At 41.9% G+C, this 121,896-nt stretch overlaps 5 protein-coding genes across 6 annotated transcripts; all 5 read right to left on the reverse strand.

The window, feature by feature from the left end:
* Positions 1–6,965: 6,965 nt before the first annotated feature.
* KRT12 (keratin 12) lies at positions 6,966–12,153 on the reverse strand. Its single transcript, XM_030295493.1, has 8 exons — positions 11,542–12,153; positions 11,075–11,157; positions 9,940–10,096; positions 8,900–9,061; positions 8,676–8,801; positions 8,314–8,534; positions 7,580–7,650; positions 6,966–7,057 (listed from the first exon to the last, which is right to left on the reverse strand). The coding sequence occupies exons 1-8, from the start codon at positions 12,151–12,153 to the stop codon at positions 6,966–6,968; spliced, it is 1,524 nt and encodes a 507-aa protein (XP_030151353.1).
* Positions 12,154–18,376: 6,223 nt separating this feature from the next.
* On the reverse strand, positions 18,377–25,816 carry KRT20 (keratin 20). The gene is made up of 8 exons (XM_030295496.1): positions 25,373–25,816; positions 23,682–23,764; positions 22,235–22,391; positions 21,796–21,957; positions 21,538–21,663; positions 20,396–20,616; positions 19,576–19,625; positions 18,377–19,049 (listed from the first exon to the last, which is right to left on the reverse strand). Exons 1-8 carry the CDS (start codon positions 25,775–25,777, stop codon positions 18,952–18,954), a joined length of 1,302 nt encoding a protein of 433 aa, XP_030151356.1. The 5' UTR covers positions 25,778–25,816; the 3' UTR covers positions 18,377–18,951.
* A 35,888-nt stretch (positions 25,817–61,704) lies between these two features.
* Positions 61,705–78,614, reverse strand: KRT23 (keratin 23). 2 transcript variants are annotated; one of them, XM_030295497.1, is made up of 8 exons: positions 78,151–78,614; positions 71,341–71,423; positions 69,812–69,968; positions 68,347–68,508; positions 68,137–68,259; positions 64,963–65,183; positions 63,500–63,531; positions 61,705–62,094 (listed from the first exon to the last, which is right to left on the reverse strand). In XM_030295497.1, exons 1-8 carry the CDS (start codon positions 78,544–78,546, stop codon positions 62,000–62,002), a joined length of 1,269 nt encoding a protein of 422 aa, XP_030151357.1. In that variant the 5' UTR covers positions 78,547–78,614; the 3' UTR covers positions 61,705–61,999. The 2 variants fall into 2 exon arrangements, with proteins under 2 accessions (XP_030151357.1, XP_030151358.1); XM_030295498.1 differs by lacking the exon at positions 78,151–78,614 and adding an exon at positions 74,985–75,180.
* An 18,743-nt stretch (positions 78,615–97,357) lies between these two features.
* On the reverse strand, positions 97,358–104,409 carry KRT39 (keratin 39). The gene is made up of 7 exons (XM_030295495.1): positions 103,987–104,409; positions 102,635–102,717; positions 101,792–101,948; positions 100,966–101,127; positions 100,729–100,854; positions 98,976–99,196; positions 97,358–97,610 (listed from the first exon to the last, which is right to left on the reverse strand). The coding sequence occupies exons 1-7, from the start codon at positions 104,407–104,409 to the stop codon at positions 97,358–97,360; spliced, it is 1,425 nt and encodes a 474-aa protein (XP_030151355.1).
* Positions 104,410–115,313: 10,904 nt separating this feature from the next.
* On the reverse strand, positions 115,314–120,377 carry KRT40 (keratin 40). The gene is made up of 7 exons (XM_030295499.1): positions 119,931–120,377; positions 119,134–119,216; positions 118,715–118,871; positions 117,702–117,863; positions 117,497–117,622; positions 115,932–116,152; positions 115,314–115,413 (listed from the first exon to the last, which is right to left on the reverse strand). Exons 1-7 carry the CDS (start codon positions 120,375–120,377, stop codon positions 115,314–115,316), a joined length of 1,296 nt encoding a protein of 431 aa, XP_030151359.1.
* Between the last annotated feature and the right edge of the window lie 1,519 nt (positions 120,378–121,896).

Here is a 121,896-nt window from a genome sequence, read left to right on the forward strand (position 1 = left end):
ATGTGATTGGTGGGGGGAGGGGGAGGGGAGAGACTAATCAAGATTTTTCAGAGGTGACCTCTGAATTCAAACCTGACAGGTGAGTAGGAGTTAGCCAGGTTGAAATGGAGAGGAAGCACATTCTAGGCAAAGAGGGAGAGCCTGTGGGAAGGAGTAGGGTGTAGAAAAGCTAAACTAGGCCAGTAAGGGAGGTGAAGTATAAAGGAAAGGCAGGGGGAGGCACACAATTTGAGAGAAGAGAAAGGGGGCCAGGCCAGACCTTGCTGGATTTTGGTCTTTATTCCAAGGACTATAGGAAGCCTAAGGGGTGTTAAGCAACAGGGTGATAGGGTGAGGTTTGTGTTTTCAAAACAGTCCCTCCCTAGCTGTGGTGGGGTGAACAGTGGAAGGAGGTGGAAGCAAGTGGAAGCTGTATGGTTTTTAGGCGAGGGGGCGATGGGCAGTGGCCTGGACGGGGTGGTGGTGGTGGTGGGGATGCAGGAAAGAAACTAGATCATAGATATTTAGGAGTAAAATGTCTGATACAGCTAGGATGTGCTCAGAATATTTGTTTAATGAATAAATAAACCGGTGGACTCAGGAGACACGGAGCTCAACCTAGTTAAGAAGTTACAACAGAAGGGGTTTTACACCAACACTGACGGAATAACTTCTCTTGGCTTGTTTTGGCAAAGTACATTTTGATGCAAATGTATAAATTCATTAAAATGACCCTTATTTAGTGATTCTTTTGTCTCAACCAAACATAAATGACCCACACGCATTCTGAACAGAGAAGTGACGATATAAAACGTTTGGACATATGTTTATATACCAAGTGTTTTATGGTGCATATCATGTGTTTTTGGAACTTAGTTTTATGTGACTAGGTTTCCCGGATGCCAGACCTTTGGAAAATGCAGCCAAACAACCTCCATCTGGACAAATCGGGAAAGAATTGTGTAATCTGTCCCTTTAGCTTTGTGTCTGGGGAATTACAGTATTATATTGTCCTTTATCTCATCAGCGATGATTTCCTCTGTCATGCAGCTTTTCACTGTGTACCCCGGAGGTGACAGATGATGATGATAATGATGACTAAAATGTTCATTGGGCTCCCCTCCCTGCTGAGACCTTCCTTCCCCTAGAGCAGTTCTCATCTTCCCACTGGTTAGCACTCAGTTCTTGCTCCTTCCAGCCCTACAAGCTGTCCAAACACCTTCCTGAGTCCCATAGGGGAAGGAGGTCTACCACTGAAGACTCCTCTGGGGAACTGAACCAGCTTCTCCCACCTTCCTCCCCGCCCCCCTCGGATGACTTTTCCTCACCCTCAGCCTCTGACCAGTGAGACCCGGGAAACTAGACTTCATTGTTCTGCTTTATCTGTAGCACTACTGATAATGAATCCTCTGTTAGTCTGGATCCAATTCTGTAGTCTTGGTTCCAGGCTTATCTCTTGATTGGATGCTGATTGTATATGTTTGTTTGTTTTTTAAAAAACCATGATGAAAATTTACCTTATTATTTATCAGCCTACTCAGTTAACTTATTAGATAAGATAGGGAAGTTTAACAGTAAACTTACCCTGTCCTTCCAGAATCAGCACATGAAGTTGTATAAAATGGGTGCCCAGTGAAAACATCTTAAAGTACCTTGGAGGTACTTTTATATAATGAAAAATGTCATGTAAAATGTAATTAAATATTTAAAAGTATCCTAATTTAAAAAAATATGCTGTGGTGCCTGGCTGTCTCAGTCAGTGGACTGTGCAACTCTTGATCTCGAGGTTGTGACTTAGAGCTTCATGTTGGGTGTAAAGATTACTTAAAAATACGGTCTTAAAAAAATGCCCTGAAAATACCTTTTGAACAGTATGAGTTGCCCCTCTTAAAAACTTCAAAAACTCCTAAAAATGAATGAAGACGTAACATATCTTCCAAAAGGAATTGATGAAGCCTCCTCACACTTTTGTTAAATAATCAGATTTACTGTGTCTGGAGAAAGGACACTTGCCAATGAAAAATGACAACAACTTGTCTATTTGCACCAATGCAACAAAGGAGAATAATGTATGAAACTATCATGTATTTATCTTCATGTATTTACATCCATAAAAGCTGTTTCTTTTTTTTAATTAATTAATTAATTAATTATGTGCATACACATAAGTGGGGGAGAGGCAGAGAGTGAGGGAGGGAGAGAATCCCAAGCAGTCTCTGCCCTTTTAGGTGGAGACTGACATGGTGCTTGATCTCGTGAACTGTGAGATCATGGCTTGAGCTGAAATCAAGAATCGATGCTTAGCTGACTAGGCCACCCAGGTGCCCCCATAACTGGTTATTTTCAGTAGAATATGTATAGACTTACATATAGTTGGTGCTGAATAAATACTGGATGAATGAATGAATACACAAATAAATGAATATGTGGTGTCTCACATACATAAATGTACCAGTTGATCATTGTTTAAAAAATGAAAAATTATACTTCGACCGGTTAAAAAAAAAGTTGTATTTGCAGCTCTGTTCATTTGAAATATGAAACTGCAGCTCTAATGACTTTTTTTAAAAAAAATCCCATGGTATTGACAAATAAATGAAATACTCCAAAATGGATATATTTTTCTCAGCAGAAACTTCTTGTATATATATAACTTTAGGATGCACGTTCCAAGCTGACAACTGAAATGTATATAATCTGACCAGCCAGGTTCAGCCAGGGAAGCAGCATAGGATGAAGAGTCAGTTAGGACATTAATATTTTTCACTTTGATTTTGAGTTTATGATACTAATGTTAAATGTTATTTAAATCTTAGATCCAGTCCCAAAACTTAAACATTCACTAGCCTATAAAAAGTCACTTTCTCAGCTATGTGAATAAATTTTCAGTTGATGTTTGAGTATGTTTTTAAAAGCTTGAGTAGTTCAGATTGTCTCTCTAGTTGTCTAAACTCTGAATAATTACTAGCTTTCTTCTTTATGCCTTAAGACAACTTGCCTCCTTACTGGTGGACTTTCTGGAAATTAATGCCATTTGTTATTTAAATAAGAATGTTTTCATTTATTAAGTTGATAGTTTGCCTTTTTTTCTTTTCTTTATCTCTTTTTTTGTGTTTTACTTATTTATTAAAAAAATGTTTTTAAGTTTATTTATTTTGAGAGGGAGAGAGAGAGAGCACAAGTGGGGGAGGGTCAGAGAGAAGTAGAGACAGAACCCCAAGCAGGCTCTGCAACCTAACTGCAGAGCCTGATGCAGGACTTGAACTCATGAACTGTGAGACCATGACCTGAGCTGAGATCAAGAGTTGGGTGTTTAACCAACTGTACCACCCGTGTGCCCCTCTCTCTTTTTTGAAAAGTAAACTTTCTAGTATCAAACATACCTCAAGTGGCTTGAAAAGCGGTGTTAGTTTTTTAAAAGTTCAGTTCCTGAGATTCCAGTAGGTGGCACTCTTACAAAGCCTAAAAGAATTGACTACTTTGGCAACCCAGGGTTGTTTTCTAGATGGTTCCCTTCTACTGTGACCTACTTGCAAACCTATTTGTTCTGGATAACTAAAAGTTATTGTTTTCCCTAATTATCAGAGTTATACATGCTCTTTGTTAAGCATTTTAAGAAATGTACATAAGAAAAAATATAATTGTCTTCTGAGTCCTTGGTAATTTCTAGAAGATAACCACTGTAACAATATGCATATATACATACAATATACTAATATACATTAGTATATACAATACTTTCCAGATCTTTCTGTAGCCTGTACATACAACAAAAGGATATAAAAAGTAAACATTTTAATTGGCGAAGTTTTAGATTTTAAAATGATCATGAACAATATGCTTGTCTTTTGTTGTCTGATCTTGTACTTGGGTTTTGTCTTGTAAGCTATTTTCCCTTTATTTTCCTTAAAGACAGACCTCTCACTTCTGCAATTCATTAATTGCTGAGTCCAAAAGAACCTTTTACATCTGTGTTGAATTAGGGCTTGTGGTCTTGTGAATGAGGGCTGGAATCTTGTGATAAGGATGCTGTGCTAATTGCACTTCTTAGCAGTGAGAATGGGGCAGAGTGAACTTAAATAATAAACCTAATGCACCCTTTGCCAACTGAAGACTGTAGAATATTCTGAAATATTACCAGAATAGGACTGCTATTTTGGACTTGATGACTATTCCATGAGATCCTAGCCATTGGCGCTTATGTGGGCAATTTTGTGATATCACTGATTTATTTTTCAGTAGCTCCCCCCCCCCAATATAACTTTAAGTCCAGCTGACTTCCCCCAGAGTGAATAATCCAAGAGACCCAGCCAGAATTGAAATGCTTTTTGTGGCCTAGCCTTGGAAATCACACACGATCACTTCTTCAGTAGGTCTACTCTATTCATTGTTGGAGGGGACTGTATACAGGGACAGGAGTACCAGGAGGTGGAAATCATTGGGGCCATCTTGGAGGCTACTGCAAGAAGCAATCAATGCATAGAAGATTACTTTATTCTTTTAATGAGGTGTAATTGACACACAATATTTACTCATTTCAAATACACAACATAATGATTCAATATTTGTGTATATTGTGAAATGACCACCACAGTAAGTCTATAGATGCTATTTTAAAGCCACAGGATTAGTTAAGATCACCCAGGGTATGAGTGTAGAGAGAGAGGACAGAAAGACGTGGCCAGCATTCAGAGGTCACAAAGAAGGATCTGAGAAAAAAATGGCAAGTGAGGTATTGTCCATGGGAGCCCAGAGGAGAAAATGCTTTGAAAGGAAAGGAGTGCTGAAAAACTAAGATGGTAGCTAGGAACAGCCCACTGGGTTTATCCTTGTGCAAAACTCCTTTCTCCTTTGAGTCGCACACAGTGCAGATGTAGTTATAAGGAAAACAGATGTTATTTGAAAGAGTAGTACTATTTGCAGCCACTGTTGTGTACCAGAAAAGGGATATCATCTATTACTTGGAGGCTGTGGACCTTGTTCAGGAAAAGACTTTGATCATTTCTTTGGATCTAAAAGGTAAAGTTCTCCCAGGATGTGTTGTGGTGGGTGAGGGCTAGGCCGAGAGTGGAATTGCTATGCATAATATGGAGATAAATGGAGCACTGGAAACCACTAGCAAATATTAGAAGGAGTGTGACTTCAGAAAGCTGCATGCTGAAGCAGGTCAGCTATAATGGCATAATAACCTTCCATGGGTTTTTGCACTCAGGGCTAGAATTCCTCCAGGCTTGCGTGACTCCTGCCTCTCCCTTCTGCTCCCCATGACACTCCTTGTTCATCAGTTCCCCTGGTTGCTGTGCCCCATATGGGTTCCATACACTAAATAATAATAGAGTGCATGTATTGAGTACTTGTTAGGTGCCAGGGACAGCTTCTAGTGTTTTATGTATGTTACCTCATTTCATCTCCACAAAACCCACCCACTTCAATGATGGATGGGGAAACTAAAGCACACAGGGATTAGGTTACTTACTATGAAGTGGCAGAGCCGGGATTTGAACCCAGTCTGGCTTCAGAGCCCAGGCTCTTAATCGTTAAGTCCTGCTCTTATTTCCCTTTTAGGGTTTCGAATTTGGCAACCCAGATTGAACCCCCATCTACTCAGGCTTAAACTTTGGCCACCTGCTGCCACAACCCAGAACATGACACCTGTTATTGACTCATGGGTCTGATCCACCCCAATGAAAACCCCACCCTCGGCCTCAATGGTGCCAGATAGGAGAAGGGACGTCAAAGCAATGTTTGTTTACACCCTCGTGTTCTTTCACATGTGTTTCCTCTGTTTCCTTTTCCCCTTCTCTGCCTGGTTGATTTCTGTATGAAGCAATTAGTTGCCCCCTGACAAACTGTTCACTTCTTCGTCCATGTGTCCTTTGAACTTCTATCTGCCTTATCTCTCTGTATCACCATTTCTGGTAGAGGTGTATCTCTGCCCTCGATTGTGAGCTCATCCAGGCAAAGATCTTATCATATTCACCTTTGAGTCTCCAGTCTTGTATACTGTAAGGGTTCCGTAAGTGTTTCATGACTGAATGAAAGAAGGTCCTAGAAAAAGAATAGGACAACTGTTCTCCCCCATCATGGGTAATGTAATTTTGCTGTAACCTTGATTGGCTGATGTAAAAAGGACAGAACTTCTACACTTGATCTTAGCCAAAAGGCCGAGAAGCGATGAAAGGACAGAACTTCTAAAAGAATCTTTTTTTTAAAGTGCATTTATTTTGAGAGAAAGAGAACACGCATGTGGGTGCATGTGAATGGGGCAGGGGCAGAAATCGAGAATCCCAGGCTGGTGCTGCACCAAGAATCTGTATGTATGTATGTATGTATGTATGTATGTATGTATTTAGAGTGAGAGCACAAGTAGGGGAGGGGCCGAGAGAGGCAGAGGGAGAATCCCAAGCAGGCTCTGCACTGTCAGCACAGAGCCCGATATGGGGCTCGAACCCACCAACTGTGAGCTCATGATCTGAGCTGAAGTCGGATGCTTAACTGACTGAGCCATCCAGGCACCTCTCTAAAAGCATCTTCTTAACTTAATCTCCAACCTTGCCATCTTCATCTCAGTGTTTATCTACTTTACTATTAGTATTTTACAAACCTCTCTCTATGCTCTTGACATTATTGTTGGAATAGAGAAGGTACACATTTCACATTATTACCATTCATCTTTTATTTATTAAAACCATACTACTTGATCAGAATCCTGTGATTAAAACATGTGCCTGGTCACCAGAAGAAAGTTTATTAAAAGACTACTGCAGGTCCAGAAAGATGTAAGGCAATTTTGGTTTGTTATAAAGACCAACATGGCCATAGTGATTTGTAATTGAAGAGCAAAAAGGACTCATAGTGAATAGGGAATCCAAGGAAAATGAAACAGACAGAAGTAGAATTGAACTAATATCTTACTCTGAAACTAATTTCTGCTTGTAAATTTACTGTTCCTAAGGAATCAATCTTGGGGAAGATCTAATGAAATTTTATATTAGTTCTTCCTGAACTTGAGATGAGACCACTTCACCATTCACCACTTCCTGCACAATTGTCTTGATTTTCCGGGATTTGGTTGGATCTAAAGATAAAAATAGAATGAAGGGGGCGAAAGTTAGTGTTTCACATATTCATCCAAAATTGATTGTTGTTTGACTTAAGCTTTAAGTGAGATAGTGGCAGATACAATCCATTAAATTTAAACTTGTGGAAGTGACTTTTGCATTCTAAAACAATGCATGTTATTCAGTGAAAATGAAATGTATTCTGTATTGTCTTATGCACAAATGAAAATACTTTTCTTTTTAAACATTTAAAAAGTGGTTATGATGCTCATAATACCTCTTTGTAGAGTAGATTTTTCCCTTCCTGGGCTCACCAAAAGTTTTATATAGTACAGACTGTGTATTTTTCTGCAGGAATGCATAAATATTTTTCCTTGGCTCAGAAATGCAAATATACTTTAAATCATTAATATTAATAATAATAATTAATAATAATTATTAATATTATTAACTGCAATATTTAATGAGATCTTATAGTTTTAGTCATTAATAAGTGTGATTCTGACTTACTCTAAGTGATTCTTAGGGAATCTGCATACCTTTAGAGGAATCGATCGACTGTGTTTGAGATTTGGAGTCTGTCACATATAAACTTTCATCAAAACCGTCGCTGTAAAGAAAACAAGGGAGATGGTATCACATGATGCTTTCTGGGAGGAGGAGAAATAGAGTTTGCTGTTTAAGCTAAAAATGTGCATAAAACTAGTTTTCTAAATTTCTTGATGAACAATGATTGAATGTTGCACCCTGAGAGGAATCACTTAGTGCGTGGACCTTTATTTTCAAACCGTGCCTAAAATGGGCTCTCAAAGTGAAGCAAACTGGCAGTTAATGGAAGATCTGCTCTCAGAAGTCCGATTTCCTGATTTACAGCCCCGGGCTCTTCCCACTATTCCAGGCTGCTGTTCCCTTTTGGAAAGTTCGCTGCAGTTGGTTGTGAGGTGACTCAGGTGGCTGTTATTTGATGTGTCATTCTTAGCATTGGGGCATTGATACCAGGTCTCTAATGGGTGACTTTTCTAGTGCTCCTTTGCAGTATGCCTCTTGTCTGTGGTGCCATTATTCATCCCAGCATTTTATAAAATTCAAGATAGCGGGTGACAGCACTTTGCAAAGTGTAGGACATTTACCAAATCCAAGGCATGTCATTAGGAGATGTGGTTAATTTCCATCAACCAGAGAACCCTGCCTTCTGTTGCCCAGAGCGCAGCAGGTGGCCGCTGTTGGTCAGCCACTAAACTCATTTCCAACCCATTTCAACCTGTCTATTCACCCTTGGGCCTCGCCGTCCAGCAGGCGGCGGTAGGTCTCGATCTCCAGCTCCAGGCGGGCCTTGGCGTTCAGCAGCCGCTGGTGGTCGGCGTTCTGGCGCTCGGCGTCGGCGCGCACCTGGAGCAGCTGCTCCTCCAGGCTGCCGATGAGCTGCTGCACCTGCGACAGCTGGCCGCAGTAGTCGCCCTCCACTTCCGCCAGCGAGTCCTCCAGGGATTTCTTCTGCACGGTGGGAGGGAAATGGCACAGACAGAACGGTGGAGGGGACTGAAGTGAGGAAGGCGGCCCGCCGGTGGCCTTCCTAATGTGGATGGCACGTTTTCTTTGGAAGTCATGAAAAGATACTGCGCGGGCGCGCCCTACCGTGGCCAGCTGGGACTGGAGCTCGATCTCCAGGTTTTGAACTGCGCGCCTCAGGTCGGTGACCTCGCTCTTGCTGGACTGAAGCTGCTCCGTGTTGATGCTGATCTCCTTCCTTAGCTCCCCGCTCTGCCGAGGCAAACAGGGGTGAAGGGACGTGAGCGGGCGCTGTTCCCGCGCCTCTTTCCTGCAAATGGGTCAAAGCCTTTTGTTTCTGTTCGTGGTACCTTTTCAACGAACCAGGCCTCCGCGTCCTTACGATTCTGCTCAGCGATGGCTTCGTACTGCGCCCTCATGTCGTTGAGGAGCCTGGTGAGGTCCAGCCCCGGAGCAGCGTCCATTTCCACGCTGACCTGCCCCGGGCCGCCTGCCAGGAAGGTTTGGAGCTCCTGGGCACAGAGAGTGAGAAAAAGAGGGTCACAGAGGCCCGTTGTGACTTTCGTGGGTCTCTTCCAACACAAAAGACACTAAATGTTTTATTTCATAACCGTGTTGCTGTACTGACATAATACAAAAATTAAACTTTTTTTAACCTAAAAATTCGTATTTTTCTTCTATTTTAAAAGAACTTAAGACATTTTCTTGGGTCCCTAAACTTACCATAGGCCCTAGGGCCTGTGCCTACCATAGAAAATGGATGAGTTGGCCCTGCCTCTTGGGGTTCCAGGGCCTTTACCAAGAAGAAGGGAGGGCCTGGTGGGAAAGGTATAGTGGGGTTTCAACCACAGCTGCCAGACGGGGGCTGCAGAGAGTACAAGGGTTGCGCACTGTACCACAGTCATTGATTTCCAGTAGAAAGTTATTTAGAAACCTATTGCCAGGGTCATGATTAATGTCTGTTTTATACACCAGCTTTTGATATAGTGGCACACCAGAGTACCATGGGAGTTTTACACTGGGCATAACCTGTTTCTCTAACATATAAAACATTATGTATTGTTTGTAGACTTTTGTTTTTGAACTTGAAAAGTACTATATATTTTTTTTAAATCACTAAATCAGGACAATTAACATTCTGATTGTTCTTACCTAGTGATGCAAATGACAGCATCAGAAAGTACCTCTAATCCGTTAAACCTTCACTGAAACCACCACCAATCCCACCACCATACATACACACATCCAGAAATTCAAAGCAAAGGGCCAATTTAACAAGGACATGATATATCATCCATATTGGGTCTAACTGTAGGTTTGTAAATTTGAAATTGTAATTTGTGAATTCGGGAGAAAAAAAACAGCTTAGAAAGCTGCCTTTTCAGCTGACCTCTTCATGATTCTTCTTCAGGTAGGCCAGCTCCTCCTTGAGGTTCTCGATCTGCATCTCCAGGTCGGCCCTGGCCAGGGTCAGCTCGTCCAGCACCCTGCGCAGGCCGTTGGTGTCGGCCTCCACACTCACCCGCAGGGCCAGCTCGTTCTCATACCTGAAAACCAAGTGCAAAACAGTTCCTGGAGTCCACACACCCATTTGAATGAGGCCACTGCCATCATTTCAGGGCTGTCTTGTGCCCCTTGTGATTATTTAAAAGTGGCAGCATCGTGACGTATGACGTATGATGCTCTTTTTCCTTTTTAAGATTTTCCCTTCCTTCTTTTCATGGTAATTTACTGCTCAGTTGGAGAGAAGTGAAAAAATTGTGAGGTGAGACTTTTCTGCCAGCAATGACCCTCAGTAGCACTGTGTCCCAGGGAACAGTTTCCCCTTTGGCTGGCCACCCTGGCTATAGACAGTAGTAGCCCCTCTCCAGGTGGGGTTTCTGATGGCATCCTAAAAGCAGTTGAAAATAAAATAATAGTCTTTTTGCTTAACTTTTATTCATGATTTAATTTAAAACACTGCTACTTCCTTAATAGCTTTTACCAAGACTTCAGAGGTTCAGGATCATCAGCACTGCCACATCCTGTGTGGGGATTTTGTGGAGCAGGATGAGCATTAGTGTTTCTTCCTCAGGTCTGGGAGGGTGGAGTACGGGAAAGGAGGAGGGAATATCAAAATAGGTGTGTGGTTAATATTTTAGTGGTATGTGTCATCCAGAAAAAGACAATTTCACTTAACTTCTGGGCAAAAACATTATGAATTCATTTTGATGCATGGGAGATCGAGGTTTGGGACATCGGTGGTAATATCATATCCGTGTTATGAGCCAACAGCAAATTACCAGCATGGTGATCATAGCCCTAGGCTAAAGCACCTTATAATTAAGGATGTGTGAGGTGAATTGTGTCCAAATCTGATTACTTCCTAGAATGCCCAATGTGCATTTACCAAAACAACAAATGCGCAGAGCACGTGAACTGCAGAGGGGTAGAATGTTTGCCATCAACGAAGGCAGGAAAATAGGGACTAAGAAGAAATAATGAGACCTGTCAATTCTCATCAGTCTTTCTTTTGTTCTACTCACTTCATTCTGAAGTCTTCGGCAGCCAGTCTCGCGTTGTCAATCTGCAGGATGAGCTGGGCATTTCCAATGGTGGCAGAAATGATCTGGCCAAAGAGGGGGAGACACACAAAATGAGGACGGAAAATACTAGTATTATGCAGGTATATTTTTGACAGAAAATTTTTAGGTGATGTTAACATGCGATTTCATTATGAGTTTAAGACAATTTAACTTTTTAAAAGAAAACATTTATAAAATTTTATTTAAAAATCAAGAAACATGTTTTTGCAGAAAAGATAGCAGAAGTACAATCACTTTATAATAAATGATAAAATGAAACTAAATATCCTGAGTTGAGAAATTGCTCCTAATACAGTCAAATTGAAAAACCTTAAGTTTTACATGTCTTATCACTGTAAAATATTGGAATAGTAAAAAAGAAACATCAAAAGGAATTCCCAAAGCCCCTTCAAAAACCATATTGTTACCTTATTCCTGAGGTCTTCGATCAATGGGTAATATTTACTGTAATCACTCTGCGACCCGGGGTCTCCAGTCCCAGATCCTCGTGTTTCATACCATTCTCGAATTTTGTTTTCTAGCTCAGTATTAGCCTCTTCTAGAGCTCGAACCTTATCCAGGTAGGAGGCCAATCTGTCATTAAGATTTTGCATGGTTTCCTTTTCTGATCCAGAAAGAAGGCCTCCATCATTGCCAGAGAGAATGCCTCCAGGGCCACTTCCGGGGCTTCCTCCAAATCCAATTCCCAGGCCTCCAAAGCCACCTCCCAGGCCTCCAAAGCCACTTCCTAGGCTTCCAAAGCCACCTCCCAGGGCTCCAGAACCACCTCCCAGGGCTCCCCCATAAGCACTGCCCAGTCCTCCTGCAAAGGAAATTCCAGAGCCACCACCAAAGCCAGAACTAGAACCAAACATGGAAGCAGAAGAAAAGCCTCCCCCATAGCTGTCTCCAAAGCCAAAGGTGCTCCCCCCATAGCTACTTCCAACGATGGAAGCGGACGTGCCCCTGGCTCTGCCCGATGTCCCACTCTGGGAAGATGGCCGCCGGGAGAGCCCAGAGGTGCGCACTGAGAGGGACATGGTGCTGCTGGAGAGATCCGCAGCCCGGGGAAGGGGGCTACAACCTGAGAGAAAGCAGTGTCAGCAAGGCAGAAAGGTTGGCCTTTTATAGGTCATGAAATGGGTGTTACAGTTGAAAAGTTCACTCTCTTCATTCAAAATATTGTGCTTCCCCCTTTTTTGACCAGCTCAACAAATGCATGATTTATGCATACTGAAAACTTACCGGTATAGAACTAATTGAATAATTGTGCCCATTATATATTTGTTATACAAAAAAGAAATCTGGGTGGAGTAGAGATAGGTTGTCAGAAGGAATTTTTCTCTTCCAACATATTCTATTGCTTGTATTCTCAGCACTGCCCGGTGTCTTAGGCACAGTGGGAAGGCAATGAGTGATTGTCAAATGGATAAACTCATCGTACATCGTCCTCAGCCTTGAGCTTCTTAAAGTTCTTCACTCATATTTCTGACTTGTTTCCTTTGGAAAACTAAATGTAAACCATGCGGTCATGATCTAGTCTATCTCCTAGTGGAATATAGATTCAGAAGCAGTTGTGAAACGCCCTGGTGAGAGGTGGGGGAATAAATGCATTTTCCAGATTCATACAGGAATTTGAATTCTCAAGGATTTTTTTCTTAATTTTTTTAATGTTTAATTTCTGAGAGAGAGAGAGAGAGAGAGAGAGAGAGCAAGGAGCAGAGAGAGGGAGAGAGAGAGGGAGATGCAGAATCTGAAGCAGGCTCCAGGCTCTCAGCTGTCAGCACAGAGCCCCCTGTGGGACTTGAACTCATGAACAGTGAGATCATGACCCGAGCCGAAGCTGGACACTTAACCAAGTGAGCCACCCAGGTGCCCTTGAATTCTCAAGGATTTTAAATCATCAGATTAGAATTAGGATGTCGCATGGTTTCTTTTTTTCTGATTCAGAAAGGGGACCTTTTGAACATTGAAAAATATTATGTTTTGAGTAGAATATTATAATATTCTCAACAGCTTTCCCTTTACATAAGAATTACCTTGTTAGTAAACTCTATGAAATCAGGAGCCATGGGGCGCCTGGGTGGCGCAGTCAGTTAAGCGTCCGACTTCAGCCAGGTCATGATCTCGCGGTCCGTGAGTTCGAGCCCCACGTCGGGCTCTGGGCTGATGGCTCAGAGCCTGGAGCCTGTTCCCGATTCTGTGTCTCCCTCTCTCTGCCCCTCCCCCGTTCATGCTCTGTCTCTCTCTGTCCCAAAAATAAAATAAACGTTAAAAAAGAAAAAAAAATTAAAAAAAAAAGAAAAAAAAGAAATCAGGAGCCTGATTTCACTGTCTGATTGTTCACTGCTGTACCCCCAGCATTGCTAATGTATCAAAATACAACTGATTTTTTGTGTATTAAAATTATAGCAGTGCTCACACCCTCAATCCCTGCCCCCTGCCCCTCCAAATATCCAGAAAATATTGACTCTAGCTTCCTGGGAAGTGAGGCTCTTTTTTTTTTTTTTTTTTTTTTTTTTTTTTTACATTTATTTATTTTTGAGAGACAGAGTGAGACAAAGTGAGAGCGGGGGAGGGGCAGAGAGAGAGGGAGGGAGACACAGAATCCGAAGCAGGCTCCAGGCTCTGAGCTGTCAGCACAGAGCCCGACGCTGGGCTCGAACCCACAGACTGTGAGATCGAAGCCGGACCTGAGCCGAAGTCGGACGCTCAACAGACTGAGCCACCCAGGCACCCCGAAGTGAGGCTCTTTAAGTCTATGAATAGTCTTTTTTTTTTTTTTAAATTTTTAATGTTTATTTTTGAGAGAGAGAGAGACAGAGCATGAGCAGGGGAGGGGCAGGCAGAGAGAGAGGGAGACACAGAATCCGAAGCAGGCTCCAGACTCTGAGCTGCCAGCACAGAGCCCAGTGTGGGGCTCGAACCCACAAATGCGAGATCATGACCTGAGCAGAGGTCGGCCGCTTAACTCACTGAGCTCTTGAGCCAGAGCCAGCAGTGCCCATTGGTGATATGGGGGCAAATGCAGAGGGTTTACGCCTGAAGCCCATTTCAGACCTCTATTGGGAATACTCATTATCAATTCTGGCAAATGGAAGGACTGTGTGACCCTTCTTTTCGCTTTCCCAGGGACAGGAATGATGAACCCAGGGTGAAATCCAGTTACAACTTCCTTTTACCTTATGATGGAAGGGACACATGTGAAGAGATGTATTTTCCCCCCTCCTATACACATCACAAAGAGCAAGCTGGTGGGATTTCCAAATAAAGGGGTTTTAAGCAAGACATTTGCAGAAACTACATATTCTTACAATAAATATAGAAAAGATGCAGTGATCAAATGCAGACTCTGCTTGATGAGAGAGGCCATAATCCATTGGTTTCATTTCTTGAGAAAATGGAAACGTGTTAAATGGAAATAACCAGGGGCCTCAGCCTCTTATGGAGATTGTTACCAAAGGTTCCTTTAATCTGTATTACAAGCACTTTGAATGAGATTGTCTTTGTTTGAATCGTTGATAGTGATAGTGGGCTTACTACGTTCTAGACAGTGGGCCAGGTAAACTGCAGACGTTATTTTTAACCTTTGTGGCAACCTCTTCAGTTGGATACTTTTGTCCCATTTTACAAGGGAGCAATCTGAGGGTCACGACGTCAAGTGACTTATTCAAGGCCACAGAGACAGGAGGTGGCAAAGACAGGATTCAGGTTGCAGTGCGTTTTATAGACAACATAACCCTGCTTCTTATGGTGAAAACAGAAAAGACAGAGGGTCACTCAGAGCCGCCAGCCATGAGACTGGGTTTCTGCCCTGCACATCGACCTGGAGCTTTCACTCTTTTCTTTTCAAAAAAGCTTTCTCCTTGAATTTCATTTCTCATTGTGTAGGCTGAGACCGAAAGAATGACACCACACATGAAATCCTGCGAACGCGTGGGCAAATGTAGTTTTAGTTATACTTTTGACATGTAACTGCATTGTCAGAGATCATATAAAGTACTAGTTCAACTTGCACTTCCTGCACAGGAGCTTGATGTTATGGTCATTAATTTTTGCTTACAAGCAGCTCCCCCCCAACCTGCCCCACCAAGGGTGAGTCCATTGTGATTGCCATAGAAATGAAAACAGGCTATTACTTGCTTACAGACTGGAGGGAATGTGCCAGGTGCAGACTTGTAACTTAGTGATATCATCACGTGATATGGGAATATGATTAACTTGAATTCTTGAACTTGGAGCCGGTTTTGTGCTGACATGTATACTTTCCACCTCTAATGCCTATATGTAAATTTAAAATAATTGTGCTCAAGTATCTATACTTGCCTTTTCTGGGAAGCGAATCTTAGAAGTGAGTCTAGGGGAGAGAAAACAAATGTTTGAAGGGAAATTAAAAAATAAAAAGCACTAGCTAATACTTTAAGTTGGAATTGTTATTTGAGACTGTCCCCAAGTCAGTAAGGGTGAGAGCACAGGGTGTCCACTGGTCATGTTTTGATTTTATGTCATTCCATGTCATTCTTTCTAGATGTTATAAGGCTCTTAGTAGGTGTAATCCCCCAAGTCCATCCTAGCTTCCCCTCTGGGGTTTCTCTCGCAGTGTGGTGGGACCACTTCGGCACTGATGGTTTCGTATGAAGTCATGAAATTCCAATGCGTGATAAAGAGACCCATATTTAGGGACTACAGATCTTCTCTGGATCTGTATGCCTGTCAGAAATAGGGTCATGCTGTTCCGTGTCCTAGCTGGCATAAGAAGTATAGATACGGAGATTAACACTTCACCTTCACACAGTAACTACTGGAAGAAACAGAGGTAGAGCCATCTGGTTCCACATGTATGTAGGGTTTCACTGCTTTCTTCGAAAGATTGTTTGGAAGAAACTAGAGATTGACCCAAAGGCAAGGATTAGTTTTCATTTTTATGATAGGAAATTCAGATAGTAGTAATCCTAACTTTTGAACAAAGTATCATTATTGCCTAGGGCCGTAGGCAATAATTGTCATACTGATGATGGCCATGCCTAGTGAATTTCAATCCCCACCTCCTGTAGGGTTTTTACTAATCAGACTCAGTTTCAGTATTTGCATGTCAAAGTTACAGACTATTTTGGAATATGTTTTGGTAGGAGAAAAAGAATTCACTGTTGTGTAATTAATTGCTTAGAAGGGTATCATGACTTCAGACAAACAGTCCTGAGGTTCAGTCTTGCTCCATGACTTGGTAACTGTAACTTTGGGAGACTTATTTCATATCTTCATATATAATCCTCATTCATAAAATGGGGATAATAGAATAAGGCCAACCCATATGAAATTGCTATTTTTTAAAGGTAAAAAATGATCACGTATTGGCAAGATCATATGATTCAACTTAATAACTTCTACTTCATGGGGTCAGTGTGAGGATTAAATGAGAAATGCATACAAAATGCCATGCATACTGCTTAGCTCATAGTAAGTGCTCAATAAATGGTAGATACTATTATCTGTAAGCAAATCACATTATTATTTTCAATATAATCACACTCAAAATCCTGTTTACTTATAAACTTATGTATCAAAATTTAAATCCAAGCTATTCATTTACTAGAATATGACGAGAGAGGGCAAAATGATTTTTCCTGTAAACATTTGCAAGGCAGTTACTGCTTACTGAAATGCAAAATGGGTGAGAATACAGTATGTATCTTTTTGGGTCTGACTTCCCTCAGCATATTGTTTTCAAGGTTCATCTCTTCGCACTGTGTGTAAGTTGCCAAATAATATTCTGTTGTGGGACCTACTGCATTTTGTTTATCCATCGATCAGTTGATGGACATTTGAGTTGTTTCTACTTTGGGCTTATGGATAATGCTGCTACAAACATTTCTGTACAAAAGAACAAATTATATGATTCCATTTATTTGAAATGTCCAGAGTAAGCAAATCCATAGAAGAAGTGGATTTGGTTGCCAGAACTGGGGGGAAGAGAAGTGGGGGGTGACTCCTACTGGGGTTTCTTTTCTTTTGTTTAATGTTTATTTTGAGAGACACAGAGAGAGAGAGAGAGGTAGAGAGAGAGGGGAGAGAGAGAATCCAAAGCAGACTCTGTGCTGAGGGGCTTGATCCCATGACCCTGAGATCATGACCTAAGCCAAAATGCAGAGTCTGACGCTTAATAAACTGTGCCACCAGGCACTTCTGGGGTTTCTTTTCTGAACGATGAAAATGTCCTAAAACTAGACAGTAATGATGGTTGCACAATCCTGTGAACATCCTGAAGACCACTGAATTGTGTACTTTATGAGGATGAATTTTATGGTGTATGAATTTTATCTCATTAAGTCTATTATTTAAAAAAAAATAGTGAGAAATATTTCATAACATACATTCACCCCATAAAGAAAGAGAACACCTGATGATTTATGCAGTTTTGTCATAAGGAGAAGCATTCTGCCTTGAGAAGGTTTTCACTAATTTTGTGTTTAATCTATTCCCATTTCTTTTTTTTATTTATTTATTTTTTTGTTTTTTTATTTTAGAAACAGAAAGCATGAGTGGAGGAGATGGGCAGAGGGAGAGAGACAGATAGAGAAGGGAGAATTTTTTTTTAAGTTTTTATTAATTTTTGAGACAGAGCATGAGCAGGGGAGGAGCAGAGAGAGAGACAGACACAGAATCCGAAGCAGGCTCCAGGCTCCGAGCTGTCAGCACAGAGCCTGATGCGGGGCTTGAACTCACGGAGTGTGAGATCATGACCTGAGCCGAAGTCGGACGCCCAACTGACTGAGCCACCCAGGCGCCCCTAGAACAAGAGAATCTTAAACAGGCTCTAGGTTCAGCACAGAGCCCAACCCAGGGCTCGAGGGCTTGATCCTAGGACCCTGGGATCGTGACATTAGCTGAAATCAGGAGTCTGATATTCACCTGTGCCCCTAATCTATTCCCATTTCAAGCCTGATGTGCTTCATTCTTATTCTGCTCAGCATTTGAAATCGGAGTCTGACTCTCAAATTATTCGAAGAGCTGAGTTGAGTTGTTTTTTTTTTTTTTTAAGTTTATGTATTTATTTTGTGTGTGTGTGTGTGAGAGAGAGAGTGAGAGAGAGAGAGAGAGAGAGAGAGAGAGAGAGAGAGAGAAGCAGTGGGGAGGGGCAGAGAGAGAGGGAGACAGAGGATCTGAAACGGGCTCTGTGCTGACAGCAGAGAGCCCGATTTGGGGCTCAAACTCATGAACCGTGAGATGATGACCTGAGCTGAATTCGGACATTTAACTGACTTGTGCCACCCAGGCGCCCTGAGCTGAGGGGAATTTTAAAAGGCAATGGAGACAATGGAAAAGAAAGCAGATGTAACTCAAAGCTAGCAGGATTATACCAATATCAAAAATCCAATGCAATTAACCAAGAAATTGGCTCAATTAAGAATCCAGAGGCCCCCGAAAGGAGATTTTGTAATTCGGAAACAGGAAAGATTAGAGAGTGGTTTATTTGCAATTTGCAGGGACTCCTCTGCTCTGCAAAGTTTAGTATAATTCAAATGTGCTATAATTTTCAGGAACGTTAACAAATTGATATTAGGTGGTCTATAGCTTATACCCAATGTGTTTCATGGTAAAGATGGTGGCAATGAGGTTTTAAATGTCCTAGTGCTCACTGGGTTTTATTTTTGTAGGCAGTTTGCAACTCCTCTGAATAAAACATCTATATTCAGTTATAGAGACTGATAAATGGGCTTTCCCCCGCTTCTGATCACTACAAATTTTTAATAGCGCTTTCTGATGGCCACTTTCTTGTAGGGAGCAAAAATTATGTTTACATGTCTTTCAAACCCTCAGCAGCATCTCCCGGCAACTGTTTACACATCTTCTTCCATCTCTTTGGTTTCACACGACACAACCTTGCCGTCCACCACTTCTTCCACAATCGTCTTAATCTTCCTTTTTCTCTTCACATCTGAATTTAGATTTAAGTATAAAATGTTAATTCAGGAACATGCCTCTGCTGACATAATATTCAGTTCTAAATCATCATGATTTTACATGTATTTTTTCCTAAAGAGAAAAGAAACCCATTCTTTTTCTTAAATAATCTTGTCAAATTTATAAATAAATGCCGAAAATATGTCACTGTCTCCAAATTCACAAATTTTCTTCTCTCCCCACCCCCAAAGAGAAAGATACAATATCAAATTAAGCCAAATGTACTTTTTCATCTTATTTTTTTTCCCTTTCATGATCCCAGGATGTCTCAGAACGGTAATAGCGTGGGCCGAGAAAACTACCCTGTTGTGGGAGTATGACAAACTTCCCATGTTGGGGGTTTCTTTATATGACGTGCCTGATTTTTAGAATCCCTAGGGTAATATCTGCTGACTTGAAAACCGATCTCTCTTTACTTTTCACCAGTGGCATTTAATAAGTGGTAAGCTGCTGAGTGAGAATTCAGTCTTACAGGAAATGTGTGAAATTAGAACACTTACCTTTCTCCTCCAGGGTGCTCGGCAGATGCTCTATAGTTGTGTTTGTCTGTCTGTATTTTTTAAGAAAAGAAAAAGAGACACGAAAAGGTGTTATCACCATTTTGAAAATGAAGCACTGTCCTGCCTTTTTTGATGTGTGTTTTAATGCTGTGTTTGCATTCCCCCCTTTACCATCTCTCTCTCTCTCTCTCTCTCTCTCTCTCTCTCTCTCTCTCTCTCTCTCCAGATACCTCTATATCTCTATCTATCTATCTATATATATATACAGATATCTATCTATCTCTATCTATCTCTCTCTATATATACAGATAGATAGATAGCTCCAAAACTGACCTGTTTACCCTGTGCTAGAAGTTTTTGTAATAAAAATAACAAAATTACAGTGGAAGTTTAAATCTTGTGTTCTCTTACTGAGTTTCTTGGGTGTGGTAGTTGAAGACAGTTGCTATGGCAATACTGATGATTCTCAAACTGGTCTCAAACTCTGTTGTTCATTTCATGACCTCTCAATGAGGATTTTTAAAAGTTATTGTTGTGTTAAAAGTTATTCAATTATGTATTAATCATAAAAATTAGCAAAGCATAATCTGTATCATCCACTGTAGAACCATCTTCTAAGTCGGTCCTACACATACTTGGTATTTGGAGGATGGGTGTACTTTTGGTATATTTTTGTTTTGTTGTTGGTGGTGCATGTGTAATTGCTTTTGTGCTAGGGATTGCATTGGTGCTGGGGAATGAGTGACAGTGTAATATGTAGACATTAAAATAGCACAGCATGTAGACACTGGCACATATCCCTTGATTCTAAGAGCCTTACGTGACATCTTCTCCTTCCAGAAGGCGGCGGTAAGTAGCAATTTCCTGCTCAAGCCGGGTCTTTATGTCAAGGAGGATATTGTACTCCTTGTTCTGGCGTTCTGTATCACTCCAAATCTGTGTCATTTGGGCTTCTATGGAGTTCAGCAGTGCCTGGATGGTGGCCAATTGGCTACCATAACGAGCTCTGGTCTCCTCTAATGTACGCTCCAAAGATTCTTTCTATGAGCACAAGAAAAAGTGGATGTTTCTTAGTTGAAAACTTAAAAGGTGGCTCAATTTTAATTTCATTTGAGGAGAACTTCCACTGCTAGTCATTGTGGGCATGACTCTTATTTCTAGCTGCGTTTCCCCCTCTTTCCATCTAGGCGACCTCAGCCAGCTGCTAGGATCCCCAGTTCCTGGAGTCTTTTGTTCGTTTTTAGCCTTGCGCTCACTGTTGTCTTACTGTGGTATGTTGTATTATTGTTCTCAACGTTTGCCTCCTCTCCCTGTGATTGTGGTGCCCCTCCAAGTGGAGGATTAGGTTTCCTCATCCCTGTTGACAGGAGGCTTGGTCATGCGACTTTCTTTGGCTAATGCAATGCAGGTGAAGCTGACAAATGCCTTTTCTGAGAAGCTTTAGGAGCTATCGCATGGTCTGGCCATTGCTTTTTTCTTTCTGCAACAACACTGGCATGCCCTGGCTAGGGTCACCTCCTTTAGCCTTACCCCCACAGTGGAAATGCCATGGAGCAGAGCTGCAGCCAACCCATGATGGGATAGTGTTGTTACTGTAAGACACCATGACAGGAGCTGACTGATTTGCTTAGCCTGAAATGTCTTTACCCCTATTGTTCAACTACACATTCATCTCACATTTTAAGATCTAGTTTAAAGGCCACTTTCTCTGTGATGTCTACTCAGGTAGACCTCCAGGTCTTCTTCCAGGTCTACTTGCCCCTCTGCATCCTTGCAGTACATTGCCCTTGTCCTTGATTTCTTTCTGTGTTTTAATTATAATCGGTGGTTTGGCCTGTTTCCCTGCCAGCCCTGCAAGGGTGAGGGGTTATTTCCCAGAGTTTTCTGCATCCCCAGAGTTCCTCACACAGGCACTTAGTAAGCATAGACTACATTGAGAGTGTGAAGTTAGATGTGCTTTACCATACTGAGGTGGGACTGGAGTTCGATCTCTAGGTTCCGGTAGGTGTGTCTCAGCTCCTTTACTTGAGCCTCATTGTCTTTGATCTCTTGAGTGCTCCCTGTGACTTGTTGCTGCAGAAGTTGAGTCTAAAGTTCCAAAAATGAAAAAAAAAAAAAAAAAGTGAGTAAGGAGAGAGAGAAAAGAAAGAACATGAGTTATCTTTTTTTTTGAAGGACAGCTTCTACATAGTTGCTTACCCTTTGGAATTATGCTATTACCTGTGTCTCAAACTGTTCCTTGGCCTTCTGAAGGTTCTCCTGGACCATTGTTTCGTACTTCTGCCTCAATTCATTCATGATGGTGCCAAGCTCCAGGCCTGGAGCAGCATCCACTTCTACGCATACAGTATCGCCCAAATGTCTGCGTAGGCTGTCTACTTCCTACAAGAGTGAAAATCCTAATTATAGTCTGAGGCACGTTCTCAGATGAGGCTGGGCAGAAAGAGTAAGTCTTATGGCTTCTTTCATGGGGAATGAGTAAAAAAGAAAGAAAATGATTTAGGTAGGGCTTATTGTAGTGCGGGTACTGCTCTAAGTCATTGAACCCTGACAGCTCATCCCCTTATTGTTGTCATCTTCTTACCAACTCCCCCCTCCTTATTATCGTTATTAGAGCCATTTCTGTCATTCCCAACACTGCTTCTGAGCATGGCCTCACCTCCTGATGTTCTTTTTTGAGGAGATCCAGGTCTTTAGTCAGTTCTTTAATTTGAATCTCCAAGTCTGTTCTACTTAGGGATAGATCAGCCGAGACCTTATTCAGGCCTTGGATATCACTCTCCACTGTCAGGCGCGTCTCCCTCTCAGCCTCGTACCTGTGAATTAATTGGTATGCAGAGATAATTGAGTCCTCCAGAAGCCATTATAGAAGAGATAGTCCTAATATAATGAGATATTTTTACGTGGTATGTGAGGAGATCAATTTCAATACATTGTATTCTTCTTTATACATATCAAAAATGTTCATGGGAACCCAGGAACCAGATAATTTGCTCCATAATATAATCTCTGTAATTTGGAGTGATTGGTAAAAAAAAGCAATCCGAAATAACTCTTAAAAGTGCCTAAATTCTCGAATATATTTTTAAGGAAATAAAAAAAAATACTTGCTTTAATTAATGTGTCAGCAAAAGATTCTCATTATTGATATTAAATAATGGTTAGATTTACTTAATGAATGCACGTGATCAATTTATTATTTTTATTACTTTGTAAGCAGATGCATCCCAAGTGAGTTATCTTAAAAATTCATGATTCTCTTCCAAAATCTTACCTACTCCATTTTTATTAAAGTAGCAAAACTTAAAAAAAATGGTAATGCAGTGGAACACCCAGATATTGACTTGGTATAATTGGAATGAACAAACGTTTACTGCTTTAGTCTTCAGATTTGCTTTCCCATTTCCTCCTTTTGGATCCTTTGTAGCATTAAAATGCTACCCTTTTAAGCCACAAAGGAGTTTTTAATACCAATGCATTGTACACATTCAGGATGAGAAAGCCCTAGTATAGGAGCCATTTATGAGGAACAGTTCTGATCACATGTAGTGTGATATGGCTGCAAGAGAGTGAACACAATCTGAGCTGCTTTAATCATAGTCCTACTTATTTGGTTGGTCAGACCCTATTGTAAAACACCAGCAGACTCAGAAGCATCAAAGGTCACCCCTGGAACTTGGGCTGTACATTTGCAGGCACTCCAAGAAGCATGGATGCCTCACTTGGGGAATCACTGAGCGTAGACAAATGTCTTGCTTCAGATAAGAGAAGGGCACCTATGCCGAAGGGGAGTTGTAAATTGCTTTGGTGTCACTCCAAAGGGCAGAATTAGGTTCAGTGGGTGAAAAGGTAGATGAAGGGTTACTAAAAAAGAATGTTCTAGCGACTAGAGCTAACCAGTGAAAAATACTAAGAATGTGGGAGAGGGAAGTCTAGCCCTGAGTGCTGGGCTGGACCAGATAACTTCCACCACCCTTCAAACTCCCAGATCCTGAAATTACTTAGGGTAGCTCCTTTACCAACAAGAATGTGGAAAGCTGAATGTCATTAGGCACAGCTAAAAGGAATCCTTTTCCAGGAAGTTTTACCATGGTGCTAGAACCTACTTCAGCCTGAGGTCCTCAGCAGCTAGTTTGGCATTATCAATTTGCAGGACACAGTGAAAATTTTGCAGTTGTACACTTTTAATCTGGAAAATACATGAGAAAGAATGACATTTTCAACTGGAAAAAAGTTTCAAATGATTGAGTTTATCTTCAGATACAACCACTATTCTATCAAAGATGATGTTCCTTTCAACCATGAAAATAGGAAGGGCAATGATATGGGCATTTAACATAATCGAGTCATAAAATACAACTCTGGTCCCAGGGTTAGGTGAGCTTTCTTATGGTTTTACAAAAGGAAGAATTTCATTCAACTCAAACCATCAAACTTTATCGAGTGCCTTCCCCTTGATGTTGTTCCTGCTGAGAATATTCCTGTTAGCCTTTCTCACTTGGTGAACAACTTCTCCTCCATGTCTCACCTTCTACATCGTTGCCTCAAGGAAGTCTCAGTGATTTCTTCAAGGCAGAACTGGATGAATTGCCTGTGTTCTCACTGCCCTATAGGGCCCTCCTTGCTAACATCTATCCCTCTGTGTGGATTAAGCCTTTGTGTCTGTTCCTCCGAATCACATTATGTTTCCATATTCCCCAATGCTCAGCATGGTGTCCAGCACTTAGTATCTACCAACTATTGGCTGAATGAATGGACACTTTGCTATGTGAGAGTTGTGTTGGGCACTGAAGCTGTCAGGATGGATAAGCCCTGGGTCTTAAAAAAGGGGTTCCCGAATGGGTGCGTTCCCTAAGATATATATGGATCCAGGCTGCTTGTAGAAGATGTTACAATGGTCTGTGTCTTTCAGCAGATCCAGCTGCCTTTCTGTGTATACTGAGGCCACCAAGGAGGTGGCCTTTGCTATAAAGGAATATGAATGTTAAAATAGGAATGAAAATGAAAGGGATTCTTTCCTTGATTAGATATACGAATTTTAAAGCAGAGCAAGTGCTCGTGTCATAAGTGCCCTTCACTTTGGAGCAAAGTTCACTCCCTTTATTACACACAGTTGATAAATAGAACTCCACCTTTCTCCGATAATGTGGGAGTAGGCTGTGATATAATTGCAACAAATTTGAGTTGGGGGCAATAGAACATCTTATTGCTGTAGAAGCGGCTTCTGAACTGATGATGGGATTATTAAACAGGGCATTGAAAAATCTGGACCTCACGAATACCTACATCCCTTCCCCTTATTTCCACCCTGGGTCACTTCATCATTGAAATTTTTCATATGGTGTCTTAATACTAATATTACAAATTTACATGAATTAAAGGAGGAGCATCTCTGCATTGACTGGGAATTCACAAGTTAATGGGAACTGAATGAAAAAAAAGATTTATCATCACTTAAAAATTTTAGCTCTTCTTAGAAAAACTTTTTACTATCCACTTAGCTGTGTCCTGGTAAACTGTGACAAAAATACAGATTACAAGCCTGGAGGGTAACATTTTCATATTTTCCATGTAACTATATTGTAAAAAGTTAACAAAGTATGATTTACAGTCATCCAGTTATGTAGTCAGCTATTCAACCACTAAGGGTAGATTATGGAATTCACCATTTTTATAGATATAGCATTTCAGCCTAATTTGCTTTCTGACATCTATTTGCACCCACCTAACATAGATGCCCCCTTGCTATACCGTGCAGCTCAGCAGTAGAGTGGAAAGCAAAGGCATCATCCCTTACCTGGTTTTGCAGCTCTTTTATTTGTTGGTAATATGCACTGTCGTCCCTGATGCCAGGTGTGTTTGTTTCATACCACTGCTTGATCAGCAGTTCGAGTTTGGAGTTGGACTGCTCCAGGGAGTGTACTTTCTCCAGGTAGCTTGCTAGGCGGTCGTTTAGGTTCTGCATGGTCATCTTATCATTGCCAGCAAACACGTCTCCTCTGGTGAGATCACTCCCATAGCCCACCATGGGTCTGGAGGTCGAGATGCGGATGCCCTGGCCTCCAGCCCCCCCGTAGACGCTGGGTGCCGCCCCAAAGTGCTGCATGCCTCCCTTCCCATACATGGAACCTCTCATGCTGAGTGCAGGGCCTTGCAAGGAGGAACTCAGGCTTCTGTGGAAGCTTCTGCCGGTGAATTCCATTGGAGATGGTAGGAGGGAGCACCTGAAGCTTCAGGATGGCTGGAGCAGAATCTGCCTCTGGGTGGTGGATGAGCTGACCTTTTATACAGTTCGTAGGAAAGGAACACCTCCTCTGCTGACACCTCACCGCAGGACTCACACCGCTGTCCACCTTGCCTTGCTGTGTGTTTTCTTTTTCTCTTTGTACAGCAGTCTGTTCCATTTCATTCCAAAAACTACGCCTAGAGGCATTCCTTAGAGGCTTTTCTCAGGGGCGATTCCTTTTTTTTAAACAGAGACAACAAAAGGAAACCAGAAGATGTATTCTTTTAGCCCTTGCACCTGCCTTGGCAGATTTTTTTTTTAATCATAATACACACATAAAGAATATTTGCAAACCCTGTGAATAATTTAGATACCTAAAGAAACAGACATAGGTACATAATAGTAAGCTACACTGGTTTAAAAGAACAATGGTTTAAAAGAACAATGTTTTAAAATCTTTTTTAATTTATCATTTTCTTTTTGGTGAGAGCATTTAAGTTCTTCTTTTTCATAAATTCCAAGTATACAGTACAGTGTTATCAACTACGGTCACCGTATTTTGCATTAGATCCTCAGACCTTATTCATCTAAAAGCTGAAAGTTTGTATTCTTTTACCTCTCCCTATTTTCCCAACCCCCCAGGACCTGGCAGCCCCTGTTTCTATGAGCTCGACTTTTTTTTCTGTCCTTAAGATTCCACATATAATATTTGTCCTCTCTGTCTGGCTTATTTCACTTAACATAATGCCCCCACGGTCCATCTATGTTGTTGCAGGGTTCCCTTCTTTTTCGTGACTGAATAATATTTCAGTGTGTGTGTGTGTGTGTGTGTGTGTGTGTGTGAGAGATCTTCTTTAGCCATTCATCTTTTTGTGAATCTTTTTAAGCTGTTTCTATATCTTGGCTATTGTGAATAATGCTGCAATGAACATAGGAGATCAGATGCCTTTGATATAGTGATTTTTATTTCCTTTGGATATATACCTAGAACTGGGATTGTTGGATCATATGGTAATTCTATATTTAATTTTTGAAGAACCTCCATATTAATTTCCATAGTGGCTGCACCACTTTACATTACCACCAGCGGTGCACAGGGTTCCCTTTACTCCACGTCCTCACCAGCGTTTTTGACGATGACAATTCTAACAGGTTGAGGTGATAGCTCATTGCGGCTTTGATTTGCATAAGAACAGTGGTTTATAGATATTGATAATCACTTTCAGAATCTCCATTTTATGCTTTTTTTGGCTTTTAGGTTTATCCCTATTTAGAGGTTATATTTTATAAAATTATTAAAATGTTTTGTACAAACACAAAACCTCAAGTGTTTAAAACAGGAATGAAACATTTATACATTTGGAGATGTAGCTTGGGGAAGTGAATTAAATGAATTTAGGTGAGTGGTGGATAGATGATTTTGAGTTTTTCTTTTTCCTAATTCTAATGTTCTAAGACTAGGTAAGTCGTTAAAAGTTTCCATCAATGCCTGGCTTTAGGTCTTGTTCCCTGAAAACAGAATAAATAGCATAGTGCTTTGCACTTGACCTGGTACATGGAGGAGTCTCTCTCCCCTGTTACAAGATCAGCTCAGCAGTCCCTATGAGACAGATTGCTTGCTCCATCCGTTCTGAAACTACATGTTCATTGCAGCTGCTCCCTCCTAGAATCTCTAATGGATTTGGGTGGCTCAAGTTTTCACGGAAGCCTGACCTTCTCACAGGTCCACAGACTGATAGCTTAAGTGGAGCCATTATATGTATAGACAGGTGTGTAGACAGGGGTGTAGACAGGGGTGTAGACAGGGTGTGTAGAGAGTTAAACCTACTTCATACTCTTTATGATATATATGATATATATGTGGATATCTCTTACTTATATTTTCATCCATTCATATATGCATCAGCCAATACTCCCTGAGTGTTCACCACCAGTAACTGAACATGTACTAAGCAGACCTAGCTTTTTGTTACAAACCTTAAATTACTTTGTAACTAGCTGTCACAGCTAAAATCTTTAGTGAAAAACTTAAAAAATTTTTTTTTAATGTTTACTTATTTTTGAGAGAGAGAGAGCGAGCGAGCGAGCATGAGTGGGGTAGGGGCAGAGAGAGAGGGAGACACAGAATCCAAAGCAAGCTCCAGGCTCTGAGCTGTCAGCGCAGAGCCTCATGCGGGGCTTGAACTCACAGATCATGAGATCATGACCTGAGCTGAAGTTGGTGCTTAACCCACTGAGCCACCCAGGTGCCCCAAGAACTTTTTATGAACACATGAACTGTGTTCTTTTATGTGTATATATTCACAAAAGTAATGTGTAATGTGTCTTTTGTTGTTGCTTAACGGGGGAGAAAGAGATTGAGTAAAGTCACTGGAAAATTTTACTGTTTAAATTACACAAGTTTTGCAGTGTGTTAGTTTCAGCTAAGAGTTTAATACAATAACACATATGGTCAAGGCATGTAGAAGCGTTATTTAAATCAACAGTTAGCTTTGTAAGAGTTGGGATATCAGTGCAGTTATTTAAACATGATAATTTTTGTTTTCTTCTTTGGCACAATTATTTCTTGTGGCTGCACCCAATTATGTTTAAGTGAAAGAGTTAAAATCTCATTAAAATCATTAACATCATTTTTTAATTTTTTGAGAAATGACTATGTTATTCCACCAGTTTTGGCTAGTATTTGTAGGTTTTTTGAGATTTCAAATTTAAACTAAAATATGGTACTGTAGGGCTGTTATTATTTTAATTGAAGTATAATTAGCATACGGTGTTATATTAGTTTCAGGTGTACATTATGATTCAACAAGTCTATAGTTATGGGTTCAGCCATCCAATCTAGAAAAATTCCTATTGTGAAGACTCCCACATGTTTGTGTCAGGGCAGGAGAATTTCTCAGCTCCTCTATCACGTTGAGTTTTATGCTTTGGTAGATTATTATAACTTCTAATGTGATCACATGAAACCAGGCTGGTATTTCATAGCAATTAATTTTTCTGAATTATATCTGAGGACTAGATATGGACCTTATAGACTCTTATTCGTTAACAAGTCATTTAGAATTTAGAGCCCCCGCTATTCCAGGCTGTTGGATGACAGCATCTATAAATAAATATTTATTAGATCCCAACTTATAGCTAATCAGTGGTGCATTTTGACCTCTGAGACAGACTCTGATGAGGATGTTAATGATTAATACTAAGTATGCCCAGTAATTTCGAGAGTTATTACAAGCACTGCAGTTTTTAGAGGATTTTCAACTTTCCCGCCCCAACATGGACAAGGTATTGCAGCCCCAATGCGAGACATATAGAATCTGTGGTGAGGGTTGGGCGGTGTGGGCCTTCTCTTGCCCAGATATCTTAGTTAGGATATATTGCTGTCATTGGTTGTGGAGGATGGCATATAGGAACTGTGGATGTTTGTAGGCAGTGTGGTTCTAGACACCATACAAAGTTAATTCAGAAAAAAATGATGGCCTCTGTGTTTAAAAACTGGTGTACTTGGGGCACCTGGGTGGCTCAGTCGGTTAAGCGTCCGACTTCAGCCCAGGTCACGATCTCGCGGTCTGTGAGTTCGAGCCCCGCGTCCGGCTCTGGGCTGATGGCTCAGAGCCTGGAGTCTGCTTCCGATTCTGTGTCTCCCTCTCTCTCTGCCCCTCCCCCGTTCATGCTCTGTCTCTCTCTGTCTCAAAAATAAATAAACGTTTAAAAAAAATAAATAAAAAATAAAAACTGGTGTACTTAATGAAATAGTTACAAGTGAAATGACATGGAAAGGAATAGAATATCTCCATATTAAAAAAAGAAATTATAATTGTTTCAGGCAAGCTATACATGTAATATACAAAAGTAAATTCCAGGTTTGTTAAAGATGTAAAGTGAAAGGTAAAAGCTATAAAATGTTCAGATGAAAATATAGAATACGATCTCTAGGAATTAGGGTAAAGGAATATTTCTTAAACAAGACACAAAAAGTGCAAACTGTGATATTAACAATTTTTTTTCATTAAAGGATACCATAATTATAATGCAAAAAGCCCCAAACAGGGAGGGGATATTTATAATATATGTAAGTGACAGGGAATTAGTTTCCAGAATATGTTAAGAATACCTACAAATAAATAAGAAAGCAAAAACAACCGAGTGAGAAAGTCAGCAAAAACATGAATGGATGCACAGAAGAGGAAAGCCGATCGGCCCATTTCACACCTGCCAACTGGAATAAATTAGAAGGATGGACAAGGGGAATTCTTACCCACTAATAGTAGGTGTGTAAATAAGTACAATTACTTTGGAAAACAGTTATATATTATCTCAGAACCATGAGCATGCACATACCTATCATCCAGTAACTCCATTCCTAGGTACGTATTCTAGAGAAACCCTTACACATATTTATCTGAAGTCAAGTACAAGAATATTCACAGAAGTATTGTTCATAATACTAACACACACACACACTCAAAACAACGCAAATGTTCAACAGAATGAATAAATACATTGACAGATATTCATACAACGGAATATGATGCAGCAGTTCAAAATGGATAAACTAGGGGTGCCTGGGTGGCTCAGTGAGTTGAGCGTCCGACTCTTGATTTTGGTTCAGGTCATGATTCCAGGGTTGTGGAATTGAGCCCCACATTGAACTCTGTGTGGAGTCCACTTAAGATTCTCTCTCTCTCTCTCTCTCTCTCTCTGTCTCCCTTGCTCACGACTCTCTCCCTCTCTAAAGAAATGAAATGGATAAACTACATTCTTGACATGGATGAATCCAAAAGCATGTGTAGTGAGAGAAATGATACAAAATAATATATCCCAGTAAATTCAATTTATATAAATTACAAAAATAGGCAAAACTAAATATTATATGATTAAGGGATATACATATAGATAGTTGGCAGATTGCACACAACAGTCACAGAATCCTCCTGAAGCTGTATACACACCCCTTTGCAAATCCTCTTAGAGTTTAAGGGGCATCTGGACCATCTCTATTTTTTTTTGAGGCTCCTGATATATTGAACAAATGAAAACAATCCAGAATGAGGTAGTCAAAATTACCATGGTTAAAGTATTTTTATTGCCTACACAGTACCATTTTCAACACAAAGATATTATAATATGTTTGTATCAATACAAGATTTATAAAAAACACTTATTTCATGCTTTGTAGGCTCTGTGATCTGGTGCTGGGACACTTTTGACTGACAAGGTGAATGTCTTCTTTCAATCCTGGAAGTGATCACTGAAACCATTTGAATTTAACCTCCAAAGTCTCTGAATGGGAAGCCATAGGCCGAATGGCCCTCTTCCTGCAATTGGCCCTGTGCCTGGATTATTTCACCAAAGTTTGATGTTATACCAAGGACAGCGGGTAGGTACTTCTTTTATATTAGCTTGACTAAGAGAGAGCCCAACCAAATTCCTCCCAAAACAATAATTTATCCCCAAGGCAAATATAGTTTCTATTCTTAGAATGACAGGTAAGAGGGGCGCCTGTGTGGCTCAGTCAGTTGATTGTCTGATTCTTGATTTCGGCTCAGGTCATGATCCCAGGGTTGTGTGACTGAGCCCCACATCGGGCTCTGCACTGAGTGTGGAGCCTGCTTAAGATTCTCTCTCTCTTCCTTTGCCCCTCTCCTCCCCATTCATGCTCTCTCTAAAAACTTTTTTAAAAATGACAGTTAACTTACAATTTGAAAGTAACAGTTCCTGCTTCTAGCCATCAATTGTTCATAAATGTCGAGGTCCATCTCAAAACACCTGCCTACCACTGCAAATGCAAAATTTCACTTCTTTGAAAAATTCCTGGCACTTTTGTGGTCAAGCTCAATACATAGCTCTTTAAGATCTAACCCCTGCCTGCCTTTCCAGAGTCCCCTTCCTACCAGCCCTGTGCCACCAGCTCTACTCTTCAGGAACACAAGCCACTGGTACTCCTCCATGCCACACCTCTGTATGGATGTCATTTCTTCCAGGAAGAATCTTTGTACTCCCAAACTCTTTCCTTTCCAAGGTGCCCAGCTATCTTGGTTTGCCTAAGACTGGGAGGTTTTCTGGGATGTCAGACTTTGAATGTTAAAATCAGGACAGTTCCAGGCAAACTGGGACAGTCGGTCATCCTGTTCGTCTCTCCCGTGCATGTCTCTCTGGGGTACACCTGTGCACACTCTGGTCCTGCTTCCTTTGTTGAATGAATGGGTTTGGACGTGAGGAGTAGAAGGAGACAAGGATAACTCCCAGGGTTCTGACTTGGGTGACTGGGCAATGATAGTTTACTAAGGGAGGCCCTGGGACAGAGCTGGGAGAGGGTCTGGGGAGGGGTTGTTGCAAAGGAATATGTGATGTGTTCATTTGTAGACATGCCGAGTTTTAGTGTCTGTGCTATTAGATGCACGTGGAGAAGGCCTCTATGAAGGTGGCTGTAGAATATTCTGATCTGGCAGGAACTGAGCTGGAGGTGTATAATGACGTAACAGGCGAGGTTTGCTCCACCTTGTTGGTTTGCACATTATCCCTCATATAAAAATTGCCACCGTAATTCTAGTCCACTTGGTCTTTTCAGAACCCCAGAGTCAAACCTCTGCACAGAGAGACCATAGGTGACAGGGAGGAACCTCGCCTTGCATGGGCCTTGTCACTGCATTAAGGTTTTTTCCTTCTCTAGACTACTCTGCATTGCCACACAACTGAACATTTCATTCATTGCAATAAACTAAAAATGTAGTAGTTATGGTGCTTAAGTACAATTTGTGAAGGATCCAAAAAGTCTGGCCTAGACTTAGCAGCTAAATGGTAATAACCAATTAGCATTGGTTATGTATGTGTGTATATATGTGTGTGTGTGTGTGTGTGTGTGTGTGTATAACCAACATATATATATATACATATATCTATATATATATATATATATACACATATATCATTACTTTATTTTTTTATTCATTTATTCATTCATTCAAGTTAGTTAACATACAGTGTAGTATTGGTTTCAGTAGTGGAACCCAGTGATTCATCTCTTACATATGACACCCAGTGCTCATCCTGAAACGTGCCCTCCTTAATACCCATCACCCATTTAACTCATCCCCACCCACCTCCCCTCCAGCAACCCCCAGTTTGTTCTCTGTATTTAAGAGTCTCTTATGGGTTGCCTCCCTCTCTGTTTTTATCTTATTTTTCCTTCCTTCCTCCTATGGTCATGTGTTGTGTTTCTTAAATTCCACATACGAGTTAAATCATGTGATATTTGTCTTTCTTTGACTTATTTCGCTTAGGATAATACATTCTAATTCCATTCACATTGGTGCAAATGGCAGGATTTCATTCTTTTTGATTGCCGAGTAGACTATATTTTAAGGAAAGAAGTGATCCGTGGTTCAGTTTAATGGTGTCCTTTCATGTTATTTGAACAATCCAGACTTAGTATTTTTGAAAACAAGTAAACAAGTGGCAGTTACTCACTGTGTGTTATTTTTTGTGGTGCTTAATTTTCAATACAAAAAACTATAGGCTCTTGTATTTGGAGGAGACCTTGAAAATCATCTAGGCCATGTTTCTTCTCACTTGATGAACAGGACAGCTGGGGTGTTAATAGATTTATTGACTTGCTTATGGCAACAGTGCAAATATAGAAAGTTGGTCGACTTAATCCACATAATGTTTGCTTTCTATCTTGGTTTTCAGCAAGTTTGCCTGACCCAGGAAAGCTGTCTTGCAAACAGCACCCTGATAAAGAAATGAAACTCTCACTGATTAGATTACTGTTTAAAAGTCTAATATAAGTTATATGCCCCACACATAACGAGTTTCCACCCTGAGGCTAAAGACCTACTCTTCCTATATCTTCCTTCATTTGCTCCTACTAGCACAACGTTGAAGTAGATTCTGTAAGATGTGGCAGTGATCACTGGCCCCAGGATGTTCCTCAAACAAGGCACGGTATATACGGATACAAGCAGATTAAGAGATGTATTATTAATTAGCCTTTCGGAACACAAACAACACATGTGTTCACATTTCAGCTCCGTTGGGTGTGTCATTACTTTTTAATGTGTGCACATTTAAGTTAGAAAACCTGTACAAAGCAGATGAGTGATTAAAAGAGAAATTCTCGATGCTGATGTTGAAAATCTCTTGTAGGGAATAGGACAGAACTTGAGAAACAAAGGAGGGAGAGAGAGAGAGAAAGAGAGTGCATGAGAGCAAGAGAGGGCAACTGAGAGACAGTAAGCTTTTCAACATCTAATTTCGGAAGGAGGAGTTGTAAACAGATTTTAGGAAAATGCCTATAAAGATCAACATTTTGTGAACGAGGCAGTTGGCAAAGCCTGAATCAAAATTTTGACAGCTAGCTTTTAAAAAATGAAAAATAGGGGCACCTGGGTGGATTAGTCTGTTAAGCGTCCAACTTCAGCTCAGGACATGATCTCATGGTTTGTGGGTTCAAACCCCACATCGGGCTCTGTGCTGACAGCTCAGAACCTGCAGCCTGCTTCTGATTCTGTGTCTCCCTCTCTCTCTGCCCCTCCCTGACTCTCTCTCTCTCTTTCTCTCTCAAAAATAAACATTAAAAAAAGAAAAAAAAGAAAAAAGAAAAATAACCAGGTAAAATAAATCACATCATTTATTTTTGGTGAATAAATGAATGGTGTGTCCAGTCTCCAGTTATGTTCATTGAGTGTAGTAAATACAACATTTGACTAGAAGTCAGGTTTTTAATTTCTAATTCAGATCCTTCCTCCTGCCCTGCCCCGCCCCCCACCACACAGACACAGACAGGGCCTAAACACTGTTAAAGTGGAAATACCAGACAGCGAAATTGGCCCTAGAAGCAACAATCAATTAGTTAGACACTGCTCTCAAGGAATGCCTCTAGCAGAGGACATACTGACATGGATTTTAATTTTAACCTTTATTTTAATTTTTAATGTGGGTGGATAAGAAAGATGAGCAAGGGTGGGATATGAGAATAGAACACCGAGACCCAGACGGGCCCCGCAGATAAAGAACGGGTGAGTTCAGTCAGCCTTCGGGCTCTGGGGTCCAGGTTATGTATTATTTGTTGAGTTGGGATGCTAGCATATGATAAGGTAATAAATCCTTAGGTCATCCTGCTTGGGCATCAGAGGGTTAGGAGGAAAGAACCCCACTGTGAGGAGCCCCATTTAACCCAACTTAGAAAAGTGAAAGCAGAGAACCCCTATCGTTACAACAAGATTCACTAGTGCCAATAACCAGCGCAGAGAGCGGAGCCTTTGTGCAGTTTTGCGCTGTGTCCCTGCGCTGTGTTTCTAGCCACGTAACCAGAGGCTTTACACCTTTCTGGGGACGTCCTAGGTGTCAGCGGAGACTTGGTTTATTCATATTTTCTCCAAGAATGAGTTGCTACTCTTCAGCTCTCACCACGCTACTAACATTTTTGATGCCTCATGTTCCTCAAAGGCCTCCTGTTTTGGTGTTTTCTACTTTTTTTAAGCAATGAAAAACCAGGAAAAGCCTGGAGCAATTTCTCATGTGTTTGACACATATGTTGAGGGATACTTAATAATTGCTGCCCTGGGCAAAATATAGCAGGATTTTATGGCCAAGTCTCATGTTGATAGAGTGGACAGGCTGGTAGCTACACACACTTTTTCAAAATAAATGCATCTCTGTGAAATGAGCTGTCAGGAGGGCCACAGGGCTTGGAAGCCTGGCGTAATTAAGGCGCAATATATTGGTTCTGAAGAACTGACATTAATGTTGACACATGAGGTTTCTGGGCAATTTGATCTATACCAATAATTCATTTTGTTCCCCGCTGCAGGACTCATTTTGTTCCTAAGTCATTTGAGGCTTTATTAAAGATTTACCTGGTGGCTTTTTAAAAGCACAGTGTTTACTGTGCTGTGTGTGTTCAGTCACCAGTTATGTTTATTGAACGTAATAAATATGACATTCGGCCAGAGGTCAGGTTTTTAACCTCGAATTCATCCCCCTTCCTACCCTGCCAGATTCACACCAACATAGGGCCGTATCATTGGCAAAATGGAGACACCCGACAGCACAATTGGCCCTAGAAGCGATGATGAATTAGTCACAGATGAAAATGGAAACCAATTATTCTGGCCTGTCACGCTCTTATGGTAAAGCCACTGTTCTTGATCTGCTTTGTCACAATGATTACAATCATTTTGTCTCCTTCGTTTTGCATTTTAGTATTCCAGGAATTATCTCCCACATTCTTTTATTTTTATTTTTAATCTTTATTTATTTTTGACGAGAGAGAGACAGAGGGTGAGCGGGGAAGGAACAGAGACAGGGGGAGACACAGAATCGGAAGCAGGCTCCAGGCTCTGAGCTGTCAGCACAGAGCCCAATGCCGGGCTCAAACTCATGAACCGTGAGATTATGATGTGAGCCGAAGTCAGATGCTTGACCAACTAAGCCACCCAGGCACCCCTCCCACATTCTTAATGTGGGAACTTGAATGAAATCTTTTGGGAGAACTGTAAGAAATCTTTTAAGGACTTTGTCCTTTTTACAGTTCTGTCAAAGTGGATTCAGCAAGCACTTTGTATATTATTTCAAAGCTTTGGTGTTTTAAAATTGTACTAAGATATTAATACACACGGGCGTTAATCCCAAAGGTAAAATTGCCATCATAAAATCTACTTTTTAGGATGAACCAGCTCTTTTGATGCGGAAAGAATAAAGTCATTAGGGAAAAAAAATGGCTGCAAACCTGAAACTGAGAAATTCTAAATCCATCTTTCAAAGATCATCCTAAAACTTGTGCCTTCATCATAAAACAATTCATTGGTAATTGGTTTTGAGTTGGTCTTCCATTTTTTTCCTTGTAAGCCTATTTGCCCAGTGTTACTCTGATATGCTCCATATCGAAACTTGAAATGCAGTGTATGTGTGGACACACATACTGTATACAGTTCGTAAATGTGAACACACATGTGTTCGCAACGTTCCGCTATAAAGGAAATGTCAGATTTACATATTCCCTGAACTGGAAGAATAAAAGGTTGATGACAACTTTGTATTTTCTTAAGTATTGAGAAACATATACATTTATTTATTAAAAGTTTATTTATTTATTTGAGAGAGCACAAGTTGCGGGGAGAGGTGCAGGGAGAGCAGGAGAGGGAGAGAATGCCAAGCAGGCTCTGCACCATCAGCAGAACCCAACATGGGGCTCGAACTCATGAGCCATGAGATCATGACCTGAGCCGAAACCAAGAGTCAGACACTTAACTGACTGAGCCACCCAGGCAGGCGCCCTGAGAAAGTTATACGTTTGAAAAACAGACTCAGAAAAAGAATTAAAGAACATCTTTGCCTCGGTGTGGCTATTAAAAAGCAACTATTCAAAACCATCCAACATCACTTTTGCCTTTTTACTGCTCTGCGATCCAGAACCTGCTGCTGGTATTATAGATACCAAGGGTTGAAAGCACAGTGTTTGGAGATCTGGATTAGAATCCCGTCTCTGCCACTTACTTGCTGTGTGAACATGGGTAAGTTCTTAACCTCTCTGAGCCTCACTTTCCTCATATGGAAAGTAGAGGATCGTTAATGGCACCTAGCATGGCGCTGTTGTGGGGATTAAATGAGATGACGTTTTGGAGTGCCTGTCACAACACCTGACACGTAGCAAAAGCACTCAGTGAGCTGTAGCTACTAGTAGCAGCAGTGAGCCTAGTAGAGCTGTAGTGATTGTGAACTTGGTGATGGAGATAAGGAAAGAGCCACCAACATTTACCACTCAGTGCGCAGTAGGGCTAGTGGCATTGTCACTGATACTGATTGAGCCCGTGTGGCTAGTACCAGATAAGCTGAAGGACAACCTTCTGGATGAAAATGTAATTGAGAAAGCATGTAATAAGTCTGAGATATATACATACAGTGAGTGACCCGTAAGTATTATAAGGGGGAGGAGCAACGAATGATTTACATAGAGCATCAACACATCAGATATTCATGTGGTGGACACTGAGGATAGAAAGATGCAGAAGACAAAGTCCTGTCCTCAAGTCTGCTCCACTCTGGTGTGTGTGTGTGTGTGTGTGTGTGTGTGTGTGTGTGTGTGCGTGCACCTGCATGCGTGTGCATGTGCACAAATGCATATGTTGGAGTAGAAGGAGCCAGAGCAGCAAACTTAGTGTGGTGAGAAGTTGAGGGATGAACTCAGCTATCAAGTTGTTCCCTCCTTGGATGGTGTCCAGGGCTGGTCTCACGTTCCCACCCCAGGGAGTTTATAATCAGATGGAGAGGATGGATAAGGGAAAGCTCCAGTGGCATTTCTCGAACAGTGCTGTTCAACAGCAATGGTACATCTAAGTTAAAGTTTTCTAGGAGCTGCATTTAAAAAGGTAAAAAAGGGGCACCTGGGTGGCTCAGTCGGCTAAGCGTCCGACTTCGGCTCGGGTCACGATCTCGCGGTCCGTGAGTTCGAGCCCCGCGTCGGGCTCTGTGCTGACTGCTCAGAGCCTGGAGCCTGTTTCAGATTCTGTGTCTCCCTCTCTCTCTGACCCTCCCCCGTTCATGCTCTGTCTTTCTCTGTCTCAAAAATAAATAAACGTTAAAAAAAAATTAAAAAATAAAAAGGTAAAAAAAAAGATGGGATTAATTTTAATAAGATATTTTGTTCAAGCCAATATATCCCAAACATATAATCTATAAAATTATTAATGAGATACTTTGCCTTTTTTTTTTTTAACTGTCTTTGAAATGTGGTATTCACTTAAACTCACAACACATCTCCATTTGGACAAGCACTCAGTAGGTCCATGAGGTTAATGGCTGCCTTACTGACAGTTCTAGACTAAGCTACTCAAAGTGTGATCCTCAGTCTCATAGTATAGGTGTCCCCTACTCTTGGGGTCCCTTGCTCACCTGGGTCCCGTACTCACCTCCCTTCATTTTCACAAGATCCTTGGTGAATCACCAAAGCTTGAGATGCACTGCCTGGTGATTTGAAAAGCTGGTTATTTGAGATCACACACACCCTCACCTCTAATCATAACTGTGCTGTACATTTCCTTAGCATAGTTTAGGTAAACCATCTTATCATAACCAGACCAAAGGTAGGGTTCATTTTAGCCCTTGTTGGAATTAGTGGCATCTCATTAGGTTTTTGTAAATCAGATGGTTGAGTTATTTTAGTGAAAAATGAAGGAAGGGTAGAGCCAAAGATGAGACAGGGACAACTTTTCATTCAACAATGACACTACCATTGTCATCATAGCTATACTTTTTGGACATATGTTTTGAGAGGGAAAAAGAGGAGGAGAGAGAGTGAGAGGGTCTGGTTAGTTTCCTAACTCATGGGTTTTTCATTATGTCAGAGTCCTTCCCCCTGGGGTTGACTTCACTGGCACATGACCTTAGAAGGTCCTGGCCTTTGCTTTGATGCTCTGCAGTGTGGAAATTCTTAATAATTTTGAACAAGAGGTCCCAAATTTTCATTTTGCACTGGGCCCTGCAGATTTTGTACCTCGTTCTGTGCTCCTCTAAGTGTGTTCTTAATATTCAGCTGCACCTGTAAGAGAGTAAATGGATTAGGTAGGGTTTGGGAGGAGCTAATGCTATCTTTCACTTCCCCATTGCTATGATCTCTTTATAGCCTGAGAAATTAAAAAGAGATAATCCTGGCCTTGGGGGGAATTGGGCTCAATGATGCATTAGACAAGGTGTTTAAAACCAGTTTTCTGTGAAGGCTAAATGCTAGAATTGTATAACAAAACACCATTCACCACATGACAAAGGGGCAGTTCCTAAATCAACGCGTATAAGCAGTCCCACCCTCCCCACCATCTCCACCAGGTTTACCATTATCTACCCACACTGTTGGAACCATGTTCAGATACATCTGGGCAATGCCAGTGAGTCAGCTGGACCCATCCATGTTGAAGTTTTATATGGGAGAAAGTTAAATGTTCACTTGCTTCTATTTTGTCAGGATTTTAATAATGAAGTGTAATAATAAATAAAGTGTAGAAGTATATTGGTAGTTTTAGGGCTCAAACCTGAAATCAAATGCTTTGAGACCTGCAAAAGCCCTTGAGTTTTAATACTAACCTGCTTGGTACAATTTGTAATGCCTTAAACTCAAAGTTTGATCCCTGGATCCACAATGTTGGCCTCACCTGGGGCTGGTTAGACATGCAGATCTTGGGCCCCACCTCAGACTGGCTGAATAATCTGCATTTTCAAAAGATCCTCAGGGGACTTATGTGCATTGGTAAGGTTAAGGAGTGCTGTAAGCATGTACCCAACATCTGGTTATCTTGGTTGAGGGGTGGGGTAGCAAGAAATTTAACCCATTTCTGAGACCTCCCAGAGAATTATGGGGAAGCAAGGGCTCTCAAAGAGTGGTCCCCAGGTGGCCGGCATCAGCATCACCTGGGCACTTGTTGCAAATACATATCCTCAGGCCCTTCCTGATCCTCTGAATCAAAGACCCTGGAGGTGGGAGCCCGGCAATCTGGGTCTTAAATCCTCCAGGTGATTCTGACGCGCAAAGTTTGAGAACCACTGCTAGAAAGTAACGGTAGTAGCGACGTAGGAAGACCTTTCAACTGATTGTACATTTTAGTTTTGAATGCTTTGTTTTGTCAAGTGGAGTCCAGTGTAAAATCGGACAGTTTCGCAAGGCAACAGAGCAATTCTAACTTGGGAAGAAGCCATCAGGCTCCGAGACTGATTTAACTGTTAGTTGAAATTTATTTTTATTTTCAAGGGAGATTTGAACAAGGAAAGTGGCTAGAAAGAAACTAAATCATTGAAAAAAATAAAGTGAACGAAATGACCTGGGATTAATGAGCCCAGGGGTGTGAAGAGCGAAAGGAAGAACAGTCGATCTCCATTTTATTTCTATAAATAGTGAGAGGGCCTCGTCATAAGGGCTCACCCAGAACAGGAAGAAGTTCTTTCTCTCTTGCCTCAGAGTGGCAGGCAGGGCCTTGTGTTCTTCATTCAGAACTTCTGGAGAATCTATTATGATGGATCTGATGCTGTGACAGACCGTGGGGTCCAGAGATGACCAAGGACCTCCATGATGCCAAGGAGGCTGCAGTCTCGTTGGGGAAGCTGATTAGTAGATCAGTAATTGTAAATCACTGTAAGTTTCAAGAAGAGTTTGGGGGATGTCGGGTAGGGATTCCCAAGTGAAACTGGATGAGAGAGAGTCATTGAAACTTCCCTGCAGGTGGTCTCATGCCAGTGCAGCGTTCAACCAGCCAGGCCACCAGGTGGAGGGATGTGGGGGATGGCCCATGCACCCTGCACGTGCAATAATGAATGACTTATGTCACATACCATAAATCTGAGTGTTCTACAAATGCTTCTTCAGTGCCCACCTGCTATGTGCGACATTGTTCTAGGCCACAGGGATGCTTCAGTGAGCAAAACAGACAAAAATTTCTGTTGCCGGAGCTTCATTCTAGCTAGAATTGTATCTAGAGAGATTGTATTATATCAATCAGTTGTGTTGATGCATTCAGTTGCATATTGTATCTAGAGGACTTCGGCAAAAATGATAAAAGCTAATGTTATATAATTCTACCAGAAAGGTGGAGAAATGGGAACTGGGTGTGGAGTGGTATCAGAATCCTGTCTTGTCATCTTCCACACCAGCAATTTAGGTTTTTAATGTCTTAAGTTGAATAATTAAGAAATAGCCGTAGAAGCATGTTCTTTAGCAATATGCAGGTTAATACCCGAAGAAATCGTTACAAGATCTTAAAGAGGAAGATTGAGGAGGACGAGAACCTGCTATTATTTAGCCTGAGCCTTGTAGAATATGTGATGTTCCAGGAATTGATTCATCCATTCGCAAATATTTATAGCCATATTAGAGGTGTGTGCCAGGCCCTGTTTAGGGGCATCTTGTGGAATTTGGCATCGGAGGCAGGGACTACCAGGAGAAGTCTGCAAGAGGATGACCCGTGCTTTGGGGGCCTGGGGTTGTTCTGGAGAGGGTGCACTTGTGTATGGAGTAGTTAGGACTGGCCTCACCATGAGTGGTACTTGAATGAAAATGGGAAGTTTGGGGACGCCTGGGTGGCTCAGTCAGTTAACTGTCTGACTTCGGCTCAGGTCATGATCTCACAGTCCATGAGTTTAAGCCCCTCATAGGGCTCTGTGCTGACAGCTGAGAGCCTGGAGCCTGCTTCAGATTCTGTGTCTCTTTCTCTTTCTGCTCCTCCTTCCCCGCTCGCACTCTGTCTCTCTCTCTCTCAAAAATAAACATTAAAAAAAAAAAAAAACTGAAAAAAAAAAAAAGAAAATGGGAAGTTTGGCGAGAGGGAAGAGCTGTGTAGAAGTCTGGGGCAGAGACCTCCCAATGTGGGTGGGGCAGTGGCCCCTTCACAACCTAAGCTGGTGCTGAGGTCTGGAAGGGAGACTGGCGGGAAAGGAGGAAGGCCAGAGGAAAATGGCTATGGTGTGCGGACCGCGTTGTCCTGCAAAAACTCAGGCTTTACCTCTCTGTAATAAGGGCAGCCACTGAACTTTGTTTGTGGAGTACTCCCCTGTGTCTTTAAAAAGAGACCTAGAGACCACACTTTGTAAATACTGATTTTAAATTAACAGAATAGGCAATCTTTTTCTTTACAATCAGTTGAGAAGGAAAGTAGTATCAGTTGTAACACACACACACACACACACACACACCCCACACATTTGAATGCAAAGAAATGAAAGCTGAAGAACAAACTAGTGATGATTCAGAGGGAGCCCCCTATCACCTCCCTAAGGGGCTAGCAGCTTAGGACTCTGGTAACGCAGGCAGGGACTGGGTAACTGGAGTTGCCTTTCATTCATGCACCGACCCCATCCATCCATCCTTCCTTCCCCCACCTGATCATTAGAGATTCTGGGAGCCTAGCGTCATCCAGGTGCAAATGTGAGTAAGCGTGTTCTCCCCTCGAGGATTGACAGTCCAGGCAAAGAGGCTAGATTAGGGCTTGCAGGTGTACGTGGGAGCACCTGGCGAAAGTGGCTCTTGGGCACAATATTGCACAGCAGACACCATCTGGCAGGGATGGTCTTCTCGTCACAGCAGATTGTTATTTGGTGCTGAAGGAGCTCTCATGTTCCTTAGAAAAATGCCTTTCTAGCCTATTCACAACCTTTGCCTTTATTCCATGATCACCAAACACTTTTCAGATACCTAATTTAGTTTGTGGGCACCTTGATCATGAGACAAGGTGCACTGGATAGTGGTAAAACACCAACACCACTTTTATTGGAAAAGAATAGACGTTCTCTTATTAATGGGGTTTATATGACTCCATTCCCTTAGCCCCTTATCAACCTTGAGTGAACTGATAAAATCAAACTTCTGAACCTTGAATTATGAGGACTGGACCTTTGCCAACAAACGTGTGTTGAATGGCTCAGTGTATAAAGTGCAGGGACTTTGGAACATTCCTCCAGAAATGTTCTGTCCGTCTTCCCCACTGTGAGTACAAATGTCCAAGTGTATGCTTATGGCCGCAGATGTGACACTGACAGCCACAGAAGGACACAGCACAATAATACCCAGCAGTGTATCGCATGAAATGGGCTCTCTGAAGAAGGGGCCAAAATATCCCAAACATCAACACAGGGCTATGCAGAGATGTTAGGTGAGGTCTGGATACAGTGTCTAACAGAATAAGTACACAGTTGATAATTAATAAGTGAGTGAGTGAATTGGTATGAAGAGTCCAATTTATCTGTTATAAAGAGGAAGACATTTCTTTGTGTTGTACACAAAGGATTTCTTTAAAATCCTTCTTGTGTTCATGGGCACCTGGGTGGCTTAGTCTGTTAGGTGTCTGACTTCGGCTCAGGTCATGATCTCACAGTTCGTGGGTTCAAGCCCCATGTCCGGCTCTGTGCTGACAGGTCAGAGCCTGGAGCCTGCTTCGGATTCTGTGACTCCCTCTCTCTCTGCCGCTCCCCCACTCTTGCTCTGACTCTCTCTCAAAAATAAACAAACATTAAAAAAAAATCCTTCTTGTGTTTCTGGTGTCTACAACCAATTAAGTATTTTACTATGTTCCTTATTCAAATAAGGAATTTTGATTGCATGTTTCTATAGGTAAATGAACATAAAAGAGAATCATTTCATGTTAGCTTTGTCATGGGAGAGAACATATCACCTGAAATGAAGAGACACAGGATTTCACTCTCTGTGTTGCTGTGACCAAGTTTCTTTACTTTTCAGGAAATACTATCATTGAAGATAAAATGAATCATTTAGGCTCCAAAGTCTTTTTTTAAAAAATATTTTTAATGTTTATTTATTCTTGAGATAGAGACACAGAATATGAGTGGGGGAGGGGCAGAGAGAGAGGGAGATGAAGAATCTGAAGCAGGCTCTGGGCTTTGAGCTGTCAGCACAGAGCCTGATGGGGAGCTCAAACCCACAAACCGTGAGATCACGACCTGAGCCAAACTCAGCCACCCAACCGACTGAGCCACTCAGGCGCCCCTAGGCTCCAAGGTCTTTTTTTTTTTTTTTAATAAGAAATTTATTGTCAAATTGGTTTCCATACAACACCCAGTTCTCATCCCAACAGGTGCCCTCCTCAATACCCATCACCCACCTTCCCCTCCCTCCCATCCACCATCAACCCTCAGATTGTTCTCAGTTTTTTTTAAATTTTTTTAATGTTTTTATTTATTTTTGAGACAGAGAGAGACAGAGCACGAGTGGGAGAGGGGCAGAGAGAGGGGGAGACACAGAATCCGAAACAGACTCCAGGATCTGAGCTGTCAGCACAGAGCCCGATGCGGGGCTCGAACTCACAGACTGTGAGATCATGACCTGAGCTGAAGTCAGACGCTCAACCGACTGAGCCACCCAGGTGCCCCTGTTCTCAGTTTTTAAGAGTCTTTTATGGTTTGGCTCCCTCCCTCTCTAACCTTTTTTTTTTTTTTTTCCTTCCCCTCCCCCATGGTCTTCTGGTAAGTTTCTCAGGATCCACATAAGAGTGAAAACATATGGTATCTGTCTTTTTCTGTATGACTTATTTCACTTAGCATAACATTCTCCAGTTCCATCCACATTGCTACAAAAGACCAGATTTCATTCTTTCTCATTGCCACGTAGTATTCCATTGTATATATAAACCACAATTTCTTTATTCTTTCATCAGTTGATGGACATTTAGGCTCTCTCCATAATTTGGCTATTGTTGAAAGTGCTGCTGTAAACATTGGGGTACAAGTGCCCCTATGCATCAGCACTCCTGTATCCGTTGGGTAAATTCCTAACAGTGCTATTGCTGGGTCATAGGGTAGATCTATTTTTAATTTTTTGAGGAACCTCCACACTGTTTTCCAGAGTGGCTGCACCAGTTTGCATTCCCACCAACAGTGCAAGAGGGTTCCCGTTTCTCTACATCCTCTCCAGCATCTATAGTCTTCTGATTTGTTCATTTTAGCCACTCTGACTGGCGTGAGGTGGTATCTGAGTGTGGTTTTGATTTGTATTTCCCTGATGAGGAGCGACGTTGAGCATCTTTTCATGTGCCTGTTGGCCATCAGGATGTCTTCTTTAGAGAAATGTCTATTCATGTTTTCTGCCCATTTCTTCACTGGATTATTTGTTTTCGGGTGTGGAGTTTGGTGAGCTCTTTATAGATTTTGGATACTAGCCCTTTATCCGATATGTCATTTGCAAATATCTTTTCCCATTCCATTGGTTGCCTTTTAGTTTTGTTGATTGTTTCCTTTGCAGTGCAGGTTTTTATCTTCATGAGGTCCCCATAGTTCATTTTTGCTTTTAATTCCCTTGCCTTTGGAGATGTGTCAAATAAGAAATTTCTGTGGCTGAGGTCAGAGAGGTGTTCTCCTGCTTTCTCCTCTAGGGGTTTGATGGTTTTCTGTCTCACATTCTGGTCCTTTATCCATTTTGAGTTTATTTTTGTGAATGGTGTAAGAAAGTGGTCTAGTTTCATTCTTCTCCATGTTGCTGTCCAGTTCTCCCAACACCATTTGTTAAAGAGACTGTCTTTTTTCCATTGGATATTCTTTCCTGCTTTGTCAAAGATTAGTTGGCCATACTTTTGTGGGTCCAATTCTGGAGTCTCTATTCTATTCCATTGGTCTATGTGTCTGTTTTTGTGCCAATACCATGCTGTCTTGATGATTACAGCTTTGTAGTAGAGGCTAAAGTCTGAGATTATGATGCTTCCCACTTTGGTCTTCTTCTTCAATATTAAAAAAAAAAAGAAAACTACAGGCCAATATCCCTGATGAATATGGATGCAAAAATTCTCAATAAGATACTAGCAAATCGAATTCAACAGCATATAAAAAGAATTATTCACCATGATCAAGTGGGATTCATTCCTGGGATGCAGGGCTGGTTCAACATTTGCAAATCAATCAATGTGATACATCACATTAATAAAAGAAAAGAAAAGAACCATATGATCCTGTCAATCGATGCAGAAAAAGCATTTGACAAAATTCAGCATCCTTTCTTAATAAAAACCCTCAAGAAAGTCAGGATAGAAGGAACATACTTAAACATCATAAAAGCCATTTATGAAAAGCCCATAACTAATATCATCCTCAATGGGGAAAAACTGAGAGCTTTCCTCCTGAGATCAGGAACACGACAGGGATGTCCACTCTCACTGCTGTTGTTTAACAGTGTTGGAAGTTCTAGAATCAGCAATCAGACAACAAAAGGAAATCAAAGGCATCAAAATTGGCAAAGATGAAGTCAAGCCTTCACTTTTTGCAGATGTCATGATATTATACATGGAAAACCTGATAGACTCCACCAAAAATCTACTAGAACTGATACATGAATTCAGCAATGTCACAAGATACAAAATCAATGTACAGAAATCAGTTGCATTCTTATACACTAATAATGAAGCAACAGAAAGACAAATAAAGAAAGTGATCCCATTCACAGTTGCACCAAGAATCATAAAATACCTAGGAATAAACCTAACCAAAGGTGTAAAAGATCTGTATGCTGAAAACTATAAATAGCTTATGAAGGAAATTGAAGAAGATATAAAGAAATGGAAAAACATTCCATGCTCATGGATTGGAGGAATAAATATTGTTAAAATGTCAATACTACCCAAAGCTATGTACACATTCAGTGGAATCCCAATCAAAATTGCACCAGCATTCTTCTCGAAGCTAGAACAAGCAATCCTAAAATTTGTATGGAACCACAAAAGACCCCGAATAGCCAAAGTAATTTTGAAAAAGACCAAAGTGGGAGGCATCACAATCCAAGGTCTTAATTAAATTCCATGGTCTGACTTTAAAAGTATTTGTTTACCTCTTGCTCCCTCTGCTGGATGATAGGCTTTGAGCTTTGCTCTTATAATGACTTGTGTAGCTGTGGGATTTTCTTTTTTCTTTTGTACTTAAAAATTCCCAAGCTTATATGGAATTATAATTCGACTCGAGAGGTCCTTCAACTTAGTGGTTCCTGTCAGTGAGCGTCACATTGGAAATCTCCTGGGGGCTTGATATTATAGTCTAAGGATATCATTCAGGCTTTTACTGTGTTCAGTGTTTCTGTCCTGGAGGATGGCATTTGGCCACTGTGTTTTCAAATTCAAGAATTGTGTTTTTAACCTAGGGACCGCTGCCTTAATTCATGGACATTTTAAGGAATGTATCAAAGTATTCGGCTAGGTCAGGGTATGGGCAACTCCTGTTTCTCCCGACTTGATCCTTCAAATAAGTCTACTTGGAACTTGCCTTCAAAGTCCTACCAAGTTTGGTGGCTCAGTCAGTTAAGCATCCAACTTCAGCTCAGGTCATGATCTCACTGTTCATGAGTTTGAGCCTCACAATGGGCTTGCTTCTGTCAGCGCAGAGCTGTTTCCCTCTCTCTCTGCCCCTCCCCTATTCTCTCTCTCAAAAATAAATAAATAAGGGGCCTCTGGTTGGCTCAGTCAGTTAAGTGGCTGACTTCAGCTCAGGTCACCATCTCACGGCTCATGGGTTCGAGCCCCACGTCGGGCTCTGTGCTGACAGCTCAGAGCCCAGAGCCTGCTTTGGATTCTGTGTCTCCCTCTCTCTCTCTGCCCCTTCCCTGCTCACGTTCTGTCTCTCTCTCCTTCAAAAATAAATAAACATTAACAATTTTTTAACTAAAAATAAATAAAGAAAACATTAAAAAATATATATGTATACACACACACAAAGTTCTACCAAGTTCTTTTAAGAGTATTGTGTGACTGAGTTGCTGTCGTACTCCTTTCTTTTATTTTACTTCAGACTCTTCCCACAACTCTTACGGTTGTGGCTTTTGCAGCTTTTTGTGGCTCTTGCAGCTAACAGTGGGCCCTGAAAAATGGGCCTAGAGGAGTGATTATTATCTAGGTCACTGTGGTTTAGAAATCCAGATCCATATGGATTTTACTGCAAAATTCAGATGCATGAATGAGTCCATGTTCTAATTTGCTTGGTATTCAGACCTTGTAAATGTTCCCTCCCAGATTCTCCTTTTCAAATCAGAAGTCCCTGCCCTCGTAACCCTTGGTCTTTGGCATTGTCTGCATCTGTCCTGGCCCCAGTCCTCCACTGCGCCTGGTCTGCATGGCAGAGTCACTACTGCAGTCCCACGGTCATGGTCAGTGGGGCTTTTACATCCCCTGTTCTTGTAGAACCTCAAAGTGAGGAAATGGTGAGATCAGGATTTTCAAATCCTCTTCTTCCGGGGCAGCTGGGTGGCTCAGTCGGTTAAGCATCCGACTTAGGCTCAGATCATGATCTCGCAGTTCACGAGTTCCAACCCCGTGTCAGCCTCTGTGCTGACAGCTTGGACCCTGGAACCTGTTTTGGATTCTGTGTCTCCCTCTCACTCTGCCCCTCCCTCGCTTGCACTCTGTCTCTCTCTTTCTCTCAAAAATAAATAAACACTAAAAAAAAAATCCTCCTCTTCCCTGAAGCTCTTTTATTAGGACACTTGAGTTAAAAAGAGAGAACTGGGGGCGCCTGGGTGGCGCAGTCGGTTAAGCGTCTGACTTCAGCCAGGTCACGATCTCGCGGTCCGTGAGTTCGAGCCCCGCGTCGGGCTCTGGGCTGATGGCTCAGAGCCTGGAGCCTGTTTCCGATTCTGTGTCTCCCTCTCTCTCTGCCCCTCCCCCGTTCATGTTCTGTCTCTCTCTGTCCCAAAAAAAATAAACGTTGAAAAAAAAGAATTAAAAAAAAAAAAAAAAGAGAACTGATTTTAAAAATACTTATCCATCATGTGGAGCAGAGTTGCCTAAGTGACAAGAAAGATACTTTAAAATCCTAGCCTCTGTTTTCATTGGTTAGATGAATTCAGAGGCTTCCCTGGGGGAGAATTGTGAGGCCAGAAGGTCTACGTCCTGTATCCCCAGCCTCCAACCACTGTATCTGTAGGTGAGTAAGGGAAGCCTGCCCCCTAGCGTACACATTCAGACTCTCCTATGTATCTTTGTCAATTGTTGATGGAGTCATTACATTCAACCTGAACCATATGAAGTTGCTGTTTTTGTGAGTCAAACAAGTGGAATATTGGCAATTTCATATAGTTTGACTTATTTGGAACAAAACCTTCAGCCGGTACTTGATTTCAAGTAAGGGGTTAACTTCTTTGTTGTTAAAGGAGTTTGTATTCAATGGGCTGTTGTCGAAGGCTGTATTTTTATTTTTATATTTAGTGGAGAAGGAGACTTAAGGAAGAGAAGTGAAAATCTGGTGATTCCATTTTGATGGTTGTTTTTGCTACCACACATGTTATGCAAACTACTGAGATTTAAAGTTGCTACCATGCCTTGGGCATGAATTGCGAATGTTTGGTATTCCTTTATTCCCTCATGGGGCTATGTGGAAATTGATTCTTGTCCAACCTGAGAGCCCTGATCAGAAAAAAGAATATTGAGTTCAGGCCTAAGTTGCCTCTCTGGTCAGCAGGGGGCGCTCCTGCCCTTCATATCTAATAAAGGTTACCCTTTCCAAGACTCCAGGGGGAAACCCAAACTTATGAATCACCATTATCTCCCTTCCCACTCTGTGCAAATAAGGCATTTTGCAAAGAACAGCATAATTTATTGGTGAGCACAGTTGACCAGTCATCCTGGAAAACATTTGGGAAACTCTACAACTTTAAAAGTAAAATATCCTTTTTTTTAATTTAAAATTTTTTGCCCTGAGTATGAATTACCTGGGGGAAGAGCAGATACTTTTCAATCTTTCAAGTTATTACACCGGCGCTAAATTGTCCAGGTGTTCTTTAAATTAGCCGTGTTCATGTTTAGTACTTGGCAAGGGGTCAAGAGCCATCTCAACTGTCAGAAAGATTCCCCCTTCACCTGGCAGAGATGATGTTATAGTTGGGCCTGTTTCTGCTGTAATTTCAACTCATTTCCTCCTAATGTCTGTAGACAAGGTTGGAAGATTTTTTTCTGCAAAGGCCAGATGGTCAATATTTTAAGCTTTATGGGCCAGAGAAACTCAGTTGTAACTATTCGGCTCCGCTGCCACAGCCCAAAGCCACCACAATGTGTAAACAAGTGGGTGTCTCTGAAACTCAGTTGTAACTATTCGGCTCCGCTGCCATAGCCCAAAGCCGCCACAGACAATGTGTAAACAAGTGGGTGTCTCTGCGTCCTAACGAAACTTTATTCGGCCAGCCTGTAGACATCTAAAAAACCAGTTAATATCTTCCATAGATCTGTTACTTTATCTTCTTTAGAAGTGTAAAATCTTTTCTCATTAGCATGAGAATCATCAAATCTGAATGCCCACCCTCTGGTTCCACTCCTATGGAGATTGATATCTGGTCCTCCTTACAGCATTCCTGACCGGTGTCCCTATGCCCCGCTTGCAAAGCTCAGGTTTTTCTGTTTTCCCTGTAAGAAAGGCAGCGCCCCAAAGAGCAGAGAGGGTGATGAAAGTCCACAGAAGTTTAAAAGGAGATAACGCAGCAATTTAGAAACTAGAGCTGCTGGATTTGTGAATTTTTCATCTTTTCATTCGCCACATTGTTTAATCCATATTTTAAAGGAAAGGTGCCACAGTATAAAATAACAGGTGCTGACTGTTCTGACGTATCCCAGGAAAATCTGGTTTCAGATTTTTCTAGGAGCTGATCCAAGAACATTTTTCTTTCTGCCTTTTGATCTGTTGAAAGATACACAAGATACTTGGATGCCTTGAGGACACAGATGCCAAGGTGGAAGTAAACTCTGTCAAGTTGTCTCATGGAGGGAGCCAGCATTCAGAGAAGGGATCATTGTAAGGGCAGGAACTAGGACTTTTGTGTCTCCTGCCTGATCGCAAACCCATCTTTGTACTTGGTGCATGGGTTCTGTCTCTTTCAAGTTTGAGTGGGTTTGGGGGAAACTGAGGTAACAGGATCTCTGCCTGCAGTTTCAGTCCCTCTTCACCTCCTCTTAAAGTCCCCCTTCCCCTCCTTGCTTCTGATGGGGGTGTGGCTACATACCCCTCTCCCTTTCAGCAAAGAAACCTTCAGGTGGGGCCCCTGCAGAGCAAGCTAGAATGCTCCAAGTGCAGGAGAAGCTTTTACATCAAGATGTTGCTTGGAGGCCCCAAAAACAAAGCTGGGAGGCAGGAAGTGAATCTCTGAGAGGCCCCCAAGCCTCCCCTGCTGTGCACAGGAGTGCCTTCTCGAGATCCTTTGGATCCTGTGAGCATAGCAGAGCCACTTAGAAAGTTTTATTTCTAGAGGGTTATGGGAGTGGGCTCTGAATTCTCCCCCTTATGTGTTCCTGGTGGGTGAGGTGGGGAGGATCTAATTCTAAGCACTACCAGGAAGAAACTGGCAGAATGTATTTGGGTATCAAAGCCTTGAACTCAGCCTCTGACCCCACCCTCCGTGATTCCCCCACCTCAGGTGTCTGTGGGTCCCTCCCACCCAGCCTGCCCCGTGTCTGGACCCCAGATGGGTGTCCAGTTTGCCTAGAGGTGCGGGCTCCCAGCTTCCTTCTGCCACTTTCCTGCAGGCACCTTTCTGGAGGCTGTGGTTTTAACCCTTTGCCTGCTGTAAAAATGGTTAGCAGGACTGTGCTTGTCACTGGGGGCTTATTTCTACGTTCTGCTTCCTGTGAGGGAACAGGGAGCAGACTCTGGACATCTGCTATTCGAAGGCAGCCCTCTTGTGGTCTGACACAGAACTCAGTCCTGGTCACTCTGACCTCTGGCTGGCCCAGGAACAGTGTGGCTGGGGCAGAAGAGAGGAGTCCTGTCATCTCCTCTCTTGTCTTTTTAGCCTTAGGTGCATCCATGCTAAAGGTGGGGGCAGAGGAGGAAGACTCCTGTAAACAGACTTCTTCTAGAACTTTCCAACCACCTAACATTGTAGAGGGAAGAGGAAGGGACAGTGAGAAATGGAATTACCCATGTCCCTACAACACGGCTCAGCCCCCTGATGAATGATTACATCGTCCCATGCAGGAATGATCAAAGGTGCTACCTCCTTCCCAGAGCTGCCAGCCCACAGACGTGTAGCCTGTTCCAATTCAGCATTGTAGCAAGTATAGTTCATAAACTTTTAGGTGACTATTATCCTTGTGTGTATGTTAGAACTTTCTTTGAATAACTAAAAGATAAATAAATTTAGATTTTCTGTAGCTTCCCCAAACACTTGAATTAATGAGTTTTCTTGAATGCCCTTTTTTGGTCTGCCAGCTGATTGTTGTTTTCAGAGGACACTAATGACAACCCAGACGTGATGGCTACAAAGCCCTACATTAAGGCAGCTTGCATTGCAAACCTGCCATTCAGGTAATGACTGCTGCCCTCTGGAAAAACAAGCTGGGCCTCACTAGGAGAAGGCCGTGTGGCAATGCCTCGATACTTGAGAAGGGTGTGAGACCAGTCATAGGAGTTGACTTGGTGGAGATGAGCAGAAGGGTCATGGATGACTTTATGAAGTTTTTGTTGAGTGTGGGAGAAAATTTCAAGAGGGTGGAAAGAGCTTTACTGGAGAGATGTGCTTTCTTTTTGTCTCTCAGCTCAAATCAATTTCCTTATCATAACACCAGCAAAGGTGTAATTATTATGGCTGCCTACTATGATTATGCGCGACAGGAAGTACAGTTGGGCAAAGGGACGGTTTTGTGTATTTTCATTTCCTTCTCAGAAGCTCTGACTTCATGAACTTCCTTGTTTTGTCTTCCTAACAGTGGCTGGCTTCGGTGTAGACATGTGTCGGAAGCTTCATAAATACTTCCCGATTGGTTCTTAATTCCAACTCATGTGAATTTCTTGAAAACGAAGAGTGATAAAATCAATACCCAAGGGGCGCCTGGGTGGCTCAGTCGGTTGAGCGTCCTACTTCGGCTCAGGTCATGATCTCGCGGTCCATGAGTTCAAGCCCCGCGTCGGGCTCTGGGCTGATGGCTCAGAGCCTGGAGCCTGCTTCCGATTCTGTGTCTCCCTCTCTCTCTGCCCCTCCCCCGTTCATGCTCTGTCTCTCTCTGTCTCAAAAATAAATAAATGTTAAAAAAAAAAAATCAATACCCAAGATGAAAATAACCAGTTCAAGCTGGTGTGGAATGAGACATAATTTCACAGAGTTATTACTGTTTTTCTGAGAACTTCAGCCGTTATTTGGTCCACTCAGTAAAGAAATGGTCCTTGAGGAAAAGTGAGGAAGAATTTTGTAAGTGAATACTCATTCGTAAATAGTAGCATACTTTTTAGTGCTGTTAGTAGCACGATAGACAACCTCTGACAGGCATTTTCATCCTCTCCAGTGAGTCTGGTTAGTGGTGAACTTTTCATGTCATGTGCTAATGCAATGAGGCCAGGAATAACTGGGGACAAAGTGATTGATCTCCTTGGTTTCCTGACTTCATTCCATTTTCCACTCCTGACCAGAACCAAAAAACACTTTCTTTCAAGGCTTTACTTAATCAGTGAGTACTCTTGCCAGGCTCACCTGCTTTGAGCAAGACAATGCTAATCAGATTCTAATGATACCACCTTTCCTATTGTATTTTTCATCCAGTTCAGTCTATATTAAATCTATTGAGACTGGCTTGTGGATAAGACATTCAGTCTAGGGGATTTATCAAAATGGCTGATGGGTTGAACTCATCTTTCTACTCAAAGTGTGGTCCATGGATCGGCAGCCTCAGCATCATCTGGGAGCTTGTTAGAAATGCAGAATCTTGGACCCCCAACCTAGATGTACTAGAAACCCAGAATCTGCAATTTTAACAAGATTGCCAGGTTTATGTATTTCACATTTATTATATTTCTTATATAGCATGTAATACATACATATAAGTATATATATATATAGACATTAAGATTTGAAAAGCACCGATATACATATAAGTCTTAGGATTAGAGGTTGACCCCAAACTACTGCTTCCTAGAATGTGGGAAACAAACAAACAAACAAAGATGTTTTTGTGATAACACTGTAGATAAAATTCTTTCAGTTGATGATTCTGGAACATATGGTTCATCCATCATTACTGTCTTTGTCCTCTTTCTTGTTCTCTTAGTGTATGGGAGAGATAACTTTGATAGAAACTAGGAGTGAATGTAAGATCCAACGGGACAGACTAAGGGCTGAGGTCCTCTAGTTTTGGAACTTGCTAAGCTCTTCCCTGGTGTTGACCTCTGTGCGCAGAGGGTTGAACGCTTTGAGGTCTGGGTAGTGGGAAGGTAGCTTTTAGTCATAAAAGTCTGTCCCTCCCTAGACCTGAGTGTGTATTTCTGACTCCTTTGTATTATTCTAGTACAATGTACATTTTCAGATTTCTCATCCCTGGACTCTCATCTCAGATAAAAACCGTCAGCAAGAGTTCATCAAAATGTGTTGCCTGTGTTTAGTTTTTTTTAAAACTCTTTGGTGACCATGTTTTGACTTTGTGTGGTACAATAAAAAGAGTAAGTACACTGGGTACAAATTCTGGTTCCATCATTTTTAGTTCTATGACCACAGTTCAGTTAATCCATTTGAGCCCCAATTTCATCAGTCCAAAATGAGGATAATAATGCCTTGCAGGGTTGTGACAAATGAAATTGTGAATGCAAAGGTCAGTCAAGAATAGTTGTTACTGTTAAAATTTCCTCTAGTATACATGTGTATGTATGTCACATGCGTGAGTTTACGTTGTGTATGCAGACTTAAAAATTGGTATAAACTGACATATCGTTTTTATTCGGTGACTCATAATTTTATTAGATGGTTCCTATTTTAAATTTCAAAGAGAAGTTTTGGTGCATAGGATAGTCCCTGTAAATACACACACACACACACACACACACACACACACACACACACACACAGTTCTTCAGTAAAACTCCTAAGTCTGTTTAGGTCAGATCATGGAGTATGTCAGAGACACTGTCATCTTTCCTTTTTGCATGACCTCACTGCAAATATATTTTAGAAACTCTCTAATCCTCTTCAGAAAGCAGGTGACATATAGATGTTGTAATAGAATAAATGAGATGGGGAATGAGTCACCCACATGAGAATGAGCTCAGTCATGTAGTAAGTTAGAGAAACCAACATTGTTATGATACACAAAAAGCCAACAAAACACTTTAGAGGGTATATATAAACACCCCAAATAATATAGAATTACATATTGAAATGAGGATAGCATTGTGAAGAAACATGCCTAGAATGAATGGACAGTTATTTAAGGGTCTCAATGACTTAAAAACTTAAACGTTAGAACTAAGAGCTACCTGATAATCATGCCCATTTTAGTCTGTAAAAGGCCTTATAATTTCTAGATGAAGGAGAATATTGCTCACCTACATGGAACACAGATCACCTTTCAGTGAAACTCTTGATCTGTGTGATACTTACTGTGAGCATATTTATAGAGAAGTTGTTAATGTCCCTGGAATGAGGAACTTAAAGACAGAGTCAAAAGGAATCAAAACTTAAAGATAAGAAGGAGGAGAATTTACCTGGGTATCCCAGCATGCTCTCATGAAAAGCAAGGGACGTCCCTCCTTTTTGAGTTGGAGTTACACTGCTTGGTCCTGATTTGTGAAGAGGCAGAGAGCTATGAACCTACATACATGGGCAATGGCTTTATTTTCTGCTGCCTTAGAAGAGTGAAGACCTTGGCTTTTCTCTTGGATGCTTTGGTGCTTCATCTATGGTTACTGAACCAGGACTGCCATAGAGATCCATTTCAGTGTTAAAATGGCTAAAATCCTGGTTGAAAGGTTTGGTGGGAGGCTAATGGACTAAACTTATATCAGCTATTGTCACTGAGCAAATAACAGACTCTTTTTCAAAAAAAAAATTTTTTTTGAGAGAAAGAACATGTGCATGTGTGTGTGTGGAAGGGGGGGAGGGACAGAGAGAGAGAGGGAGAGAGAATCCCAAGCAGGCTCCACACTGTCAGCACAGAGCCCAATGCGTGACTCAGTCTCACGAACTGTGAGGTCATGACCTGAGCTGAAATCAAGGAGAGTAAGATACTTAACCAACTGAGCCACCCAAGTGCTCTGCAGATAATAGACTCTTATTTTAAATACTCTGTTTCATTGTCCATTGTCACATGAAAAAGTACTCCAGAACTTACTGGAACTTACTGGTTTAAAACAACAACCATTTTATTTGTTCATAATTCTATAGGTCAGAATTTCAGATTCAGAATATTGGGGATGGCTTATCTCTGCTCCATAATGTCTGGGGCCTCAGGCTAGTTGGCTTGAATGGGCAGGAACTGTCTGGAATGGCCGGGAACTAGCTGGAATGGCTAGAGCAGAGTCATACATCTAGAACTTTAGTTACGGCTCTTGTCTGGGTTCCTCAGTTTTTCTTCATGTGGTCTCTCTGTGAGGCTAGCTTAGACTTCCCCACAGCGTGGTAGTCTCAGGGTAAATGAGCTTCTTATATGGTAGCCGGCTTCCTGTAGGGAACATTCTAAGAAGACATAAGCTCCAATGTGTAAGCATTCATTAAATGCCTGCTTGTGTCATGCTTGCTGATGTTTCATTGGCCAGATCAAGTCACATTGTCAAGTTCAAAGTAGATGTGGGAAAGACTATGGAAAGGCCTGAGTCCTGGTGATGTGGGTTCATTGGGGCCATCGGTATCTACTAGCTACTCAGAAAATAATACTATTATTTAGTATCCATTTTCTACTGTGAATGACTAAATCACTATTGCTTAATGTCCATAAGATGTATTTTTGGAATTATGTTATTTTTATCCCAAAGAAATGGTATGCCAAATTATTTTGATACAAGGTAAACATTAGAAAAAAATCTTCATGCTACATAAAGTCTGCATTAAATAATTTAGTTAAGACCATTTGTAAAGAAAATAAAAACATCCAACCTTTAGTTCCTATCTCAGGCTTACTTTTTTCTTGTGATTATTGGCATTTTTACAAATTGGTCCCATCTTAAAAGCTCATACCTTAATTATTTTGGCTTTTTAATAGTTCACACATTTAGAATTAATATCATTATTATTATTATTTTAATTAAAAAAATTTTACTTATTTTTTGAGAGAGAGAGAGAGACAGAGACAGAGTGTGAGTGGGGGAGGAATAGAGAGAGAGGGAGACACAGACTCTGAAGCAGCCTCCAGCTCTGAGCTGTCAGCACAGAGACCAGCGTGGGGCTCAAACCCACAAATCGTGAGATCATGACTAGAGCTGAAGTTGGACGCTTAACTGACAGAGCCACCCAGGCTCCTCTAGAATTCTGATTTTTAATTTGCTATGTGTTTAAAAAATTGTGTGATGCTTTTTTTCAATTCTGAAATTTCCGTATGTCAGGGATGATACATATAGGTAGCAATGAGATCTGAGTCCCAGGAGGGCTAGGTTAATTTTTCTAGACTTTGGCTTCCTCAGCTCTTTAACAAGAAGGTTCAATCAATTGATTGCTGCTTTCTTCTAATGCTGCTATTTTTTTTATTTAAACTCTGTGTGATGCCTGATTCACTATTAGAGTAATGTAAAATGTGCTTTTGGGAAATACTAAAACAATCTGATGTTTCCTTAAGGAAAGATTTACTTAGGTGATCCTGAAATTAAGTTTTTTCGTCACTTGGCTTAGAGATATTTTCCCCACAAATCTCTTATCTGCATGTGTTATTATTTTGCTTTGCTATGAAAAAAGGTAAGAGGTAAAGGGAAGAAAGAGGCTAAAATAACACAGCCAATTTTCATCATAGAAGCTCATTATAGGAGCCTAACACTTTGGTAAAATATTTGATTAAGCAGCTGAAAGGGATTTTACTAAGATTAGGTGGACGTTTCCAGAGTTTGTGTGTGTGTGTGTGTGTGTGTGTGTGTGTGTGTGTGTGTGTGTGTGTGTTTCCTGGAAGGACTTCTCTCCAATCTGGTAAAATGAAACTCTATTCACAAGCATTTGGGAATGACATGGTAGAGGCTCTTAGTTTTCTAGTAGTTGTCATTAATTCTTAGGAGAGTATGACACAATTAGCATATGGGGAACATACAAACAAATACAGAAGTACTCACCTGAAGCTCCCAAAGCAGCAGGTTCTCAAACTTGGCTGAATGTTGTAATTACATGGGGATCTTTCAAATATATGGGTGCCTGGGTCCCAACCTTTAAAAACCATGTTTTAATTGATCCATGATGTGGCCTTGGCATTAGCATTTTTAAATCTCCCCAGGAGATCCTGAAATGCAGCCAAGTTTCAGAACCTTTGCCCTCAAGAAACTTTCTTGGATCTCTTTCTCTTACCGTGTTTTCCTACAGTAATTCAAGTCCTTGCCCCCTGCTCAGGCTTATGACCTCTCCCCCAACATACAATTGCTACATTCCTCAATAATGAATTTTTATGAAGTTTAGTTCTCAGTTTCACACATTATTAACAGGGTGGGTGTATGAAAGCATTAATTGAAAAACACATAGTAAAGGCATGTATTTGATTGGATGGACACATATTAAATGGATCTATCCACTCAACCATGTTATGGCTCTCTTGGGAAATATGTTGCCATAAATATTAAATTCCAAAGTAATATTTTGTATCTCTCTGGGTTAGTCAACTGTTTGTTTAGTTGGGTCTTGGGTAATGGAATAGTTGCTATTTACTCAAAGTGTTCCTGTAACAAAAACAATATAACTTATTATCAACTCCTTTATGTGCATTGGGTGTGTGTTGGCCAAAACCAAATCCAAATGAAAACTTCTGTGGTTAGTTACTCATCTAAACATGCAGGCACTAATCAATTTGTAATGGTACTTTGAAATACTTTGGGGCTGATTTAGATGTGGGGAAGAGGTTATTCTATGTTGTCTAGCATGCAATTGTCTCTTTATTCAGGCAAATGGTTTAATTTCTCTGTTTGTCTCTAGTTAGTGAAATAGAGATGGTATGACCTAAAAAAAATTCAAATGTTGAAGTCCTAACCCCCACAGATGAGGGTTTTAGGAGGTGAGGCATTTGGGAGTTGCCTAGGTCATGAGGGTGGAACTCTCATGAATTGGTTTAAGCTTCTTACAAAAGATACCCTACAGAACTCCCTGGCCTCTTCTACCATTTGAGGACACAAGCTATGAACCAGGAAGAGGGTCTTCACCAGGACACAACCCTGCTGGTACCTTGATTTTGAACTCCCAAGTCATCAGAACTGCGAGAAATAAATTTCTGTTGTTTGTAAGCCATCCAGTCTGTGTATACTTATAGCTACTTGAATGGACTAAGGCAAGAGCAATGATTTCTTTATTAATAGGGTACCCAGCCACCCCCAATTGAGGGGTTTCCTGGGCAAACTGGGATAAATTTGTCACCTTAATTGATACAGTAAAAATTAATAAGACTTTAAGGATATTTTAACCTCTTGAATGAAAAATTATTCATATGTTTTGATTTCCTGTTACCAAATCGTATGTAAATTAGGAGAGTAAATGGAAGATTAGTGATTATTTTCTGAGCCTCGTGTTGTAACTTTCCCTTCAGCTTGTCATATTTTTTTAATATTCTTCAAAAGATTTTGCTAACAGTACTCAAACTTCACCTTGAGAAAAAATATATATTTAATGCATACTTTATATATATATATATATATATATATTTAATGCATACTTTGAGAAAGAGATAATAATGTCTAAAATTGCAGAGTGTTTTGGTGCTAAAATGGAAAAAAAATCATTTTTAGGTCTGTCTTGACAGTCTAGTACCCTATTAACATATGAATAGTACCCTATTTCATAGTAAAATGAGATCAAAAAAGAGAAATAATAAAGTCTAATATGAGTCCGTTCTTGTCCCCCAAACATCGAATGTCTCCACAGACAAATACTATGCAAAGAAAACTCATTGACAGTCTTAGTGTACCAGTTACTTTTGAGATTCTTTGATGTAATCACATAGTAAAGATAAATTTATATTTTTACTTCAGAGAATTAACAATAAACATTTTTGTAATAATGTGATCATCCCAGGTTCCTCTTGTCTAATTTCAGATTGTTAGGGGTCGGTTTTCCATTATTTGGACATTAAGAATAAGAAACACCAATTATTGCTTAAAGGGAAGACCAGTTCAGTTTTAACAGATGCCTCGTTCAGGAAACATCAAAAGCAATCCTTTCCGAGAAAGTATTAAAACACAGAGAAAAAAACATACGGGGCATTGCCGATGTGGTAGATGACAGTGGAACTACTTCATACCACTTTTAGTTTAACAAGTGTTAACTTTGGTTAACAGTCGAGAGAGCTAGATTTAGACCAGCAACGATCCAGTGAGTGTTTGAGTAAATGCCTTTACTGTTCTGGGTCTCAGTTTGTCTGTTAAAGGGGAGAGTTTGACTAGCCTGCGCTTGTGATCCCTTAAATTGTGAATATCCTGGAATTGTTAATTCCATGGACAGCATTCTGGTAACACCTTAGCAGATATATGGATTTCTGCCTTCCTTTTCTCCAGCACTGCCCCTCTGTACCACTCTTGGAACAATGGCTCACACTGCTACAATTTGAGAAAAAAAAAGCATCTTTTTGAGAGGACAGAGGGGCATAGTCTTTGTGCATCAGCCCATACTCCACCTCAACATAATAGTCTTGACCCTAACATTTGTATTTCAGGTCTTAGACAAGTCATTTCCCCTTTTAGGGTCTTAGTGGCTGTTTGTAATGAGGGTTTTTTTTTCCTGAATTCCCTTTTCTTTTTTTAAAATATATTTTTTAGGGGCGCCTGGGTGGCTCAGTCGGTTAAGCGTCCGACTTCGGCTCAGGTCATGATCTCGCGGTCTGTGAGTTCGAGCCCCACGTCAGGCTCTGTGCTGACAGCTCAGAACCTAGAGCCTGTTTCGGATTCTGTGTCTCCCTCTCTCTCTGACCCTCCCTGTTCATGCGGTGCCTCTCTCTGTCTCAAAAATAAATAAACATTAAAAAAAATTAAATATATTTTTTAAAGTTTTTATTTATTTTTGAGAGAGAGAGAAACAGTGGGGAGGGGGGGGAGCAGAGAGAGAAGGGGACAGAGGATCTGAAGCGGGCTCTGTGTGGACAGCAGAGAGCTCTTCCAGGGGTTGAACGCATGAACCGATGAGATTGTGACCTGAGCAGAAGGCAGATGCTTAATGGACTGAGCCACCCAGGTGCCCCTGACTTCCCTTTTCTAGCTTTAACTTTCTTTTAGGCCCTTAAAGTTATGTAGGTATGCCTGTATGTGAGACAGAATACCGTTTGGTCATCTTACATTCTCAGCGAGGCTTTCTTAGGCCTCCCTTTCTCTGTTTTCCCCCTTCTGCTGGCAGAGGTGTGGAGAACCTCATGAGCCATATCTTTCCCTTGGTTGCATATCTGCAAGGTAACAATTCTGCCCAGTGTTTGGCTGCTGCAGACATGTTCAAAGCATTAAGCTCCCTTTCTTTCATGGACAATGCCTAGAGAATCCCTTGTTAGGATGAGACATTGATATAACAATGACATAAATATGATGTAACATAAACAAAGACATGATGCACCAGGTGTAAAGTTTTATTGGCTACAAAACAGATACACAGTGATGGCAATCTGAAGACTGTAGTAGTAAAGTAGAGCTTTATGCTCATGAACTCATACTGTGATTCAGAAAGTGCAGCAGTATATTAAGGTTGTTATGGAATGTCTGGTGACATTGTTCCAGAGGGGGGAAAAAGTTTCTGAGATTGAAAACTCCAAGGATACCTCTTAGGACTCACCCATCATGTCTGGGCAAAGATTTCTATTGGGGAAAAGTAGCTCTTACAATAGGCAGAAACTTTTTTTGGCTTTATGCATACTTTTGGATCTCATTCACTTGAGAAAGAATTATTCTTCCGTTGATGCTCTCCTGTGTGATGGCCTTGATCTTTGGAGCTGCAGATGCTGAAGGGAAAAGGCAATGAAGAGGTCACTATCATGCTCCTGCCACCATCTGAAATACTTATTTTTATTTCCCTGCTCTTAGTACCTGAAACTTCTCCATCCCTTCCAACATAATCTCTGAGCAATATGGCAGGTTCTGCTAGGGGGAAGAGATCTCACCAAGGAAGGTTTTTCATCTCACCCTCCGGGAAACAAGGGTGTGTGAATAGTGTCATCTTCTAGGGGCCAAGACCTTCATCCTAGGCATGACTGATACAGAATCTAGTCCCTGACTACACATCCTGGAGGAGGTCTTCCTGCTTTTGTTCCACTTGTACCACAGATTCTATGAGCTAACAGTGCATTAAATGCCATTCTGAGCACCTCATTTAAAGATCTAGAAAGCATGAGGGATGGATGAGAAGCCAGGGCTGTTTATCATGCCCACTGTTTTCAAAGTTATGATTTATTTGAATATGTGCTTTGTTGACATGGCAGGAAACTGATTCTAGACCAAAGGGAAGACTTGAAATTAATAGAGACATGGGGAGACCTTTGTTAAAAATCAAACCTCTCCAACAATAGATTGTGCCACTCCATCAAGTAATGAGTTCCCTGTCCCTGGACATGGTAAGGAGAGGCTGAAGGACCATCTGTCAATATCTTGCAAAGAGGTAGCAGTTACACAAGCTGCCCATGATGATGCCCAGAACCCTGACTCTCTGAATCCCTAAGACCTTAGAACACTTTTACCACAAACTGATCAGAAAAGTGCTGCTCGTCCCAGATGGGGGCTTCTTAGAACTTTTCTGTGAGATGTTACAGGCAATCTGAGAAAATAGGGCTCCCAGGTCAAAGATATTTGGCAACACCGAGTTAAGCCAAGTAAAATTTTTGTTGTTTCTTTCTCTTTCCTATTTTCTTCCCCACAGCAGTATCTGTTCCATGTTTAACTTACTGAAATGCATGGCTGTTCATTAAGAGGATAGTGGTATACGGTATTCCCAACCATTTCTGTCCATGGAACACATCTTTCATAATATGCAACAAGTTTCACGGAACACTAGTGTTCAACAGAATATAGTTTGGGAAATTATGTGAAATCATTTTCTCTTAATTTCCTAGGAGTTTAGTAAACAGACTCCATAACTTAACAGAGATGTAATAATGTGAATGATCATTGCTATCTACTTTATTGCTGGCAGAGACCTTGCGTATATATTATTGAAGACAATACTGACAGATCCCTGTTTTCCTGTTATCTACTTTAAGTTCATTCAAAAATTCCTGGACATTTGGGAGTAAAATAAAAATTGAACACAAGATATTTGGGAGTACAGTAAAGATTATGACTACTAGAGAATTAATAAACATGCTGATTAATTTTTAAAAAGAAAATTCAAATGATGAAAAGACTTTTTTTTACCTTTCACACTTGACTTTGATTCTTCCATCGTCCTATAAAAATGATAAGAGTTATGGCTCATTTTAGCGTTAGCAACAATCATAAAAACTCCTCAAGGTGAACTAACTTCCTTTGCCTGCCTATATATTCATAGCTCTTTAATGAGGATAATTGTCCAAGCTCTGTAGTCTCAAGGTCATGAGTTCATGGGCAAACCTTCCTGGATCCAGAAGAAAGTGAGTATGGCCTCACATGGACCCTAGGGTCAAGACAAGTCTATCAAACCACCTCCATCGTTTCAGTTGGCTGCAGGATTTGCCTCAACTGAGATCCTTTCCAGGGTCTGGGTTTGAAGCTTAGAACTGTTTTTCAGACTGTTCAAGATTTGGTCTATGTATTTTTATTTATTTTATTTTTTGGAGTTTACTTAAGCAATCTCTATATCCAGAGTGGGGCTCGAACTTATGACCCCGAGATCAAGAGCCACATGCTTTACTGAGAGAGCCAGCTGGGCCCCCCTATTTATGTATTTAAAAAATTTTCTGGAACTCCTGGGTGGCTCAGTTAGTTAAGTGTCCAACTCTTGATTTCGGCTCAGGTCATGAACTCACAGTTCATGAGTTCAAGCCCTGTGTTGGACTCTGTGCTGACATTGTAGAATCTGCTTGGGATTCTCTCTCTCCCTCTCTCTCTCTGTCCCTCCTCTATTCGTGCTCTCTCTCTCTCTCTCTCAAAATTAATAAATAAACATTAAAAAAATTTCTCATCATTTCTCTTGGGTCATAGAATGTATGTGCCCTTTTTTTTCTGAACAATTATTGTCATTTCCTAAATTGGTTGGAAATACTGGATTGAAGAATCTAGACTTCTCAATCTCTTATGAATCTTTTCCTGCTGTCAGGTTAAAATATGCCACCAACCTTCCTTTTTTTTTTTTTTTTCCAGAACCAAAATTGTATACATTTCCAGTGGGAAACACTATAGTCAAGCCTTCCTAGTTGTTTCTTTTTTTTCTTTCTAAGTTTATTTATTTTGAGAGAGAGTAAGAGCGAGAGAGACAGAGAGAGGGAGGGACAGAGAGAGAGGAAGAGAGAATCCCAAGCGGACTCTGCAGTCAGCACAGAGCCCCACGAGGGGCTCGATCTCATGAACCATGAGATCATGATCTGAGCCGAAATCATGAGTCAGATGCTTAGCTTACTGAGCCACCCAGTTGCCCCCTTAGTTGTTTCTTTCTAGAGATCTTAATATATTAATTTTAACGATGGACCTTAAATCTTAGTGTCTTGGGAGTAATAGCTGATTGATTCACATATGCTACTTAGATACAACCTGATGTTAAATATCCAGAAGAAATTCATCACAAACCTTTCTTTCTCTGGAGTGATGCTCGCTAACAGGCATAACAGGTATGAGGTATATGACTGCACACACAGAAACTCAGTGCCCTTTTCGTCCTCCTCCCCAGCCGGCCTTTGCCTTACCCCTCGCTCTCTCCCTCCAGGAGCTGGTGGTAGGTGGCGATTTCCTTCTCCAGGTGGGTCTTGATGCCCAGGAGGACCTTGTATTCATTGTTCTGCCGCTCCAGGTCATGGCGTAGCTGTGTCAGTTCATCCTCATAGTGGGAGATGACGTATTGCATGTCCCGGAGCTGGCAGGAGTACCGGGACTGGGTCTCTGACAGCATGTTCTCTAAAGCAGATTTCTGAAAGAGGAAACGAGGTTTCTTGTACTAACTGACCGATGGCTTGATAGATTGAACAACGTGTGCTGGTTGAGTAGTTAGAACACACCGACCACTCTGCTAGGTGTCTTGATGGCTGCCGGGGGTGCAAAGGTGGGCAGCTGGCTGACTCCCAGGGTTGGGGCTTGGGCAGTGAGGAGTGGACTAGAGTCAGGACTTCTGAAGCCCATTTTATGGGCATTTCTTTGTGTCAGGGAGCTCTTGGCAACTTTGCCGCATTCCTGTAGCGTTTACTGTATGTGCTGCTCTTTTGCGATTGAGCATATGCCCATTTTATCTCTGGCCTAATCTAAACCTCCTGGGGAAATAGCAACTGGGACCCCTGTCTCTTTGTGTCTTCAGAGAAGGGTTTCAAGGAGGGGTGCCAGATAAAATAGGGGGCACCTCGTTATATTTGAATTTCAGACGAGCGACGAGTAATTTTTTAGTACATGTATATCCTAAAAATTGCCTCAATATTGCATGGGATATACTTACACTAAAAACAAAACAAAACTATGCTGCGTATCCAAAATTCAAATTTTTTGTTTTTTATTTTTGGGAGAGTGTAAGTCAGGGAGGGGCAGAGAGAGGGGGACAGAGGATCCGAAGAGGGCTCTGCGCTGACAGGCTGACAGCAGTGAGCCGCATGTGGAGCTTGAACTCATGAACCGCGAGATCATGACCTGAGCTAAAGCTGGACACTCAACCAACCGACTTAGCCACCCAGGTGCCCCCTAAATTCAAATTTAATGGGATGTCCTGTATTTTAATTTTGGTCAGTCTGGCAACCATAGTCCCAAGCCATGCTTATTGATGATGACAATGGAAACAGGTTGTCATTTTTGAGGAAATTTTAAAAGCTGCACATTGGAGTTGCTGCTCTAGGATACAGAGAACTGACTTAAATCCTTGCTCTGTTTGGATTTACCACCCGCTTTTCTGGAGCGCAGAACTTTAATCTTCAGGAGAAATCCCTGACTCTGCTGGATGCTGTCACTTTATCACAGCTGCTAACTTTCAGGGGGGCCCTTCATGCCGCCTGCTCTGCTCCCCTCCCTCTCCTGTTCTCCCAAAGGGCTGCTGCCTTCCCTCTCCTGTCTCTCAGCCCAGGGCCTCACTTCCTATGTTGTTACGGAAACGAAAGCCGTCAGGAGAGGATTCCCACAGGCTCCCACCATTATTTCCGCCCACATACGTGAATCTGCTTCCAGGTTCTCAGTGCCCCCCTGGTACCAGGTTCTCACTCCCCTCCTGGTACCTGGCACGAGCTGTCTGTTCTCCAGTCATTTCAGCCGTTGCCCGCTGTCTTGCATCACCTGTATTTTCCTCTCTACCGGCTTCTTCCCATCTGTCAAATAGAGTAATTTCTCCCATCTTAAAATTGTTCTCTTGACTCCTTATCTGCCTTCAGCTGTCATCCGATTTCTCTGCTCCCCTTCACCTATAGCAAAGCTCCTTGAAGAATTGTCCATATCTGCTGTTCTAAATTCCTCTTGACCTCCCTCTGAGGGTGAAGGCTGTGCAGTCTGACTCCACTGTTACCCCAATGGCCTCCCCTTCCCTTCCCTCCTCTCTTCTCCTTTTTTCTTCCCTTTGTTCATTTACTACAGCCACATTGGCTTCCCTACTGATCCTCCAACCCGACCCACGCACCTGTACATCATGGCTTTCGCAGTTACTGTTCTCTCCCCCTGGAACCCCCTCTCTATTGCCACACGATGCGCCTTCTTACCACTTCAACTGTCGCCTTAACAGTGAAACCTTTCCTGAGCACCTTGTTTAAAATGGCAGTCCTGCACTCCAGAATGCCTGACCTCGCCCTGCCATGCTTTATTTATTGGCAGCACTTTTTGCCATCTCACATACTACATATTTTGATGATCTGTGCCTTTATTGACTGTCATCCCCACTAGAGTGTCAACTCCCTTATTGTAGAATCCTCAGCACTCAGAACAGTAGCAGATGGTAGAATGAATGAAAATGGATATAAATGTTTTGCTGACCTCACAGGGTTGTTGCGAAATACTGCATGTCTAAATGTTTTGAAAACTATAAAACACTGTAATTATTTCTTTGCTCATTATTATCACCTTGACATTGTACATTTTAAATGTCTCTTTACCGTCACTTATTCCTAAAACATAACAGTAATTTACCATGTGCATCTGCAACAGAATAAACCAGTGATTTCTCCTCAAGACCAAGGGCAGAGTAGCCCTTGGAAATGATATTGATGAATGATCAGAAGATTTGGATAGGCTCCAAAGGTAATCAAATGATAGATTTTATTTAATGAATCTTGAGTGCTTGTGACACTTCACACAAAGCATTTTACTAAAAACCACGAAAATTCTAGAAATGATTTATATATAAGAATTTATAGTTCACTGGGTGATAAGACATATACATAATGAACAGAGTGGTACTTCGGAGTGAGCCAGGCCTGGATTTGCCACCAATTCATTTTGGCACCAGGATTTCTTTTTATTGGGGTTTCAGGGGTGGCCTGGTTGCCGAGCGGGGAGAGGGCTGGTAGAGATTATGAGGGCCTCCTAGACCCCTGCACCTGTCCCCAAATACCAGGTGGCTTCACCACTGGCCACTTACTATCCAGTGACCTTGGCCAATTTACTTAACTGTTTGGAACTTTTGTTTTCTCATCTCTAAAATGAGAACACAAAGACCTGCCTGGAAAGGTTAATGTGAGGTTTGATGACAGTTAACATAATGAACCCCCTGACGTACCATGTGGCACATTGTGGACACGGCGGTAAATGATAGCTCTCATTATCATGCTCATCACGAGCAATTTGGATGGAAAATGGGAAGTGAGAGATGTCCCAAGGGAGTTGGGGAGATGAGCCCAGGAGAGAGGTCACGAGAGGTTCTGTTGAAGAGGCGGGACCTGACCCAGGATTTTCCTCAGACTCACCCTGTGGCACTGTGCCTGCAGGTCAATCTCCAGGGCCTGGAAAGTGCGCTTCAGCTCATGGATGTCACTTTGACTACTTGGCACAGCTGCTGGACTGGCCACTTCTTGCGCCATGGCTGCTGACTGCGAGACCAAGCAAAGGGCAGAGGCATTGGCATTGGGACCACATGGAAATGGAACCTTTGGGAAGTCTGAGCCCCTTTTCTTTACCTGCTCTTTATACCAAGTGTCCAACTCTTGATGCTTCTTCTTTATTATAAACTCATATTCCTCTCTCATATCCTCCAGGATCTTAATTAGATCATCTCCTGGAGTTGCATCCACCTTCACATTGACCTTGAAGTCATTTGGCACATGACGTTCTATCATTTCCTGTTTAATAACAGAAAAAAAAAAAAATGAATCGGCTGTGAGAATCAGAAGGCCAGAAGTGTGTTGATTGGCAGCAGTTAACAGATCTTTTAAAAATTCAGCTTATGTGGTTGTTATTCTTTTATTGGTTTGGTTTGGCTTCTCAGGTATTATTTGTTGATGACAAAACATATATTCTTTTTTCTTTTTTTTTTTTTTTTAATTTTTTTTCAACGTTTTTTATTTATTTTGGGACAGAGAGAGACAGAGCATGAACGGGGAGGGGCAGAGAGAAAGGGAGACACAGAATCGGAAACAGGCTCCAGGCTCTGAGCCATCAGCCCAGAACCTGACGCGGGGCTCGAACTCACGGACCGCGAGATCGTGACCTGGCTGAAGTTGGACGCTTAACCAACTGCGCCACCCAGGCGCCCCTATATTCTTTTTTCTATTATAACTCCATAAAATAAAAAATAACACTAGATAGGTAATCAAATGGCCTCTGTGATTACTGACTTAATCCCTGGTTGAAAATGTTTCGCAAAGAATTCTGCTTCTGTAACACATAAAATACTCTTCAGCCCACATTCGTGGGTGAAATGATGGCACAATTCAACAGTTGAACATTTCAGTTTGTAGGCTACTGCTTTGGGGAAGCAGTTTAGCAACCCAAAGCCAAAAGGTATAAAGACTTTGAACGTCTTGGCCACGTATTATGATTCCATAGGGTTGACACCCATAGGATATCATGAAAACCAAGAAACCGTAGGAAAAGTTTAATTAAGTCATTGTCTCACCAGCTCTTCATAATTGAGGCCCTTTGATGTTCATAAGCAATTTTGTTTGCCTAAAACGGGGATTGCTTTCCTCATATTGCATCAGAGTCTCAGGGGCTTTAGATGGAATGTAACCTCTTCAAAGTTAGTTACATGGTTCTGGAAATTAAGATTCTTTGTTTTTGTCACTAGTTTTATTTACCTTGGTCAGTGGCAGATTCTCTTCATTCTACTGTCCCCCAATTTGCTGTACGTTGGGTCAATGAAGGAAGTTCAACCTCACGCATTTATTCTTACGGTATCATACTAACAAACAAGTCTGGATAATTATTGTATATTAGCAAAATTATTGGCTGATTTATCATCAATTGTGATTTTATTTTAGCTATTGGATCTGACACTGCATAGACAACCTTGAAGCTGGAAAAATTAGATGTTTCTATACTAGGACTAGCATTCAGATGGTAGGTTTTTCTGTGGCTATTAAGTCATCTGAACGTGCAGATTAAGAGCTGTGCTGGTTACCAGGAGCTCCTAGGGAGTCCTACCTGTTCATGGCGCTTCTTCATGAGAATGAGCTCTTTCCTCATCCCCTCAACCTCCTGTTCCAGATCTGTTGTGACAATGGTCAGATCATCCAAGGTCTTTCGGAGACCTTCAACTTCAATTTCCAAATCTTTCTTGAAGGAGTGTTCATTTTCGTACCTTTGGTTGGAAGGAAGAGAAGAATACATCTGTCGTTGGAAGGCCACGGCCTTGTAAAGATTCACCTTCATTTAGAGGTGAATCTCTTATCCCTCATATGTCTGTTTCATGCAGGTTTTTCTGTGATGGTGACTCAATGTTTGTTTGTTTATTTGTTTTTTAATTAGAGAAGATGAAATAATAAACAGCCATATACCCATCAATTAGATTTAGTAACTCTTAACAATTTGCTTTGTCTATACTCTATTTTGTATTTTAACCTAAACTATAGGCATTATGACATTTCACCTCTAAATACTTAGGAATACATTTAAAAAAATTTTTTAATGTTTATTTCTGAGAGAGAGAGAGAGCATGAGTGGGGGAGGAACAGAGAGAGAGGTAGACACAGAACCCAAAGCAGGCTACAGGCTCTGAGCTGTCAGCACAGAGCCCAACATGGGGCTTGAACACATGAACCATGAGATCATGACCTAAGTCAAAGTCAGATGCTTAACTGACTGAGCCCACAGGTGTCCCAGGAATACATCTTTTTAAAACAAGAATTTTTTTTTATTTTATTTTTTTTTTAAATTTTTTTTTTCAACGTTTTTTATTTATTTTGGGGACAGAGAGAGACAGAGCATGAACGGGGGAGGGGCAGAGAGAGAGGGAGACACAGAATCGGAAGCAGGCTCCAGGCTCCGAGCCGTCAGCCCAGAGCCTGACGCGGGGCTCGAACTCACGGACCGCGAGATCGTGACCTGGCTGAAGTCGGACGCTCAACCGACTGCGCCACCCAGGCGCCCCAAAACAAGAATTTTCATTAAGAATGAAGCTAAATGTTATCTAAGTGATGAGCAGACTCTTAACTATGGAGAACACGTTGATGGTCACCAGAGGGGATTGGGGTGGGGAATGGGGGAAATAGGTGATGGGGATTAAGGAAGACACCTGTTGTGATGAGCACTGGGTGATGTATGGAAGTATTGAACCACTATATTGTATACCCAAAACTAATGTAAAGCTGTATGTTAACTATACTGGAATTAAAATAAGAAAAAAAAATGAAAACAAAAGTTTTCTGAATAAGCATAACATTATCACACCTGCAGAGCTAATAATAGCTCTTTAACATCATCTAATTCTTGGTTCATATTCAAATTTCCCCATGCCCAAAAGTGTATTTTATATCTAGTTTGTTTAAAGTAGGGTCCATTCAAGTATTTGTTATTATGCCTTTTTAATTCTCTTTTAAAGATATTACACGTGGCTAATGGTGAGATAAGTTAATTCCTTTAGAAAACAAAAACAAGATGAACCCCCAAAACAAAACAAAACAAAACAAAAACAGCAAATGACAATTCCGCACAATACAGAAGAAGGAACTTACTTGAGGCCGAAGTCATCCACTGCCATCCTGGCATTGTCAATGAGAAGAGTGATCTGAGCGTTGGTCTGCTTGCCATCCATGATCTGGAAAACATGCATCAAGAGTCATTTAAGTCAGGGGCCCCTGTGTGGCTCGGTTGGTTAAGCATCTGGCTCTTGATTTCGACTCGGGTCATGATTTCACAGTTCATGAGTTCGAGTCCCACACAGAGCCTGCTTGGGATTCTCTCTCCCTCTCTCTCTGCCCCTCCCCTGCTCACTCTGTCTCTCTCTCTCTCTCAAAATAAATTAAAAAAAAAAAAAGGCTTTTAAATCAGACACCTCCCATGGGAGAGGTGCGTTTCCACCCTGTACTTTCTGGGTATATGATTTGTTAGCATAGATGATTTCTTTTTCTGGCATTGGAACAACAAATAATTAAATCAATAAATACTGAACACTTATGAGGTACAAAGCATCAGAATGATTTTAAAGTAAGAATATGGCCCGCAGCCCCTTCGCTGTCTTTTTTTACACTGAGTTTGAGAGGCTAAAATTGAGGCCGCTGTTGGAAAAATGACATTGGAAAGGGAAGAAGAGTCACTTCAAAGTGCCTTCTAACTTGCTAGTGCTGCAAACATACCTTTAGTGTTTTGTTTCAGCTCATCCACATCTGAAGATGTTAAAAAGAGGTTTAAGTTCCAATCCTGCCTTATTGTGAATATTAGGTTGGCTCCCTTAAAGTGCATTAGTTATTTTAGATGAACATAATTCTTCCTCGTGGTAGCATTCATGTTTCAGATCACTGAGCGAAGTACCAAAATTATCACTGGTATATGTTTGTCAAACTAATTTTAAATGAATTTTGTAATAGTCATCACATGCCACAATTATTTTTTGTCCAAAGTGGTGATAGCCATGCCCATAACTTTTAGGTATGCATACGTGTTTGTAAGCTCTTCTATGATGAGAATGCCCCAATTGTATCTATTAAAATATTGGCTGAAATAACTTTTTAGCAGCTTAATAAACTTCAGCTGTGTTAAGGCCTCTAGTTAAGACTTTCACTAGATGTTCATATACTTTTTAACATTAAATAAAAACTGCTGTTGAAAGTTCCTACCTGAGCAGTTGTGTGTACATGTATGATTTGTAAATTCTTCTAGGTAGTGGTGACTGGGGAAGTATTACACATTTGATGTATGTCACCATCTTTAGGAAAATTGGGGAGACGATGTCTCAATGTCAAAAGTATAATACTACTTTTGTACCAAGTATTGTGCTGAACTAGGAACTGGAGGTTTTCTTTTAACTTCCTATTACTCACCATTGGCATGAACTCAGGCCAGTCACACTGTCCCTTGGGTTTCAGTTTCATTGTCTGTTAAATAAGGAGTTTGTACTAGAACCAGCTGACCTTAGAGGTCCTAGCTCTAAACTTCTGTGATGTAGTTGGAGACAGAAAATTCTGTGACATTCCCATCGTATTTAAACAGATAATTCCTTTATTTAGAAAAGATTTCCTTAGGATAAAGTCATACCTTAATACAAAGACACCTTTTAAAAATCTGATCCTATTCAAAGCCCCACTGGTTGCTTGGAATTTGGCATCATGAATGCACAATAGCAAGATTCAGAGGTGGTGATAACACTCCTGAGTCTGGAACTCAAAAAGCAGGGCCTGGGGTCCCGCCCTATCACCTGCTAGCTGAGTGAGCTTGCCAAGTATCAGTTTCTTCATCCATAAAATGGCAATAATAATCATAGTAGCCACTTTATCAAAGAGTTATGAGGATTAGATTGGAAGCGATTAAATAAAATAATGTCATGACATACTTAGCATATTCTGGGCATACTGTAGACACTGAAAAATTAGTTGAAAGTAAATTAATTTAGAAAAATTTGAAGTGTTTAATTTTTTTTTATGAAAGAGCTTTTGAGAAGACATCTAGATGGCCAATAGACACACGAAAAAATGCTCTACATCACTCATCATCAGGGAAACGCAAATCAAAACCACATTAAGATAATACCTCACACCAGTCAGAATTGGCTAGCATCAAAAAGACAAGATATAATAAGTGTTGGAGCGGATGTGGGGAAAAGGGAACCTTCGTGCACTGTGAGTGGGAATGTAAATTAGTACAGACACAGTGGAAAACAGTATGGAGGTTCCTCAAAAATTAGAAATAGAAATGCCATATGACCCAGTAATTCCACTTCTGGATATTTACCTGAAAAAAATAAAACAAAAAAACACTAATTTGAAAAGATGTATGCACCTCTGTGTTCATTGCAGCATTATTTATAATAGCCGAGAACCAACGTAAGTGTCCATCAATTGATGAATGGATACAGAAGATGTGCTAGATATATACAATGGAATGCTACTGAACAATAAAAAGAATGATATCCTCTGTGATGACATGGGTGGACCTAGAGGATATATGCTAGGTGAAATAAGTCAGACAGAAAAATACCACAGAAATAAGGAAGAAGTCAAATACTGTATGATTTCACTTACATAGGGAATCTAAAAGACAATAAATAAAGAAATAAAGAATAAAGAAAACAAACAGAAATGGACTCGTAAATGCAGGGAACCAACTGGTGGTTTCCAGAGGAGGGGCGGAGGGGAGTGGGTGAAGTAGGCAAATGGGATTAAGAGATACAGACTTCCAGTTGTAAAATAAATAAGTCATGGGGATGAAAAGTACAGCATAAGGAATATAGTTAAAAAGGAAAGAAAGAAAGAAAAAAGTTGGCACTTTCGTAACTAGAGCCAATGTCTGTGCTGGATAAAGGCCAGGTTCTGTATGTTTTGAGATGCATCCCCAAAGTTCTGTTGTTTGTGGTAGGAGATAGCCAGGCTCCTGCCTTGCCCAACTTCTTTCTTCCAGTGGATTCCAAGTGGTACTCTGACTACTTCCTTTGTTCCAAAGAAGGATTCTGTAGATATTTCCTGGTCTCCCCTCTGTAAGTGCTGCTTAGGGACTCTCATACCAATCAATGCTTTTCCTTCCAGGCTCTTTACTCCTTGTGCTATGTTATCTAAGCTCATAGGAAATGAAAAGCAGCTCCATCCACAAGGACCTGGGGACCCTGGTTACTGAGGTGACAGGATCATCAGAGACATCCAGAGAAACCAAACACTATTCCCCTCCATGGAATCAGAAAATCCAAAATGCTGTCTGGGGGCTTATTTGGCTTTTCTGGGTTAAACTGATGCTTTATCTGTTGCAACCCCCACATCAAGAGTCTGATTCCCCCAGCCAGCATCCTTCTCAGAGCACATGAATGGTGACTTCTGAAGTGCACTTGATCTAGAGCTTGCTTGTTTATTTGTTTGTTTGTTTGTTTGTTTAAATGTATTTATTTAAATTCAAGTTAGTTAACATACAGTGTAGTATTGGTTTCAGGAGTTGAACCCAGTGATTCATCGCTTACATATGAAACCCAGTGCTCATCTCAGCAAGTGCTCTCCTCAATGCCCATCCCCCATTGAGCCCACCCCCCACCCCTCACCCAACAGCCCTCCAGCAACCCTCAGTTTGTTCTCTGTATTTAAGAGTCTCTTATGGTTTGCCTCCCTCTCTGTTTTTATCTTATTTTTCCTTCCATAGAGCACATTTAAATATCAAAACCACTTCCCCAGTTCAGGCTTACTTGATGCAATTTTATGATACAGCCACTCTTTCTGAGACATCCTTCACGGTGATGAATGGATGATGAGGACGGATTGAGAAATAATATGTGAAGCGTAGGTTTTGCATTGTGTGTTGTAGTTAATCACCTGGATCCTCCCCCAAGGCTCTGAGTTCATTCTTTTAAAAGGATCTAGTTGGTGTATTAATACAGCATTGCTGCTCCAGGGTGTGTAATCTCGTCCCAGGAAGAGGAAAATAGAATTTTTTATTGTAAACCACAGTACCAAATAGAGTACTATTGAGAGCCTTTCTAAAATACACATATCCTTATGGCTATATCTGACTCGGTGTTTCAAGAGGGTTGGATTAATTTTTGAGTTCATTTTTAAAAGACTTTTTTAAAAAATTGTTTTTAGTGTTTATTTTTGAGAGAGAGAGAGAGAGAGAGAGAGAGAGACAGACAGAGCACAAGTGGGGGAGGGGCAGAGAGGGAGAGAGGCACAGAACCTGAAGCAGGCTCCAGGCTCTGAGCTGTCAGCACAGAGCCCGACACAGGGATCAAACTCACGAGTGGTAAGATCATGACCTGAGCTGAAGTCAGATGCTTAACCGACTGAGCCACGCAGGCACCTCTGAAAGACTTTGTGAGTAACATTTAAGACCCCTGAGGTGGGGACGGGAAGAGTACCATATCTATTGATAGCATTTCATCAAGGCCTGGGAAGGGGTCAGCCCCTGGTTGTTGTGGGTTGTTGTATCTTTGGGTCTCTCTTTTCTCGCCTGCAATCAGGGGAGATTGGGACAGATAGAACAACCTCAACGTCAAAGAGTTGTTTTCTTCAAACGTGAAAAAAATACAACTGAAGTAAGAAATCCAGAAAAGAGTGGAATTCAAACCTGATTTTAATTTGTAACCCAGAATTTCAAAGTCAGAACCCAGGATCCTGGGCCACCTGGAGAGTGGGCAAGCCACCTGCTCCTTTTCTCAATCCTGTTCCAAAGAATTTGGGCAACCACGCAGTCTCAGTCTCCTCATCTATAAATTGGGGGTGAAAATACCTGCTTCACAAAATGAGATAATGTGTATGAAATGTGTTGTATGATTAACAATGCCATTGTAATGCATTATCTTTATTAACAAGCAGTACCATTTTTGTATTACATAGGCAAGGTGAGCACCATGCTGTATGGAAATTGTGAGGCCATTAGAAACAGATCTGGGTTAGAATTCGACCTCTGCCTCTCGCTGGTGGCTTTTCGTGTCTGCTTCACTACTCTGAGCCTGTCTTTTTACAGCGTCATTGTAAGAATTGAATCAGGTACTATCGAATGTTTCCATCAGTGCAGAGAGCTCTCAGATAGTGCTGATATGTGTATTAAAATATCCAACACGGCGGCTGGCAAATAATAAGCGCTCAATACGTGTTTTCCTCCCTCTTTCCTGTTCCCTCCTCCTCTCTACTATCAGTGAATTATTTGACTAGGTCTGACCTCACATTTCTTTTGGGAGTTATGTTCTCAACTGTCCATTTGCAAAAATCTTCTATATTCTCCATTCTAAAACCAAAGCAGCTTTTATTAGTTAAAAAAAATATATGATGAGGTTTGTTGAGTCACCTTGTTTTTTTTCTAAAGACAACCATGTACTATATAGTTAAGGTAATTACACAGTCAGTTATTAGGTTGATTATTCAATAATTAGGGTTCATTATGAGGACAGATTTATATTATCTTGATTGGTCTTTCTTACATTCAAGTAAGGATGACCAAAGGTTGAAAAATAACACTGAATAATATTGGAAACCTTGATGCCCTTTCTAGGATGTACTAAATTATGATCTTTTGGGGAATTTTCTGGGACTGCTTTACATAAGAGGGAAGTTATATAGCTTTAAAAAATTATCTTACGGGATACCTGGGTGGCTCAATCGGTTAAATGTCTGACTGTTGGTTTCAGTTCAGGTCATGATCTCACTGTTTTGTGGGTTTGAGCCCTATGTCGGGCTCTGTGCTGGCAGTGCGGAGCCTGCTTGGGATTCTCCCTCTCTCCCCCTCTCTCTGCCCCTCCCACACTTGTGCTCTCTCTGTCTCTCTCTCAAAAAAAAAAACAAAAAAAAAAACACTTAAAATCTTATGAGGTAGCTGGATTCCCTCTACTTCTAACCAATGTTATGAGACATCCCAGAAGGTATAAGCCTAGCTTTTTATTTAAAAAAAAAAAATTTTTTTTAACATTTATTTATTTTTGAGACAGAGACAACAGAGCATGAATGGGGGAGGGTCAGAGAGAGGGAGACACAGAATCCAAAGCAGGCTTCAGGCCCTGAGCTGTCAGCACAGAGCCCGACGCGGGGCTCAAACTCACGGACCGCGAGATCATGACTTGAGCCGAAGTCAGATGCCCAACCGACTGAGCCACCCAGGTGCCCCAAGCCTAGCTTTTTAAATGTCTGATTGAATTTTTTTTTTTAAAGAAGTCTCCATTACCCATCCTACTGTAAGATTCCAAAAATTATGCTCATTTTATTCTTATTTTTCTTTTTTCCTTTCCAATATACATATTTTTATTATGAATATAATAAAAATAAATTAATTGGGTAATTAATTATTCTTATTTTTCAAGCAATATGCCCTTTTCAGAACTGTAAGCAATAAGGGCTCAGAGCTTTTAGCAGCTCACAAGAGGAAATATCCAGGGATGTCAGAATAATGTACCGGCTAGTGGAGTGACAGCTTTTAGGTGTGATCTCCAAAATAACGTAACTCAGCTTTTCTTTCTGTGGGTCATCACTCTGTCACCAGGACTTTTGTGGTGGAACAGAACTGATGTAGTGAGAAAGTAAATGCTGTCCTGTGCCTTGTGCACTGAGCGTGAAGGATGAATACCAGCCCTTATCATTACTATAACATTGCTGGATCATAACTGATACTGGACAGTAGCTGGTTGCCTTTTGGCATTTTTTTTGGATTCTCTGCATAATTTGTGTATAGAAGATGAAATATACAGAACAGAGTTTCCCGGGTCCAAAAGGGATAGTAGGAAAATATCCTCAAATACCTTTGTTCACAGTGACTTTAAGCTGTTTTGCCATATTCCTGGAAATTGTCTTTTGTACCTATTTCTCCTCCCACGGCTCTCTGGAAACGCAGCCCTTCTCGAGTTCCAGGGTCACCCAGGATCTTACCTGCTCCTGCAGGTGGCTGATGTTTTCCTCATACTGGGAGTAATTTTGCTTACTGCCAGGATCTCTCTGCTCATGCCACTTCAGGATGCGACTCTCGAGCTGCTCGTTGGCCTCCTCCAGGGCACGTACCTTCTCCAGGTAGGAGGCCAGGCGGTCATTGAGGTTCTGCATCGTCTCCTTCCCATTCCTGCCTGGGAGGGAATTGCCTCTTCTGGATCCCCAAGACCCTCCAGGAGGCAGGCAGCTTGGCGAGCTGAAGGAAAGGGAGACGCGGACGCCCCCGGCACCCCCGTGGACACTGGGAGCCCGAGGGAAGCTCCCCAGCTGGCCCCAGTTGCCTCCTGTGCCATGGAAGGAGCCTGAGAGGGTCTGGCTAAAGTTGTGGCTGGAGATCATGGTCCCATCTGTGTTTGGTGCAGGGCTGGGCTCTGCTCCGCTCCCTGGCGCTGCAGAACTGAGCCGCCCCAGACTGCTCCGGATGGTTTTATGCCCTTTGCTGTGGGAGTTCCCTTCTCTGACAACTGTACCAACAAGATCGTATCATTGTGCAACATGTGTTTCCTCTTGGTCAATCCCGAAATGCCCCTGGGCCTTCACACACATTGTTGTTGTTTAGAGCCACATCAATATACCAGTTTGCTTCTCCCTTCCAGTTGTAACCCAGAGGTGTGGCCCACAACATTAGGTGGGTACTAGTCTCAGGTGTTTTTCTAACCTTTCCGTGGAATTTTTCTATTGTCCACTTATCTGAAAACGGTCAGACTGAAGTCTACAAAAAGGTTATTTGGTGTAGTATAGATTTCCTTTTAAAAGGGAGACATTAATCACACTGACACACATGCCCTCTCCGCCAGCCCCAAGTAAATAAACCCCACCTCTAAAGCGAGGGTGGGAGAGACTCCCAAGGGAAGAGCCAGATCAGAATCTCAGGTCCTAGAATGAAAATACTCGTGCTGAGGAAATGGAGAATGTTCTGAATATCTGATGCCTTTGTGGCAGTCACTGTTTGATGGAAAGTAATTTCAAAGGATCATTCTTAAGAACAAACCGTCAATTATAATTAATGAATGAATGACCGAGCCTTCCGCTCCCAGGGTGCCTTTCATCCCCAGCACACCTCAAATCCAAACAACCGGGCCTACACCGGACTTCCTTGGCCCCTGGGAGAAATGCAGCCTTTGTTAACTGGCCAGCAGCCGTGTCCCAACTGAGCCCTGAAAAGCCTGGGTTCTGTGTGTCCGTGACCTGCAGGGGGGATGGAGGAAAACAGGAAATATGCCAGGGGTTGTCTAATGTGCTTGATGAATCTTATGCTTCGTCTGCCAAGGTAAAGGTTAAGAGTGAATAAAGAGATAGTCTGGGGGCGGGGAGCCATGTGCTAATTGCTAGCAATTTAAAGGGGACTTTGAAATAAAATGGCAACATTGGAAGGGACTTTAGTGTAGCTCCATCCAAACCACTGACTTGCAGATGAAGAAGACTGAGGCTGAGGTGTGGCAGAGGATAGATGGTGGGTTAGTGGCAAAGCCAGGGTGGGATTCTTTCCACCACATAGCAGTGTCATCCTTGAGTTGAATCTTGACAGAGTCCCATCATCATGGTGATAATGGGACTTCCCAGTTTACACAGCCCTTTGGTGGTGTTTATTTAACGCAAGCAACAGCTCTTGATGTAGCCACACAAGGGTTATTGTCCCCAGATAAAGAATCAGGGGCTCATGGAGATCAGTGATTGAGAGCTGATTTGCATGTGCAATGTATTGCACGTGCACATGAATTTGTGGGTGTCACTGCCTTGGTCTGTGCTTGGATACTCACTGCCTTACTGCCTGTAACAGCTCCCCTGACTTCCAGATGTAGTTCGAGGGTTATCTTTTTCCACAATTGTTTTCTGAATTTTCCTGCACGGGTTGGGTGCCCCACCCATGAAGAAACCACCTCTTCTGGTCTTAAGATCTTCCAGAGGGGCAGAGAGTTTAGGATCCCCGCCCCACTGTGGAAGCCGGGAGCCCCTGCTTGGGCGCAGCCACCTCCCTGACTCCACCCCGTTCTTCACTCATCACATAACTCTGCACTCCTCTGGGACTGCAGGCTTCTCGAAAGCTGGGATTATGTCTTCCATCTTTCAAGCGCCGGAGTCTGGCTTCTAGGCATTTCATAAATGTGTGTTAGCTCAGGGATGAACTTTTTAGAGTTAGGATTTTAATTCTGGTCTTCTGATGTCATCACCTCCTGCCCCTTTTGGGAGTGTGAGTTGTAAAACCAGATAGTAGGAAGAAGCCTCTCCCAGGGGTGAGAGCTGTAAAGGCAACCTCATTCCTAAATACTAATAAAATTACCTAAAGCACACTAGCTCTGCTTGTCCACTCTGGCAACAAAACCTTGCAAAATTCCTCTGCAATTTCCAAGACTAAAGGAAAGTGGCACCTGGGTGGCTCAGGGGTTAAGCATCCGACTTCAGTTCAGGTCATGATCTCACGGTTCATAGATCTGAGCCCTGAGTTGGGCTCTGTGCTGACAGCTTACAGCCTGGAGCCTGCTTCTGATTCTGTATCTCCTTCTCTCTCTCTGCCCCTCCCCTGCTCACACTCTGTCTCTGTCTCTCCCTCTCTCTCACAATAAATAAACAGTAAAAAAAAAAAAAAAAAAAAAAAAAAAAAAAAAGACTAAAAGAAAGCTTTGGGGGTGCTTAGAGAGAGTGCTCTTTTAAAGTGTTCTATGATCACTAACGTCTCTGAACACAAGAAAGAGACAAAAGGGAGATGAGAAAAAAATAGAGCAAATGAGGAACTTGTTTGTGTGGTGGCGAGCAGTGTTCTGACGGACCTGCGAGATGCCTGATCATCTGTTTTGACTCAGGGTTCAGGTCAGCTCTGGATTGTGTTCACATGGACCCAGCCTCACAGAGGAGAACATCCATCTGTAGGTTGTGCAAGAGCCAGGCTGCACACCGCCTCCTGAAACTCCCTCTCAGTGGTTGGTGATGGGAATGATCCTTTTTCCGTACTTTGCAGGCATGTCTGAAGTGGCAGTGACCTCTTAGCCCCGTGGATTTCGCCCATGCGTCATTTTACACCAGTGTGTGGGAGTTGGGATTTATGGGAGTTAATCTTGAGCAAAATACTTCTGGTGTTGTAGCAGGACCAGGGTAGGGAAAAATTGGTGGTGCCATTTGAGAAGACTGGAGAGAAGTCATCTTTTCTAGAACCATCGTGTGAAGATTTTCCTTATAACTTCCAATCTGTGGCGCTCCATTGGATTTTAAAAGAAATGGTGGATTTTTAAAAATTATTGGTTGGTTGCCTGTTTGGCAAATGATACATGCTTAGGATAAAAAATTTTGAAGTAATACAAGAAAGTATAAGAAAAAATATTTTTAGAAACTGCCTAATTCTACCACACAGTCAGCCATTGGTAAATTGGTGAATATTATTTCAGATACTCTCTATCTGTGTATATTGGTAGACCTATGGATGTCAAGAATAACTTTAGGAAAATGAGCCCATACAATTTATTCTATTTTAGAAGAGTTTACTTTAAAAAATTTAGTTAACAAATAAGAAGCTGAAATGGATTCACTTTAGTTACATGTTTTCTATTGGATTTTTAGACTTTCATCATATTCTTTTAATTTTACAATTTTTAAGGAGAGTAAAATGACCTGTAAATTTGTGGAATCACAGAGCTGGAAAGAAGGGCAAGAATAGATCTTTTTTTTTTTTTTTTTTTTTTTTTTTGCAGCTTTCTGATTTTAGATATGTCAACTGCAAATTGCTGCACTTATTTTTAAGCTATTTTTTTTTAAAGAACTCAAGGGATAAAGGCTAATTGCCTTCTTTTTTTAAAAAAAAATATTTTTGGGGCGCCTGGGTGGCGCAGTCGGTTAAGCGTCCGACTTCAGCCAGGTCACGATCTCGCGGTCCGTGAGTTCGAGCCCCGCGTCAGGCTCTGGGCTGATGGCTCAGAGCCTGGAGCCTGTTTCCGATTCTGTGTCTCCCTCTCTCTCTGCCCCTCCCCCATTCATGCTCTGTCTCTCACTGTCCCCAAAAAAATAAATAAACGTTGATAAAAAAAAATATTTTTTTTGAGAGAGAGAGCAAGAGTGGGGAATGCATATACTGCACATTAAGCAACTGCCCAGTTACCCCAGCATGTAATTGTAAGGATGCTTAAAGGCCCAGGCTCTGGCCAACTCACCTTTAAGTCGTGAATACTGTTTCCAGTTTCCAGAAGGCTGTGGCAGGCCCTCCATAAGAGTTTGTTAACCTTGGTCTTGGGAAGAAGATAGAGCAGTAGTGGATTGGATGGAATAGACTACGTGAGATACAAATGAGAAGAAAAAGGAAGGTGATGGTGGCCAGGTGTGGTTAGAAAACATCGATCCTTAAGGGACTCTCATGGTTGAGAGGGAACAAGAGGTCCCAGGTCATGGCGTCAGAAAGAATGGCCGCCAAGGAAAGACAAATCCTGTAGAGTCTTCCCAGTAAAATCAGATTTTACTGATTGCCTCCCCATGGTATTTTTTAACATGTTTCCCTGAGCCCTGTATTCCTTGTAAGACAGTAGTTGGATCTGAAGGCTTCATGAGATTCCTGTCTTACATTTTTGGCAAGAATACTTCCTAGGGAGTGTTGTGTTCTTCCTGTTGTTCATGCTGTAACAAAATATCTTCTATTGGCCTTGCTTGACCATCGATGCTTAAGCTGGTGCAGCTTCTGTATTCCAGGTGAATATTTCCCCAAGAGAAAAAATGAGACCGTGCCTCCTTTCAGACTGAGAGTTTTTCACGTGGAACTCAGTGGACAGGCTTCAGGAAGTTAGTAAAATCTCTGAAACGGTGCAGAATTGTCTTTGCATATTCATATGTTCACTATTCTGAGAGGAAGTTAAGCTTTCATTAGCTTGTCAAAGGAGCATATGAATAGAAAAAGTCAGAATCCAGTGGTGTCAAGCTCTAAAGGCCCATTCTTTCCTTGGCCTTTAGTTACCAGTAAGATGTGTAGGATTTTCATGTGTAATAGCAATGCAACAGTGGACTTCGAAATGAACCACGTGTATCGCCTCTGTCATACCCATCACTTTATAGACAGGAAACTAAAGAAGGTAGGTACTTTGGGCAAGGGCCCATGGCCAGTTAATGGCAGGGCTAGGACTAACAGAAGGATTCCATGGTATTGTTGCAGAGCTCCTGATTCTCTCTATTTTATTATTATTTTTTATTTTTTAATGTTTATTTTTGAGAGAGAGAGCGAGCACATGAGAGCAGGGGAGGGACAGAGAGAGACATGGACAGAGGGTCCAAAGCAGGCTCTGTGCCTGATGCAGGGCTCAAACCTATGAACCATGAGATCATGACCTGAAGTAGGACGCTCAACTGACTGAGCCACCCAGGTGTCCTACTTTATTATTTTTTTTAAAACCATAAAGATGATGCTTCAGATTCACTGAATTTTTTGCAGTTGTGGGATGTTGATAGATGCATGTGTTCATTTACAAATAGCCAGCTATGGTTAAAATGTTTCTGTTCCTTTTTTCTTCTACCCTTAAAGCTATGCATTTTGCCTCTGATTCCACTGCTGGTTAAACTCCATAGCCACAAATAATTAGGGTTAAATTCCTCTAATTTAATTCACTTAATTATTTATTTTACTGAGAGTTTACTTTAGAAGTGCTCTGGACTAGACTGATAAGACACAGTTCCTGCCTTCAAACATCCTTCATGGATCCGGGGGTTTGGGGTTTGGTTTTGTTTTGTTTTTTGCAAAGCCAGTACTCTGCCAGTGACACAGCCTGTTATGTGAGGATCTGTTTTGGGGTGCTTAGGAGCAGTTACTGATCTTTATTTACCCATTTATACCTTGAACTCAAAGTTGCCAGATCTCAGGGAGCCGTGGTAGGTTAGCATTATCACCACCAGAGAAAACCATATGTTCCCGGTTGTCAGGATCTTTTCACCTGATAGCAATGAAGTCATCCTCATTTGAGTGACACATTTGTCACTGAGTACCTCATTGTGGAGCTTGGGGAGAATGGGTCAGCCTATCCCATGATACTGGGAGGTGAGTCTCATATATCATCACCGTCACCTTCAAAAAAGGAGGCCCATCCCCTCCCTGTTCCCAGTTTCCTTTAACAGCTGCCACCAAACCTTTCTGAGAAGGGAAGAGATGTTCCAGCCAGATAGCTTCTTTGAGAGGAGTGCCAGGGCAATCCGGTTTAGGCCTGGCTTTAGAAAGATCCCCGAGTCCTTTTACACTACCTCTGGCATGCCACCAGCTCTGTTGAGGTGATTTTTGTTCATTTGAGGCTCCAGAAGACAAACAGATCCCGTAGTGGGTGGGGAGCGCTAGTGCAAGACTGAAATGGTTTCATCTCTTCTTTTTTCTCCTTTTTATCATCTTAATCTGCCCAACTTGATAGGTCAACAAATCCCTTATACAAAGGTTGTTGTCACTGATAATCCTTGAACATTAGCTTCAGTGCTCTTGGGACGTTCCTTTCTTCTGCCATTTAAGGAGACATTTCGAGTAAGTGCGGTGTTGGTTTGCTGAGACATCATCTCACGCAGTTTGCCGAAGTCTGTCCTGGTAGCTTTTACCTTGAGTCCAGGGTGGTTCGTGTTGTGGCTGGGTCAGCGTATGGAGGGCTGTGGGAAGGTCCTTGCCCTCCAGAATTCTTTTCCACTTGATAGTTGTTGGTGCCTGAAATCCAACCACTTATTTGTTTGGCTCGCCAAAATGTTGCTTCCTATTAAAAAAATACTGGGGGGCACCTGGGGGGCTCAGTTGGTTAAGTGGCTGACTTTGGCTCAGGTCACTATCTCTCGGTTCATGAGTTCAAGCCCTGAGTCAGGCTCTGTGCTGACAGCTCAGAGCCGGGAACCTGCTTCAGATTCTGTGTCTCCCTCTCTCTCTGCACCCCCCCCCCCTTAAAAATAAACATTAAAAAAATTCCTAATGTATTCATTTTTTTATTCATTTATCCATTCATTCATCCATTCCTTCAACAAATATTTATTGAATACCTACTCTAAGTGATGGGACAGAGAGCAACAGAGGATGATGGGATAAAGCTGGGGATACACACAGGTGGTGGGAAGTCCTGGACTTCCTGCGTATTTTGATCTTAAACATCAGAGTTTTCTTTTTTTTTTTTTAATTTTATTGAGAGAATTAAAAAAAATTTTTTTAATGTTTATTTATTTTTGAGACAGAGAGAGATAGAGCATGAGTGGGGAGGGGCAGAGAGAGAGGGAGACACAGAATCTGAAGCAGGCTCCAGGCTCCGAGCCGTCAGCACAAAGCCCAACACAGGGCTCGAACTCATGGACCGCAAGATCATGACCTGAGCTGAAGTCGGATGCTCAACCAACTGAGCCACCCAGGTGCCCCAAATGTCAGAATTTTCTACAGAAAGATTTTAAACAGGGGAGTGCCATGCCATGATTACATTTGTGCTTTGAAAAGATAACCCTGGCTGCCTTGCAGAAAATGCATGAGAGCACAAGTAAGCGTGTGGGGGGCAGCTGGGAGGCTCCTGCACCTACCCAGAAGAGTGATGATGGTGGTTCACTTATTATTTTTTGTAGGAGAATGATTTGGTGAAATATGCAAGGATATTTGAAGAGTAGTATAGCGTTAATTAGATTTTCTGCCATGACAAAGACGTCGGGGCGCCTGGGTGGTTCAGTTGGTTAAGCATCTGATTTTGGCTCAGGTCAGGATCTCACAGTTAGTGAGTTTGAGCCTCACATCGGGCTCTCTGCTGTCAGCATGGAGCCTGCTTCAGATCTTGTCTCCCTCTCTCTGCCCCTTCTGCGCTTGCACTCTCTCAAAAAAAAAAAAAAATTAAAACAAAGAAAAAGAAGATGTAATAAAATTCAATTTATTATTGATTGTCATGGCATCCATAGTATATATGTGCTACATTGATCTTTTCTACAGGCTTATATCATAAACACAGTGCTGAGTATGCTATTTTAGTACATGTTTGATACACATTCTAATCGGTCTGCTTTTAGACAGGAATTAGACTAATTGTATAGTTGGCTAAAAGGATTCTTTTTTCAAGGCTCTTAACCTGTTTTATGGACAAGTAACTACTTGGGTGGACTCTCCGTTACAGATGAAAGAATTTACACAGTAAAAGGAGATAGACCTGCCCGAGGTTGTCCAGTGTTGGTGGCACCAGGCCCCTGGAGCCCATCCCCTTCTTAACCACTGGCTTCAAATTTCAGGCTTGTATTTACTGTGACTTCCTCTGTGTTTACAGTATCTTTGCAGATTTATTTCTAGGTTGCTCCTTTTTATGTTTGTGGGTGATGTTCTCCTTACCTATTTTCCTGCTTGTCTTTGGTTTGGGAAAACTGGATTTATTCTTCCCCCACTCTCTCCTTTCTTTTGGTTAGGAATGATTGCTTTTTCTATGCTTCTTGTTTCAGAGAATTCCCTGCCCCCTTTAAAAATTATCCCGATGATGCTGTATCTATCTTTCTTTCCCTTTTTCTCTCTTTCTTTCTTTCTTTCTTTCCTTCTTTCTTTCTTTCCTTCTTTCTTTCTTTCTTTCTTTCTTTCTTTCTTTCTTTCTTTCTTTCTTTTCTTCTTTCTTTCTTTATCTTTTTAAAGTTTTTAATGTTTGCTTATTTTTTGAGAGAGAGATAGAATGTGAGCCAGGGAGGAGCAGAGAGAGAGGGAGACACAGAATCTGAAGCAGGCTCCAGGCTCTGAGCTGTCAGCACAGGGCCTGACACGGGACTTGAAACCATGAACCGTGAGATCATGACCTGAAGCGAAGTTGGATGCTTAACCAACTGAGCCACCCAGGTGCCCCAATGCTGTATCTTTCTTATGTCTTTGTTACAGTTTGGGTTAGTGGAAGGGGCTTTGGCTTGGGGGTTAAACACACTGGGCAATCTTAACCTCTTGGTCTCAATTTTCTTATCATTAAAATGGGACTAACAATCCTCCTGTAATTAATAGTGCTGTTGCTGGGAGTGAATGAATTAATGCACATACATAAGCTGTATAATCTCTATGTAACATACATACACGAACTATGTAATTTATATGTAATGCACATACAGAAACAATGTAATCTGCATGCTATGTACGCACACATGCCATGCTATCTGTGTGCAGCCTACATAGATGAGGTATGTAATTGTCATGTAATATATGCATATGACCTTGTAATCTGTAAACTTCAGCGCATAGTTGAGGGTAGAGAGAAGTGATGATTGTAAACACTACTTGTCTGCCCTTCAGCCACGATCCCACAGGTCTTGAGACAGAGGAGGCCAATGAAATTGTCAGGAGGTCACAAGGGCTACATAAAAAAGCCTAGCCTAATAGGCATACCTCTGTCCCCTGATGAACTCAGAAATAAACGTTAATTGCAAGAGTTGACGTTTTATAGGCACAGTCCATGTAAAGGTCAGTCTACATTTATGCTGATGAATATTCTAGTTACTAGCTTTAAGTTCAGATTTTGATTCTGCCATCTGCTGCCCAACCCCTCAGGCCTCAATTTCCTCAAATGTGAACTGAGATTAATACTCACCTTGATGGATAAGGGGTTATTGTGGGAATTAAATTAGATAATTCATGCATTGCACATAAAATGTGCTCAGTGGTGCTATTACTAAAATGTGTGTGTGTGTGTGTGTGTGTGTGTGTGTGTGTGTGTATTAGAATAGTCTATTTTGGTCAAGTAAAATAAGCTGATATCATTCTATGCTCTGGCTTTGGCTATAGTTTGCTGGGGAGTTATATATATATTTTTAATAGATTGCTTTAAACTTGTAAATTTATTTTAGTATCCTTGGTGTCTTAAATTCTTCCTTTTCAGGGCACCCGGGTGGCTCAGTTGGTTAGATGTCTGACTTCGGCTCAGGTCATGATCTCATGGTTAGTGGGTTCAAGCCCTGCATCAGGCTCTGTGCTGACAGCTCAGAGCCTGGAGCCTGCTTCAGATTCTGTGTCTGCCTCTCTCTCTGCTCCTGCCCTGCTTGCACTCTGTCTCTCTCCCTCTCTCTCAAAAATGAGTAAACATTAAAAAAATGTTTAAAAAATAAATTCTCACTTTTCAATATATTATATCCCAATTTCTTTGTTTGGTATATTTTATTCGTACTCCTACTATGTTATCTGTTTAAAGATATTTATATTTTAGGATATACGCTATTTCCACTCTGAGGAAGTTACCAGAGGATTCTGTATATTATATTGTGTTATAATAACTGGGGTTTAAAGTAGCATGAAGCACAGTAAACCCATCTTCTAGTTCTTCCCTAAGAAGGCTTGAATTTGTCCTATTTCCTTTGAGCAAGTGAAAACCATCCCCAAACACCTTTTGCTAGATCTCACTCCCCATTCTTTCCTTCCATCTCTGTCTTCCTCATTCCCCGCCTGGACCATGACCCTTTCTTTCTCCCCCTTTGTTCACTCCACTGTCTCCCAGAGTGAGAGGAGAGGTCGGGGAGAGTGGCCAGATTGGCCGGGAGGGACAGTATCATTCCAGCTAGTTGTCCTTTTTCTTTCATACTGAAATCATAACAGTCAATTAGGAAATAAATTCTTGCAAAATATATGTTGGATAAAAGAAGAAGAGGCAGTGTTGCTTGATGGTTAAAAGTGCAGGGTTTGAAGTCACACAGTTCTGGGTTTGAATCCTGGCTCTGACGCTAACTATCCATGCGACTCTGGTAAGTTATGAATGTCTCTTGCCTGAGGTTCCTCAAAAATGAGTGGGTGTGCAGGAAATGCACATAGAGAACATGAACACTTTGTCTGGCACATTGAGAAGTACTCAGCAAATGTTAATTGTTGTTATTGTTGCTATAAAAAGGTGACCCCCGGAAGGTTATGGAGCATGTTTACATCTTCAAACCATTAGTTAAGCTAGAAGCCTGATATATACTATCTTAGCATCACTTGTGTTGCCTGAGGCTTGAAGCACAACACGGAAACTTGATTCGTTCGTGGATTTAAACACTCAGGACTTTGTTACCGTATGCATCAAGTTCTATTCTGGGTGTTGGTGTTTTATGGAGGTAATATATGAGACCTCTCTCTCTCTGCTTTCCCTTTGGTTTAGATGTAGGAGAGTGTGGCAGGCAGAATAACACCCTCCCCCCACCCCCAGTATGTTCATCTCCTAATACCTAGAACCCTATGACTCTGTTATGCTACATGGCAAAGGGGAGTTAACGTTGTAGACAGAGTTAAGGTTGCTAATAAGCTGGCCTTAAAGTGGGGAGATTATCTTGAAATATTCAGGTGGGGCTGTGTCTTTACAGGTGGAAGAGGGAGGTAGAAGAGAGTCAGCATCGGGGAAGGAATGTGGTAAAGGCAGAGCCTGAGCGATGAAGTTGCTGGCTTCGAAGGCAGAAGGGAGACACACGCCAAGGAATGTGGGAGGCTGGAAGAGACAGGGAAACAGGTTGTCCTCTAGGACCTTCAGTGAAGAACAGGGTTCTGCCAACAGCTTGTTTTAGCTCAGTGGGGCCGTGTCAGACTTCTGAAATAAGGTAATAAATTTGTGTTGTTTTGAGCCAATTTGTGCTCATTTGTTACAGTGGGAATAGCAGATTAATATAGCATGTGTGTGTGTGTGTGTGTGTGTGTGTGTGTGTGTGTGAGAGAGAGAGAGAGAGAAAGAGAAAGAGAGAGAGAAATACAAATAGGAACTCTAGTGACGGATTTTTGCCAAAGTTTAAATTGAAAGTGAGTAGAACATTTTCCATGTCATTTATAAAACATATTTTCCCGTGTATCATATGGATTTGTACTTATTGGCACAATAGCCAAGATGGTTGTGGTGACTCTATTTCACGAACTCTGCATTATCCAACTTACAGGCAGATTTTTACTTTGCAAGTTGATTTATATTATACATCTCACAAAATTAAAAGAATTGAAACCACATCTCTGCTGAAACACTTCACAAATGACTTTGATTGAAAAGCATAAAACTACAAAAAATCAGGGCTTCTCTTGAAGAGCCAGGGCATACATGGGTACCAGAATTGGGATGGATGTGAATATCTGTTCTTCATTTGCAACCCAAGGCTGTCTCCCCTCCGATCCCCTCCTCCGGCCATAGCCCCTGAACTCCTGTGTGGACCTTCTCTCGGATAGAGTACCTGAACCACAGGTTTGTGTATCACTAATCGATGTTTACTGTGTTGGCTTCGTGTCATTAATATGAGGGGGTGGTGCTGTAGCTGGGGCGCTGGACACGATGCCTGTGACCCACTCCCACTGAACATTCTCTTCTGTTTGGGGGCGCTGCGAATGACCTCTTCTTGGCTTATCTCCCTCTGCGGCCACACGATTATGCCCATTTACCTCTTTCTTCCCTTCTTGTTTTGTCTGTGTCTCCCGGTGCCTCCCCCGAATTTGCCAAACATAGCATCTTCTCCTTTTACTAAACCTAGATCTAAACCTCATCTAAACCTAGTATATTTGATTTCACTTCTGATTGCTACCCCCCCCCAACAATTTATAGCCTGTGTTAAAAGGGACTCAGGGGGGGACTTTTGATATCCTATCCTGTCACCCTATATCCTGTTAATCTTAGGGTCACAAACAGTCCCCTGTGGCTTCTGCAACCCATGATTGATGTTGAAGCTACGGCTCATCTGTGGGAAATATGAATAGCTGGCAGCCATCATTTCAACCTTGAGCTCACCCTGACTAGGAACAGGGTTAGAAATGAGATCTACAGTTTCCTGATGTTTCTCTAAATCAAGACCTCTTGGTTTTATGTCCGGTAGAGCTGAGCCATTCCATGCCAGACCTCAAACAGGAAACTTCCCATGAACTCAACCACCTAACCACTGTGTGTAGAATGAGATGAGATGGGAATGCCATCCGGTCAGGCTGCCTGGTCTCTGAGGCAGAGCTTCATGGGGTGACACTCCCTTTGTCTTAGACTCTTCTTAGGCTGGTAAGTTCAGAAGCATCATTTTGTTAGTGCACCAGAACCAAAGAGATTCTCAGGAGCCGACTCACAGTAACCTAATTCCTAGGTGCCAGATGAATCAGCCAGAATGCAAACTTTTTAATTTAACATCAAGAGATGGTCCGTTCTGCAAGCGTGAAATTCCCATCTGCAAACTGGAGCACCTTCTGTGTTGTGTCTGGGTATTAGAGAAACCAGGCTGTGATATGGAATTTGGTTGGTAAAAAGTGGGGCCAGAAGAGAAATGTGGGATCTTAAGGCCTGAGGAACGTGCCCTGACTGTCCATTGCACTAATGTGATCGAGTGCAGCCTTACTCCTTCCTGGATTGGGCTGGATGCAAACTCTGTCAAGTTGCTTTTAGGACTCGCCTTCTTCAGAACTCCATGACAAATATTTCTTTAACTATTTGTGTCTTTGATTGGGCTACGGATATATTGTCAAATTTGAATGATTTAAAACCAGGGTATTTGGAGTGTGGGAGACATGAATTTGTTCCAATTTTAACTTGACCGTTATGCTGAGCATAACATCAGCATAGTGCTGCGCAAGTTGGTTAACTTCTGTAAGCCCCGATTTTGTGAAGTGTGGATAATAATAGCATCGTTAGGTTGTTGTGAGGACTGAGTGAGGTAACTCAGGTGAAGCACTTAGCACAACGTCGGGCATAATATTCAACCGATGTTTAGTTGGCTGGAAGAAGCCTTACTCTTTCTCCTTGTTGACTGTAGGACATGTTATGAATTCTGCACGTATCTCAGCACTTTATGTGTTGGCTGTTCTCGGTTAACTGTGACAGGTTTTGTTGGAGCCCCCCTGCTGCTTTCTCTGTTGAGTCCATTACCGAACCCAGGGAACATCGGGACCAACAGAGATAAGGGCAACAGGATCTGTTCTCAGAGAAGGACCCCAGTCCTGTGTGGACTCCCCTGTCATTTCTGATCTCCACAAAAGTGATTCTGCTTATAAGGCTGTTCTCCCTCCGCCTCCTGGGCCACCTTCTTCCTGTTGGCTGCCACAGAGTGAGAAGGTTGATATAGTATGGGGAGATCCTTTCCAACTGAGTACCAGAACATTCCAGAAAATAGAAGAGTTGGACCCGCATGTGGTAATCATTTCACTATGTAGATGTATATCAAAATGTTTTCAATAGATACAATTTTTACTTAAAATTTTTTTAATGTTTATTTATTTTTGAGAGAGAGAGAGAGAGAGAGAGAGAGAGACCATGAGTGAGGGAGGGAGAGAGAGGGAGACAGAGAATCCAAAGCAGGTTCTAGGCTCTGAGCTGTCAGCACAGAGCCCGACTTGGGGCTTGAACCCACCGACTGTGAGATCATTACCTGAGCCAAAGTCGGATGCTTAACCAACTGAGCCATGCAGGCACCCCTCCAATTTTTACTTAAAAAATAAATAGACTCAGGTCATGATCTTGCATTTCATGGGTTCGAGCCCCGCATTGGGCTCTGTGCTGACAGCTCAGAGCCTGAAGCCTGCTTCAGGTTCTGTGTCTCCCTCTCTCTCTCTCTCTCTTTCAAAATTAAATAAACATTAAAAAATTTTTTTTAAGTAAATAGTAAAATAAAAAAGGAAAGGTTCCATCCTTAATCTGGTGCTTTCTTTAAGTTGTCAGGATGGCTTTGCTTGACAATGTCACTGTCAGCTCCAGTGAAATATTTCATTAGCCTGAGTGTGGTGGTTTTGCCAGTTGAATGTAGGTGTCTTAAAGCAGGATGGTGAAATCATACTTCCCACGTTATTGGGTGCCAGGCATGCTTAAGAGCTTTGCATGCATTCATTAATGCAGTCATCTCAACCCTAGGAGGTAGATGCTATTAATAGCCCCAGTTTAAAGATGAGGAAGTGGAGATACATAGGTTAAGTAACTTGCCCAAGGTCTCACAGTAGGTGGCAGGGCTGAGAATCAGACCCAACTGGTCTGGGGTCAGGCATCTGTTCTAAATCAACATGCGATTCTGCTTCTGGACCTGAAATGGCAGTGTTCTCTTCCAGCTTTTTCTAATGGCTTAGTAGGGACCACTTGTTCTGAATTTTTACCCTGGTCTCCTTTTCTCCCTCAAGTTACAGAGTTCTCTTAAATGGGCTATAATTTTTATGTGCCTTCCACTGTGAGACTTCTCTCTGCACCCACACAAGCTATGCCAGGGATCAGGGAAGGTGGTCTTTTGGATGGTGGCAGCGATGGAGGAGGGCACAGTTATTTTCTTCCGATGGGTCAGCGGTACATGAGCTGACAAACATGTGCAGAGAGAAGACCTTTCTATCCTTACATACAAGTTGGGGACAGGCAGCTCTTTATAACCAACAATGTGGATTTGGAGAAATTCAGCCCAAAGTGTGGTCTCTGTAGGTCTTCTGGTTTAGTAGAGTTATGTTGCTCGTCTCAGGGCCACAGATATCAAGTAGGTAGGTCCAATTCTCTCCAGAATAAATCTTAAGTACCTGCTGGACCCACTGGGCCACTGAAATGAGCTATAAAGCAGAGGGTTTTGCCCCTGGCTTAGAAACAAAGGCCTTTTTGATTTTTTTTCTCTTTATAGAAGGACACAAAGAAGGGAGCCACAAACCTGCCTTCTTTCTAAGAAATAGTAAGATAAGGGGCACCTGGGTGGCTCAGTTGGTTGAGTGTCCAGCTTTGGTTCCGGTCATGATCTCGCTGTCTGTGAGTTCAAGCCCCGTGTCGGGCTTTGTGCTGACAGCTCAGAGCCTGAAGCCTGCTTCAGATTCTGTGTCTCCCTGTCTCTCTGCCCCTCCCCCACTCATGCTCGAGCGCGCGCGCGCGCGCGCGCGCTCTCTCTCTCTCTCTGCCAAAAATAAATAAATATTAAAAAAATTTAGAAATAGTAAGATAAACTTTAATCTCAGGTATTTTCTTCAGGTATACCAGTATGTCCATCTTAATTCTTATGTTGTTCCAGATAGAGAGGGAGGAGAGAGAGGGAGGGAGGGAAGAGGGGAGGGGAGACAGTGGAGGTGAGCCGTGGGGAGGGGTGGGAGCAGCAGGAAAGCATGTTCAGAAACTTTGCTGCTGGTGACACCTTAACTGGAATATTTAGAAACATCGGCATATTACATATTTTCTTATGTGCGTATAAGGGGTGGCCTGGGGCTTAAAAGCATCATCTAAGAAAACCCTCCAAATATAATGCTCAACCTGAAATGATCATTTGACTACATAAACACTTTCAATGTTGCCAAATAGGGTTGGTTGTTCCCATTTGAACTGGGTGCGTGGGTTGTTCCCATGAAGCTTGTGAATCATTCATGAACACACCAGATCCTTCAAGCCAGCCAACCAGCCAGAGGATTCATTTCCTATAAAGGCATTTGATTACAGTGTTGAAACAGTGCATTCCAGGCTTGCTCGCACTGATTCTAACCATGGCATTATGTCATGGACGCCGGTCGCCTCAGCGTAGAAATTCTTCCTAGTACGGATGGGTGCTCTTCCCTTCTCTTCTGGGGGGACACTTCCCATTTCTCCTGAATTTTAATCTCTTCCTCCCTCCTGTTTGGAGGTGGCATTTGCTTTTAAAATGCTTTGTATTATCAGAACGTTCGTTAAAAAAATTTTTTTTTAATGCTTTATTTTTGAGAGAGACAGAGAGACAGAGAGACAGAGCAGGAGCAGGGGAGGGGCAGAGAGAGAGAGGGAGACACAGAATCCGAAGCAGGCTCCAATCTCCCTACACCTCCCATGTTTAGAAATAAGATTATGGATCACCAAATGGGTTTTGATACTCTTTCCCTTTCCAACACAGGCTCTAGCAAACAAAAAGCCATTTTGCTCTTTGGAGTCTATCCTTTGTAAGACTATGTCTTACCAGGATTTTATAAGACTTCTAGAAAAAGGAAACTGGCATTATAATTGCCTTACAGGACTGGGATCCACAGAGTTCTGAGTTTCACATATCTCTAATTCAGCCTAGTTTCTAACATTGGGAGTGTGGTACATGGGATACTTTGATCTGAGTAGGAGGAAGAGATCGTATTTTTAGGATAAATTGAGAAGGGCATTGCTATATCAGCTCAAGGTTAGCCTGAGTCCAGCAAGGTTCCTAAACCCTGCATCCTGTTGGAATCAAAACTCAGAGCAGATTGAGCAACTCTGACTTCTCACCAACTGACTTCCCAGTTAGTGTCGCATGTACCTGTGGGGTCCACTGGGGACCATCACTGAACCAGACACAAAGGAAGAAGGTATTTTGGAAGGAAATGACAAATGCCTGGTTTTCAATTGGGGGACAAAACCTCCCTTCTGCATGGCCTTGTACAGCTTATAGGACCCCTTCACCATTATTATTCCACTTAGTCCTTCTAGCACTGCAGGGCCCAAGTTGTTCCAGCCCTTTTACTCTAGGTCATACACATAGACTGGGGTGAGACTCTCTCCTAGGTCTTCGGAGTCCAAGCCCCATGCTCGTCCCACATTTCCCTCCTGCAGTCTGAGATGGAATGCAGTGAAGTGCTACCAGGGGTAATCTGGGCGTTCAGATGAGAAGGAAGTTATTGATGGGAAAGAGATCACTCTGGGAGTTCTGCATTCCACTCGCTTAGTGTAAGTTGCTACTTGTCTGGAGGAAGTGACTGCTGAGCCCAGAGTTAAACAATACTTTTGTCTTTGTCGTGGGCGCCAGCCATCAAGTGATATCTGATACAAACCCTAAGACTTCAAAAATGATTTATGCCGTAGAATTGCAGGCTTGATCACAGGAAGACTTTGTTCTGTTCTTTTTTTTTTTTTTTTTTAAATCCCTGAAAGCTGAGCACTATTAAAACTACAAAATCATGACTGGATCACTAAATTGACAGGGAAAGAATTTTGACATGCAATAATGACACAATTAAGTCTAGGGCTGTAGTTCAAAGCAAAGCTTATATAAAAATAACATTTGCATAGTGCTCTTCAGTGTACCAAGTAGCATGCCATAAACAATTTCCTTTGATCTACGCTACAAACCTGTCAAGTAGCCATGGTCCTCCTTTAACAAATAAGGAAATTAAATTTGAAAGAGGCTAGATGCTTTGCCCTGGGTCCTAAGTGGCAAGTTTAGGACGTCAGGTCTTTTGACTCCACATTCTGTATTTGGTTTGTCGTTATTTCATAAATCTTGTGGAAACATCGAATAATTTTTGTAGGGATTGACTGAAACTCTCTGGGACCTCCTGTGAGAAGTTTTGGTAATGGCGGGTACATAAATGGTATCTTCTCACTGTGTTGTCCTTGCAAGCAGCAACCATTCAATAATCAAAGTTATTGTGCAAAGTTGGTGGTATTAAGTCCACTTCTCTTTGATGGATGGATTGCAGGAGGAATCTAAGCTATTTTTTCATGAGCACCAGTCACAGGGAGAGGCAAGAACAGGGTCATGATGTGAGAGTTCCAGCTCCCTGTCCCTTGTGAAACAGTCGGAACCAACTCCCATTCCCTAAAGAATGGAAAGAGAAATAGCAAACATTTAATGAAAGGATCCACGTTATTCCTTCAAAATGCTCTAGATTCACTCTCCACAACCCTTCCTGAGTCTTGATGAAAATATTTGGAGAAGCCTAATGGTTACAAAGTTTTGGAGAACACAGACATCTTCAAAAACACCTTGTGGAACTGAAGTATGCGAGCAGGGATAACAGCAGAGTTCAACAGGATTTGGACTCACGACTATCTATGTATTCAAGGAAACTGAACATTAAAGATCTTTCCCCCATTCAGGCTGTTCCCGTATAAGGCTTCTTTCTTTGGCCAAGGAAGGATTTTAGAAGGGAAGTTCACAGCTTTTCACCTTCATGGCCGAAACAATCCTAGAACTTGTCTGACTGGCTCTAATGAGGAATGTAAGTAAACAAGACCTGAGTAAACAAAAGAGAAATCTGCCCATCACCTGTGGAGTCAAGGAATGTAGGGCACCTTCCTGGGCACTTATAAACCAATGCCTGTCTCTCAGAGAAATGGGTAATGTGCTTCCAAAGAAATGACACATATTATCATGTTGACATTGCTTTGGATGCACATTACCCATTTCTCTGAGAGACAGGCATTGACATTGCAGAGGCTTAGGAAAGAGTCAGAATAAAAGATACTCTGTCTAGCAAGGTGGACCCACTGTGTTTGTTAGTAAGAAACTAAGTACCTTAAGGGACAGGGGACTTTTTAAGCCTTTTTGGTAGGAGCAAGCAAGTATTGGCCTCTCTTTCATGAATGAGGGTCATTTTCATCACCTTGGGTTGTTAGGCTTTGGCAATTCTGGGGATGAAGCAAGGCTGCACGTGCTCGTGAGAAGAAATGACTTTGCCATCCTTGATCTCCTGCGTGATGGTGAAGATTTTAACCAGTATTTGGGGCAGTACTCTGCAGGTACAGCAGAGCTCATGTGATCCGCGGGAGGCTGAGGATGATGTATTGTAAGCCGGGGCTGTGCATTCCATGGTGCTGGCCTTACTGGAAGGCTCACATGTGGTGACACACGGGTTACAGGGAAGCCTAGAAAAAACAGAATTTTGCCTGTGATTGAGGGAAGGTAAGGATGGTTGTGGAGAACAACAGCGGTGGGTAATGTTTCAACATGGTGTCACTCAAAACAAATATTTCCAAATGCTTATTTGTTCATTTTGTTCTATCATTGGTGGAAGAAAAAGAATCAGACCAGATGCATGGTAAAGCAGCATCTTGGGCTTAGAAGCATTAGATTCTGTAAGCTGCCATTGTGGACAATGCCACAGCACTGTGGAAGAACACCACTCCAGGGGTTCAAGACCCGGGTGCAGTCTAGCTTGTCATTTACCAGCTGGTGACCTAATATAAGTCAAGGAACGCTCCTGAGCTTTAGTTTTTCATCCAGAATGGGTATAATGGGAGCTACGCTTACAGGATTGACAGTGATAAGGGATAAGTGACAGGATAACAGTGATAAGGGACAGGTTGAGAGGCTTATTATCTGAAGAAAGAAAGCTAATCAGGTGTTTTTCTTATCAGATGGCCTGAAACCCATCTATGGAAGAGTCTTTCGTGCTTTATCGGGCAGCTTCTAGGTGCCTTCTGGGTGTATTTAAATGAAATTTTACACAATTGGAATCGGGAGCAGTTAACAGAACTCTTTTTAAGAAGCATCACCTTTTTTGGATGATTCCAGGCACTTTGGTATGTCGGAGCTCCTCAGAGGGACTAGCTTTTGTTAACATTGTGCTAGTATCATGTGGACATGCCAGTTATAAGAACTCTGTGAGCAGAGTCCACTGATTATTTGGGGCAAGGAAGTCTCCGTAACGGTTCTAAGTCTGCATCTGGGGCATTAGTGTGGACTGAGTTGCTTCAAAGAGCTTGTGCTCTAGGTCCGTCCCTTATGGGTTGGTTAGCTTATCATTGAAAAACATTACAATTTCCATTAAAAAAAAAAAAAGATGCTGAAATACACACATCTACATGCTGCTCTTGGCATCAAGGACAAGAGGCTGGAGACGGGCATTTCAGCCTGAACAGACTGTTCCTCCAAAAGGAGCAGGGTCGCCCTACTCAATTTTATGAAAGTTCATCTAGTGGGGGAAAATCTGTAAGTCACCAGGAATGTTTGAATGTTTGGGGAAACCATTGTTTTCCCTTGTACTTTTTAAAACCCAACATACAAGGAATTAACCTGGTGCGCTGGCTCTTCAAAATGACTCCGCTCAGCTAAGACCGCAAATTTGGACTAGGTTACAATTGTAGGTCTCCAAACAGCACAGCTTGAGATCAGGTACCTAAAGTTCCCACCACTGGCAAGAAGATCAAAGCACATGCCCCCTATTGCCTAGTGGCAGTACACACATGTGTGTCAGCATATTTTCTCATAGTTGTTTTTATTTTACTTACTCGACATCCGAACTCTCCAGAAGGCTGCGGTATGTGGCAATCTCACACTCCAGCTGGGACTTGACATCCAGCAGAATCTCATATTCTTGGTTCTGTCTTTCTAGGGCACACCTGATCTCTGCCAGCTGAGCCTCCACATTATCAATCAGACACTGGATCTGGGCCAGTAAGGCCGTGTAGCGGGCCTCTGTCTCCGCCAGGATGCATTCCTGGGAATCTCTCTACCATGGAGGAAGAGATTAAGATTTGTAATGATGATTCATTGGAGCCCGGTCTCTTGTGAACTGTATCATTAAAAAAATTTTTTTTGTGACAGGTACTAATGAATCTCCAAGCCCTCTTATTACTTCTTAACCAAAGAAATCCCAAACCAAAATGATCTACTCTGCTAAAGCTTGCTTCCTTTTAGCCTCTTTATTTATTTTTGCTTTCCTTAAAGTACTCACTTCTCTTTCTCTTTCTTAATCACCTATCATACGACACTCTCCTACCTATGAGACAAACCAACAAACAAAAACGTCCAGCTTTAAAAACCTGTTACCGTGGCACTTCATTCTGAGAATATTTTTACCTTAAAGAAGAAGTTAGCAGCATTAAGCCATGAACAGTTCCTTCACTTGCAGGGCACCTGGGTGGCTCAATTGATTAAGTGCCTGCTTCTTGATTTCAGCTCAGGTCATGATCTCATGGCCCGGGTATGGAGCCCGGCATCATGCCCCACGCTGAGATTGGAGCCTGCTTGGGATTCACTTTCTCCCTCTCTCTTTGCCCCTCCCTTGCTTGTGCTCTCTCTCAAAATTAACATTAAAAAAACCCCACAAAACAATTCCCTCACTGGATCCCTTCCTTTATATGTAAAACATGAGAGTTGAAACTTTGATGATTACAATTCTTTCCTGATCCATCATCCTGTAAGTCTATGGATAATGCAATTTTAGGTTAGAATAACCTGTTATTTACATGGTTTTCCCAGTTTTCAGAGATGAGGAAACAGGTTCAAGAGGTTAAGTGAATTGCCCATGGTCACATGACTAGCTGGTGACAAATCTAGCTTTGGGGCAAGGTCTTCCAAATACCCTTCACATCAGAGCATTTAAATAATTCCCTACTTCACAGAGGCAGTACAATGGAGGCAGAAGTGGTTCCAGCTCTGGAACTGAATTCTGGCTCAGGCTCATCTCTTTTGTGACTTTTAACAAGTTACTTAATGCCTCAGGATCTCAGTGTCTCCATTCCTAAAATAGGCAAGGTGGCACTCACCTTGGATTTGGCATGGGAAAATCAGTTTAGCTCCCTGAGCCTTATCTATAAAATTGGCTTAATAATTATGCCACCTCCCTTATAAGACTATTTTATAAATTTGATAGTTTAGAAAAATGTTTTGCATGTAATACAATGCTCTTGTAGTGTTTCCCAAAGTGTACTCCGTGGATCCTTATTGCCATGAGATGCTCTTAAAAAAGGGGGTCCACAGTCAATTAAGTTTTGGAATGCTGAATGCCATGTATCTCCTTGGAGATCCATAGTGTATATTAGCTTATTAAAGGTCTACAGGAAGTTACCCTGTTTAACCTTTGTTTACTCCAGCATTTCCCAGGCTTATCTGACCACAAGCCCTTTCTTGGCCATAGACTCTTTAACAAACAGAGGAACCTTTGTTCTGAGGGACACAATTTGGGAAACATTGCAACATGCAGGTGTCAGGGGCGATTGCCATCACTGCTGTGTTAGGCTTGGTCAGTTTCCTGGGTACCATTCGGTGCTGGGCCTGCAGTTCAATCTCCAGAGCATTCATGGTGCGTCTCAGCTCAGTGATGTCCTTCAGGCAGAACTGCTGCTGTTGAGAGCTGGTCACCACCTGCTGGTTCAGCCCCTCCATCTGAAACACAGTCAAAGACCATGCATATTATGAAGGAAACATGACTTTGATGGAAGGGTGCCTGGAAATGCAGGGTCAGCTATTCAGTTTTGACTTTTCTACCCTCCTCACCTGTGTGTTGAACCACTGTTCCACTTCTCTGCGGTTTGTCTCCATGATGGACTCATACTGACATCTCATTTCTTGTAGAACCCGGTTTAGATCGACAGAAGGGGCAGCGGTCACTTCAATGTTGAGTCTGTCCCCAAGCTGGCTCTGTAAGGAATTGATTTCCTATGGAAAGAAAAAGAATGTGAAGTCACTTGGTGACCACATGACACCCTTGTGTTCTTGTTTGTCTAACAGCAATAATTTAGCTTAATGGTATCTGAATGTAGCTCACAATAAAGGAATAGATGATTTATAGGTACTATTGAGAGGCTATAAAATAACCTAAGACTATTTCAAATGTGACTCTGTGTTCAAGTATGTGGAACATTAGAAGGAATTAATTAGCAAGATCAGAGTCTTAAGGAATTTAGATCATTTCCCGGGATGGGTAATGGTGAAGCAGCATGGAGGTGGAGTTTATAATAAGAGATCAGAGTCTCTATGATGCCAATATGGGCTTTTGCCAATATGGACTTACAGCAATAGAGTCAGAAATCAGTGCAGGGATGCCTACAAAAAGATGGGAAACCTGTGGGGGGTTTTCCCCCCTAAATTGGGTTGCTCCCTTGTCTGGAAGATCTGGAGGGGGGAGTGGAGGCTTCAGATTGTGTTCTAGGCAGTGGATTGGAAACCCATTGGACCAATGGTAGTGGCAGTAGATATTCTCGGGCTGAAAAACAGAATAGTATCTACTCTTTGGGGACACCTTTTGTCAAGTTCAACTCAAAGGAATGGATGCTATTTTTAGAGGCTTAGCTTGTAATGACTCTCTTGGTTTTTCTCTTACCTCTTCATGGTTGTTTTTAAGGCTGAGGAGCTCTTCCTTCAGAGACTGGACTCGTGCCTCCAGGTCAGCCTTGGCGAGGCTCAGGGCATTCAGGATCCGCTGTAGGCCGTTGGCATCTGCCTCCACTCCCTGGCGTAGGGACACCTCAGCTTCGTACCTGCAAAAATGAGACACAAAAAGAAAGGCATTAAAATGCAGATGGTGTAAATCGAGCCAAGCAGAAGTCCCTTCCACATTTTCCTTTGGGCCTCTCATTTATTATATTTCTGTTGTGGGCTTGATTCTCTTTAGAGGTGAGACCATTTGATAAACATCACCGTTTAACTACTGTTCCCTTAATCGCTTTGCCAGCCTGAAGTCACATTGCTGTTCTTTGAGATGAGGGAATTTTTCCTCCTCCTGCCCCTGGAGGCAATGCAGGAGAATTGGAGAGTGCAATGGATTAGGAATTAGAAAACTTGCGTCCACATTTTAGCTGTGTCTTGCCCTAGATGTATGTCTTTGGGTATAACAGAGCCCCATGCAACCACAGTTTTCTGGGAATTGATTTCCTATGGAAATCAATCAATCACCTTTAAACAAGGTGATTTCGTATTAGCAGCCCTACCTGTTTTCCTGAATTACTGTGCAGGTAGTCAGATGGGTTCATAAACTACAGGTAGTGTATACATGTGAGTGGTTATTAATCTTTATCATTTACTGGATATGAAGGTCTTTTCTGGGCTGGTGCTGACATGGTATGGGGCAGGAAGGTTAGCAGATTTGGGGATACGCTTCTTGGGAGTGTGTTGCATCAGATGCAGGGTAAATTCTGTCGTGAATGACAGCGCTGGATGGGCTTACTTGGCTCTCAAGTCATCAGCAGCCAGTTTGGTGTTGTCAATTTGTGAGACCAGTCTGGAATTCTCAGCCTTGGTACACAAGATCTAGAATTAAGAAATTGTACACACAAATGAGACAAACACCAGGATCTTCTTTAAAAACCAAGGGCTTGTGTGTGTGGCGATTAATGGGGTGGGGGTGGGGGCCGTTAGGCTTTCCATTGCTATGCTTAGGAAGCTTGGGGGGGGGGCTTTGGAAAGTCAGATTTTTTTGTTATTTTCCTAAAAAATCAGCAGAAACTACTCCAATAAAAACCTTGCATATGTTTTCCTGCCAAAATATAAAATCCATCCTCAATTTGCATCCTCTGGAATGTAGCCACCATGCAGGCAAGGACTTTTTAGCTCACTGTTATTTTCCCAGAGCCCAGAGCAATGTCTGGTATTTGTTGGGGGTGCTCAGTAAACACTTGTTGAACAAATAAAGTGGAGTAAATCTGGCATGTGTAGCTGCAGTACATCACTCTGATCAGGAAACAGGTTTGATGTTGCAAGAAACCGTGGAAACAATTTGGAGATGATGAAATGAGCATAAGAGGGGAAAAGAGTGGTAATGGTAGCACACTGGATAAAAAGTAAACTGTTTAGGCACTTCTTAAAACAAAATGCTTTTTCTCAGGTCCCTGTTTTTCTTTCTAATTTTTGTTAAAGAAATGGCAGCAATTGGGGCGCCTCGGTGGCTCAGTCGGTTAAGCATCCGACTTCGGCTCAGGTGATGATCTCGTGGTTCGTGGGTTTGAGCCCGTGTTGGGTTCTGTGCTGACAGCTCAGAGCCTGGAGCCTGCTTCGGATTCTGTGTCTCCCTTTCTCTCTCTGCCCCTCCCCTGCTTACGCTCTATCTCTCTCAGAAATAAATAAACATTAAAAAGTTAAAAAAGACAAAGAAAAAGAGAAAGGAAGGAAGGAAGGAAGGAAGGAAGGAAGGAAGGAAGGAAGGAGGAAAGAAAGAAAGAAAGAAAGAAAGAAAGAAAGAAAGAAAGAAAAGAGGAAAGAAAAAGAAAGAAAGAAAGAAAGAAAGAAAGAAAGAAAGAAAGAAAGAAAGAAAGAAAGAAAGAAATGGCAGCAATAGGTTGTTAACACATTTGGGACCGAAGCTATCTGGTTATAACAGCAGAACCTATCTCTGGAAGATGAGTAAGTATACAACTCTGAATATTGCCTCAAGATGACAATTTCATTCAAGAGATTTTCTTATTCTACAAAATATTTTTTTTCCAACATAAAATGAACTACAAATATTAAAGTTTAGCACATGGCTATTGCTTGGAGAGTGTCATTACACAACTTGATTATACACATTCCTAAGAATCTTACCTTCTGCTGGAGCGCCTCGATGGTAGCGTAGTAGGACCTGTAGTCAGGACATACGACACAAAGCTCTTTGCTACACTCCTCCTGGATTTTGCACTCCAGTTCAGTGTTCTCTTGTTCCAAGATCCGCACCTTCTCCAGGTAGTTAGCAAGGCGCTCGTTCAAAATTTGCATGGTCTCTTTCTCTTTACTGTTGATACCTTCACCACACCAGTTGCAGTCATCCAGAGGGGGACAGGCACCGAAGTTGTTAATCAAGCAGATGGGTGTGAGATAAAAGCAAGGAGTAGGGTGGCATCTGTTGGCTTCGAGACCACCATATTGGCAGCTGGTGTTGGGAAAGATGGTCCTAAAATTTGTAATCCTAGAGCATCTTTGGTGTGGCGTTGAAGAAGAAATAGTTGTTGTACAGCCTTTGGTATCCATGGTGTGTACCCAGTTTTGGTTTATTTCAAAAATCTGTGGTCCAGATCGAAAGCTCAAGCAACCTCGACTAAGTCTGAATTCCAAGCTCCTTGACTATTTCCTCTTTGAAGTGCTTATATAGCCTTTGCTGTAGGTGGGGTCATGGCTGGAAGGATGTTTTCCTTTCTACTGTTTATATCAAATCCCATAGGAACATCTCATTAGTCTGCTTTTTACTTGCCTGAGAAGAGTTACTTGTCTCATAAAAATGTGCATTTAGGCTGTTACTAAGTTATTACCCATCACAACCACTACCTGTCATTGGATACAGAGCTTCACATGAAATCTTCAAAAGGAAATGCCATCACAGTTCTACCAGCATCCATTATTAAGCAGGTGTGAGTATATGAAGTTCATTAAATCCTTGTTGACCTCTCCACCTGGCCTAAAGCTTGATCGGGAATGAGTTCATCCTTCTTTTCCTTTCTTCTCTAGAAAAGGGAAACTATTAATATCTAATAATTATTGGTGAACTCAGAAATCAGTATTTTATTTTGTTCTGCCCAACTGATTTTCCATTTTCATTGTTCAGACATTGTGAGTATGGGTTAAAATGTGAGTTTTAAATAAGACCCCTTTTTTTAACGTTCATTTATTTATTTTTTTGGGACAGAGAAAGACAGAGCATGAACGGGGGAGGGGCAGAGAGAGAGGGAGACACAGAATCGGAAACAGGCTCCAGGCTCTGAGCCATCAGCCCAGAGCCTGATGCGGGGCTCGAACTCACGGACCGCGAGATCGTGACCTGGCTGAAGTCGGACGCTTAACCGACTGTGCCACCCAGGCGCCCCAAGACCCCTTTTTTTTTTTCAACGTTTATTTTTATTTTTGGGACAGAGAGAGACAGAGCATGAACGGGGGAGGGGCAGAGAGAGAGGGAGACACAGAATCGGAAACATGCTCCAGGCTCTGAGCCATGAGCCCAGAGCCCGACGCGGGGCTCGAACTCACGGACCACGAGATCGTGACCTGGCTGAAGTCGGACGCTTAACCGACTGTGCCACCCAGGCGCCCCAAGACCCCTTTTTTTAAAGATGATTGCTAGATTCCTGTTTCAGCTTGCCAGGTAGGGTTTGATTGCTAACAATAAATTTCCTGAAAAAGAAGCTGGTTACCTTTTGGTTTTCCAAAACCGACATTTTATGACATTTTTTGTGCTCAGTGTTTGCTTGTGGAATTACATTAGCTAACAATTTGTCTTGGGGTTGGTTTATATTTGCTGTTTAAACATGATGTGTTGAAAGGTGTGTGGTTTTCATTCTCAGGAATACTTTCTCAGTGTTTTCTTAAGAAAGTTATTTTTGGAGGGCGCCTGGCACAGTCGGTTAAGCGTCCGACTTCAGCCAGGTCACGATCTCGCGGTCCGTGAGTTCAAGCCCCGCGTCGGGCTCTGGGCTGATGGCTCAGAGCCTGGAGCCTGCTTCTGATTCTGTGTCTCCCTCTCTCTCTGCCCCTCCCCCGTTCATGCTCTGTCTATCTCTGTCCCGAAAATAAATAAATAAATAAATAAATAAATAAATAAATAAATAAAGTTATTTTTGGGGTGCCTAGCTGGCTCATTTGGTTGAGCATCCGACTCTCTTGATTTAGGCTCAGGTGATGATTCCGGAGTCGTGGGATTGAGCCCTGCATCAGGGTTAGGATTTTCTTTCTCTCTCCCTCTCTCTCTCTCTCTCTCTCTCTGTCCCCCTCTTCCCCCTCTCTCCTGCTCATGCTCTCTCTCTCTCAAATAAAAATTTAAAAAAAGAAAGAAATTTATTTGTTCCTGTTCCTTTATGGAGGCTCTAGGAGAGAACAATTATCTTGCCTTTTCTAGCTTCTAGAGGCTGCACAGGCTCCTTAGCTCCTGGCCTCTTTCTGTCTTCAAAGCCAGCAGTGGGGAGTCTTTCTCATGCGGCGTCACTCTGACACTGACTCTTCTGCTTCCCTCTTCCACCCTTAAGGCCCTTGTGATTATATTGGGCCCACTCATATCATCTAGGATAATCTTCCTATTTTAAGGTCAGCTGATTAGTGGCCTTACTTCCCCTTTGTCATGTAGCCTAACATATTCAAAAGCTGTAGGATTAGGATATGAACATCTTTGGGGGCGCATTATTCTGCATATCACATAAGGTAAGGAAAAAACATTAATTTACAATAGTGCCACCAAATATAAAATGCACAGGAATAAATTTAGTTAGAAAGGTAGACTACATGAATAAAATATTAAAATACATTGAAGGACAGAAAACTAGAATAAATGGAAAGATATATCATGTTCTTGGACTGAAATACTATATCCATCACTATAAAAATGTCAATTATCTCCACATTAATTTAACTTAGATCCCACTAAACTTATTGAGATCCTCCCAATCTCAAAAATGTGATTTTTTTTTTAACCAGGCAAGATAATTCTGAAGTTTTATGAGAAAAGTTAATCAAATTTGAATAGCCAGGAAACTTCTATAAGAGGAAGCCCCAGAGAGACTAGTTCTTCCTATTTTAAAGACTCACTAATCAAAATACTATAGTATTGATGCATGAATAGTCAGATCAATAGAATAGAATAAGAGGTCTAAAATAGACTTCCAAACAGACTGGAATTTAGTGTATGATAAATGTGACATTTAAAACTAGTGGGGGATGGGGCGCCTGGGTGGCGCAGTCGGTTAAGCGTCTGACTTCAGCCAGGTCACGATCTCGTGGTCCGGGAGTTCAAGCCCCGCGTCAGGCTCTGGGCTGATGGCTCAGAGCCTGGAGCCTGTTTCCGATTCTGTGTCTCCCTCTCTCTCTGCCCCTCCCCCGTTCATGCTCTGTCTCTCTCTGTCCGAAAAATAAATAAACGTTGAAAAAAAAATTAAAAAAAAAATAAATAAAACTAGTGGGGGAAAGATAGACTATCATATGTAGTTTGGGGACAATTCTGTATCACTTGAGGTAGAAGGCAGGGCAGGAAATGTTGGGATAATGACTCATCCTTCCTAGTAAGACATATTGCAAATTGATCAAAGATTCAAATGTGAAAAATGCAATCATAATTGTGCTAAAAATATGAGAATTCTTTTTATAAAGTTGAAGACAGAAGGCCTTTCTAATAATGACTGAAATAAAGAAACCATAAAAACTTATAAATCTGACAACATCAGATAACTTTTACATTGGTACAAAACACAACCTATAAAATTGGAAGACAGATGACAAACTGGGAAGGTATATTTGCAATAACTCCATAGACAGTGACCAGAAAGAAAATACAACAGGCACTTAATTTACAAAGAACCTTAGAAAAAATGCTCAATGTTACTCATAAAGAAGAAATGTAAATTTAAACTACACTGAGATTTTATTTTATCTTTCTCCCTATCATACTGAAAAAAAAATCACAGTTTGGTAACAAATGTACTGTATACAGCCTCTCATTTATTGCTGGTGGGAGTATAAATTCATACAAGTTACTATACTGCTACTATAATCAGACAGTGTGATATTGGCATAAGGGTTGGCAAGTGGATCAGTGAAATAGAATAAAGATTCTAGAAATCGTCTCACATACATATGGTCAGTTGATTTTTGACAACGTTTCCGAAGTAAGTCCATGAGAAAAGGATAGCCTTTTCAATAAATGTTGCCGATCAATTAGATAATTGCGTATAGCAGAGATCGATACATCTTGAGCTGTACCTCACACTCTATATAAAAATTAATTCAAGATGGATTAAATACTTAAATGTGAAGGTTACAGGTATGGAACTTTTAGAAGGCAACATGGAAGAAGATCTTCATAACCTTGTTCAGACAAAGACTACTAGCACGTGGAGAGCACTAAACATAAAACAATGAATTTGACTTCATCATAGTTAAAGTCTTTTACTGATCAAAATATACCACTAAGAAAGAGAAAGCACAAGCCACTGGCTGGGTGAAAATATCCACTTGAGATATAAAGGACCTTCCCTTTGACACAGCAGTATCATGACTAGTTCTATGCCCGAGAGAAATGAGTGCGTATGTACACAAAAAGACTTGCATAAAAATGCTTCTAGCAGTTTTATTCTTAATGGCACCCAAATGGAAACAAGCCAAATGCTCACAAACAACACAATGGATCAACAGACTGTGGTATATTCATAGAATAGGTTAGTAACTTGACAACAAAAAGAATGAACTATTGGTATTCACAATGACGTGGATGAACTTCAAAAACATGTCAACCTGGGTCGTCTGGGTGGCTCAGTTGGTTAAGCGTCTGACTTCAGCTCAGGTCATGATCTCATGGTTCATGGGTTTGAGCCCCGTGTCAGGCTCTGAGCTGTCAGCACGGAGCGTGCTTTGGATTCTGTGTCTCCCTCTCTCTCTGCCCCTCCCCCACTCGTGCTCTCTCTCTCTTCCGTGCGCTCTCTCTCTCTCTCAAAAATAATAAACATTAAAAAAATATATATCAACCTGAAGAATTTAGGCACAAAAGGGTACAAACAGTATGATTACATTTATATTAACTTTAAGAACAGGCCAAACTCTTCTACGGTGTCAGGTATCAGAATAGTGGTTGTCTCCTCATGAGGGAGGTGAGCTGACTGGGAAGGAGCATGAAGGAATTCTCAAGGTCGATATTTCACATCTTGATGTTCTAGTCTATGTCTCGATCTGGATGTGATTACATGACTGTGTATGGTTTTCAAGTTTCATGGAACTACATGCTTTCCACCATTGATACGTTTTCTTGTATGAAAATGAAATCCCAGTGAAGTATGGTTAACATAGAAAGTTAAGATTTGATAGAGCTGTGTAGCTCTATGAATGCTTACTACTTTATTCATGTACTTGAATTACAAATGGGTCATTTGTAATTTCACTTGTGAAAAATGGAAGTCATAAATGTGCTAAGAGAAAGCATAAGAGAATTCTTTCACAAATGAAGAGTGGAGGAAGGCCTTTATAACAGTGACTCAAAATCAAGAAACCACAAAAAAATGGACAAATTTTGCTTCACAAAATAACAGCATTTGAAATAGTAATAATTTTAAAAACGTGTAAAAAGGACTGGAAGGAAAGATATCTAAATGTTAAGAGTGGACTTCTTTGCATTTTATAATTATTAATGAGAGTTATTTTCTTCTTTATGTTTTTGTACATATCCCACAAATTGGCTGTATCACTTTCAGAATCAGAAGAAGAGTTTGACATGGGGCACCTGGGTGGCTCAGTCTGCTAAGCGTTGACTCTTGATTTTGGCTCAGGTCATAATCTCACCGTTTGTGAGTTTGAGCCCCCAGTCGGGCTCTGCACGGGCAGCCCAGAGCTTGTTTGGGATTCTTTCTGTCCCTCCCTCTCTCTTTGCCCTTCCCCTGCTTGCACATGCTCTCTCTCTCAAGATAGATAAATAAACATTAAATTTTTTTTAAAAAAGAGTTAGACAACTATTTTTGTTATATCTTTGTTTTTGTACTCTTTTCTCCATCTTATCACTTCTCTTCTTGTGTATCTCAGGCAGTGATTTTCCTTCGTTGCATGGCTGACTGCTTTATTTGTGCTCTGGAGCTAACTTCTCTTTGTTTCTTTCAGGACCACATTTCATCAATTATGTACCCTTTTCTTGCATCTTGCACATCTTCTTTACTACTTGATCAATTTTCCTTTCCCTGTAAGCATGTTTGTTACAGATCTTAATATTGTCTAACTCCTAGCTATGTAGCCACTTTGGCTTTGAAGGCAGTGTCTTTCCTTCATTACCCATTTTTTTGAGACAGCAGTGGGTATCTATCTGTTACCATCATTTTGCTGCCACCAGCTCATTTGTTGACTTTGCGAAATCTGGCTAACCTATAAGCATGATATGACGTAGCCTATCTTGAAGACCTTCTTTGTCTGCCTTAACATAACACCATTTTCCGGTGCAGAAATACCCAGCGCTTCCTGAGAGCAAAGTACAAATTCTTGATTGCCAGGCAATCAAGACTTGCCATAGTCTTGATCCAGCTGACTGTACTTCACATCCCATGGCTCCTGTACCCCCTGCATACACTCTAACCAAACTGTATTCCTTGCCATGCTCCAAGCTCTCCTTGCTTTGTTTCTCCAGGGCGTATTTATTGTTGAGGTTCCCTCCATTTTTCTCCATCTAGGTGTTTCAAGGCTGCTCTGGGAGAGAATCCAGGGCTCACCCATATTTGATTCTCCTCTCCTTGGGGGCACAGGGGAAGATTACTCTTTCCTGTCCCCTTGCAGTTAGGAAAGGTGTAACCAGGGCTTTAATCTTTAGTTCAAGAGACGGGAGGCAGCATGTTCCAAATGCTGGGAGAGCAAGTCTGAGAGTGATAGAGAGGAGTTCCCTTCACAGCATTGTCCTGGCTGGAGCCTTCTGGGAAAGGGGCAGTGCAGGGGAGAGGAAGGATGGGCTTTAGGTCCAGCCTGAGCTAAGTAGCTGATATATAGGGAGGGAATATGGCCTTTGTGGGGCCAGCAAGGAACCCATGAATTGTAAATACTAAATAGATACAATGAGGAGCCTGTGTCCTCAAGTCATGAATGCTTCTTGCATTTAGAGCAGGCAAATTTTGAGGCCATTGTTTTGCCTGAGTGTCCTCATGGTGGGCTGTACTCAGAACCTAGAATGCAAAGTTTTGTGCTGGTTCTTACAGATGAGTGATGCATTATATTTTATTTTATATTTTTATTATTTAAAAAAGATTCTTTAATGTGTATTTATTTTTGAGAGACAGAGAAAGACAGTACATGAATAGGGGGAGGGGCAGAGAGAGAGGGAGACACAGAATTTGAAACAGACTCCAGGCTCTGAGCTGTCAGCACAGAGCACGTTTCGGGGCTTGAGCTCACAAACTACGAGATCATGACCTGAGCTGAAGTCAGACGCTTAACCGACTGAGCCACCCAGGCACCCCATGATATGTTATATTTTAGATTTTACTTTTTATGCAACACTCGGTGCTAAAAATACAGGCATCTTATTTAGTGCATTATTAAAGCTATGAAGATGTTGCATTATTAACTAAAATTAGGATTCTACTAGATTTTACCAAGAAAGGCCTTAACTGTTTTATCCAAAAGTACAGTGGCCATTTTTCAGTGTTTGACAACCCAGGGGAATGCCTACTGCATATGCCCACATGGAAAAAGATGGAATTCCTACAGTTTGGAGGAAGGCTTTTTTTTTTAAGTTTATTTATCCTGAGAGACACAGAGACAGCATGAGTGGGGGAGGGGCAGGGAGGGAGGGAGACTGAGAATCCCAAGCAGGCTCTGCACTGTCAGCACAGAGCCTGCCTCTGGGGCTCAAACTCATGAAACCATGAGATTATGTTATGACCTGAACCGAAACCAGGAGTCAGATGCTTAACAGACTGAGCCACCGAGGTGTCCCTGGAGGAAGGCTTCTGAGGGCTGTTTTGGGATGTCACAGTTTTCAGTGATGGAAATCTTTCCTCTTTGTGCATAATTCACTTAATGTGACTATTTAGCATCATCATTAGCAATTACTTTGTTGTGGGGTGTTGGTTAACTATAGAGCTCACAATGATCCAGATTTGTATCAATGATAATTTTGGTCTATACTTTTCCAATAACCAGATTTAAAAACATATTTATTGCCATGCAAATATGAATCTATTACACTACTGCAAAGTAAACATAATTTAATGCCCCTAGGATTTTAGAAGTTTTTATCATTGTTGGAAAGTAGAAAGGAAAGACCATTTGGCCAGTGAAAGTGTACTATGGTTAAAAAAAAAAAAAAAAAGAAGCTGGAGTCCTCCCACCCTAACACCATTTAGAACAGGCAGACTAACCCAAGAAGAGGTCAGATCTAGAATTAGACTATGTCTTTAACATAATATTTAGTGCAATACTATGCCAAAACTAAAAATAGTTATGAAAGGCTAAAAGTAACATGAGAGTCCCCAAAGTGGTTATTCTATCTTAAGGATATTTTCCTACTTCAGTTCCACTTTGATTTTGCATTAAGCCAAACTGGAAATATTTTTAACTCAGAAAATAAAAATAGATTAGTGAATCCATACAAAATGTTATAGATCGAGAGAAGGTAGTCATGTGCATTTTTCTGAGAGGAAATTGGATATAGCTCGTTGGGAATTATTACAGATGCTGAATATTTGCTTTGCCATAATCTTGACCAAGGCAGAGAAGAAACCGTGGGAAAGTCTGAGGGTGGGTGGATGGCAGAGATTGATATGGTGGAAACCTCTGGGTTAAAAACCACTATGTGTTTTTTAAAAGAACATGTGCATTTTGAAACAATTACAGACCCACAGGAAGTTGCAAAGATGGTGCATAGAGGTCCCATGTATCTAGCTTTCTCCTGTGGTTATAGTGGTTATATCTTGCTCAGCTATAGTTCAATTGTAAAGTCAAGAAGTTGACATGGATACAATGTGTATATATATATGTACACAATGTGTGTGTATATGATGTGTGTATTTCTTTCACATATGTAGATTCATGTAACTACCTCAGCATTCATGATACACAACTCAAGATATGCACCATAAAGATCTCCTTCATGCTGTATTTGTTTTATGTGTAATTTCTAGGGTTTTTAGCCAAACTTAGGAAGAGGAACAAGGAAATGTACATCTATTTCATCTTCTGGAAGTGGAGTTCTCTGTTTTGCTTTTTTATTTATTTACTAAAAAAATTTTTTTTAGTGTTTTTTTATCTTTGAGAGAAAGAGAGCGCGCGCGCAAGTGGGATAGGGGCAGAAAGAGAGGGAGACACAGAATCTGAAGCAGGCTCTAGGCTCTGAGCTGTACTGAGCCATCCAGGCGCCCCTCTGTTTTGCTTTTTAAATGTATGTGAATCTGCTAGGAATTTATCCAAGGGATACAGGAGTACTGATGCATAGGGGCACTTGTACCCCAATGTTCATAGCAGCACTCTCAACAATAGCCAAATTATGGAAAGAGCCTAAATGTCCATCAACTGATGAATGGATAAAGAAATTGTGGTTTATATACACAATGGAATACTATGTGGCAATGAGAAAAAATGAAATATGGCCCTTTGTAGCAACGTGGATGGAACTGGAGAGTGTAATGCTAAGTGAAATAAGCCATACAGAGAAAGACAGATACCATATGGTTTCACTCTTATGTGGATCCTGAGAAACTTAACAGGAACCCATGGGGGAGGGGAAGGAAAAAAAAAAAAAAAGAGGTTAGAGTGGGAGAGAGCCAAAGCATAAGAGACTGTTAAAAACTGAGAACAAACTGAGGGTTGATGGGGGGTGGGAGGGAGGGGAGGGTGGGTGATGGGTATTGAGGAGGGCACCTTTTGGGATGAGCACTGGGTGTTGTATGGAAACCAATTTGTCAATAAATTTCATAAAAAAATAAATAAATAAATAAATGTATGTGAATAATTCTTTTTTTTTTTAATTTTTTTTTTCAGCGTTTATTTTTTTATTTTTGGGACAGAGAGAGACAGAGCATGAACGGGGGAGGGGCAGAGAGAGAGGGAGACACAGAATCGGAAACAGGCTCCAGGCTCTGAGCCATCAGCCCAGAGCCTGACGCGGGGCTCGAACTCACGGACCACGAGATCGTGACCTGGCTGAAGTCGGACGCTTAACCGACTGCGCCACCCAGGCGCCCCCTAATTCTTCTTTTTTTAAAAATTTTAATGTTTATTTATTTTTGAGAGAGAGAGAGACAGAGTGCAAGAAGGGGAGGAGCAGAAAGAAAGGGAGACACAGAATCCAAAGCAGGCTGCAGGCTCTGAGCTGTCAGCACAGAGCCCGACGTGGGGCTTGAACTCATGAACAGTGAGATCATGACCTGAGCCGAAGTCGGACGCTCCACCGACTGAGCCACCCAGGCACCCCTGTGAATAATTATTCTTATACCCCAATGTTCAATAACAGACCTATGTACCTTATGGTATTTTATGCAGCCGCTAACATAATGGTCACAAGACAATCTTATATGTTTATTAGGATTGAAAATGCTTACATGACATAGTAAAAAAATACGCTACTCAACTATGTGCATATGTAAATATGATTACCACTGTATGGAAAAACCTATTGTAAGAAAGAAAACTGTAAGTTCCCAAGATACCGAGAATGGATATTTCGGGTGTGGAATTATAACTGACTTTTTTCCCCTTTCGTGTGCCAAATTGAAAAAAAAAATGGAATCTTGAACTTTTGTAATTACAAATAAAATAAAATTTATTCCTAAAGTTCCAACTGTCTTCCAAGATATATGACATTTTGCATTGATTAGTTAACCTGTTTGTAATTGAGGAGTTAAAAAACTATTTTCAGCTTTGTTTTGTGCAAAATCAAACTGTCGGCATGGGTTTAGGCAATTACCTTGGCATCACATGGTTATCACATCTGCAGTAATAAGCCACAAAGTTTATATTTACCATGCTAAAAAAAATGGAACACATTTTATTTGGAGATTAGCAAGAAAGCTTTATAGACTCCTAGAATATCACAAATAAGCTGGCAGGAGAGGAAATGATAAAGCAGAAATATACTGAGGATGTTTAGAGGACAAGTTCAGGATAGAAACCCTTTTTTAAAATTTTATTTGAGAGAGAGAGAGAGAGAGAGAGAGAGAGCATTAGCAAGAGGGGAAGAGGGGCAGAGGAAGAGAGAGAGAATCTCAAGCAGGCTCCATGCTCAGTGCAGAGCTTGATTTGGGCTCAATCCCACGTGCTGGGATCATGACCTGAGCCGAAACCAAGAGTGGGACACTCAACCGGCTGAGCCACCCAGGCTCCCCAGGATGGAAAACCCTTCTTGACTTTCAAGTTTGGATGTCTCTGACTGAAGCCCCCATCTCCTTTCCAGGACGCTGCTGGCTTTGAAGCCTCCATCTGCCGCGCTGGGGGTTTAGCATTCACACACAGCAGTTTTCGAGCGTGCAAATCACATACCCGGAGTATGGCTCACAAGTGTTGTCTGACGTGCTTGTGGTAGAACATGGGTGACAGGGAAGCCTGTGGAGAAATTTGAACTAAGTTCAACAGGGGAAAGCTGGATAACATTTCAACTCAGAAAAGATCGTGCCCAAATCTGCCACTCTTTGAACGCTCTTTGCAGAATAACATTTGACTTAAGCCTATTTTATGCCTGGACCCAGCATTGTCGCTTCATGCCCATTGCAGCTGTGCCAGCTCAATACAACTATATGTATTTACTTCACTTTGCAAAATGTCCTCTTATGCCTTTGGTGGGAGGCAGGAGCCAAGGGAGATCTCCAGCATGGAATTTTATGTGTGATACTTATTCTGCTTTAGAATTTAGAATACTTTGTGAACACTTCTAATATCGTGTGATTAGCCTCAGTTATGGTTGTTGTTGTTTTTGTTTTTGTTTTTTTTTTTTAACTCTTGTAAGGAGATCCTTTAACACATTAGAGAGGTTTGACCTTGGGCAGATCTTGGGGAAACAGGATTCTCCTACAAGAGCCTCTTTGTGACTTGGGGGATTTTGAGAATAAACGTGTGGAACTTGCCTGCTGTCCTCACTCTCAAGGAGACCCCGGTACGTGTTGATCTCACACTCCAGCCGGGCCTTTGTGTCCAGCAGCACCTCGTACTCCTGGTTCTGCCGCTCCAGGTCACAGCGGATCTCCGCCAGCTGGTTCTCCACGTTATCGATCAGGCACTGCATCTGGGCCAGCTGTGCGCCGTACTGGGCCTCAGTCTCCGCCACAGTGCATTCCAGAGAGTCTGTCTGCAGAAGAAGTGTCCTCAGGAGGGCTGTATAACATAATCCCTGGGATCAGAGTGCCTGTTTCCAAAGCCTTTCTCTACCCTAGTGTAGCCTAGTGACATTCTGAAAATTACTTAGCTTCTCTGAGCCTTAGTTTTATTCTATAACAAGTGGGCAATGCAAAGTACCTATCTCCTAGGAGGGTTGTGAGGATGAAATGAGTGATATGTGTAAAGCATTTTGAAGAGTTCCTGAAAAAAAAACTTTAAAAGCTAGGTAAGAGTTATTACTAACACCACCAAGCCCGCTGCAACCTTCAGTATACTGAAGTTGGGTATCGACTTGAGGCAGGGAGGAGCCATATAGTGGGAGTTAAGAGGCTCTGGGATTGAACCAGCTGGATCCAGCTTCCACTTTTGCCTCTTAAAAACTGCATGATCCCTGCAACTTAATCTGAATCTCAATCTTCCTCATCTGTATAACGGGCTTAGTAAAGGGATTTATCCCATAAAGTAAGGCTCTCACAAGATGAATGCACAGCTGTCATTCACCTAGTCTCCATAGGGCCTAACGTGGCACAGACAGGGGTGTTTGACTGGAACTGGCTAGTGTTATCTTCAGTGCACGGTATCCTCGTTGCTTGGTGGGGGTCGGGGGGGGGGGTTCAGTGAAGGGTCCAGTTGAGATGTGGATCCTGGGAAAGTTTAGGATAGTGGTAGAATGCAGAGTTTGAATACCATTGTTTTCTATGATGGTGAGCTTAGAAACCTGGCCCGAATCAAAAGAGCTTCAGGGGCGCCTGGGTGGCTCAGTCGGTTGAGTGACCGACTTCAGCTCAGGTCACGATCTCACGGTTTGTGAGTTCGAGCCCCGCATCGGGCTCTGTGCTGACAGCTCAGAGCCTGGAGCCTGCTTCCGATTCTGTGTCTCCCTCTGTCTGCCCCTCCCCCACTCATGCTCTGTCTCTCTCTGTCTCAGAAATAAATAAACATTAAAAAAAGATTAAAAAAAAAAAAAAAGAGCTTCAAAACCCACTGGAATGCTCGAGTGCCTTTGACTCAGAGGTTCTGTTCTCATTCTGCTCCTGCTCTTCCCCTCTCTCCCTGTCTCTGGAAGGTGCTGCAGGATCACACTCAAGCCCAGAAGGGACGGTCAGGGCATCCCGTTGGGACAGTACAAGCTGTTGACCTATCGCTTCTGCCTCTAGCTCGGTAAACAGCAGTATTTAGGAAAGGCAAGGAAATATACTCCTTGCACATTGGAAATGGAGACTTTCTGCCACATGAACTGTGGGGCTCTCTCCTCGGGGTTTGGAAGAGGGGATGGCATCTCGGGGCCTGACTCCTCAGTATGTGAGTGGCATACCAGGCTTTGCTGTGCTTGGAGCTCAATTTCCAGAGCGTTGGCTGTGCGTTTCAGTTCCAGGATCTCTGTCTGGCAGTCCTGCAGCTGCTCCGTGCTGCACAGCTGCTGCTGATTCAGCTCCTCTGTCTGAAACACAGGTGTGATCAGAGGACCCAAGTAAGACAGACATCTGGAAGCCTGTCACCTTCCTGCTCCAGGAGCTGACCTGAACAGCGAACCATTCTTCCACGTCTCTGCGGTTGTTGGCGAGCACCGTTTCATACTGACAGCGCATCTCATCCAGGACCCTGTTGAGGTCGACGGTGGGGGCAGTGTCCAGCTCCACGCTGAGTCGGTCACCCAGCTGTCCGCGAAGCAAGTTGACCTCCTGAATGGGGGAATGGAGTCAAGAGTGTGACAGGGTGGGTGGGCGGGGGAAGGGGGGGATTCACTTTGACATCCCAAGGGCGTCGCATTTCTGTTTTGGGGGAGAAGTGAGTAAAAGTGTAAAAAATCTAAAGGGATTTAGATTCAGTTGCTTGGGTTGCAATCTCTTTTCGTAGCTCAGTGTCTGCATCTGCAAATGGGTATAATAATTTTACCTTTCCCAGAGACTTATTGTGAGAGATATGAGTTAATGTTTATAGAAAGCACTTATGAAAGCCCTCGGCAAATAGGAAGGTCTCAATAAATGCTATTATTATCATCAACCAATGCTCAAAGGGGAAATATACTATATTACATCTTTCAGCTTTTCACCCTTTAGCCTCATTGATGTGAGATAATCAGATACTTCATATTTTATGATTTTAAAAAGTTTATAGGTACAGAATATTTTAAAAATTTGGCCCAAATATTGCATAAGATGTTATCCCCTTTTTGAAATGGCCTTCACACCCTGTGTTTATCGATAATCCAGATTTTCAAACCTTATAGGTTAGAGTTAGGTGAGCCAGAAAGCCTCCAAGGAAGGCTGTTTGTGGGAGTTACCCCCTCCAGACAGCAATGACAGGTGGACAGTTTGGTTCATCCATGTGGCACTGGCCAGGGCCATTTCACACGTACATCCAGAGACAGGACATGCTGCCATGATCAGGCCCAACAGCATTAGTGCCCTGAGTACTTTTGTTCCAGCATGAGCGGTATCTGCCCAAGTTCGATTTAGGTACACAACACGGACTGTATCAGTTTGACTTTGTCCCTTCTACATTCGTTCAGCAATTTTGCCACTTTCCTCACCTCTTCGTGGTTTTTCTTAAGGCAAAGGAGATCGTCCTTCAGAGACTCCACGTGGGCCTCCAGATCGGCTTTGCACAGAGTCAACTCACCCAGGATCCCACGCAGGCCGCCAATGTCCGTCTCCAGCAGCTGGCGAAGAGACAGTTCAGACTCGTACCTTTCATGGCAAAAGAGATACAGCCAACGCTTACTTGGCTGGAGACAGTGCTGGGGATGCTGGGGAGTGACAAGAGGACTCAAGGAAGCCACATCCCAAATAATAAATGTGAGTTTTGTGAGCATTCTTAGCTTTAAAAAAGCTTATAGAGAGAATATTTGTGGTGTGTGCACACGCACTTGTGTGTGTGTGAGAGACAGCGCGAGAGAGAGAGTGAGAGAGAGGCAGTCATAAATTATTCTCAAGTTCAAATTCAACTTACTTTGACCTAAAGTCATCGGCAGCCAGTTTGCAGTTGTCAAGCTGAACAGCAAGTCTAGAATTCTCTGCCTTTGTGCACAAGATCTGGGAAGGAAGGTCGTTATATGTATTAGATGGCCCTTTGAAAGAAACCTAAATATCTATTCATTTAACAACTATGCCATTATTTATCTTTTAAAAGTCTTTATAAGAAAGTATAAAATAGCTTTCAGCCTACTTCTCTTATTAGCCATGTCACTTCATGACGAGACAAGCAGGACCAATTTATAAAAGAAATAGATAAAAAAGGTTAGTTTTTCAATGGCCTAAGACATTTTGCAATATTCCTTGACAGTTGAACTCTGATTTTTCTCCATAAGTGGTTTGTATTATGACTCTATCCCCACTCCATGAAAATAAAAATTCATCTGTAAAAAAATGATTCCTAGGGTGAAATTATGTGATTAAAACGATGACATTTCAATATCTATGTTAAAATATAAATATAAACATCCAGTGTTGCATACAGAATTAACTTTGGGTATAACACAGTTTTTCCTTACTCTCTGGACAATGAAGGTAAAAGTCTGGACATGAGAGAGTTTATTATGGCCGTCAGGGATTACTGGCATCCCCAGGGCTAATGCTGACGTTTCCTGACTTTCGGCCCACCACCCTTTCCTCTGGGTCACATGACCTCCTGAAAAGTCCCCTTTCCCTGGGGGGACTTCCATAGAACAGCCTCTTTTAGTATAAATATAAAGATGGAGCAAATCCCAGATTGGAAGGGTAGAACATTAGGGCAATGAGACACCAGACCTTTTGCTGGAGATCTTCAATGGTGTCGAAGTAACACTGATAATCGGGGCACACCAGGGGGACCTCCCCTTCACACTGTTCTCGGATCCTGCACTCCAGCTCCGCGTTCATCTCCTCCAGGCCTCGCACCTTCTCCAGGTAGTTGGCGAGTCTGTCGTTCAGGAACTGCATCGTCTCCTTCTCGTTGCTGTTGAACATCCCATCCTCACACCAAGCACCGCTCCCCACCAAGCACGGAATGTGACAATTCCCAGCCAAGTAGCACGGTGTGACACAGCCTGTTGCCAAACGAGACCCAGATAGGAAGCTAGGGGTCTGGCCTCTGGAGGTGGCTTGGGCGCTGGGGAGGTGAGTGGTTTCCATGGAACAGGGTGAAGCGAACACACAGTCGGAAGCTGTGGCACAGGATTCAGAGGAGCAGCACGTAGGGGAGCAGTCCGAAGTCATCCTATCGAACAAAGAACCAAGACTAGTTGCAGAACTCCGGCTGACTGGCTGCCGAGGTCTCCTTCCCTCCTGAGACTTTTATACAGTCCCCCAAATGGGTATTTACGGAACAGACCAGATGTTTTCCTTATCACTGTTGGTGGCAGTTGTCATATGAACACTCATCAGGGTTGTTTGTTTGCTGAGGAAGAGTTTTATGCTTCATAAAAGAGGCATAACTTCAGGTTACTAAAAAAGGACACTATTTCCATATGCCAATAGGATAAAATGTTTGGTCCAGAATAAAATCTTCTTAGGAAGCGCTGTCCGTTTGGCAGACTTTGGAAAGATGGAGAAAATGTGGCCCCTCAGTAATTATAGGTACAACTCATTACAAATAACGAAAACAATATTCCCACACATTTTCATCCTGGGCACTGGAAATTGTTTATGTATCCTCTTAAAATTCATATTACATCTCATTAAATGCCATTTATTTGTTTGTGCCACCATCATAAAAATGTTCCCTGTAGTTAGCAGTCTTTTCAGCGCTTTTTATGGTCTTGCTGTGCTCAGATGGTGGAGGGGTGAGGTGTGTACTGGGTTTAAAGTGTGTGTGTGTGTGTGTGTGTGTGTGTGTGTGTGTGTGAATCATGTCTACCTGTGCACACATTGAAAAGTCACTTTATGTAACAGATGGGTACGATCTGTGCCCTCCAGGCCAAAAGACAAATTGGTTATCAAGATCTGGAGTTGTGATCTATGATTTCCGGAAATTTCCTTGCTTTCTCCACATTTCCTATGCCTAATTTTTATTTATTTAAAAAAATTTTTAGGGGCGCCTGGGTGGCGCAGTTGGTTAAGCGTCCGACTTTAGCCAGCTCACGATCTCGCGGTTCGCGGTCTGTGAGTTCGAGCCCCGCGTCGGGCTCTGGGCTGATGGCTCAGAGCCTGGAGCCTGTTTCCGATTCTGTGTCTCCCTCTCTCTCTGCCCCTCCCCCGTTCATGCTCTGTCTCTCTCTGTCCCAAAAATAAATAAACGTTGAAAAAAAAATTAAAAAAAAAATTTTTAAATATTTATTTTTGAGAGAGAGAGAGAGAGACAGAATGTGAGTGGGGGAGGGGGAGAGAGAAGGAGACACAGAATTGGAAGCAGACTCTAGGCTCTGAGCTGTCAGCAGAGCCCGATGTGGGGCTCAAACTCACGAGTCTTGAGATCATAACCTGAGCCGAAGTCGGACGCCCAACTGACTGAGCCACCCAGGTGTCCCTCCTATGACTCATTTTTAGATGAGAGATATACTTTTTTTTACCTGTATCTATAATAAGAGTGAAATAAAATCTCTAAGTTACAATCTTTTAATCTCTTAGGAAACTAAACCCTCATTGGTTACACTTCAGAATAGGGGCAAGGGAGCTACAGAAGGTTTACTTCTGAGATGGAATCTGTTTTGTCTTATTTCCTTTTTTTTTTTTTTCAGTTTTTAACTTTTATTTATTTCTGAGAGACAGAGACAGAGTATGAGTGGGGGAGGGGCAG

This window comes from Lynx canadensis, chromosome E1 (genome assembly GCF_007474595.2).
Source record: "Lynx canadensis isolate LIC74 chromosome E1, mLynCan4.pri.v2, whole genome shotgun sequence".
Taxonomy (NCBI): Eukaryota; Metazoa; Chordata; class Mammalia; order Carnivora; family Felidae; genus Lynx; species Lynx canadensis.

Coding starts and splice junctions, on each gene's coding strand:
- KRT12 (XM_030295493.1), bottom strand. CDS start 12,153: ATGTCCCTCTCAGTGCGCACCTCTGGGCTCTCCCGGCGGCCATCTTCC. Junction 8,802..8,899: donor AGGCCTGGTTCGTTGAAAAG/GTACCACGAACA, acceptor TTGCCTCGGCAG/AGCGGGGAGCTAAGGAAGGA. Junction 8,535..8,675: donor TCCAGTCCCAGCTGGCCACG/GTAGGGCGCGCC, acceptor CCCACCGTGCAG/AAGAAATCCCTGGAGGACTC.
- KRT39 (XM_030295495.1), bottom strand. CDS start 104,409: ATGGATACCAAAGGCTGTACAACAACTATTTCTTCTTCAACGCCACAC. Junction 101,128..101,791: donor TTAAAAACAACCATGAAGAG/GTAAGAGAAAAA, acceptor TTCTTTCCATAG/GAAATCAATTCCTTACAGAG. Junction 97,611..98,975: donor CTGGAGAGTTCGGATGTCGA/GTAAGTAAAATA, acceptor TGTTTTTTCTAG/GCTTCCCTGTAACCCGTGTG.
- KRT23 (XM_030295497.1), bottom strand. CDS start 78,546: ATGATCTCCAGCCACAACTTTAGCCAGACCCTCTCAGGCTCCTTCCAT. Junction 69,969..71,340: donor GTGGATGACTTCGGCCTCAA/GTAAGTTCCTTC, acceptor TTCCAACCAAAG/GTACGAAAATGAACACTCCT. Junction 65,184..68,136: donor TGCAGGCACAGTGCCACAGG/GTGAGTCTGAGG, acceptor TTCCTCTTTCAG/AAATCTGCTTTAGAGAACAT.
- KRT40 (XM_030295499.1), bottom strand. CDS start 120,377: ATGACTTCGGACTGCTCCCCTACGTGCTGCTCCTCTGAATCCTGTGCC. Junction 118,872..119,133: donor GCCGATGACTTTAGGTCAAA/GTAAGTTGAATT, acceptor TTGCCATGAAAG/GTACGAGTCTGAACTGTCTC. Junction 116,153..117,496: donor TCCAAGCACAGCAAAGCCTG/GTATGCCACTCA, acceptor CTTCTTCTGCAG/ACAGACTCTCTGGAATGCAC.
- KRT20 (XM_030295496.1), bottom strand. CDS start 25,777: ATGGAATTCACCGGCAGAAGCTTCCACAGAAGCCTGAGTTCCTCCTTG. Junction 22,392..23,681: donor GCTGAGGACCTCAGGCTGAA/GTAGGTTCTAGC, acceptor ATTAATTCACAG/GTACGAGGCTGAGAGGGAGA. Junction 19,626..20,395: donor CTGGAAGGAGAAGATGTCAC/GTAAGGCTCTTA, acceptor TAAAAAATACAG/ACAGACAAACACAACTATAG.